The 144179-nt window shown below is 42.6% G+C and overlaps 2 protein-coding genes and 1 pseudogene across 8 annotated transcripts in view; 1 reads left to right on the top strand and 2 right to left on the bottom strand.

The window, feature by feature from the left end:
* The window catches only part of LOC115102131 (nuclear receptor coactivator 3-like), a 122081-nt gene extending 77360 nt beyond the window's left edge, over window positions 1-44721 (bottom strand). For 3 of the 4 annotated variants that reach the window (XM_029621737.2, XM_029621738.2, XM_029621739.2), the window contains exon 1: window positions 44577-44721. The gene's annotated coding sequence lies outside the window, so the exon portion shown is untranslated. Of the gene's footprint in view, window positions 1-7700; window positions 7818-44576 lie in introns of all 4 variants that reach the window. The other variant, XM_065005333.1, reaches the window with a different exon arrangement.
* Window positions 44722-77768: 33047 nt separating this feature from the next.
* Window positions 77769-97462, bottom strand: LOC115102129 (translocating chain-associated membrane protein 1-like 1). 4 transcript variants are annotated; one of them, XM_029621733.2, is made up of 11 exons: window positions 97091-97462; window positions 95889-95949; window positions 95189-95307; window positions 94744-94860; window positions 94574-94632; window positions 93846-93969; window positions 93530-93600; window positions 84297-84401; window positions 83870-84013; window positions 83554-83714; window positions 77769-83456 (listed from the first exon to the last, which is right to left on the bottom strand). In XM_029621733.2, the coding sequence occupies exons 1-11, from the start codon at window positions 97208-97210 to the stop codon at window positions 83383-83385; spliced, it is 1155 nt and encodes a 384-aa protein (XP_029477593.1). In that variant the 5' UTR covers window positions 97211-97462; the 3' UTR covers window positions 77769-83382. The 4 variants fall into 4 exon arrangements, with proteins under 4 accessions (XP_029477593.1, XP_029477594.1, XP_029477595.1 ...); XM_029621734.2 differs by having other exon boundaries at window positions 77769-83453; XM_029621735.2 differs by having other exon boundaries at window positions 93846-93930; window positions 97091-97461.
* Window positions 97463-97877: 415 nt separating this feature from the next.
* LOC115102128 (MYND-type zinc finger-containing chromatin reader ZMYND8-like) lies at window positions 97878-141323 on the top strand (annotated as a pseudogene).
* The last annotated feature ends 2856 nt before the right edge of the window (window positions 141324-144179 follow it).

The following is a 144179-nucleotide window of genomic DNA, read 5'->3' as shown; positions in this document are numbered from 1 at the left end:
TACGACAGATAGGAGTGGCTATAGAGTCAACTACCATCCTCAGTAGCCCAAAGATTTGAGAATGACACAAATATACATTTTCACAAAGTCTGCTGCCTCAGTGTCTTTATATATATTTGTCAGATGTTACTATGGAATACTGAAGTAGAATTACAAGCATTTCATAAGTGTCAAAGGCTTTTATCGACAATTACATGAAGTTGATGCAAAGAGCCAATATTTGCAGTGTTGACCCTTCTTTTTCAAGACCTCTGCAATCCATCCTGGCATGCTGTCTATTAACTTCTGGGCCACATCTTGACTGATGGAAGCCCATTCTTGTATAATCAATGCTTGGAGTTTGTCAGAATTCATGGGATTTTGTTTGTCCACCCGCCTCTTGAGGATTGGAGGATTGGATTGGATCAATGGGATTAAGGTCTGTGGAGTTTCCTGGCCATGTACCCAAAATATTGATGTTTTGTTCCCAGAGCCACTTAGTTCTTACTCTTTCCTGATGGCAAGGTGCTCCATCATGCTGGAAAAGACATTGTTCGTCACCAAACTGCTCCTGTATGGTTGGGAGAAGTTGCTCTCGGAGGATGTGTTGGTACCATTCTTTATTCATGGCTGTGTTCTTAGGCAAAATTGTGAGTGAGCCCACTCCCTTGGCTGAGAAGCAACCCCACACATGAATGGTCTCAGGATGCTTTACTGTTGGCATGACACAGGACTGATGGTAGCGCTCACCTTGTCTTCTCCGGACAAGCTTTTTTCCGGATGCCCCAAAAAATCGGAAAGGGGATTCATCAGAGAAAATTACTTTACCCAAGTCCTCAGCAGTCCAAAACCTGTACCTTTTGCAGAATATCAGTCTGTCCCTGATGTTTTTCCTGGAGAGAAGTGGCTTCTTTGCCACCCTTCTTGACACCAAGCCATCCTCCAAAAGTCTTTGCCTCACTGGTCGTGCAGATGCACTCACACCTGCCTGCTGCCATTCCTGGTGGTGCCCCAATCCCGCAGCTGAATCAACTTTAGGAGACAATCCTGGCGCTTGCTGGACTTTCTTGGACGCCCTGAAACCTTCTTCACAACAATTGAACCGCTCTCCTCTGATAAATGGTTGATTTAGGTGCAATCTTACTGGCAGCAATATCCTTGCCTGTGGAGCCCTTTTTGGGCAAAGCAATGATGATGGCAGTGTTTCCTTGCAGGTAACCATGGTTGACAGAGGAAGAACAATGATTCCAAGCACCACCCTCCTTTTGAAGCTTCCAGTCTGTTATTCAAACTCAATCAGCATGACAGAGCATGCCACTGTTCGTTGTTGGCATTTCCTGCCTAAGTTTGCCCACTTTGCCAATTAAATAATAATTAAAATAATTGGTTTTGTGATGAATAAGCCATCTGATTCGATGAAAGATGGAGTTGAATTTGTCTTTCTGCCCATCCTTTAATTTATATCATTGATCTTGGCTTCATAATAAAGTGTCTTCTTCTTTTTGTTGAGTTTAGTCACATAATTTCTCAATTTGCAGTAAGTAAGCCATTCAGATGTGCAGCCAGACTTATTAGCCACTCCTTTTGCCCCATCTCTTTCAATTCCTCATCAATCCATAGAGCCTTAACAGTTCTAACAGTCAGTTTCTTAACCTCTTGAACCTCTGGGGGCAGTATTTCATTTTTGGATGAAAAACGTTCCCGTTTTAAACAAGATATTTTGTCACGAAAAGATGCTCGACTATGCATATAATTGACAGCTTTGGAAAGAAAACACTCTGACGTTTCCAAAACTGCAAAGATATTGTCTGTGAGTGCCACAGAACTAATGCTACAGGCGAAACCAAGATGAAATTTCATACAGGAAGTGAGCCAGATTTTGAATGCGCTGTGTTCCAATGTCTCCTTATATGGCTGTGAATGCGCAAGGAATGAGCCTACACTTTCTGTCGTTTCCCCAAGGTGTCTGCAGCATTGTGACGTATTTGTAGGCATATCATTGGAAAATGGACCATAAGAGACTACATTTACCAGGTGTCTGCTCGGTGTCCTCCGTCGAAACTATTGCGTAATCTCCAGGTGCGTGCATTTTTCCATTTTGTCCAAACTGCCACGAGTGATTATCATCGAATAGATATGTGAAAAACACCTTGAGGATTGATTCTAAACAACGTTTGCCATGTTTCTGTCGATATTATGGAGTTAATTTGGAAAAAGGTTCGCCGTTGTAATGACTGAATTTTCGGGGGTTTTTCTTATCCAAACGTGATGAACAAAACGGAGCGATTTCTCCTACACAAATAATATTTTGGGAAAAACTGAACATTTGCTATCTAACTGAGAGTCTCCTCATTGAAAACATCCGAAGTTCTTCAAAGGTAAATGATTTTATTTGAATGCCTTTCTTGTTTTTGTGAAAATGTTGCATGCTGAATGCTAGGCTTAATGCTATGCTAGCTATCAATACTCTTACACAAATGCTTGTGTAGCTATGGTTGAAAATGCATTTTTTGAAAATCTGAGATGACAGTGTTGTTAACAAAAGGCTATGCTTGTGAGCCAATATATTTATTTCATTTCATTTGCGATTCATTTGCGATAGTTAACATTGCGTTATGGTAATGAGCTTGAGGCTATAATTACGCTCCCGGATACGGGATTGCTCGTCGCAACAGGTTAACAGGTGCATGCTTATCAATAATTGGAAGAAGCAATTTCATAAATTCATCAAATGCAGCATCTGTATGCTCATCATTAATCACATCAGACCAACAAATATTTTTAACATCATAGAGTCACAGCAAAGTCACAGGAAAATATTTTGTGTATACACTATTTTAGGCCCAGCTGTTGGAACTTTGGCTTTCCTGGATATAGCCACTATATTGTGATCACTGCATCCATTGGGTACGGAAACAGCTTCAGAACAAAGTTCTAAAGCATTAGTAAAAATGTGTATATAGTGTTTGTAAACACCCTGGTAGGTTGACTAATAACCTGAACCAGATTACAGGCACTGGTTATGTTGTGAGTTTAACTGTGCTAAGAAGCTTCCTCTTGAGCAGACAGCTTGATGAAAACCAGTCAATATTCAGGTCCCCAAGAAAGTATACCTCTCTGTTTACATCACATACACTATCAAGCATTTCACACATATTATTTAGATACTGACTGTTAGCACTTGGTGGCCTATAGCAACACCCCAAAAGTAAAGACTTTAGATGTGCCAGGTGAACCTGCAACCACAAGACTTCAATAACACTTGACATAAGAGCTTCTCTAAGCATGACAGGGATATGGCTTTGAATATATAGAGCAACACCTCCCCCATAAGCATTTCTGTCTCTTCTATAGATGTTATATCCTTGTATTTCTACTGATGTATCACCAAATGAATTATCTAAGTGAGTCTCAGAAATGGCTAATATATGAATGTTATCTGATTTTAGCAAGTTATTGATTTCATTAACCTTATTTCTAAGGCTACATATATTAGTATGGGCTATTATCATCCCTTTCCTTGGTAGCTTATCAGAGATAGACATAATACTGAAAAGAGCAGACAAAGCAAAGGAAAAAATATACAAAAATATACATTAATTAACTTGTTATGGCTGCAATCATAATACCGGGATCGATATGACAACTACCAGTGAAAATAGAGGGCGCCAAATTCAAAACCACAGAAATCTCATAATTACAATTCCTAAAACATACATGTGTTTAAATCATTTTAAAGGTAATCTTGTTGTTAATCCCACCAAAGTGTCTGATTTCAAATGGGCTTTTCAGCAAATGCACTACAAACGATTATGTTAGGTCTCCACCAGACCACAATAAGCACAGCCATTTTCCAGCGAAATATAGCATTCACAAAAAGCAGAAATAAAAATAAAATTAATCACTAACCTTGAATTATCTTCATCAGATGACACTCATAGGACTTCATGTTACACAATACATGCATGTTTTGTTTGATAAAGTTCATATTTATATAAAAAAATCTGAGTTTACATTGGCTATTTAGATTCACTAGTTCCAAAAACATCAAGTGATTTTGCATAGCCACATCGTTTCAACAGAAATACTCATCATAAATGTAGATAATACAAGTGGTACACATGGAATTATAGATATACCTCTCCTTAATGCAACCGCTGTGTCAGATTTTTTTTTAAAGTTTACGGAAAAAGCAACACATGCAATAATCTGAGACAGCGCTCAGAACAGAAGCCAAATTAGCCGCCATGTTGTAGTCAACAGAAACCAGAAAATACATGATAAATGTTTCCTTACCTTTGATGAACTTCATCAGAATGCAGTCCTAGGAATCCCAGGTCCACAATAAATGCTTCAATTGTTTGAAAATGTCCGTTATTTATGTCCAATTAGCTACTTTGGTTAACGTGTTTGGTAAACAATTCCAAAGTCACAAAGCGCATCCACTATAATGTGACTAAATGTCCAAAAGTTCCGTAACAGTCAGTAGAAACATGTCAAACGATGTACTGAATCAATCTTTAGAATGTTGTTTGCATATATCTTGAATAGCGTTCCAAACGGAGAATTAGAATGACAAATGAGCGGTGGAACGCAGGTGCTTCCCCTGTGAACGCGCATAGTGAATGCATGGTCAACTGGTGGCTGTAGTGACTATTTCCTGTGTCATTCGACCCCCTTTCACATTAGAGTCATCAGACAAAGTTCTATTGACTGTTCACATCTAGTGGAAGGCATAGGAAGTGACACATCCATATCTCGCTGTAATTTCAATGAGAGCTTGGTTGAAGATCTGCCACCCCCAGAAAAAAAACAGGAAGTGGAATTTCTCAGGTTTTTGCCTGCTATATGAGTTCTGTTATACTCACAGACATAATTCAAACAGTTTAAAAAACTTCAGAGTGTTTTCTATCCAATACTAATAATAATATGCATATATTAGCAACTGAGACTGAGGAGCTGGCCGTTTACAATGGGCATCTTTTCATCCAAGCTACTCAATACTGCCCCTGCAGCCATAAAAAGTTAATCAATTGGTGTGTGTGTGCGCTGTGGGGTTGAGGCTACGAACCCATAGGCTTGGCTCTCTGATCCCTTCCAGGCTTCTGGGAGTTAGTGTGGACAATGAGCCTATCATAGCGAATGTAAGCAATGTCCCCACGTGCTCTGGCAGCTTTCATGGCTGGGACCAGTTCAATCCTCTTCTGGCGCACAGCTTCAAGATAGTCCTCATTGAGGAAGATATACCTTCAACTCAAGTTCTTGGCACATTCCAGAACCGCTACCTTGTCCTTGAAGCTCAGGAACTTGACCACTATAGGCCTGGGCCTATCTCCTGGTCCAGAGGTGGGTTTTCCAGTCCTGTGGACAACCTCCACTTCAACCTTCCTGTGGTCCATCTTCAATTTCTCAGAGATCTCTTGTAAGGTCGTCCATTCTTTTATTAGTAGAATCCACAAGTATTTGGACAAAACACTTGAAGCTATTTTCTTGTTGTTGTAACGTCTGCTTGTGGGTCTCTTTTTGTTTGTTTAATAGATCCTTCACTTGTGATAGAGAGACACCACTGTCCTCAACGGGACTCCCACTGGCTTTGGTCTCCATCATGGTAGCTAGCAACGTAGGTTACGCTGTTACTCCTCGCAGTTCCAGACATGGCACATCTGCCACGCTGATCCTCAACACGGGGGCCCCTCAGGGGTGCGTGCTCAGTCCCCTCCTGTACTCCCTGTTCACTCACACCTGCATGGCCAGGCACGACTCCAACACTATCATCTGATCACTGACAACGATGAGACAGCCTATAGGAAGGAGGAAAGAGACCTAGCCGTGTGGTGCCAGGACAACAACCTCTCCCCCAACGTGATCAAGACAAAGGGGATGATTGTGGACTACAGGAAAAGGAGGACCAGGCACGCCCCCATTCTCATTGACGGGGCTGTAGTGGAGCAGGTTGATAGCTTCAAGTTCCTTGGTGTCGACATCACCAACAAACTATCATGGTCCAAACACACTAAGCCAGTCGTGCAGAAGGCATGACAAAGCCTATTCCCCCTCAGGAGACATTGGCATGGGTCCTCAGATCCTCAAAAGGACAGAGAGCATCCTGACAGGTTGCAATCACTGCCTGGTAGGCAACTGCTCGGCCTCCGACCGCAAGGCACTACAGAGAGTAGTGCGCACGGCCCAGTACATCACTGGGGCCCAGCTTCCTGCCATCCAGGACCTCTGTACCAGGCGGTGTCAGAGGATGGCCCTAAAAATTGTCAAAGACTCCAGCCACCCTAGTGATAGAATGTTTTCTCTACTACAGCACGGCAAGCAGTACCATAGTGTCAAGTCTAGGTCCAAAAGCCTTCTTTTATCAGCTTCTACCCCCAAGCCATAAGACTCCTGAACAGTTAATCAAAGGGCTACCCAGACCCCTGTTTTACGCTGCTGCTACTCTCTGTTCATTATTTATGTATAGTTACTTTAATAACTCTACCTTCATGTACATATTACCTCAACTACCTCGACTAACCAGTGCCCCCGCACATTGACTCTGTTCCGGTACCCCCTGTACAAAGCCTTGCTATTGTTATTTTACTGCTGCTGTTTAATTATCTGTTACTTTTATTTTCTATTTTTTACTTAACTTCTTGCGGCGAGCCATCCCGGATCCGGGATCGTGAATACAGCCTCAAGCTCATTATCATAACGCAACGTTAACTATTCATGAAAATCGCAAATGAAATGAATCCTCCCAGAGTGCTAAGAACCTTGGCGTGATCCTGGACAACACCCTGTCGTTCTCAACTAACATCAAGGCGGTGGCCCGTTCTTGTAGGTTCATGCTCTACAACATCCGCAGAGTACGACCCTGCCTCACACAGGAAGCAGCGCAGGTCCTAATCCAGGCACTTGTCATCTCCCGTCTGGATTACTGCAACTCGCTGTTGGCTGGGCTCCCTGCCTGTGCCATTAAACCCCTACAACTCATCCAGAACGCCGCTGCCCGTCTGGTGTTCAACCTTCCCAAGTTCTCTCACGTCACCCCGCTCCTCCGCTCTCTCCACTGGCTTCCAGTTGAAGCTCGCATCCGCTACAAGACCATGGTGCTTGCCTACGGAGCTGTGAGGGGAACGGCACCTCAGTACCTCCAGGCTCTGATCAGGCCCTACACCCAAACAAGGGCACTGCGTTCATCCACCTCTGGCCTGCTCGCCTCCCTACCACTGAGGAAGTACAGTTCCCGCGCAGCCCAGTCAAAACTGTTCGCTGCTCTGGCCCCCCAATGGTGGAACAAACTCCCTCACGACGCCAGGACAGCGGAGTCAATCACCACCTTCCGGAGACACCTGAAACCCCACCTCTTTCAGGAATACCTAGGATAGGATAAAGTAATCCTTCTCACCCCCCCCTTAAAAGATTTAGATGCACTATTGTAAAGTGGCTGTTCCACTGGATGTCTTAAGGTGAACGCACCAATTTGTAAGTCGCTCTGGATAAGAGCGTCTGCTAAATGACTTAAATGTAAAATGAAATCAATATGCTAGCTCTCAAGCTTAGCCTTTTGTTAACAACACTGTCATCTCAGATTTTCAAAAATATGCTTCTCAACCATAGCTAAACAAGCATTTGTGTAAGAGTATTGATAGCTAGCATTAGCATTTAGCGTTAGCATTCAGCAGACAACATTTTCACAAAAACCAGAAAACCATTCAAATAAAATCATTTACCTTTGAAGAACTTCGGATGTTTTCAATGAGGAGACTCAGTTAGATAGCAAATGTTCAGTTTTTCCTGAAAGATTATTTGTGCAGGAGAAATCGGTCCGTTTTCTGCGTCATGTTTGGCTACCAAAAAAAAACAAAATTCATTCGTCAAAACGCCAAACTTTTTTCCAAATTAACTCCATAATATCGACTGAAACATGGTAAACGTTGTTTAGAATCAATCCTCAACGTGTTTTTCACATATCTCTTCGATGATATATCGTTCGTGGAAGTGTGCTTTCCCCTCTGAATCCCATGGCAAAATGCCTGCAGCTGAAGTTTACACACCAATTTAGACAAAGGCAAATGTAGTCTCTTATGGCCAATCTTCCAATGATATGCCTACAAATACGTCACAATGCTGCAGACACCTTGGACGAACGGCAGAGAGCTTATGCTCGTTCATGGCACATTCACAGCCATATAAGGAGACGATGGAAAACAGAGCCTCAAAAATTCTGCTCATTTCCTGTTTGAGGTTTCATCTTGGTTTCGCCTGTAGCATGAGTTCTGTGGCACTCACAGATAATATCTTTGCAGTTCTGGAAACGTCAGAGTGTTTTCTTTCCAAAGCTGCCAATTATATGCATAGTCGAGCATCTTTTCGTGACAAAATATTGCGCTTAAAACGGGCACGTTTTTTTATCCAATAATGACATAGCGCCCCCATAGGTTGAAGAGGTTAACACTTCTTTTTTATAAACTGCATTGTTGGTTAAGGGCTTGTAAGTAAGCATTTCACTGTAAGTTCTATCTACACCTGTTGTATTTGGCGCATGTGACAAATACAATTTGATTTGATTTGAAGTCATCAAGCCAAAGTCATTCCTTTATTCTTCGCCCTCATCAAAAAAAGTATTATTCTCCTAATGAGAGGCACTGAGGCTAGCTAGGCTAGTTATCTATCTAGAGATAATGTTACAATTTAGGTATAGCAAACACAGCTAGCTAGCTAAACTTGGCTAGCTTGGTTTGTAGTGGTACTAGCAAGCCCCGTTATATCCGAATCGATCACCAATTTGTACTGTACTGAACAAAACTGCCTCGTGGACTCTACAATCTGTCGAAAGCGTTCCACGGGCATGCTGACCCATGTTGACTCCAATGCTTCCCACAGTTGTGTAAAGATGTTCTTTGGGTGGTGGACCATTCTTGATACACACAGGAAACTGATAAACATGACTCCATAAAAAAATGTATTTATAATACAGCTATAGTGCTAAATGATGTCTGAAACACCCTCTCATCACTCATAATTATGTAGGGAGACGACGTGACAGTGGTAGGCCTGATCACCAACTACGATGAGACAGCCTACAGGGAGGAGATCAAAGACCTGGCAGTGTGGTGCCAAGACAACAATCTCTCCCTCAACATCAGCAAGAAAAAGGAGCTGATCATGGACTACAGGAAACAGAGGGCCAAGCACGCCCCCATCCATATCGACAGGGCTGTAGTGGACTGGCTGCATCACTGCTTGGTATGGTAACTGCTTGGCATCTGACCAAAAGGACCTACAGAGGGGCCGAGCTCCCTGCCATCCAGGACCCCTAAAAATCAAAGACTCCAGTGAAGTCATAGACTGTTCTTGCTACTACCGCACAGCAAGTGTTAAGTGTTAAGGTTTCACCAAGTCTGGAACAAACAGGACCCTGAACAGCTTCTACCCCCAAGCCATAAGACGCTAAATAGCTACCCGGACTATTTGCATTGACATTTTTTCAACACTTTTGACTCCTCACATATGCTGCTGTTACTGTTTATTATCTACCCTGTTGCCTAGTCACTTTATCCCTACGTATATGTACATACAGTCCATTTGGAATGTAATCAGACCCCTTGACTTTTTCAAAATTTTGTTACGTTACAGCTTTATTCTAAAATGTATACAAAAAAATATCCCACAATACCCCATAATGGCAAAGCAAAGAAAATGCTGCAGAACTGTTTTGGTACCCTTCCCCAGATCTGTGCCTCGACACAATTCTGTCTCAGACAATTCCTTTGACCTCATGGCTTGATTTTTTTGCTCTGACATGCACTGTCAACTGTGAGACCTTATATAGACAGGTGTGTGCCTTTCCAAATCATCTCCAATCAATTGAATTGAAATCAAGACGTAGAAACATCTGAAGGATGATCAATGGAAACAGGATGCACCTGAGCTCAATTTCATGTCTCATAGCAAAGGGTCTGAATACTTATGTAAATAAGGTATTTCTGTTTTTTGTTTTGAATAAATTTGCTAAAATTTCTAAAAACCTGTTTTCGCTTTGTCATTATGGGGTATTTTGTGAGGTTTTTGTTTGTTTTGGACGTCGCTGAGTTTTTTGGGGGCTGTTCGAGCACACAAAAACATTTCTAGGGGCAAGCAGAAGTTAACGCCCCTTCATCAGTGATTGGTCAACAGTAGGGATTCTTCAATAGTTGTTGTTGTCACTCAACAAGAGACAACTTGTTTTCCTGCACATTTTTTCATTGAGAAATACTGCACCAACATCTTAGTCCGATGTAAAACTGCACCGCTAAGATCTCCTTGAGTTATGTTAGATTAATTCTGACGAATCGTATACTGGCATCTCAAAATGGATGAACAGTACTATTGCCGTTTTTTTCTCGTATTTCAAGCGAAGGTCTTTTAAGACGTTTTTTTCTCTTATTTCAAGTGAATGTCTTTTAAGGGAGTGTGCACACTCGTTCGGTTCGGCTAGCCAAGTTCGGCTAGCCACTAGCCGAACTGAAGCATGTGGAAGCCTTTAGTCTACACCAGTTGTTTATGAATAACATTTGATTTCATAAGTGTGCCACGTAATTGCTCTCGCTCTACTGTGTGTGCATGATGTGTACCAGTGTTGAGTTCAGGAGAGAAGGAAGGAGGGAGGTAGGGTGAAGGTGGTCTCAGTCCTAGCAGATACAAATTAAAGTGTGTAGAGGTGTGTGTGTTGTCACTACTCGCCTAAAAACCAACACTAACCCAAAGTCCCTTGACTGTGTTATGCTTTTGAACAGGTTTTTGATCTTGAATATGAACACGTAATATCGCCAAACATTCAAGAGCTCGCACACACACAACACTTCAAAATCGGAACGCTTCATTGAAAGACATGCCTGAGCAGCCCCAACTCTAGCTGCCAAAATAAAGGGGTGTTTGGCACGTTGCTACCCTGAAGGAGAGAGAGAGAGGGGCTAGAATTACCTCTCGGTTAGGGTTACATGCTAAATGGCCTGTTTGAAAAACACTTTAATTTTAACAATGTCAACTGCATCACCGATTCTTCCTGTCCCTTCTAACTTCAGACTCCAAGCCCCTTCCCTACTCATATAGCCCTAAAACCAATGGCTCCTTCTCTGAATTCTTTGCTTTCTTTCCTTTCCCTCCTCACTCCCTCCCATTCCCTTCCCTCCTCGCTCTCTCTTCCAAGCAAAGCAGATTAAAGCACAGAGAGTCAACTGTGGAAAATTAGCACCATGGTGTCCCTCACCCTGTGGCCAGCGCCTTGGCTTTGTTCTGTCTGTGACAAGAAACCCTGAACACGCACGCACGCACGTACGTACGCACGCACACACACACACACACACAAAGTTTTACTCCAACAAGTAGTGTTTGATGTGAGGACTGAGGGGCTGTGTGCTGTGATATCCCTGTGCAGCGTAACCCTGACAAGACAAAGGACAAAATCAGACCAGCCATGAATTAGGGTCAAATCCATTCACAAAGATGGAAGGGGTCAATGACTACACATACAGACCAGTGTATCAACAGGTATGGGGACATAAAGTACCAAACACACATGGACAATTCCTCAATAACAGAATGATGCTGAGACTCAGATGTATGACTTTAAAATGTTTGCCAGACAAAAAACAATGAATGCAAAGTTAAACAAACCATACAACTCTATGCACAAGAACGACTTTTAACAATTTCCACTGAAAGTTTAACAAAAACACATTTACGACAAGAACAGTGCAGATGCAAAGTTTGGTAACAGAATGACAGCACAAACAGCACAAACAGTCATTCTGCATTGTTCTTCAAGCAAACGTGTTTCTGTGGAAATTATTAAAGGTCGACTTCGGCACGAAAAATGGTCCACTTCCGCCTCTTTTTAAATTTTCTAACAGAAAGGGGGTGTGCCTTTGGTTGTTCATCAATGTGTCATTCTGGTCATGACATAGCTAGTTCGTTAGCTAAGCTAGCCAGTAACTCTTCCAGTTTGTGTTGATGTCATTTCACTGAATTTGCTTTAGGATGGAAGCAGAAGAGATTAGTAAGAAATGGCACATCTGTAGCCAAATATCTTATTCGTCCATTTGGGGGTTTTTAAGCATGAAATGACCTGGTATGATGGTGCATTGATCAGTTATACAGCTTAAAGCTGTTATTTTTGCATTTTACCCAAAGTCAACCTTTAATAGTGGTCCTTGTGCATAGAGTTGTATGGTATGTTTAACTTTGCAATTATTGTGTTTTGTTTGACATCCATTTTAAAGTCTCAGCATCATTCTGATACCATGGACTTTCCCACATTTCTATTCAATAAACCTCTGTGCCAGGGTTTCCCTTAGCCGGTAATAGGCGGCTTTTGCCCACCCCCCTCCCAAAAAAATGAAAGTTGCTAAATAAAATTGCCGTTGGCCAATTGTCCAGGAGAATTTTAAAAATCCCATTGCGAAATAATGAATTTTAGCCTATTCGTTGATTGAAATACCAGCTGATGAAGCGTAAGAGCTGCTGATACAGCTCAAACAGCTGTTTGTTGCTGCTGGAGTGAAGCGTGTTTTAATTTGCCCAATCATTGCGCCACAATTCTTAAGGCAATCACGTGTAAAAAACAATGGCCACGATTAAAAAGAGCTACTATTTTTATTTCTCAACTGGTAATTGAAGAGTGCTTCCCATTCGCTATTCAAGTGCATAGGCAACTAGGCAAGCTTCAGTGCGTCATACACACTTTGCAATGAGCTGGAGGCAGTATGCATTTTGAAAACAAATACTTCATTGTTTGAAACCTGAATGTTTTACTACATATTATGAGGCATGCCTTAACTTGCTTCAAAGTAGCTTAGCCAAAATCCAACCAAACATGCAGGCAATTATTTTATAAAGACTTCCACATGCCATTTGAAACCTTTATCTCTCATGTTCTATTCATTTTTAAATCAACTTTCTTTCATTTTCCAGTAGCCAAAGGCACTATCCTCGTCATATTAGCAACTCATGCTAGTAGTAGCTTATTTAGATCTTCCCTCTTTCTAAATTTCTAACGGATCTTTTCATCTTTGTCACAGGCAGGTTGGTTTACTTGTTTAGCATAAGGCAGGAGAGCACTGAGGATGATATTACTTCCTGGACATCAGGTCCAGTCAGGCAGGCTACACAGGAACACACACCAACACGGAAACACACAGACTCCCTTGATGATTGTTTTTTGCAGCCTATTTCTACAGTCAAAGCATTAGCAGTCCAAAGAGAACAATACACTGAGCAGCAGATTTCTGTGGCCAAGCAGAGCTATCCATTGGCTGGAAGGCCCAGGTTTCAGGCTAAACACCAGTGACCAGAACTAAAGGTCAGGTGAATTATAGATGAGTTCTGTTATTTTCTGTGGACCTCTGGTCCCCTTCCCCCCCTCCTCTGTACTCTTTCTGTTCCTTCTCCCTCTCTGATCTCTCCTCTCACTCTCTTTTTTTGCCTTCTACTCTCTCTCTGCCCTCAGCTCTCATTCGCTCTTGATCCCCCTGCTCACTCCTTTTCTCTCTGTCTTCTCTCGCTCCTCTGTCCTCCCTCTCTCTCTCTCCATCCTCTCCCGCTCCTCTTCATACTTCTCTTCTCCCTTTGTTTCACCATCCTTGTCTCTTTATCCCCAGTCTCACTCCCCCTTTCTCTCGCTCTCTCTCAGACCAGTGAAGAGATGGAGTTATTTTTAGCCCAGTGTGAGAAAGAGGGAGTGAGATCGTGCTGGGCTAGCACATACTCTCCATAAGGGCTTTCTGGAGACCTGTCACAGAAGTGTGAGTGACAAATTATTTATTTTCCTGCTAACATAAGTGTGTGTGTTATTGTGTGTATTTATGAGTGATTGTGTGTATTTATGTGTGATTGTGTGTGTTTATGTGTGATTGTGAGTGTGTGTGTCAGTAGTAGCAGTAGAAGTGACGTGGTTCTTCCCTATGTCCATTTCCCCCTCTCACATAGCTGCATGGTCTTGTGGAAGGCAAATCAGTACTCTCCACAGCCCATTTCACCTGGGCCACCCAGCCTTCACCAAGCCCGCAAGCCAGTGCTGTGACAGTTGAGAGGCAGGGTGGTTTACTTGGTTAGCATAGTGTTAGCTGTCTGATAGGCAGGTTGGTTTACTTGCTTAGCATAAGGCAGGAGAGCACTGAGGATGATATGAATTCCTGGACATCAGGTCCACAGTCAGGTAGGCTACACAGGAACACTCACCAACATGGAGACACACAGACTGTCACGCCCTGACCTTAGAGATCCTTATTATTCTCTATGTTTGGTTAGGTCAGGGTGTGACTCGGGTGGGAAAGTCTATGTTTTCTATTTCTTTGTTTTTGGCGGAGTGTGGTTTCCAATCAGAGGCAGCTGTCTATCATTGTCTCTGATTGGGGATCAGAGTTAAGTTGTCATTTTCCTTTTGGGTTTTGTGGGATCTTGTTTTCTGTTAAGTTTCTTAGCCTTACAGAACTGTGCGCTTTCATTTTTTGTCTTTGTTATTTTGTTTTGGTGTCATCAATAAAAAGACAATGTACGCCTACCACACTGTGCCTTGGTCTCCTTCTACCAATGAGAGCCGTTACACAGACTCCCAAGACTTGCCCCTATCTTGGATACGGGCAATTCCACTGTAACAGAATGGCACCGAGACTGATTTTTCACTTTTAAGTCTATGTGTGTTTTTCTATGTTGGGGTTTTGAGTTCAGCCTAGTATGGTTCTCAATCAGAGGCAGGTGTCGTTAGTTTTCTCTGATTGAGAATCATACTTAGGTAGCCTGGGTTTTCACTTTTGAGTTGTGGGTGTTTGTATCCGTGTGAGTGTTTGTTGCCACACGGTACTGTTTTGGTTTCGTTGATGTTCACGTTTATTGTTTTGTATTTCATAGTGTTCAGTTTATGTCTTAAAATAAACGTTATGGACACTTACCACCCTGCGCATTGGTCCTCCGATCCTTCTCGCTACTCCTCCTCAGAAGAGGAGGAAGAATGCCATTACAACTCCTTTCTATTTCTGACGCAGATCGCGCTGCAAGTCTTGCCTCTCCCATCTCCTCATTGGTTTATAGAAGCACGTACCCACGTGCCATCTCCTCATTGGTTATACCCACGTGGGTGATTGAAAGACTAAATGTTTTGCCGGTTGTCGTGGTAATACTATGAAAGTGTAGATGCAAATAACCATGTAAGTTCAAATATGAAAAAGCCTGGAAGGAGGAGAGATGACTAGAAATTATTCGGGTTGGCCATTTATGTGTGGATTAATTGTCGGAGGACCTTGTGCATTTAAGGTAAAATAACAACTCAATGTTTATATCCCAGGACAAATTAGCTAGCAACAGCAAGCTAGCTAAATAGGACAAATTAGCTGGCAAGTGCAAGCTAACGAGCTAATTTGCCATACATGTTTAATGCTTTTTGACCTGTCCCCAAATTAATGCCATTGGTTCAGATTTTGTTTTGATATTTTAACCTGCGTGTTGTGATAGAGTTTGGTGTAGGGGGACAAAATACATTTATGCACGATAGCGCACGATGGCGCACGTGCGCAGCCAGGTTTAGGTTCCGTGTAACGGTATAATCTCACTCAGTTTTTTATGAGAGAAAATATCTACTCCGAATTAAGGCTCAAATATGTCTGCAGAATGAATGCGGTGTCAGCTATGATATAACATTTTGGTTATTGGTTATCTATTTTGGTTATTGAACTACAGTAAGTGAAGTGGATTAACACCAGGTAACAGAATGACAACATGGGACCCTGATCTGTACTATACAGAAATGCATAAATATGAATGTCGCTCTCTTCATTGCGATGTATCCTGGTTAGGTACACAAAGGTAGAACAATTATATATCCTCCTTTGTATGCTTGGGTATTATTCTACACAATGGCAATTATTAAAATCAAATCAAACTTTATTTGTCACATGCGCCGAATACAACAGCTGTTGACCTTACCATGAAATACTTACTTTCAAGCCCTTAACCAACAACGCAGTTCAAGAAAGAATTAAGAAAATATTCAAAAGTAATACAATAAAATAACAATAACGAGGCTATATACAGGGGGTACCGGTACCGAGTCAATGTGTGGGGTTACAGGTTAATCGAGGTACTTTGTACATGTAGGTAGGGGTAACTTTTTTCATTTTTTTTTATTTAACTTGGAAAGTCAGTTAAGAACAATTTCAGTTAAGAACAAATTCTTACAATGATGCCCTACCGGGAACAGTGGGGCAGAACGACAGATTTGTTCAGGGGCAGAATGACAGATTTTGACCTTGTCAGGATTCCATCCTTTCGGTTACTGGCCCAAACCTTCTTATCTACTGGTTCTCAATCCTAGTCCTGGGGACCCAAAGCACTGCACATTTTTGTTTTTGAAGTAGCACTACACAGCTGACTCAAATGATCAACTCATCAAAAGGCTTTGATGATTTGAATCAGGTGTGTAGTGCTAGGGAAAAAACTAAAATGTACACGCCTTTGGGTCCCCAGGCCCTGGATTGAGAATCACTGCTAACCACTAGGTAACCTGCCGCTCCGGCTATGTATAGATAACAAACAGCGAGTAGCAGCAGTGTAAAAACAAATGTCAAAGTAAATAGTCCAGGTGGCCATTTGATTAATTGTTCAGCAGTATTATGCCTTGGGGGTAGAAGCTATTAATGAGCCTTTTGGTCCTAGACATGGCACTCCGGTACCGCTTGCCATGCGGTAGCAGAGAGAACAGTCTATGACTTGGGTGACTGGAGTCTTTGAACATTTTTGGCGCTTTCCTCTGACACCGCCTAGTATATAAGTCCTGGATGGCAGGAATCTTGGCCCTAGTTATGTACTGGGCTGTATGAACTACCCTCTGTAGCACCTTATAGTCAGATGCCGAGCAGTTGCCATACCAGGCGGTGCTCTTGATGGTGCAGCTGTAGAACTTTTTGAGGATCTGGGGACCCATGCCAAATCTTTTCAGTCTCCTGCGGGGGAAAGGGTGTTGTCGTGCCCTCTTCACGACTGTCTTGGTGTGTTTTGAACATGATAGTTTGTTGGTGATGTTGACACCAAGGAACTTGAAACTCTCTAACCGCTCCACTACAGCCCCGTCGATGTTAATGGGGGCCTGTTCAGCCCGCCTTTTCCTGTAGTCCACGATCAGCTCCTTTGTCTTGGTCATATTGAGGGAGAGGTTGTTGTCTTGGCACCACACTGCCAAGTCTCTGACATCCTCCCTACAGGCTGTCTCGTCGTTGTCGGTAATCAGGCCAGCCACTGTTGTGTCGTCAGCAAACTTAATGATGGTGTTGGAATTAGAAGTCGACCGATTAATCGGAATGGCCGATTAATTAGAGCTGGAAATCGGTATTTTTGGGCGCCGATTTCCGATTATTATTATTTATTTTTTAAATTACTTTTTTTTCCTACCTTTTATTTAACTAGGCAAGTCAGTTAAGAACACATTCTTATTTTCAATGACTGCCTAGGAACTGTGGGTTAACTGCCTTGTTCAGGGGCAGAACGACAGATTTTCACCTTGTCAGCTCAGGGGTTCTAATCTTGCAACCGCACAGTTAACTAGTTCAACGCTCTAACCATTGCACTCCACGAGTAGCCTGCCTGTTACGCAAATGTAGTAGAAGCCAAGGTAAATTGCTAGCTAGCATTAAACTTATCTCATAAAAAACAATCAATCATAATCACTAGTTATAACTACTGATCCAGTTTAGCAGGCAATATTAACCAGGTGAAATTGTGTCATTTCTCTTGCGTTCATTGCACGCAGAGTCGGGGTATATGCAACAGTTTGGGCTGCCTGGCTCATTGCGAACTAATTTGCCAGAATACGGAATTATGACATACATTGAAGGTTGTGCAATGTAACAAGAATATTTAGACTTAGGGATGCCACCCATTAGATAAAATACAGAACGGTTCCGTATTTCACTGAAATACGTTTTGTTTTCGAAATGATATTTTCCGGATTCGTTCATATTAATGACCAAAGGCTCGTATGTCTGTGTGTTATTATGTTATAATTAAGTCTGATTTGATAGAGCAGTCTGACTGAGCAGCAGCAGGCCCGTAATCATTCATTCAAACAGCACTTTCATGCGTTTTGCCAGCAGCTCTTCACAAGCACAGCGCTGGCTGGTGTAACTAATGTGAAATGGCTAGCTAGTTAGCTGGGTGTGCGCTAATACTGTTTCAAACGTCACTCGCTTTCAGATTTGGAATAGTTATTCCCCTTGCGCTGCAAGGGCCGCGGCTTTTGTGGAGCGATGGGTAACGATGCTTCAAGTGTGGCTGTTGTCTATGTATTCCTGGTTCGAGCCCAGGTAGAGGCAAGGAGGGGGACGGAAGCTATACTGTTACACTGGCAATACTATAGTGCCTATAAGAACATCCAATAGTCAAAGGTATATGAAATACAAATGGTATAGAGAGAAATAGTCCTATAAATACTATATTAACTACAAACTAAAACCTCTTACCTTGGAATATTGAAGTCTCATGTTAAAAGGAACCACCAACTTTCATATGTTCTCATGTTCTGAGCAAGGAACTTAAACGTTAGCTTTTTTACATGGCACATATTTTACATGGCACACATTTTTACATGGCACATATTACTTTCTTCTCCAACACTTTGTTTTCAATTATTTAAACCAAATTGAACATGTTTCATTATTTATTTGAGGCTAAATTGATTTTATTGATGTTTTATATTAAGTTAAAATAAGTGTTAATTCAGTATTGTTGTAATTGTCATTATTACAAATAAAAAATATAAAAAAATCGGCCGATTGATCGGCATCTGCTTTTTTGGTCCTCCAATAATCGGTATCAGTATCGGCGTTGAAAAATCATAATCGGTCGACCTCTAGTTGCAATCATGTTTGGCCACGCAATCGTGGGTGAACAGGGAGTACAGAAGGAGACTAAGCACGCACCCCTGAGAGGCCAGTGTTGAGGATCAGCGTGGCAAACGTGTTGTTACCCTTACTGCCTGGGGATGGCCCGTCAGGTAATCCAGGATCCAGTTGCAGAGGGAGGTGTTTTGTCCCAGGGTCCTTAGCTTAGTGATGAGTTTTGTGGGAACTATGGTGTTGAATGCTGAGCTGAAATTATGGTGGAAAATAAGCATTTGGTCAATAACAAAAGTTTATCTCAATACTTTGTTATATACCCTTTGTAGGCAATGACAGAGGTCAAACGTTTTCTGTAAGTCTTCACAAGGTTTTCACACACTGTTGCTGGTATTTTGGCCCATTCCTCCATGTAAATCTCCTCTAGAGCAGTGATGTTTTGGGGTTGTTGCTGGGCAACACGGACTTTCAACTCCCTCCAAAGATTTTCTATGGGGTTGAGATCTGGAGACTGGCTAGGCCACTCTAGGACCTTGAAATGCTTCTTACGAAGCCACTCCTTCGTTGCCCGGGCGGTGTGTTTGGGATCATTGTCATGCTGAAATACCCAGCCACGTTTCATCTTCAATGCCCTTGCTGATGGAAGGAGGTTTTCACTCAAAATCTCACGATACATGGCCCCATTCATTCTTTCCTTTACACGGATCAGTCGTCCTGGTCTCTTTGCAGAAAAACAGCCCCAAAGCATGATGTTTCCACCCCCATGCTTCACAGTAGGTATGGTGTTCTTTGGATGCAACTCCAAACACGACGAGTTGAGTTTTTACCAAAAAGTTATATTTTGGTTTCATCTGACCATATGACATTCTCCCAATCTTCTTCTGGATCATCCAAATGCTCTCTAGCAAACTTCAGACGGGTCTGGACATGTACTGGCTTAAGCAGGGGGACACGTCTGGCACTGCAGGATTTGAGTCCCTGGCGGTATAGTGTGTTACTGATGGTAGGCTTTGTTACTTTGGTCCCAGCTCTCTGCAGGTCATTCACTAGGTCCCCCCATGTGGTTCTGGGATTTTTGCTCACCGTTCCTGTGATCATTTTGACCCCACGGGTGAGATCTTGCGTGGAGCCCCAGATCGAGGGAGATTATCAGTGGTCTTGTATGTCTTCCATTTCCTAATAATTGCTCCCACAGTTGATTTCTTCAAACCAAGCTGCTTACCTATTGCAGATTCAGTCTTCCCAGCCTGGTGCAGGTCTACAATTTTGTTTCTGGTGTCCTTTGACAGCTCTTTGGTCTTGGCCATAGTGGAGTTTGGAGTGTGACTGTTTGAGGTGGTGGACAGGTGTCTTTTATACTGATAACAAGTTCAAACAGGTGCCATTAATTAATACAGGTAACGAGTGGAGGACAGAGGAGACTCTTAACCTGTTGCTTCTACTCGGGACGCTTGCGTCCCAACTAGAGCTCTGGAAATGCAAATGCGCTACGCTAAATGCTAATAGTATTAGTTAAAACTCAAAAGTTCATTAAAATACACATGCAGGGTATCGAATTAAAGCTACACTCGTTGTGAATCCAGGCAACAAGTCAGATTTTTAAAATGCTTTTCGGCGAAAGCATGAGAAGCTATTATCTGATAGCATGTAACACCCCAAAAGACCCGCAGGGGACGTAAACAAAATAATTAGCATTTCGGCGTTACACAAACCGCACAATAAAATAGAAAACATTCATTACCTTTCACCATCTTCTTTGTTGGCACTCCTAGATGTCCCATAAACACTATTTGGGTCTTTATTTCGATTAAATCGGTCCATATAAAGCCTAGATATCGTTATATGTAGACTGTGTGATAAACGAAAAAAACATAGTTTCAAAACGTAACGTCATTTTTTAAAATTCAAAAAGTCGACGATAAACTTTCACAAAACACTTGAAATACGTTTGTAATGCAACTTTAGGTATTAGTAAACGTTAATAAGCGATAAAATTCATCAGGAGGCGATGTAAAGATCATTAGCTGTCCGTCTGGAAAAATGTCCGGCTAGAAACTCAACGAAAATATCCGGTCCTAGACCATAGGAGATACGGTGGCCTGCATGTGTTTGACCAAGAAAAAACTCGAAGGGAAATGACAAGACTCTAGACACCGTGTGGAAGCTGTAGGTACTGCAACCTCAGTCAATTAATTGTGGTTCACCTTTATCAATGGGTTCAAGTAGCGCATGGATATATTTTCCCATTTTCAGTGATCAGTTTTTCCTGTGCTTTTCGATGTAAATGCCGTTCAGGTAAAGCCACAGCAGTGATTTAACCAGTTTTATAAACGTCTGAGTGTTTTCTATCCACACAGACTAAGCAAATGCATATACTATATTCCTGGCATGAGTAGCAGGGCGCTGAAATGTTGCGCGATTTTTAACAGAATGTTCAAAAAAGTAGAGGGTCGACTTAAGAGGTTAAAGAAGAAGTTACAGGTCTGTGAGAGCCAGAAATCTTGCTTGTTTGTAGGTGACCAAATAATTATTTTCCACCATAATTTGCAAATAAATTCATAAAAAATCCTACAATGTGATTTTCTGGATTTCTTTTCTCATTTTGTCTGTCATAGTTGAAGTGTACCTATGATGAAAATTACAGGCCTCTCTCATCTTTTTAAGTGGGAGAACTTGCACAATTGGTGGCTGACTAAATACCTGTAGGTGTTCCTTTTGTCCAGGTGGGAAAGGGCAGTGTGGAGTGCTATTGAGATTGCGTCATCTATGGATCTTTTGGGGCGATATGCGAATTGGAGTGGGTCAAGTGTATCTGGGCTGATAATGTTGATGTGGGCCAGGACCAGCCTTTCAAAGCACTTTATGGCTACTGACGTGAGTGCTACGGGGTGGTAATCATTTAGGCAGGTTACCTTCGCTTCCTTGGACACAGGGATTATGGTGGTCTCCTTAAAACATGTAGGTATTGCAGACTCGGTCAGGGAGAGGTTGAAAATGTCAGTGAAGACACTTGCCACTTGGTCCACGCATGCTTTGAGTACATGTCCTGGTAATCCGCCTGGCCCCGGCGGCTTTGTGAATATTGACCTGTTTAAAGGTCTTGCACACATCGGCTACCGAGAGCGTTATCACACAGTCGTCTGAACAGCTGGTGCTCTCATGCATGCTTCAGTGTTACTTGACTCAAAGCATGCATAAAATGCATTTAGTTCGTCTGGTAGGCTCGTGTCACTGGGAAGCTCGTGGGTGGGTTTCTTTTTGTAGTCCGTAATAGTTTTCATGCCCTGCCACATCCGATAAGCGTCAGAGCCAGTGTAGTAGGACTCAATAATCTTAATCCTGTATTGACGCTTTGCATGTTTGATAGTACGTCTGAGGGCGTAACGGATTTCTTATAAGCGTCCACATGTCCCGCTCCTTGAAAGCGGCAGCTCTATCCATTAGCTCGATGCAGATGTTGCCTGTAATCCATGGCTTCTGGTTGGGATATGTACGTAAATTCACTGTGGGGACGACGCCGTCGATGCACTTATTGATGAAGCCGATGACTTGAGGTGGCATACTCCTCAATGCCATTGGATGAATCCCGGAACATATTCCAGTCTGTGCTAACAAAACAGTCCTGTAGCGTAGCATCCGCGTCATTTGACCACTTCCGTATCGAGCGAGTCACTGGTACTTCCTGCTTTAGTTTTTGCTTGTAAGCAGGAATCAGGAGGATAGAATTATGGTAAGATTTGCCAAATGGAGGGTGAGGGAGAGCTTTGTATGCTTCTCTGTGTGTGGAGTAAAGGTGGTCTAGAGTTTTTTTTCCCTCTGGTTGCACATGTGCCTGCATTTAAGTCCTGGCCACTAGGAGTGCCGCTTCTGGATGAGCATTTTCTTGTTTGCGTATGGCCTTATACAGCTGGTTTAGTGCGGTCTTAGTGCCAGCATCGGTTTGTGGTGGTAAATAGACGGCTACAAATAATATAGATAAGAACTCTCTTGGTAGGGCCTCCCGGGTGGCGCAGTGGTCTGAGGCACTGCATTGCAGTTGCTAGCTGTCCCACTAGAGACCCTGGTTCAAGTCCAGGCTCTGTTGCCGAGTCTTAGGGCGGGGCACAATTGGCCTAGCATCGTCCAGGTTAGGGGAGGGTTTGGCCGGCAGGGATGCCCCATCGTGCACTAGCGACTCCTGTGGTGGGCCGGGTTGCATGCACACTAAGTAAAAACTGCATGCTGAGTATTTTTTAATATATATTTTTTTTAAAGAACTCTCTTGGTAGATAGTGTGGTCTACAGCTTATCATAAGGTACTCTATCTCAAGCGAGCAATACCTCAAGACTTCTTTAATATTAGACATTGCACCAGCTGTTATTGACAAATAGACACACATCCCCGCCCCTCGTCTAACCAGACGTAGCTTCTCTGTCCTGACGATGCATGGAAAATCCCGCAAGCTCTATATTATCCGTGTCGTCGTTCAGCCATGACTCATGAAACATAAGATATTGCAGTTTTTCATGTCCCGTTGGTAGGATAGTATTGATCGTATATCATCCACAGAACGGATGGAAAATAGGTACAAAAATAAGTTACAAACAACGTAAAAAAACTAACAAAATAGAACAGTTGGTTAGGAGCTCGTAAAACGTCAGTCATCCCTTCCGGCGCAATTCTTCTAATGACCTCAGCCCCCAAACAAGACCAAATTTGTTGGTCCGGACTGGACTAAATCTGTACCAATCATAGACGTCTGTCTCACAAGTTTGAACATCACAGTACACCACAGCAATGCACAGTAGGGTTTAGTACAGTACAGTTCAGTATATTTCAGGAAAATACTGTAAATGTACAATACCGTACATTATACTGTACTCTAGTGTGCTTTACTGTACTAAACTCTACAGTACAGTACTGACCTATACTCTACCTTTCTTTACTATACTGTACTACTGTGCTGTCCAAACTTGTGAAGCAGACGGCTATGACTGGTTCATATTTGGACTGACCAAATTTCAACGTCCATGGACGTCCGGTGTTGGTCGGTGTCAGTGGGTGAGAGGGCTGGTTACAGTAAATGGAAAAAGAGGGGGCTCATGGGTAAGTGTCAGTAAGAGCCAGGAGAAGTGACATTAACTGGAGAGAGAGAGAGACAGGGAGAAAGAGAGAGAGGGGTTGTCCAGACTATTTTCAAACTCTTGCTTTAAACACCACGCGACAGAAAGAGAAAGAAAACAGTTATGAGCTGAACATAACAGTATGTCAGTGTATGGGAAGACAGTAGCAGGTGACCCAAATGTGGTTTGTGACTACTATGAATATTTTTTTTAAATGTACTTTTGAATGAATAATAAAACATACAATCTACTTGCAGTGTAGCCGCTCAACATTAACATTAGGCATCTAAAAGACAGTCATCTAAAAAACTCCCATCCAGAGCGATCCACAGAAGCAACCAGGGTCAACGCCCTGCTTAAGGGCACGTCGACAGATCTCCCACAAGGTCAAAAACAGGGACCCAAACCAGAATTCATTGTAGTCATTTCAGTTGCAATCATTCTGTTAGAGATTTTTTGGTCATTCTGTTAACAATTTGGTGAATCACTTAATAAATCATAAACCAAATTGTTATCAGTAAGTGTTGGTCCCATGTTTCATGAGCTGAAATAAAAGATCCCAGAAATATTCCATACGCACAAAAAGCTTATTTCTCTCAAATTTTGTACACAAATTTGTTTACATTAGTGAGCATTTCTCCTTTGCCAAGATAATCCATCTACCTGACAGGTGTGGCATATTAAGAAGCTGTTTAAACGGCATGATCATTACACAGGTGCACCTTGTGCTGGGGGTGGAGGATAATTTCTGTCTGTAATAAAGTCCTTTTGTGGGGAAAAACTGGCTCCCCGGTGGGTCGGTCTGGCTCCCAAGTGGGTGGGCCTATGCCCTCCCAGGCCCACCGGTGGCTGCACCCCTGCCCAGTCATGTGGAATCCATAGATTAGGGAGTAATTCATTCATTTCAATTGATTATATGAACTGTAACTCAGTAAAAGATATTCGTTGCCACGCTGTTGCCACGATGTTGCCAGGGTTGGGGCCAGGTAAACAGTGTTTCTGTGACATCACTACAATGTCCAAATGGGAGGGAACGAGAGAGCCAGTTGGATCATAGCTCTGAGTGTTGACACCAAGGCAACGAGGGGCGGGGGTGGAGACAAGGTTGAGGAGGGGGGACGGGGGTGTAGGAGCCTGCATAACCTATCCTCTCCATTCCCTGATGACACAAGATATATACCTGAATGGGTAGGCAGAAGGGGGGTGCATTAAAGCGAGGAGGATGTGGTCACCTAACAGCCAGGTTCAGGCAGAGTTGAAGCCACTTGCTAGCTGTGGTGCAGCTGGTAACATTTACCACCGCTCCAATCCCTACAATAATGTGTGTGTGTGAAGGGGCTCTTGAACACATAAACGAGACTCACTATTTTACAAAAAACAGAGCCCCCTTACACATTCTCCCCTCTCTCCAGACCCCTTTAACAACCTTACAGTCCATAAACGGAGGAGAAACGTGAAACTCTGGTTCCCCCCAATAACCCCATACCTTCTCCATGGGGCTCAAGAGGTGACAGCTTGGGGTTTTGATGACTCTCCATTGTACGTAGGCGCACACGTCTCACAATTAAAGAAAATACACATTTCCTTATTAATGTTCTCTCCAATAAAGAGTGTGTTATGGTTAGTGAGGAGCCAATCCAGCAGGATGAACTCTCCATGCACCCTACAGGAGGCAGCCAGCACCAATAGAAACACCCTACATATCACTGACGCTCACAGGCTCACCACTAAGTGGATCTGAATTGAGAAACACACACAGTAACACACAAAGGAACACACACTCACACTAAGCGTGCCATCCTTGTGTGCCACTGGCACATATTTACATTGTTCATCTTCCTGTGTGTTTGTATGAGTAGTACACATCATACTGCCAGTGTCTCTGACTGTATAACTAGATGTAATATGACATGTCTGTGTGGAACTCAATGTTCCACACTTAAAGGAAAGATTCAGTTATATTGTTTGAGCGATACATCTCTGAGTGATGTTCTATCGATTCCCAAGGTAATTTCATGTTTTCATGTGTATCTGAGCTATTGCCGTTCAAGCAGGCAGAAATACAGCCGGTATGATGTAACCTTGTGATAAAGTTGCTCTCACTACACTGGAAGTTGATAGGAATATGACATAAGATCATAAAAGCGTCTATCATACATGTCCGATTTCAATACTGGCTGACGCGGGTTGTCTTCCCTCGAATGAGCCATTGATCATATTTTTGCGATATTCCTACCTCGAGAAATTATTAATTAAACAGGGTCCACCACATTTCTCCTATTTGTCTGCCTCTTCGGTCCAGGGTGCATTACATTGAGAATGTCAGACTCCACTCTGCGAGGCACCTCGATCTGCAGGTTGAACATGGTGAGATTGTAGACTCCTAAATTGATAGTGCAGTCTGTTTAGGCGAGTTTACAGTTAAGTAGCTACTTCACATACTGATATTGACTTTGGTATTATTGTATTTAGCTACATTCACTATCTAGCTACCTAGCTAGCTAGCCAGCCTGCCAGCCCGCCCATAGAGAGAGCATTGCAGTGGCTTGGGCAGTATACAGTATATAATGTATACCAGGATATTTGGAAAAAGCCACAGGATGGTTTTTCAAAACGATCAAACTATTTATTTTAAGTTTTTCAATAAATGTGAATGTTTGTAGCTACTTTAAGTTATTACGGGCAGTAAACTTGTGAAATACCTTAGGAAATAAAGCAGATTGCGTTCCTCATTTCCCCTGTCACATTGTTTTAAATGACGAAGCTTACCGTAGTTCCCCGGAACAGTTGAGCCAGTCACGTTTGTTTGTAAATATCACAACGGGACAGTCCATGGAGTTCTATATCTATCGGCAAGTCTCTGTTGTGCGGCACACATGAGGTGATGAAGTTACACTTGTATGCAATTCAATACTAAATGTTTGCCATCAGATATCTTGTAATGGCTTTCTGCCAGAAGTCAAAGAGCATTTTTCCCTGTGCTTCCTACTAGCATTTTTTTCTTCTCCCATCGGCTCCGTGTACAAGTGCTGCTCTTCCTTCAGAAAAGCATGCATTACAACTTTATTAATTTGCGCAAATTGTCTTATTCACTTTCGCTTGTAAAATGTCCACACTCACCAAAATGACGTTAGGTAGCTACTCGCTTGGATAACTTTATGAGTTGATATGACCCACAATTCAAAGCAAACTGTAGTCACATGTCAAACTCTGGGGGCCGGTAAGTGTCAAATTTAATCAACAAGGCTGCATTGGCATGTCAGAAAAAAGTATGACGCTAGCTTGCTAAAAATATATATATTGTATATATATATACACATTGATTTTAGCGTTGGCAAATTGGCTTAGTCTCGTAGTGAGAAGTCTATAAAACGTTGCTAGATTCATAAACATATTTTTTGCAATTCTGAAATTTATTGGAATAATTTACCAAACTATATAACTAGCTAGCCAGCTATGGGTAACTGCAGCTAGCTACCTGACAGGAGTGCTAGCTAGATACGTTGGCTTACTAGGTACAGTTGAAGTCGGAAGTTTACATACACTTAGGTTGGAGTCTTTAAAACTCGTTTTTCAACCACACCACAAATGTATTGTTAACAAACTATAGTTTTGGCAAGTCGGTTAGGACATCTACTTTGTGTATGACACAGGTAATTTTTTCAATAATTGTTTACAGACAGATTATTTCACTTATAATTCCCCGTATCACAATTCCAGTGGGTCAGAAGGTTACATACACTAAGTTGATTGTGCCTTTAAACAGCTTGGAAAATTCCAGAAAATTATGTCATGGCTTTAGAAGCTTCTGACAGGCTAATCAACATAATTTCAGTCATTTTGAGGTCTATCTGTGGATGAATTTCAAAACCTACATTCAAAATCAGTGCCTCTTTGCTTGACATCATGGGAAAATCAAAAGAAATCAGCCAATACCTCTGATTGTAGACCTCCACAAGTCTGGTTCATCCTTGGGAGGAATTTCCAAACGCCTGAAGGTACCACGTTCATCTGTACAAACAATAGTAGGCAAGTATAAACACCATGGGACCACACAGCCGTCATACCGCTCAGGAAGGAGATGCGTTCTGTCTCCTGGAGATGAACGTACTTTAGTGCGAAAAGTGCAAATCAATCCCAGAACAACAGCAAAGGACCTTGTAAAGAGGCTGGAGGAAACAGGTGCAAAAGTATCTATATCCAAAGTGAAACGAGTACTATATCGAGATAACCTGAAAGGCCGCTCAGCAAGGAAGAAGCCATTGCTCCAAAACCGCCATAAAAAAGCCAGACTACGGTTTGCAAACTGCACATGGGGACAAAGATCGTACTTTTTGAAGAAATGTCCTCTAGTCTGATGAAACAAAAATAGAACTGTTTGGCCATAATGACCATCATAATGTTTGGGGGAAAAAGGGGGAGGCTTGCCAGCCGAAGAACACCATCCCAACTGTGAGGCACGGGGGTGGTAGCATCATGTTGTGGGGGTGCTTTGCTGCAGGAAGGACTGGTGCACTTCACAAAATAGATGGCTTCATGAGGTAGGAAAATTATGTGGATATATCGAAGCAACATCTCAAGACATCAGTCAGGAAGTTAAAGCTTGGTCGCAAATGGGTCTTCCAAATGGACAATGACCCCAAGCATACACAAACAACTGGATTCGTTATCCCTTTCATGCCCTGTCTCCAGTCCACTTACCAATATCTGAACAAGAGAGCCTCATCAAAATTGCAACAAGCAGTTCTGTGAAAATTTAATTTAATCAGAAGCTACTGCCAGATTTCTGGATTGGGCTGCGCTCAGAGTATCCTGCCTTGGCAAATTGCGCTGTTAAAACACTGATGCCCTTTGCAACCACATACCTATGTGAGAGTGGATTCTCGGCCCTCACTAGCATGAAACTAAATACAGGCACAAACTGTGTGTGGATAATTATTTAAGACTGAGACTCTCTCCTATACAACCCAACATTGCAGAGTTATGTGCATAATTTTAAGCACACCCTTCTCATTTATCTGTGGTGAGTTATTCACAATTTTCAATGAACAAATAAGGTTTTATATGTAAGATGGTGACAAAAACTCACACTCATTCTTATGTTTAATAAATGTATCGTATAGTGTGTGTGGCAGGCTTACAACTTTTGAGAGTGCGTTGACCCTGGTGCTAGAGGGGGTACGCAGCTGGAGGTTTGAAGGGGTATGGAACTATAAAAAGGGGTACGGGACTAAGGGGTACGGGACTATAAAAAGTTTTGGAACCACTGCTCTAGAGAACGCAACACAAACCCTCCACTCTGGCCACTCACTGTATCTCCCCCTTGCTCTCCTCTGTTCTCTCTCCCCCTTTCTCTCTTCCAATTATGACTCTCTCTCCATCCCTCACTCTCTCCTTCTGACCAGCTAAATATTTTATCAGCTGGCAGAAGAACCTACAACCCCCAAGGCCAGGGGTTCTCTTTTGGTTGTTTTTTTATTATTAAGGAAAGAGGGGGGCAGTGAAGGGAAGGAAGGAGGGATGGAGGGAGGGAGGGAGGGAGGAAGGGTTGTTCACCGACCCTAACCCCAGTGAAGTGCTTGGTCACTTTGAAGTTGTTCTCTTCTCTCTTGCTGTCTGCCTGTCTCACTTTCTCCTCCCCTCCTCTCTTGCTCTATCCGTGTGCATCTTGTGTATGAGTGTGTGTAGCACGCTGATCGGTTGGTTCAGAACGGGATGAACGACCTTGAGCCGGCGCACAGGGCTGTGTTGCCGTGGCAACGAAGCCTTGTGCAACCAGTAACAGCTGGATGCAACAGCACTCCCTGAATTTTAGCGGGAGTCACCACGTTAATAAAAACGACACACTCCTCCTCCCCCTATTCTTTCTCCTTCTATTTCTCCCTCCCTCTCTCACATATGTGGACCTGTACTCTCAGACAAAAGAAAAGAGCAACACTGTCCAAATCATTGACTGTTTGCACACCAGTCAGTTAGATTAGAAGGTAATGCATTGGTCCCTGCGTCTATGGATTGGTTGTATACAACTTTTCCCAAAATTATCAATTACATAGTCATTAAATGGTAATACATGCCACTTCTTTACCTCAATTAAAATATTCAAGGGGTAGGAAACAAAATGAGGGAAACGTAGGGGGAATGTAATTAGGTGAGTAATTGAATCATGTATTGTCAATCAAAGCGGTCGTACAGCCCTCGGCCATTAATATGCATCATTATTTAGTGTAGCCTTGTTGGTCTGTGGACAGACAACACAGAGCTAACAGAGGAGTTGAGCTGGAGGGATCAGGAGCAGTGTGCAGGTGGTGGAGGAGGATGTCACAGAGTTGGTTCGCACCAGCTCCATCTAGAAACATTTCCAGCAGAGCTCACTAGCTAGCATCACACACACACAACCAGGCAGGCACAACATCCACATGAGACAATGTCACCCTCTCCACACACAAACATAAGCTCACAAAACACACACACACACACACACACGCACAAACACCCACACACTCCCAAAACACACATCTCTGCACGTGAAAACACACATGCACCACTCCAAAAAACACACGGATGCATAATACACACTCGCAAAAACAAACACTATGCAGTCAAATCCTCTCATCACCTCCCAGTCATTTAAGAGCAGACTTAACTTATTTAGCCTGAGTGCTGCGATTCAGGGGATTAGGACTTAGAATCAAATTAATTATGAGTAACTAATGAAAGAGAGAGAGGGAGGAAGGAGTCTGGCATAGAGATGGAGAGGAAGAGCATAAGAGGGAAAGCAAGAGATGAAATAGGTATGAGAGAGGGCAGAAAAAGAGAGTGAACCTCTCAGCTATCTCCCTCTTTCTATCCAGTCTCTCTCCATCCATCCCTTCACTACAGAGGCTTCTTAAAGGGATACTTTGGGATTTTGGAACTCATGGTTACCATTGTTATGTCTATGTGTTCAGTATGAAGGCAGACCTGAGCCCTAGGACCATGCCGCAGGACTACCTGGCATGATGACTCCTTGTTGTCCCCAGTCCACCTGGCCGTGCTGCTGCTCCAGTTTCAACTGTTCTGCCTGCGGCTATGGAAACCTGACCTGTTCACTATGATTGCTATTATTTGACCATGCTGGTCATTTATGAACATTTGAATATCTTGGCCATGTTCTGTTATAATCTCCACCCGGCACAGCCAGAAGAGGACTGGCCACCCCTCATAGCCTGGTTCCTCTCTAGGTTTCTTCCTAGGTTTTGGCCTTTCTATGGAGTTTTTCCTAGCCACCGTGCTTCTACACCTGCATTGATTGCTGTTTGGGGTTTATGCTGGGTTTCTGTACAGCACTTTGACATATCAGCTGATGTAAGAAGGGCTATATAAATACATTTGATTTGATTTGAGTTAGAGGTAGTTTCGGGAGCCAATACTAACTAGCGTTAGCGCAATGACTGGGAGTCTATGGGTATCTGCTAGCATGCTAGACATGTATCTATTTTTATAAAAGAAGCTACTTCTATACAAATGTTGTTGATCAGTACAATAAAATAAGTCCCAAATGGAACGGATTGTCATCTGTATCCCCTCAACAACTCAATGCATGCACACTGTCCTATTGAATATGCATTCATCTGTATTGTGGATAGGCATAGGCTACATCTTGATTTACCCAGTTTATCAATAGAGATTTACCATTCAAATAAATTATTAGCATTATGTAGTTGGATTGTTTAGACCAAAGTCAAACTGATTGTATGATTGTGTAATTGATTGATTAATGCATACAGTTGAAGTCGGAAGTTTACATACACTAAGTTGACTGTGCCTTTAAACAGCTTGGAAAATTCCAGAAAATGATGTCATGGCTTTAAAAGCTTCTGATAGGCTAATTGACATCATTTGAGTCAATTGGAGGTGTACCTGTGGATGTATTGTGCCTCTGTGCCTCTTTGCTTGACATCATGGGTAAATCAAAAGAAATCAGCCAAAAACATTGGAGACCCCCATAAGTCTGGTTCATCCTTGGGAGCAATTTCCAAACGCCTGAAGGTACTACATTTATCTGTTCAAACAATAGTACACAAGTATAAACACCATGGGACCACACAGCCATCATACCGCTCTAGAAGGAGACACGTTCTGACTCCTAGAGATACTTTGGTACAAAAAGTGAAAATCAATCCCAGAACAACAGCAATGGACCTTGTGAAAATGCTGGAGGAAACAGGTACAAAAGTATCTATATCCAAAGTAAAACGAGTCCTATATCAACATAACCTGAAAGGCCAGCAAGGAAGAAGCCACTGCCCCAAAACCGCCATAAAAAAGTCTGACTACGGTTTGCAACTGCACATGGGGACAAATACTGCACATGGGACCAAATCCTCTGGTCTGATGAAACAAAAATAGAACTGTTTGGTCATAATGACCATCATAATGGTTAAAAGGGGGAGGCTTGCAAGCCGAAGAACACCATCCCAACTGTGAAGCACGGGGGTGGCAGCATGTTGTCCTGTGGGGGTGCTTCGTTGCAGGAGGGACTGGTGCAAATAGATGGCATCATGAGGAAAGAAAATTATGAGAGACATTAAAGACATCAGTCAGGAAGTTAAAGCTTGGTTGCAAATGGGTCTTCCAAATGGACAATGACCTCAAGCATACTTCCAAAGTTGTGGCAACATGGCTTAAGGACAACAAAGTCAATGTATTGGAGTGGCCATCACAAAGCCATGACCTCAATCCTATCGAAAATGTGTGGGCAGAACTGAAAAAGCGTGTGCGAGCCCGGAAGCCTACAAACCTGACTCAGTTACACCAGCTTTTCAGGAGGAATGGGCCAAAATTCACCCAACTTATTGAGGGAAGCTTGTGGAAGGCTACCCGAAACGTTTGACCCAAAGGTACAGGGGATTGGTCTGACCACCAATAGGGGATAATACAGTAGGCTATATGTTTAGATACTATTAATGACCCAAAGAAATAGAAGATGACCCAAAATTCCAGCAGGTTGCTCAACCTGTCCTGAGCTTCTTCCCTTAGGCACTCCAGACACACACGTACTCCCCATAATCCCAGGCTAGTTTGTCAAGTCATGACTCCCCTCTTACCACTGCCTAGAAAGGCGTACTACTCCCCATCACCCCTCCACCCACACAGCCCGACCCAGTCACCAACACCCCCACTGACCTCGACCCCGCCTTACTCTGTTCAGCAAACACCTTGCATCACCCCTCATCCATCCATCAATCCATTCAGGCTGGCACAATTAGATTATAATCATGTAACTGACGATTACAGGAAACAACCGTGAACTAAAAAAGATAATTGTCATAATTATCTTCATACTTTTAATACATTTATTTTGGGGGGATTGAACTTTATTGACAAGTAGATATAGTTTACCCAATATAAGTCCCCACCACCCCAATTGACAATTAAGACAATAACTGTAACCACTTGCCAATTAATTATCATTACCCAACATTCCATAATCATCACAGTTAGTGATGCAGCGATATGACATTTTTGGCCGATACCAATATCCAATATCATCCTTGCCCAAAAAAACGATACCAATACCCGATATTTAAAATGTTTGCGGCCTTTTAAGCATTCTAGTACAGTTAAATAGTTAACACACACACACACATGGACGCAGCGGTCTAAGGCACTGCATCTCAGTGCAAGAGGTGTCACTACAGTCCCTGGTTCGAATCCAGGCTGTATCACATCCGGGCATGATTGGGAGTCCCATAGGGCGGTGCAATTGGCCCAGCGTCGTCCGGGCCGCCAGTGTAAATAAGAATTTGTTGTTAACTGACTTGCCTAGTTAAATAAAGGTTACACACACATAAACAAACACACTGACCAAAAAGTTATTTTGTTGGCATTTACGTATGTCCCCATTACCAGTAAAACATAATCAAAACCTATTTCTTTTACTTATTTGCTGTGCTGTTTTGTTGTTCATTTGTTCAGTTGTTTCATTCTCAACCAGGATTTCTATGGAACACCGTTTGGGTCTTTGCATGTCAAAAAAGATACACGTCAAATAACACAACATATTCTGTTTCAGTAGCTATAGTTAGCTAGCTAATTATATTGCTAGGTGTCATCATCTAAAATAACCCTAAATGATAAGACAGTTCATATTTGATTAATGGTGGTCGGACCCATCTATGTGAAGCTAGTCACAATAAGGATTAGCCAGAATAGTGGACTTTGCGGTTAGCCTTCAAAATAAAAGTATGGCATAATTCTACTATATGTATTCATTTGCTGTCAATGACATACTTTTAGGCAAACCGCAAATTCTACTATTGTGCCTAATCCTTATTGTGGCTAGCTTCACAACACATAACCCGGTCCGGTCGAGCCTCACTAGCCAGATGAAGCTAGCTGGCTGCTTATAACGTTAGCTTTGGGCAACAGGGTTAAGTAGCTGGCTAGCTATTTATTTTCATGAACTGAAGTTCAATTTCAATAGGCGAACAACAAGTAACAACCTAGCTAATACTTACTCACAAGGATTTCAATATCATTGCTAAGAATAATGAAAATAACTGCAGTTTCTACTGGTCATTGTTTTCAGGCTGGTTGTATTGGTGCTAGCTAGGTACCAAGCTAAAGCTAGCTACCCCAGAAGTTGAGGTCGAAGAACTGATGCTTTATTACCAACGAAGTATTGTAAATCCATCGTTCGTGGCTGGTGTTTGCTTGTTTGCTGACTTTTCTGTACAGCTTTGACAGTGCTACTGTACCTTTTTTTAATCTGAAAAATAGCACACTTGGTAGTGTTAACCGGTGCTCGACCAGTAGGCGAAATCCAACATCACCCACAACAGAGAACGGTTGATTGTCAAGGGCAATGAATTTGATTATCTTGGCTTTGGATTTCACCTTTGAGTTGTCTCGCAGAAATGTTGTTACTCTTTCAAATGACTGCTCGACTTGTTGACTGTTCGATCCACACAGCAGACATTGTGGGCTAGGTTAGGCATGCTGTGTTGCACGTGTAGCGCAACATTTTATGTGGCGTCATTACGTCATGTACCTTCGTTATATAGGTTTGCACGGTAGCTTTGACATCGGTTTTAAACATCGGCGTTAAACTAGATATCGCTGATACCGATGTTGGCAATTTTAACTAATATTGTTCGATTCCGATATGTTCACCGATATATCGTGCATCCCTAGTCACAGCCCTACCATGCATTCATTCATCCCCCTCCCTGACCCCAACATGGTGGCCTATAGGCCCAGCAGCCTGTCCATGTCCAGCATCCCTGTTCCCCCTCGATTTAGGATCCCTCTGGAAGCCCCCGTGGAGGGTAGAGGTGGGGTAAGTGTGAGTGTGTGTCTGTGAGGGTGTGAGCGTGTGTGTTTGTGTTAATTGACAGTTTGGTCACAGAAAGACAGGACTGTAAATCTGCCAGGAGGGCACTGGGGAACAAAACACTGTCTGCCAGGCCACCACACCCCTCTACTCTACCCTCTATTAGGGCAACACACAGACACACAGCCAGGTCATCCTGGAACAAATCCAGAGACATAGAGCTACATTTAAACTATTGCTTTTATAATTAACTAAACCTCATGGCCCAGGCCCTGCAACACACCTCTCACACTTCCTCTCCTAGCATATGGAGACACTACACTAACAAGCAGCAGCACATAATAAGATTATATATATCATGTAACAGAACTATGTAACAGGACGGTTATATATGAAGAGGGAGGGGTGGAGGGGTGCATAAATGACAGGTCCTTTAGTGTAGATCATTAACCCAGTTTCACACACACACATACAGTGTTATATAACTAACTTTGTGGGGACACACAATTCAAAATCCTATTTTTCATAACCCTGAATCTTAACCATAACCCTAGTTAACTGATCCTAGCTCCTAACCCTAACCCTTAACGTAATTTTAACCCTAACACTAATTTGAACCTTTACCCTAAACCCCCTCGGAATCGCATTTGACCTTGCGGGGACTGGCAAAACGTCCCGTTGGTCAAATTTTTGTTTGTTAGCTATTCTTGTGGGGTCTTCTGGTCCCCACAAGTATAGTTAAACAGGTCTACACACAGCAGCAACATCTAAAGCAGTTAACATCTAATATTACACTTTGACATAAGTGAGATTGGCAATCAAATCAACTGCGTTGGGCACAGATAAGGGGAATATTAATAGTATCTAAACATATAGCCTACTGTATTATCCCCTTTTGGTGGTCAGACCAATCCCCTGTACCTTTCTCATGTAACTATAATAACATTTCATCACAGTGCATGCCGCCTAAACGTATCCATGTACAGGGTCATGGCCTATGGTCATTTCCATGTAAAAGGTCCCATGAGCACCAACATGTGAAGTTTATAGGAACATATCAAAAGAAAAGCTAAGAGTCGATATTTTTGGGAAATTGAGGCATAGATATGTTTTTCAACCATTTTCCATCCTAAAAATTAGGACGTAAAAAATATTACTAGAAAATACTTTAAAAGTTATTAGAAACAGGAGTTGGAAGGAACCAAAAATATGAACAGAACCCCTAGATTTTTTTTTTCGTTCCACTGTTCCCACCAACAAAATAAAGTTCAGAATCGTCCCTTTCTCTTCCTTTTTTAACCTGTGAAATACATTTTTTAAATCCATTTAGCTCATAAAATTACTTCACCAATCAGTGTGGATAGAGCAGGCAAGGTAGTTGTTTACATGCATGATCGACAGACAAGTGTAGGCTAAGGCACAAGATGCAACTGAAATTTTGCAGGTGGGGAGAGAGCAAGACAGGGTTGAAGAGGAGGCTTGAAGCACAGGGCAACTTGTTATGACATGCATTATATGAATTAGGTCCGCAGAATTATACCAAGGAGGAGCGGCTTCTATGGAGGAACTTTGAATGTCCTTTGAGGTTGCAAGCTAATAGGAAAGGGAAACGGGGGATACCTAGTCAATTGTATAACTGAATGCATTCAACTGAAATGTGTCTTCCGCATTTAACCCAACCCCTCCGAATCAGAGGTGCGGGGGCTGCCATAATAGACATCCATAACCGGGGAACAGTGGGTTAACTGCCTTGGTCAAGCTTGTGTGTGCTGAGTGGCACCAGAATTACAAACACATCTTACCTTCTTGCAGTTAATAAATCCAAAGTGAAAAGTGATAACTTGGCCTATAGTATCCTTAACTAGCATTGAAAAAGTTAATCCATTCTTCTCTAGCTAATTAAAAATCTCTCTCTCTTTCTTCTGAATCAAGCTTGTAACATCAGTAGAGTAGCCTATTATTTGGAGGGGGAGGGGCAGGTAGCCTAAACACGCACAGGCAAAGATTTTCAGCTTGCAGGCAGACACTGGAATACATTTCTGAGGGACAGAATGAGGGCTTTGCATATGCACTTTGTTGTGGGACTACAACATTTCACATGGAATGTAAAATAACGTTACTAAAAGGTTCCAATGCTTTTAAAATAATGTGTCTGTTCCAGAACACTATGGATCACTTTCGTTCCAGGTTCTGTTTCTGTTCCTTGAAATATGTATTTATTTTCCAGTTTTCGGTTCTGCACACTGAACTGGTTCCAACCCCTGATTAGAAAAACAATAGAAACACAATAATGTTAAAGGCCCCTGCCAACTATTATATTTAGTTTCGCAAAAATGATTTGCCTTCTGTAAGTCAACATTTTTTTGCCTATTTTCGTTATTCTGTTAGCAAAAACCCACATACAGTTGAAGTCGGAAGTTTACATACACTTGGTTGGAGTTGGAGTCATTAAAGCTCGTTTTTCAACCACACCACAAATGTCTTGTTTACAAACTATAGTTTTGGCAAGTCGGTTAGGACATCTACTTTGTGCATGACACAAGTAATTTTTCCCAAAAATGTTTACAGACAGATTATTTAACTTGTAATTCACTGTATCACAATTCCAGTGGGTCAGAAGTTTACATACACTAAGTTGACTGTGCCTTCAAATAGCTTGGAAAATTCCAGAAAATGATGTCATGGCTTCAGAAGCTTCTGATAGACTCATTTACATAATTTGAGTCAATTAGTCAATGTATTTCAAGGCCTACCTTCAAACTCTGTGCCTCTTTGCTTGACATCATGGGAAAATCAAAAGAAATCAGCCAAGACCTCCACAAGTCTGGTTCATCCTTGGGAGCAAACAAGTATAAACAAGTATAAACACATGGGACCACGCAGCCTTCATATCGCTCAGGAGGAGACGCATTCTGTCAACTGGAGATGAACGTACTTTGGTGTGAAAAATGCAAATCAATCCCAGAACAACAGCAAAGGACCTTGTGAAGATGCTGGAGGAAACAGGTACAAAAGTATCTATATCCACAGTAAAACGAGTCCTATATCGAGATAACCTGAAAGGCCGCTCAGCAAGGAAGAAGCCACTGCTCCAAAACCGCCATAAAAAAGCCAGACTACGGTTTGCAACTGCACATGGGGACAAAGATCGTACTTTTTGGAGAAACGTCCTCTGGTCTGATGAAACAAAAATAGAACTGTTTGGCCATAATGACCATCGTTGTGTTTGGAGGAAAAAGGGGAGGCTTGCAAGCCGAAGAACACCATCCCAACCGTGAAGCACGGGGGTGGCAGCATCATGTTGTGGGGGTGCTTTGCTGCAGGAAGGACTGGTGCACTTCACAAAATAAATGGCATCATGAGGAAGTAAAATTATGTGGATATATTGAAGCAACATCTCAAGACATCAGTCAGGAAGTTAAAGCTTGGTTGCAAATGGATCTTCCAAATGGACAATGACCCCAAGCATACTTCCAAAGTTGTGGTAACATGGCTTAAGGACAACAAAGTCACAGTGTTGGAGTGGCCATCACAAAGCCCTGACCTCAATCCTATCGAAAATGTTTGGGCAGAACTGAAAAAGCATGTGCGAGCAAGGAGGCCTACAAACCTGACTCAGTTACTCCAGCTCTGTCAGGAGGAATGGGCCAAAATTCACCAAACTTATTGTGGGAAGCTTGTGGAAGGCTACCTGAAACGTTTTACCAAAGTTAAACGATTTAAAGGCAATGCTACCGAATACTAATTGAGTGTATGTAAACTTCCGACCCACTAGGAATGTGATGAAATAAATAAAAGCTGAAATAAATCATTCTCTCTACTATTATTCTGACATTTCCCATTCTTAAAATAAAGTGGTGATCCTAACTGACCTAAGACAGGGGATTTTTACTCAGATTAAATGTCAGGAATTGTGAAAAACTGAGTTTAAATGTATTTGGCTAAGGTGTATGTAAACTTCCGATTTCAACTTCAAGGGAGAATTATGAAAGTTCACAGAAGTAACACGTACAGGTAGACCTGTCAATTAGTGAGTGTTTTTACTGCTAACAATTTTGTTTATTAATTATTAAGTGATTAAAATGTGTCACTCTGTTAACAATGACACAATGGGAAATCATTGTAGTCACATAACAGAGTTGCAGTAGAGCACAGCACAGTAACTCAGTACAGTAGAGCACACTATAATATGCAGTGCCTTAGGAAAGTATTCAGACCTCTTGACTTTTTCCATGTTTGGTTACGATACAGCCTTATTCTAAAATTCATTAAATAGTTTTCCCCCCTCATCAATCTACACACAGTACCCCACAAAGCAAAAACAGGTTTATATAATGTATAAAAAAATAAAAACTGAAATATTAAATGTACATAAGTATTAACACCCTTTACTCAGTACTTTGTTGAAGCACCTTTGGCAGCGATTACAGCGTCAAGTCTTCTTGGGTATGACAATACAAGCTTGGCACACCTGTATTTGGAGAGTATCTCCGATTCTTCTTTACAGATCCTCTAAAGTTCTGTCAGGTTGGAGGGGGAGCATTGTTGCACAGCTATTTTCAGGACCCTCCAGAGATGTTCCATCAAGTTTAAGTCTGAGCTCTGGCTGAGCCACTCAAGGAAATTCAGAGACTTGCCCCGAAGACACTCCTGTGTTGTCTTGGCTGTGTCCTTAGGGTCGTTGTCCTGTTGGAAGGTGAACCTTTGCCCCAGTCTGAGGTCCTGAGAGCGCTGGTTTTCATCAAGGATCTCTCAGTTCTTTGATCCATTCAGCTTTCCCTCGAACCTAACAAGTCTCCCAGTCTTTGGTGCTGAAAAACATCCCCACACCATGATGCTGCCACCACCATGCTTCCCCGTAAGGATGGTGGCACGTTTCCTCCAGACGTTCCCCCAGGCCAAAGAGTTCAATCTTGGTTTCATCAGATCAGTGAATATTTTGGCAAACTCCAAGCGGGCTGTCATCTGCCTTTTACTGAGGAGTGGCTTCCGTCTGGCCACTCTACCATAAAGGCCTGATTGGTGGAGTGCTGCAGAGATGGTTGTCCTGTAAGGTTCTCCCATCTCCACAGAGGAACTCTAGAGCTCTGTTAGAGTGACCATCTGGTTCATGGTCCCCTCCCTGACCAAGGCCCTTCTTTCCCGATTGCTCAGTTTGGCCGGGTGGCCAGCTCTAGGAAGAGTCTTGGTGGTTCCAAACTTCTTCCATTTATGAATGATGGAGGCCACTGTGTTCTTGGGGACCTTCAGTGCTGCATAAATGTTTTGGTACCCTTCCCCAAATCTGTGCTGACACAATCCTGTCTCGGAGCTCTACAGACATTTCCTTCTACCTCATGCCTTGGTTTTTGATCTGACATGCACTCTCAACTGTGGTACCTTATATAGACAGGTGTGTGCCTTTCCAAATCATGTCCAATCAATTGAATTTACCACAGGTTGACTCAAATCAAGTTGTACAAACATCTCAAGGATGATCAATGGAAACACGAAGAGTCTGAATACTTATTTAAGTAAGGTATATCTGTTTATAATTGCTTACGATTATTTATTTTTTAATCTATTTTAGAATAAGGCTGTAACGTAACAAAATGTGGAAAAAGTCAAGCGGTCTGAATACTTTCTGAAGGCACTGTACTCTACTGAAGTGTACTGTACTCTGCTGTACTGTACCTTTCTATACATTAGTTTACTGTAAATGTCTTTACTGTACTGTCCTCTACTGTACTGTACTGAACTCTACTAAACTGTACTGTCCTGTGCAATGTTCTACTTTGCTGTACTGTCCAAACTTGTGAAACATAGACGTCTATGATTGGTTCAGATTTGGTCGGGTCTGGACAAACCAAATTTGGTCTTGTTTGGGGGCAGAGCTCATTAGAATAATTGCTAGTGTATAATAACACCCAAACATGCACCTAGCTACATTTGTGTACATATTCAGGATACATCACCATGAAGGGAATGACACTCATAATTATGCATTTCTGTATAGTACAGATGAAGGACCCAAGATGTCATTTTGTTACCGGGTGTTGATCCACTTCAAACTCAAGGTGTCATATCATAGCTGACACCCCATTCTTTCTGCAAACATCTTTGAACCTTAATGTTTTTGGAAAACATGGTCACAAAAAATATTTTACTGTCATTCCAAACTTTGCATCTGCACTGTTCCTCGAGTAAATATGTTTTAGTAAAATGTTCTGTGGCAATTGTTAAAGGTAGACTTCTACACATGGTTTGTTGAACTTTGCAATCAATGGTTTTTGCTTAGCATACATTTTAATGTGAAAAAGTGAGTCTCAGCGTTACTATTTTTAGGTGGTGGCCGTAGCAAACTATCTGCTTCAGTTTTCGAAATTATCGATCTCTGTCAAAGGAGGAGCAGGTTTTTACATAGTGTACATTTATTTCTTTTGAACACATTTCCGTTTCTTGGGAATGTTAATTTTTGCAAATATTTTCTAAATACTTACTTTTATGTTTGCTCACTGAACAGGCAACACCGCCGAGTTCTAAACTGTAAACCAATCAAAAGTGTCACGTCCTGACCTTGGATATCTCTGTTTTCTATATATTTTGGTTAGGTCAGGGTGTGTCTAGGGTGGGTACTCTAGGTTTTTGTATGTCTAGGGTTTTTGTATGTCTATGTTGGCCTGATATGGTTCCCAATCAGAGACAGCTGTTTATTGTTGTCTCTGATTGGGGATCATATATAGGCAGCCCTTTTTCCCATTTTCTGGTGTGGGATCTTGTCTACAGTTAGGTGCCTGTGTGCACACTAGTAGCTTCACGTTGCGTTTGGTTGTTGGTTGTTTTGTTTTGGTGAGTTTCAGTTCATTAAAAATATGTGGAACTCTATTCACGCTGCTCCTTGGTCTCACTCATACGACGATGGTGACAAAAAGTTGGGTACTATCCATGGTACTATCTCTGATGATCACGTCCGCCAATCCCGTTATCTGTATCTAAGGTAGTAGACAGCTGGCGACAAACTGTTATCGGGTGATGCATTGTTTGTATATTTGTAATGAACTATTTAGTTATAAAAACATCATACCATCAATGCAAGCTGTAAAATGACTCCCAACTTAAAACACAGCAACCTTAGTAATGTAGCTAGCTTGCTAGTTAGCTAGCTAGTTGCAACAAGAAGATCTGTTTCTACTGTAGCTAGCAGGAGCAGATAACTTTATCACTAGCTAGCATGTCATTCTGGGACAAGGAGCATTTTAACTATCAGTTTTTTCCAAGTAATAATTGAAGACTCCAAAAATCAATAGGACAAGTAGTGTAAATCGAATACAGTCATCTACAGCTAGACCCACTAATTTAATTCTGACAAATAACAAATGCCACATTATCCCTGTCAATAGTAGGATGAGTGCAGAGCAGCCAGCCTCAGACTGTCAGGATGTTCATTTTCTAGCTCACAAACTACATTCCTTTGTTGTGATGATTTATTTGATTAATCCTTGTCTCTTTTGTCCTACATCTATTCAATTATCCTGTGTCCTGCTCCCAGAGATCAACCAAGTGCTATTCACCAAGCATGGGCTGATTCACTCACCTGTGAGGAGAACCTTCCTACTGCAGTTTGAACAAACCCTGCTGTCACTATTTAAATATTGGACCCACATATAAATGTGCCTTTGTCTTTTCTTTGTGGGTTTTGTCTTTTCTTTGTGGGTTTTGTCAGTGTTGTGCATTTTAGAATTGAAGAACAACTACAGATACACATGCTTGTTCGAGCATCTCAAAGATTACATTAGTAGAATTAGTATAACGGGACAAACAGATTGTTTTATTACTGTAACCTGCAGTTGGGGAAATTCTACAGGCCCCATCAGGAACCCAGGCTTTTACCATAGATGGTGGAGTCCTTTAGATTACATTCTACTAAGGTCCTTGTCTCTCTCTCTACATCGGTCAGCTACTTTGGTGACTAGGGTGGGATCCTATGGGGCCTGGGCCCACAAATGTCGCTTGAAGGAAAGGGGAAATACTGAAGCATGTGTTGATGACAGTTCTACAGTCTCTTGGCATAGATGGTTAGCTCTCATTTATGGACTGCAACATTGTAAGATTGTGCCCTCCACGGCACTTGATATACGTTGATTGGTAGGCTACACTATATTTAAATACTTAAAATTCTGTGAGACACCTTTGCTATTTGTCTCTGTACTCAATAAATGGTGAAACATTATTTGTGAGTGTTCTTTGATCGAATGTATATGCATGAAACCTACATTATGGAAAACATGTATCACACTCAGTCATAGTTAGTAGAATAATGATTTTGGCACATCAACATTTAGAAGGTTAGTAGGAAAGTTAATAACGTAAACCACCTAAATAGACTTACATTCACTGAACATTTAGTAGTTAAAACTCACCAACATTCATTTCCCAACTGATTTTTCTATAATCCTACAGGCTCTTTATCATTCGCCATAACTTATATTCCAATGCATCAGACATGATGCATGCCCACTATGGTATTATTGGGTAGCTGGTATTTGAGAAGTCATCTGGTTTAAAAATCAAGCAGAGAAATGTGCAAGAATTGAAGATGCCAACATATTTTATAGTCATCATACGTTTTACTGTCATATACATCAAAAATCTGCGCCTCCCTCGGCAGGGATCAGTCAACTTCACTCTTTTGAGCTTCGGCCCACCACCTATTTATTGTGGAATTGTCCCTATATCATTCAGCGATAGGACAATATTAACATTTGAGCTGGTCATTTATATTTACATTTGAGCTGGTTAGACTTTACCCCTTCACTGCCGGGCGACATGAACTTACTGAATGAAAGCAACATGTTCTAAAGCAGGCTAGCCTAAGAGTCCGAAATATATAGAATGTATTATGTGCTGTCTGCGCAATGGTTACCAACACACGTTTTAAAACATTGTCTTAGTAAGTAAAAAAAAAAACCTTCCCTCAAAGTTCTAGGTCCAAACGAATGGGCACTTTATTTTAAATTCCTCAGCTATGACAAAAACATTCAACCCCACTAACATGTCAGAAACCATTTATATAGCGCGCTATATCTACACCAAAATCCATGACCTTGGCTTGGAGCGTCACTATAAAACAACAAACACTTTTGCTGTCAAAGTAAACGGGCATGCACGGTGCCCGTACACCGTAGCGTATATTATTGTGTTACGACGAGTATATAGAGAGAGTCCTACTACACATCAGTGGAAAACGATGTCGGGGCACTTCCGTCCAACCAAACGAGGAACAATGCCGTCGTACGTAAAACCGAGCTTTATTAAAAGGAACAAGTAAAGGAAAAATGTAGTAAACTCACCAAATAGATATATCTCTGTGAGCGCACCAATAGCTTCTTCCTTTCCCTATTAACTCTCCGCCATCTTCAGCACTGTGTTTGTTTAAATGGGAAACACTCTCGAAGAGAAAGAAGCCAGCTTGTGCTGAGCGTTGGGGTTGCTGGGGAAAGTAGTTATTCACGTCGAACGTTGTTATTTTAGGTAGGGCAGACCTCCCGGATACGGACTACAACTACATGTATGCCCCAAGAGGAGATATTGGGTTCTAGTGTAGACGGGTGAACAGCGACGATATTAGAACAGAATAATGCCACGGTGTTTATTTTTAGTTATAAACTCGGTGATTAGCAGACAGCCGTGGTATATCAGACCGTATACCACTGGTATGACACATTCATTATTTGTACTGCTCTAATTACGTTGGTAACTAGTTTATAATAGCAATAAAGCACCTCAGGGGTTTGTAGTATATGGCCAAAACACCACGGCTTAGGGCTGTGTCCAGGCACTCCGCGATGCGTCGTGCTTATGAACAGCCCTTAGCGGTGGTATGTTAGACATACCCCCCCTGCCTTATTGCTTAATAAACCTGAGGAACATTGAATTGTGTGCAAATGCCTGTAATACTTAATAGGCTGATCAGCTATCATCTGATTTAACATGGTAATGATGGTTTACAGAAGGTGTGTGGCTTGGACAACTTAACATTTACAGTATTCAAGTGTAGGCAGGCTATTCAGTATTCAAATATTATCTCAGTATGTGTATGTTAGCCAGAAATAGATGGTGATAAGAAATAAATTTATACAAATTGTATTTTTTTGCATTTTGATGAAATTCTAGATTTAATCAACTGAATTAACAAGGTCCCATATTCAATCAAACCCCTTTATCCAGGACTGCGAGTTTGATTGAACTGCGTATAAATTAGATAATGTTTTGCTTTGTTATAAATAATGTATAGTACTAAGCCTTATTGTGACATAACTCTAAAATGCTAGCCCTAATGATATGTTCTGTACCTGGAGAGGGCTGTGTGGTTTGGTTCTGTATCTGTAGAACAGTGGGACCTCCAGAACTGTATATCTTATAGATGAGGCCCATATGTGGGCTCCATTTGGTGGAGCTGGCAGGTTCAGTGTGGACCGTTGGCGTCACAGCCTATTGGCCTGGGGACTAGGGCAGATTCGTCCCAGAACCAGTACCCTTGCCAAGAAGAGAGGAGGTAAGATAGCGCCAACCCGTCACCATGGTGATACCAGGCAGGCAGGGAAGTAGGCACACACACACACTCTGGCAGAGCAGACAGTAGGGTTTCAGCTGTGTCAGGGAGGGGTAGAGGTGGAGGGAGGGAGAGAGAGAGAGGAAGAAAGTGAGAATCAGATAGAGAGTGTAAAGACAGAGTTTGAGCGACAGAAAGGCTGGAAGACACAGGTAAAGAGGGACATCAGATGTATACAGTGCCTTGCGAAAGTATTCGGCCCCCTTGAACTTTGCGACCTTTTGCCACATTTCAGGCTTCAAACATAAAGATATAAAACTGTATTTTTTTGTGAAGAATCAACAACAAGTGGGACACAATCATGAAGTGGAACGACATTTATTGGATATTTCAAACTTTTTTAACAAATCAAAAACTGAAAAATTGGGCGTGCAAAATTATTCAGCCCCTTTACTTTCAGTGCAGCAAACTCTCTCCAGAAGTTCAGTGAGGATCTCTGAATGATCCAATGTTGACCTAAATGACTAATGATGATAAATACAATCCACCTGTGTGTAATCAAGTCTCCGTATAAATGCACCTGCACTGTGATAGTCTCAGAGGTCCGTTAAAAGCGCAGAGAGCATCATGAAGAACAAGGAACACACCAGGCAGGTCCGAGATACTGTTGTGAAGAAGTTTAAAGCCGGATTTGGATACAAAAAGATTTCCCAAGCTTTAAACATCCCAAGGAGCACTGTGCAAGCGATAATATTGAAATGGAAGGAGTATCAGACCACTGCAAATCTACCAAGACCTGGCCGTCCCTCTAAACTTTCAGCTCATACAAGGAGAAGACTGATCAGAAATGCAGCCAAGAGGCCCATGATCACTCTGGATGAACTGCAGAGATCTACAGCTGAGGTGGGAGACTCTGTCCATAGGACAACAATCAGTCGTATATTGCACAAATCTGGCCTTTATGGAAGAGTGGCAAGAAGAAAGCCATTTCTTAAAGATATCCATAAAAAGTGTTGTTTAAAGTTTGCCACAAGCCACCTGGGAGACACACCAAACATGTGGAAGAAGGTGCTCTGGTCAGATGAAACCAAAATTGAACTTTTTGGCAACAATGCAAAATGTTATGTTTGGCGTAAAAGCAACACAGCTCATCACCCTGAACACACCATCCTCACTGTCAAACATGGTGGTGGCAGCATCATGGTTTGGGCCTGCTTTTCTTCAGCAGGGACAGGGAAGATGGTTAAAATTGATGGGAAGATGGATGGAGCCAAATACAGGACCATTCCTGAAGAAAACCTGATGGAGTCTGCAAAAGACCTGAGACTGGGACGGAGATTTGTCTTCCAACAAGACAATGATCCAAAACATAAAGCAACATCTACAATGGAATGGTTCAAAAATAAACATATCCAGTTGTTAGAATGGCCAAGTCAAAGTCCAGACCTGAATCCAATCGAGAATCTGTGGAAAGAACTGAAAACTGCTGTTCACAAATGCTCTCCATCCAACCTCACTGAGCTCGAGCTGTTTTGCAAGGAGGAATGGGACAAAATGTCAGTCTCTCGATGTGCAAAACTGATAGAGACATACCCCAAGCGACTTACAGCTGTAATCGCAGCAAAAGGTGGCGCTACAAATTATTAACTTAAGGGGGCTGAATATTTTGCACGCCCAATTTTTCAGTTTTTGATTTGTTAAAAAAGTTTGAAATATCCAATAAATGTCGTTCCACTTCATGATTGTGTCCCACTTGTTGTTGATTCTTCACAAAAAAATACAGTTTTATATCTTTATGTTTGAAGCCTGAAATGTGGCAAAAGGTCGCAAAGTTCAAGGGGGCCGAATACTTTCGCAAGGCACTGTATATATAATGATTGTGAGAGCAGCGGTAGAAACATAGCTGAAATACAGTTGACAGGGAAAGGAGAAGATGAGGAAAAAAGAGAGCGAGGGCAAGAGAAAGAGAGGAAGCGATGGTGAGTAATGTGAATCTGCAGAGTAAGTGAAGATGAGGAGGGAGAGAGTGATAGAAAACATTAGGTAGAGCCAGTCAGAGAATTACCCAGAGAGAGAAAGAGAGAGCGAGTGCTGAAGGAAAGAGAGAGGCGACAGAGGGGGGAAGGGGAAGGAATAAGGAGGAGGAGAACAGGACATTGCAATTAGCCTGGCCTGAGCAAAATCCCCCCAAGTCAAGGAACACAACCAGAGGAAAAGAAAGAAGGATATGACTTGAGTTACAACTGTGCTTGGATTATGTGTCCTTTCAAAACGTTTTTTTGTGGGGGGCGAGGGCATGTGACACTGCAGAAGTTATATAAAGTTAGGGTGAGAAAATGTGTAAAATTGTAGCTCTAGTAGGAGCAACAGGCTGTCAGGCAGCACATTTCTGAACATGTCTCAAACAGCCTTGACAATCAAGACACACACTATTTATACCGCTGGAGAAAAACCTTCTGTTATGACATTCGTTTTTGAAAGCAGTGTCAGCACAAACAGACTGGAACTTGACAGCATTGATGATTATGATTTGCTGCAAAAGTGCTGCAAGAATATCCTGAATCTTAAGTTTGTTTTTCTTTTGATTTAACTTTTTCTTTTGATTTAAACTGTATATGTGATTGTATCAATACTGGTGTGAAGCTATTTGATGACCCATCAAGCCTAATAGTGTCTTTGATAGGATTTGCATTGATAGTTGTCTGTTTATTTATGTAACTGTGTATGTGTCCTTAAGTTCTTCTCTTCCCCCTCCCCCATCACCACACAATGCATAGAGCCAAACCACTATCACTGCTTTTGTCCATACTCCCCATTAAAGAAGGAGGGGGAAAGGAGAGAGAGGAGGAGGGTGAAAAGAAATTAGGTGAAAAAGGAGTAATCTGTCATGAAGAACATTATGTGTGAGAGAGATTGAAAAATATCTCCTTTCTCCAAACACACACACACACACACACACACACACACACAGACACACACACAGACACACACAAAAAAAAACTGTGGTGGAAAATGGTCTTATAGACACATAAAAACTGAGCAGGCAGGGAGCCATGCAAACTTTCAGATGGTTCTGTATCACACAGATGTAGAGCAGAATAAGCCAAAGAGCAGTAATTGGCTAGAGATTGATGATGTGATGTCTAACGAATGTGACTGAGACAGAATCTAAAAAAGTTTTCACTACTGCGGTGACTGAGAGTGAGGGAGGGAGGGAGAGTGAGACGGAAAGGAGCTGTTTAACATTCCAAACGGGTAGAGAGAATTCAGGAGCAGCAGAGCAGCCATCGGCACACAGGTATAATGCAAAGGCCTCAGAGGGAGAGAGAGGGGGAGGCAGAGAGAGAGAAAGAGAATGAGAGGGAGAGTGCAGAGGAGAGGGATGGGTTTGGAAATGTCCACTTGCACATAGGTGTAGTGCAGGGAAAAGACAGGGAGGGGGTAGAGAGTAATGGGAGATTGGTAGAGAGAGGGACAGGTAGAGGCAGAGAGAGAGAGCATGGGGTGAATAGAGAAGCTCGCCGGCACTCAGGTGTATCAAACAGCATTTTGAAGGAGGGAGTGAGATAAGGGGAGAGAGGGGAGATGAGTAAAGACACAAAAGGGAGATGAAAAGAGATACACGAAAGGGGATAGGATAGATAGGTGGAAAAAAGCACAGACGCCTGTGAGAGAGAGACTGACAGCAGAGACAAAAAGATGGCTGGAAGCATAGATAATATAAGGAATGCTGACCACCTCTATGCTTAATATTGGCCATCTCTTTATAGCCTCAGCTACCATCTCACTCCTGCAGCCACCTCTTACTACAGCCACCTCTCATTGCAGCCTGTGGAGTTCCTGTCAGCACAACCACCCAATGCCAAATCAATAGGACATGGTAATATACTGTAGGTTAGAGGAGATAAACCAGCTGAATGTTGCTCTCAGACCATCCTCAGAAAAAGCTTCTAGAGACTCTTATGTGGTTGTCCTCTGTGAAAACATACTTAACTAAGGTATGTGAGCAATGTTCCCTCTAAGTTGTGCGCGGGCGCGCTGCTCCCCAGGGACTGCAATGCAGGAAAAATATCAGCCAGTGCAGAGAAGCACGAGATTGAACTTCACTCAACTTTCTAGTTTTCCCCTTTAGTTAACACTACCAACGTTTCCCTCTAATGTGGGATATGCCACTATTAGCCACTTTCAATTCAACATACTGTCGTGTCTTTGGCTATGCCGGATTAAGTGATATGACATTCTCTGTAATTAATATTACCTGATTGAGCTAATCATGTAAATGCAATTAACTAGAGAGTCGGGCACCACGAAATAATATTTATAGAGCTGTTATCTTCTGAATAAACTCTTAAAGACCTAGTAATATTTTACATCAATAGCAGTCAATATTAATCGTCACCTTAATTCAGTCTCACCTGAAAGTTGTAAATTCTTGGTTATCTTCACGAACCCTGGCTAACAAGTTGAATCAGCAATACAAAATTGGGTTTAATTATTTATTTACTAAATACCTAACTAATCACACAGAATGACTCATACCTTGATTACAAATTTCGTCATAAAGGAGAACGTCCTTAGCGGGCAGAACAGATATGACAGCTGGTTACACAAAAGAAAAGGGTCTGGGTTTGAGTGAAAGAGCGGGAAGACTGAGGAACAAAGGGAGAAGCTGTGCTATCGTAAATACAGTATCTTATGCATTCTAAATTAGCGCCCATTTGGAAAAGGAAAATGCAATAAATATTTACTCTGAGCTGCGCTTCGGTAGGTTGGTGGTAGATGGAAGGTCTTGTTGCCCAACCGAGTCCTTTGAAGAATGTCTCTGGTGGTAAATTGTATACGTTGTAGTAACGTCGTTGTGTGGTAGACGGGATACTCTGTCTGTTTTTTCCTAGCCCACGTTTGGAGCTGCTGTTGCTAACTCAACGGCTAGGAGGTATCACTTCTGTAGTGAATAAGAGTTCAAAGTTCATACCATTCGCAACCTAAGCTCACACTGAGGTTGGCTTAGTTCTGTAGTTGACATGTTAGTCCTTTTAACACAGAGGCTGCAGACCTCACGTACATGGAACAGGTCACATTTTCATCAAGGCTTTATATAGTGGAGCGAGAAGGGTGTGTTTGAAAAGTTTTATAACCCATGTCTCTTCACAGGGACGGGCCACTGACTGAGCAGAGCCCTAACCTTATGAAAACCCAAAGCTCTCATTTGGAAGCTAAAATTACATTTAGTCTCTTCACCAATAATTTTATATTCAAACATTTAAATTGAACAACAATTCCATGTTAATCTGATAACTCTGATGTGCAGACTTTCCACTGTAGAGTTAATGTCATCCTATCATTGATGAGAATGTCTCAGATGACAACCGAACTGACATCATATTCATTAAGTACCACTGCATATGTTCAATTGGTCGGATTATCAGAATATAGTTAATTTCCCCCCACCTTCTGATGTTCCCAGAATCTCTATGTTAACCAAGGGGTTTTCAAATGTCACATCAGTAGGGTAGAGAGGGGAGAAAGGGGGGAAGAGGTATTTATGACTGTCATAAACCTACCCCCAGGCCAACGTCATGACAATACCGAAACAAAACAAACTATGCAAAATAATTTATTTTAGGCAGAATGCACCGGACTGGGTTTACATCCATGAGTGATTAGAGTAGATGTGCTTGTTTTGAGATCAAAGCCAGAGTTTCATGTAGCCATGTGTTCAAATTTGTTCATATTCTTTGCTAGTAACAGAGTTATAGCTAATTTCTAGTCACCAATATGGAGTGGTTGCTTCCTACAAGAGCACAAAACATGTGCATTTCTAGCCATCATTGAAAAGTGAGTCAGGTAAAGAGCATTTTTTCTGTCTTAACGTGGCAGTGTGGTATTTTGAGACAGCTTTAAATAAGCTAAGTAGCCAATAGGCAGAGCGTAGCATCCTTTTTCTGATTCTCTATAATAATCGTATGGGAATAATAATGAACTTTCTTTTGTGAAGTGGTTGCATAAAACAACACATTTTCAGTCACCTTGTCTGAAGGACGTGGATGAACAGGTTCATGTCAAGCCCCCATGGAAGGTACAGTACCAGTCAAAAGTTGGGGACACCTAATCATTCAAGGGTTTTTATTTATTTTTTACTATTTTCTACATTGTAGAATAATAGTGAAGACATCAAAACTATGAAATAAGGAGTAATGTATCAATTTGCAACAATGTAGCAACCAAAAAAGTGTTAAACAAATCTAAATGTAAATGTAAATATATTCTACATTTGAGATTCTTCAAAGTAGCCGTCATTTGCCTTGATGATAGCTTTACCTTGATGATAGCTTTGCATTCTCTCAACCAGCTTCACCTGGGATGCTTTTCCAAGAGTCTTGAAGGAGTTTCCACATATGCTGAGCACTTGTTGGCTGCTTTTCCTTCACTCTGCAGTCCAACTCATCTCAAACCATCCCAATTGGTTTGAGGTTGGGTGATTGTTGAGGCCAGCTCATCTGATGCAGCACTCCATGACTCAAATAGCCCTTACACATCCTGGAGGTGTGTTTTAGATCATTGTCCTGTTAAGCACAAACCAGATGGGATGGCGTATTTTTATTTTTATTTTATTTCACCTTTATTTAGCCAGGTAGGCTAGTTGAGAACAAGTTCTCATTTGCAACTGCGACCTGGACAAGATAAAGCAAAGCGGTTCGACATACACCAATACAGAGTTACACATGGAATAACAAACATACAATCAATAATACAGTAGAAAAATCTATATCACTCCTTCATTCATTGAATCAGATGGCTCATTCATTACAAAGCCCACTGATATTGCAAACTACTTTAATTACTTTTTCATTGGCAAGATAAGCAAACTTAGGGATGACATGCCAGCAACAAATGCTGCCACTACACATCCAAGTATATCGGACCAAATTATGAAAGGCAAGAATTGTACTTTTGAATTCCGTAAAGTCAGTGTGGAAGAGGTGAATGTATATATATATATATATATATATATTGTTGTCTATCAGCAATGACAAGCCACCAGGGTCTGACAATCTGGATGGAAAATTACTGAGGATAATAGCAGATGATATTGCCACATCTTCTATTTAAGCCTACTAGAGAGCGTGTGCCCTCGGGCCTGGACGGAAGCTAAAGTCATTCCACTACCCAAGAATAGTAAAGCCCCCTTTACTGGCTCAAATAGCCGACCAATCAGCCTGTTACCAACCTTTAGTAAACTTCTGGAAAAAAGGGTGTTTGACCAGATACAAGTTAACAGATTGACAAAAGCATTTCAGCATGCTTATAGGGAAGGACACTCAACAAGCACAGCACTTACACAAATGACTGATGATTGGTTGAGAGAAATTGATGATAAAATGATTGTGGGGCTGTCTTGTTAGACTTCAGTAATGCTTTTGACAATATCGATCATAGTCTGCTGCTGGAAAAACTTATGTGTTATGGCTTTACACCCCCTGCTATAATGTGGATAAGGAGTTTCTTGTCTAACAGAACATTGAGGGTTTTCTTTACTGGAAGCCTCTCAAATATAATCCAGTTAGAATCAGGAATTCCCCAGGGTAGCTGTTTAGGCCCCTTGCATTTTTCAATTTTTATTAACGACATGCCACTGACTTTGAGTAAAGCCAGAGTGTCTATGTCTGCGGATGACTCAACACTATGCGATGCTCTACCTATCAACAAGGCAGGTCCTACAGGCACTAGTTTTGTCGCAACTTGACTGCTGTTCAGTCGTGTGGTCAGGTGCCACAAAAAAGGACTTAGGAAAATTGCAATTGGCTCAGAACAGGGCAGCACTGCTGACCATTGGATGTACACAGAGAGCTAATATTAATAATATGCATGTCAATCTCTCCTGGCTGAAAGTGGAGAAGAGAATGACTTCATCACTACTTTTATTTATGAGAGGTTGAATGCACCGAGCTGTTTGTCTAAACGACTGGTACACAGCTCAGACACCCATGCATACCCCACAAGACATGCAACAAGACGTCTCTTCACAGTCCCCAAGTCCAGAACAGACTATGGGAAGCACACAGTACTAAATAGAGCCCTGAGTACGTGGAACTCTATTCCACATCAAGTAACTGATGCAAGCAGTAAAATTACATTCAAAAACAGATAAAAAAAACACCTTATGAAGCAGCGGGGACTGTGAAGCAACACAAACATTGGCACAGACACATGCACACACACACGCACACGCACACGCACACACATACACACACACACACACACACACACACACACACACACACACACACGATAACATACGCACTATACATACACATGGATTTAGTACTGTAGATATGTGGTAGTGGTGGAGTAGGGTACAGAGGGCAGACAGTGTGTTGGGAAATCTGTGAATGTATTGTAATCTTTTAAAAATTGTATAAACTGCCTTAATTATGCTGGACCCCAGGAAGAGTAGCTGCTGCTTTGGCAGTGTCTTACAAAGACACAGCGGTTCAAACCAAAATTCTCAAATTTGGACTCATCAGACCAAAGGACAGATTTCCATTGACCGTGTTTCTTGGCCCAAGCAAGTCTCTTCTTCTTATTGATGTCCTTTAGTAGTGGTTTCTTTGCAGCAATTCAACCATGAAGGCATGATTCACACAGTCTCCTCTGAACAGTTGATGTTGAAATGTGTCTGTTACTTGAACTCTGTGAAGCATTTATTTGGCCTGCAATTTCTGAGGCTGGTAACTCTAATGAACCAATCCTCTGCAGCAAAGCTAACTCTGGGTATCCTTTCCTGTGGCGGTCCTCATGAGAGCCAGTTTCATCATAGCAATTGACGTTTTTTTGCTACTGCACTTGAAGAAACTTTCAAAGTTCTTAAAATGTTCCAGATTGACTGACCTAAATTTCTTAAAGTAATGATGGACTGTCGTTTCTCTTTGCTTATTTGAGCTGTTCTTGCCATTATATGGACTTGGTCTTTTACCAAATAGAACTATATTCTGTATACCATCCCTACCATGTCAAAACACAACTGATTGGCTCATACGCATAAAGAAGGAAAGAAATTCCACAAATTAACTTTTAAGAAGGCACACCTGGTAAATGAAATGCATTCCAGGTGAGCACCTCATGAAGCTGGTTGAGAGAATGCCAAGAGTGTGCAAAGCTGTCATCAAGACAAAGGGTGGCTACTTTGAAGAACATCAAATAGAAAATATATTTTGATATGTTTAACACTTTTTGGTTACTATATGATTCCATGTGTTATTTCATAAATGTGATGTCTTCACTATTAATCTACACTACAGTTCAAAATGTTGGGGTCACTTAGAAATATTCTTGTTTTTAAAAGAAATGCAAATGTTTTGTCCATTAAAATAACATCAAATTGATCAGAAATACAGTGTAGACATTGTTAATGTTGTAAATTACTATTGTTGCTGGAAACGGCTGATTCCCATCTGGTCCCGCGGCCTTATGAGTGTTAATCTTTAAAAAAATCTCACGTCAGCCACAGAGAGCGAAATCACACAGTGATCGGGAACATCGAAAGGCCTCATGCATGGCTTGGTGTTGTTTACAATCAAGCCTAACAAGCTCCTCTGGGAGGGAGACATCTTTGGGCAACTCATGACATACTGTATATCGTGCCTTCGGAAAGTATTCAGACCCCTTGACTTTTTTCACATTTTGTTACGTTACAGCCTTATTCCAAAATGGATTAAATCGTTTTTTTCCACATCATCAACACACAATACCCCATAATGACAAAGCAAAAACAGGTTTTTAGACATTTTTGCAAAAAACTGAAATATCATAATTACATAAATGTTCAGATAATTGACTCATTACTTTGTTGAAGAACCTTTGGCAGCGATTATAACAATGAGTGTTCTTGGGTATGACGCTACAAGCTTGTCACACCTGTATTTGGGGAGTTCCTCCCATTATGCTCTGAAGATTATCTCAGTCTCTGTCAGGTTGGATGGGGAGTGTCGCTGCACAGCTATTTTCAGGTCTCTCCAGAGATGTTTGATCAGGTTCAAGTCCGGACTCTGGCTGGGCCATTCAAGGACATTCAAAGACTTGTCCCGATGCCACTCCTGCGTCGTCTTGGCTGTGTGCTTAGGGTTGTTGCCCTGTTGGAAGGTGAACCTTCGCCCCAGTCTGAGGTCCTGAGCTCTCTGGAGCAGGTTTTCATCAAGGATCTTTCTTTACTTTGCTCCAATCATCTTTCCCTCAATCCTGACTAGTCTCCCAGTCCCTGCCGCTAAAAAACATCCCCACAGCATGATGCTGCCACCACCATGCTTCACCATAGGGATGATGCCAGATTTCCTCCAGACGTGACACTTTTTATTAAGGCCAAAGAGTTCAATCTTGGTTTCATCAGACCACAGAATCTTGTTGGTCTGAGAGTCTTTAGGTGCCTTTTGGCAAACTCCAAGTGGGCTGTCATGTGCCTTTAACTGAGGAGTGGCTTCCGTCTGGCAACTCTACCATAAAGGCCTGATTGGTGGACTGCTGCAGAGATGGTTGTCCTTCTGAAAGGTGCTTCCATCTCCACAGAAGAACTCATGAGCTCTGTCAGAGTGACCATTGGGTTCTTGGTCAACTCCCTGACCAAGGCCCTTCTCCCCCGATCGCTGAGTTTGGCCAGGCAGCCAGCTCTAGGAAGAGTCTTGGTGGTTCCAAACTTCTTCCATTTAGAATGATGAAGGTCACTGTGTTCTTGGGGGATCTTCAATGCTGCAGACATTTTTTGCTACCCTTCCCCAGATCTGTGCCTCGACACAATCCTGTCTCAGACCTCTACAGACAATTCCTTCGACCTCATGGCTTGGTTTTTGCTCTGACATGCACTGTCAATTTTGGGACCTTAGGTGTGCCTTTCCAAATCATGTCCAATTAATTGAATTTACCACAGGTGGACTCCAATCAAGTTGTAGAAACATCTCAAGGATGATCAATGGAAACAGGATTCACCTGAGCTCAATTTTGAGTCTCATAGCAAAGGGTCTGAATACTTACAGTGGGGAGAACAAGTATTTGAAACCTGCTGATTTTGCAGGTTTTCCTACTTACAAAGCATGTAGAGGTCTGTAATGTTTTATCATGGGTACACTTCAACTGTGAGAGACGGAATCTAAAACAAAAATCCAGAAAATCACATTATATGATTTTTAAGTAATTAATTAGCATTTTATTGCATGACATAAGTATTTGATACATCAGAAAAGCAGAACTTTAATATTTGGTACAGAAACCTTTGTTTGCAATTACAGAGATCATACGTTTCCTGTAGTTCTTGACCAGGTTTGCACACACTGCAGCAGGGATTTTGGCCCACTCCTCCATACAGACCTTCTCCAGATCCTTCAGGTTTCGGGGCTGTCGCTGGGCAATACGGACTTCAGCTCCCTCCAAAGATTTTCTATTGGGTTCAGGTCTGGAGACTGGCTAGGCCACTCCAGGACCTTGAGATGCTTCTTACGGAGCCACTCCTTAGTTGCCCTGGCTGTGTGTTTCGGGTCGTTGTCATGCTGGAAGACCCAGCCACGACCCATCTTCAATGCAGTTACTGAGGGAAGGAGGTTGTTGGCCAAGATCTCGTGATACATGGCCCCATCCATCCTCCCCTCAATGCGGTGCAGTCGTCCTGTCCCCTTTACAGAAAAGCATCCCCAAAGAATGATGTTTCCACCTCCATGCTTCACGGTTGGGATGGTGTTCTTGGGGTTGTACTCATCATTCTTCTTCCTCCAAACACAGCGAGTGGAGTTTAGACCAAAAAGCTCTATTTTTGTCTCATCAGACCACATGACCTTCTCCCATTCCTCCTCTGGATCATCCAGATGGTCATTGACAAACTTCAGACGGGCCTGGACATGCGCTGGCTTGAGCAGGGGGACCTTGCGTGCGCTGCAGGATTTTAATCCATGACGGCGTAGTGTGTTTCTAATGGTTTTCTTTGAGACTGTGGTCCCAGCTCTCTTCAGGTCATTGACCAGGTCCCGCCATGTAGTTCTGGGCTGATCCCTCACCTTCCTCATAATCATTGATGCCCCACAAGGTGAGATCTTGCATGGAGCCCCAGAACGAGGGTGATTGACCGTCATCTTGAACTTTGTTGCCTTCTCACCAAGCTGCTTGCCTATTGTCCTGTAGCCCATCCCAGACTTCTGCAGGTCTAAAATTTTATCCCTGATGTCCTTACACAGCTCTCTGGTCTTGGCCATTGTGGAGAGGTTGGAGTCTGTTTGGTTGAGTGTGTGGACAGGTGTCTTTTATACAGGTAAGGAGTTCAAATAGGTGCAGTTAATACAGATAATGAGTAGAGAACAGGAGTGCTTCTTAAAGAAAAACTAACAGGTCTGTGAGACCCGGAATTCTTACTGGTTGGTAGGTGATCAAATACTTATGTCATGCAATAAAATGCAAAATAATTACTTAAAAATCATACCATGTGATTTTCTGGATTTTTGTTTTAGATTCCGTCTCTCGCAGTTGAAGTGTACCTATGATAAAAATTACAGACCTCTACATGCTTTGTAAGTAGGAAAACCTGCAACATCGGCAGTGTATCAAATACTTGTTCTCCCCAATGTATGTAAATAAGGTATTTCTGCTTTTTATTTTTAATACATTTGCAAACATTTCTAAAAAACTGTTTTGCTTTGTCATTATGGGGTATTGTGTGTAGATTGATTAGGAACAAACATATTGGATCCATTTCATCAGTAGAATAAGGCTGGAACATAACAGAATTTGGAAAAAGGGAAGGGGTCTGAATACTTTCCAAATGCACTGTATACTACTCCCACACTTTGATTGTATTGGATATTTGAAATATTTACCTGAATTCCTTTCCACCCCACTAAATGTGTCACTACTGGAATATGGTGAAAAAGTTACAATAAAGGAAGAACCATGCACAGTGATAATTTTGAGCCCTTTCCTGCAGTCAAATGACCTAGTAGCCTCATGGGTGGAATGTTATTAATCTTTTCATAATTTCATCATTAATAAACATTATTTTAAAAAGGGAGCTGAAAATCTGGTGTTTCTATGTCAACCGGTTTTGTTATATTTCAGTCTTCTGTGATGTATATAAAGTGTATGTCACATCTGCACCCGCTCTCCCCATCCCCCGGCGCTTGAGGGAGCCAGGTTACCCTGCATCACGAACTCCGATCATCCATTACGCACACCTGCCTTCCCTCATCACGTGAATCAGCGATATTGGACTCATCTGGACTCACTAATCACCTGTTATTACCTCCCCTATATTTGTCAGTTCCCCAGCTCTGTTCCCCGCTTCTGCATTAGTTGTCTTTTGTTTGTATTACTAGTTTGCTGACGCTGTTCCTGTCTCGTTCTATGTCCGTTCTTTATTAAGTGTTTGACTCCCCGTACGTGCTTCGTCTCTCCAGCGTCATCTCATGTGACAGTGTATATCTGACATTCTACAGGTGTCTTCTTTTTTTAAGCCCACTGTGAGACAGTGCTTAATTTGTAAATCGGAAAGTGCCTGAACAAAATGTAAGTGGGAGAGGGTGGTGACTTGGGAGCTCTGAAGTACCTGAACGTGTGAGAAACAAAATCACCTCTATAGTAAAGCATTCCATGTATATCATTACATTTGCGTAGTGGCATAGAGCAGTAGACTGCCCTACAAAGCAAAAGAGCAGTAAATGCACATTTGGTCAAACATTTGTTAATTACATTTTTGATACATTAGATACATGCTTTGTCATGTGGACAAATATCTTGCCTCCATTGCGTTGTGTTATGGATCAAATGTGAAGTCACGTTTTCAGTAACTGCAAAAAGTCACAGTGAAACCAAGGAGCAGTCACTGCCATCACTCACGTCAGTTATTGCCTTTTACGTTGGTTTCACAAAGTTTTGGACTGCAGTGTCTATGGGTTACCTTAGTATTATTGACTGTTCTTTGCTGATACAAGTCTCAAATATGAAACTGACAGCCACATACAAAAATATTTATGATCATAAGCTTGTGTAAAAGAAAATCGTCATGGAAACATTTTCCAGTGGGTGTACCAAGCAAGAAGGCAGGAAATTAAAGTCCTAAAAATGCTTTTCAGTTTCACTGACTCACCCAATGATGAGCCGCTTACTCGCTGGTGATGGCCGATGCGCTCGTGCCAAAAGCCTCTCTCTCTTTTGTTTTACTTTGTAAAACAATTAGCCTACTTGGAAGTTGATCAAATATTTTAGTAGCCTACAGCAGAAAGATTAGAGTCTTCTCTTTTCAGCAGGATCTACAGTGGGCTCCAAAATTACTGGCAGACTGGCAATGCACAAACAATACTTTTAAAAAATAGAAACAATATAATTATAGAGATAAACTCAAAATACCAACATGTGAAAAATAGTGTACTTTATTAATGTTTCAATGGAACCCACCAAAATCATTTATTGATTTAATTAAAAATCAATGTCCTCCAAGTCAAGGTTTCACAATTAATGGTCCCCTAAAATATTATTGTAAATAACATCTACCAAAATTAAACCAGGAATTATATTCCATTTATTTAAGTTTATCTAAGTGTTAAGGAACTATATTGAGCCATTACATCACTTCCTTTTTCACTAGGGTAAAAAAAAGAGGTAACATGCATGCAATATCCCTTTGTCATCCAACACCATGAAGAAAAGAAAAGAACTGGCAGTTCAAAAGAGACAGATGGTCGTAGACCTTCATAAATATGGTAATGGCTACAAGAAGATCCACAAACGATTGAATATATGACTGAGCACTGTCAGGGCAATTATTTAAAAATTCAAAAGACATGGAACATTTGAAATCCTCACGGGTAGAGGACGCAAATGCATGTTGCCCCCCAGGATAGGGAGGAGGATCGTGAGAGAAGCAACAAAATTCCCAAGAATCACTCTGAAAGAATTGCAGGACTTGGTGGAGTCTTGGGGTCATCAGGTTTAAAAAGCACCATCAGATGCCACCTCCACAACCACAGGCTCTTTGGAAAGGTTGCCAGAAGAAATACCTTAATGACCCCAAGACACAGACGCAAGCGTTTGGAGTTTGCCAAACGTCATTTAAATTATGATTGGAAGAAGGTGCTCTGGTCAGATGAGACCAAAATTGAACGTTTTGGTCAGATACAGCATCGGCATGTTTGGCGTCGAAACAGAGATGCATACAAGGAAAGGCACCTCATACCCATGGTGATATATGGTGGTGGGTCAGTGATGTTTTGGGGCTGTTTTAATTCCAGAGTTCCAGAGGCACTGGTTAAGATTGATGGCATAATGAATTCCACCAAGTATCAGGCAATTTTGGCTGACAATCTGGTGGCCTCTGCCAGACGGCCGGGACTTGGCCGTATGTGGACTTTCCAACAAGACAATGACCCAAAACAGACCTCAAGATCCGCACAGAAATGTTTCTGTGACAACAAAATCAATGTTCTGCCGTGGCCATCTCAGTCGCCGGTCCTCAATCCAATTGAAAACCTGTGGGCTGAGTTGAAGAGGGCAGTTGATAAGCGCAAACCCAAGAATGTGAAGGACCTTGAAAGGATCTGGAGGAATGGTCCAAAATCCCTCCAAATGTGTTCCTTAACCTTGTCAAACATTACAGGAAAAGACCATGCTGTCATATCCTGACCTTAGCGCCTTTTTTATGTCTCTATTTTAGTTTGATCAGGGCGTGAGTTGGGGTGGGCATTCTATGTGTTGTTCTATGTTTTTGTGTTTCTGTGTGTGGTCTGATATGGTTCCCAATCAGAGGCAGCTGTTTATCATTGTCTCTGATTGAGAACCATACTTAGGCAGCCTGTTTTCCCACTATGGGTTGTGGGTAGTTGTTTCCTGTTTTGGTTGCTGCACCTTACAGGACTGTTTTGTTTTCATTTCACTCTCTTTATTATTTTGTTGAGTGTTTCTGTTCCAAATAAATATAACATGAACACTTACCACGCTGCACATTGGTCCGATCCTTCATACTCCTCATCAGAAGAGGAGGAAAACCGTTACAGAACTATCGACCACCAACAGACCAAGCAACGTGGTAACAAGGAGCAGAGGGTTCTGGACTCCTGGACTTGGAAGGAGATACTAGACGGTAAGGGACCCTGGGCACAGGCTGGGGAATATCGCCGCCCTAAGGAAGAACTGGAGGCAGTGAAAGCTGAGCGGCGGCGATATGAGGTAAGGCAGCGCAACAGGCACGAGAGGCAGCCCCCCCCCCCCAAAAAAAAAGTTTTGCGGGCACATGGGGAGATTGGCGGAGTCAGGCAATAGACCTGAGCCAACTCCCCGTGCTTACCGGGAGAGGTGTAGTACTGGTCAGGCACCATGTTATGCGGTAAAGTGCACGGTGTCGCCAGTGCGCGGTCATAGCCCGGAGCGCTATAGGCCAGCCCCCCGCAAGTGCCATGCGAGAGTGGGCATCCAGCCATGGCGTGTTGTACCAGCTCAGCGTGTTTGGTCTCCGGTACGCCGTTTCGGCCCAGGGTTGCGTGCTGTGCCGGCGCTGCGTGCTGTGTCTCCAGGGCGCTGGGAGGGTGCAGTTCGCCCTATGCATGCACTCCGCCCGTGCCGGGCGAATGTGGGCATTGAGCCTAAGGGAGAGGTGTGAGTGGTATGCACCAGATCTCCAGTGCTCCCCCACAGCCCAGTTCAATCTGTGCCTGCACTCTGGAGGGTCCGGGCTAAAGTGGTCATCCAGCCTGGAGGAGTGGTGCCAAGGCTGCGCACCAGAGCTCCAGTGCTCCCCCACAGCCCGGGTCCATCCGGTGCCTCCTCCATGCACCAGGCCTCCTGTAGGTCTCCCCAGCCTGGTGGGTCCTGTGGCAGCCCCACGCACCAGGCTGTCTCTCCGTCTCCTCCCTCCAGGTTCTCTCGCCTGTCCGGCGCTTCCAGAGTCTCCCTCCTGTCCGGAGCCACCAGAGTCTCTCTCCTGTCCGGAGCCACCAGAGCCGCCCTTCAATCAGGAGCTGCCAGAGCCGCCCGTCAGTCAGGAGCCGCCAGAGCCGCCCTTCACTCCGGCGCTGTCGGAGTCTTCCTTCCCTCCGACGCTGCCGGAGTCCCCCACCTGTCCGGCGCTGCCGGAGTCTCCCGTCTATTCGGGGCCCGCTGCAAGGGTCCCCAGTCCGGGGTCGGCGGCGAGGGTTGCCGCTCATAAGGCACCACCTAAGTGGGCCAAGACTAAGGTAGAGTGGGGTCCACGCCCCGCGCCAGAGCCGCCACCGTGGACAGATGCCCACCCAGACCCTCCCCTATGGGTGGGGGGGGGGGGGGGGGTACTGTCACGTCCTGACCTTAGTTCTTTTTTTATGTCTCTATTTTAGTTTGGTCAGGCCATGAGTTGGTGTGGGCATTCTATGTGTTGTTCTATGTTTTTGTGTTTCTGTGTGTGGCCTGGTATGGTTCCCAATCAGAGGCAGCTGTTTATCGTTGTCTCTGATTGAGAACCATACTTAGGCAGCCTGTTTTCCCACTATGGGTTGTGGATAGTTGTTTCCTGTTTTGTGTTGCTGCACCTTACAGGACTGTTTTGTTTTCGTTTCACTCTCTTTGTTATTTTGTTTAGTGTTTCTGTTCCAAATAAATATAACATGAACACTTACCACGCTGCGCATTGGTCCAATCCTTCATACTCCTCGTCAGAAGAGGAGGAAAACCGTTACACATGCTGTTATCCCTGCCAGAGGTGGTGGCACTAAGTACTAAATGAGGAGTGCCAATAATTATGAAACCTTGATTTTGGTGAAATGTATTTTGTATTAAATAGTTGTGTGATTTTGGTGAGTTCCATTGAAACATCAATAAAGTACAGTATTTCTCACATGTTGGTATTTTGAGTTTCTCTATAAATATATGGTTTCTATTTTTTTAAGTATTGTTTGTGCATTGCCAATCAGGGGTGCCAGTAATTTTGGAGCCCACTGTATTTGCTTTTCAACCTGTTTTCCAGCTATTTATTTTGAAGTATTGTGAAAGGGCCTGTTTTGTCTGCATGCTGTTTGTTCACTGACAGATTTGTCACGTGTTCCTGACTGTAGGCTATGCCTTGCTACTGGACTACACTCCTAGACAGCTAGGCATTTTTTTTAAAGAAGCTGTTGATCCTCTGTAACTAATTGTATGCTTTTTCATGGTGTACTAGGCTATTCTGAATTATTTCATTTCTTTCTGAATAGACAGCAGTAACTCTATAACTTTGGCAAATTTATTTCAATTTATCAGGGGGGCTGCAGCTCCTCCAGGATAAGAGGCAAGACCAATATTTATACCAGGATATTGGTTCCAAGATCCAGACCCAGTGAGTTGAGATCATGACAAGTTAAAACTTGAAATAATGTGGTGATCTCAAAACCAAGACCGCTAGATCAACAGTCCATGGGCCATTTCTTGAATTGTAAGAAACACAAGTAAACGTGAGTACAGTACAGTACAGTAGAGCACAGTAAAGTAGATTACTGTAGAGTACAGTAGAGTACAGTAGAGTAGGGTATAGTATAGTAGAGCACAGTACAGTAGTGTACAGTAGAGTAGAGCACAGTACAGTAGAGTACAGCACAGTAGAGCACAGTACAGTAGAGTACAGTACAATACATTACGGTACAGTACAGTACATTATAGCACATTATAGATGTCTATGTTTTGGCCAAGTAGATGTCAATGTTTGTGTTCTTGGAGGTTTGGAGCCTACCTGCTGGCTATGCATCTCAATACTTTTTTTCGTGAAGTGTGCTCTTGTCCGCTACCCACATGGTGGTTCTCGGTAGCTCAGTTGGTAGAGCATGTGGAATGCAACTTTAAAATGGAGATAGCCTCAATGGCGCTGCCCGTGCTGTCACATATGCCATAATGGCACAGATTCAAAGATGAGATCTCTGTATATCTCTATGGTGTCAATTGTTTCGGTTGTGACCGTTTCGGTTTGGACAATTTTATAATTATTTTGGACACGTACACAGGCAAAGAATCCCCATAGCTAACATATGGCTGGCTATTTTTCATTTGGACATACAGTATGTACATCCCAGCAAACATTCCCAGTGGGTCAGAAGTTTACATACACTCAATTAGTATTTGGTAGCATTGCTACCTTTTTGGGATAGGGGGCAGCATTTTCACTTTTGGATGAATAGTGTGCCCAGACTGAACTGCCTCCTACTCTGTCTCAGACGCTAATATATGCATATTATTATTAGTATTGGATAGAAAACACTCTGAAGTTTCTTAAACTGTTTGAATCATGTCTGTGAGTATAACAGAACTCATATGGCAGGCAAAAACCTGAGAAGAAATCCAAACAGGAAGTGAGAAATCGATATTCAAGAGTGCCTATTGAAATCCCAGTGAGATATGAATGAGGATGCACTTCCTAGGGCTTCCACTAGATGTCACCGTCTTTAGAAACTCGTTTGAGGATTCTACTATAAAGGAGGGGCTCATAATAGCTCTTTGAGTGAGTGGTCTGGCAGAGAGCCTTGGTCTCATGACGCACACTCCCGACAGAGTTTGCTCTCGTTCCAATGCTTTTCTTCAGACAATGAAATTCTCCGGTTGGAACCTTATTGATGATTTATGTTAAAAACATCCTAAAGATTGATTGCATACATCATTTGACTTGTTTCTACGGACTGTAACAGAACTTTTCGAGTTTTTGTCACGCCTCATGAAGATGGATTACTGGGCTGAACACGCTAACAACAAGTGGCTAAATGATGGGCTTTATGGAACTTTATGGAACAAATCAGTCATTTATTGTCGAACTAGGATTCCTGTGAGTGCCTTCTGATTAAGATCATCAAAGGTAAGTGAATATTTAGTGTTTTTTTCTAGCTTCTGTTGACACCAAAATGGCGGATATTCCTCTGGCTGTTTTGGGTTCTGAGCGCCGTTCTCAGCTTATGCTTTTTCTGTAAATTTTCTTTGAAATCTGACACATCGGTTGAATAGAGGATAAGTCTATCTTTAATTATGTGAATAACACTTACATCTTTTATCAATGTTTATTATGAGTATTTCTGAAAAATCACAGGATGTTTTGGAATCAAAACATTACTGCACGTAACGCGCCAATGTAAACTGAGATTTTTGGATATAAATATGTACATTATCGAACAAAACATATATGTATTGTGTAACATGATGTCCTATGAGTGTCATCTGATGAAGATCATCAAAGGTTAGTGATTCATTTTATCTATATTTCTGCTTTTTGTGACTCCTATCTTTGGCTGGAAAATGGCTGTGTGTGTTTTTGTGACTTGACTCTGACCTAACATAATCATATGTTGTGCTTTAGCTGTAAAGCATTTTTTAAATCGGACACGATGGGGAGATTAACAAGATGTTTATCCTTCATTTGCTGTATTGGACTTGTTAATGTGTGAAAGTTAAATATTTCTAAAGAATATTTTTGAATTTCGCACACTGCCTTTTCCGCTAGCGGAACCCCAGCCCTAGAAAGGTTAACTTGGGTCAAATGTTTCAGTTAGCCTTCCACAAGCTTCCCACAGTAAATTGGGTGAATTTTGGCCCATTCCTCCTGACAGTGCTGGTGTAACTGAGTCAGGTTTGCAGGATACTTGCTCGCACACGCTTTTTCAGTTCTGCCCACACATTTTCTATAGGATTGAGGTCATGGCTTTGTGATGGCCACTCCAATACCTTGACTTTGTTGTCCTTAAGCCATGTTGCCACAACTTTGGAAGTATGCTTGGGGTCATTGTCCATTTGGAAGACCCATTTGTGACCAAAGCTTTACTTCCTGACTGATGTCTTGAGATTTTGCTTCAATATATCCACATAATTTTCTTTCCTCATGGTGCCAACTATTTTGTGAACTGCACCAGTCCCTCCTGCAGCAAAGCACCCCCACAACATGATGCTGCCACCCCTGTGCTTCACGGTTGGGATGTTGTTCTTCGGCTTGCAAGTGTCATGACGTTGCCCTCTTTGGACACCATGAGCACCATCTCTCTCTGTCTCCTACAACCAGGCTGCTGTGGTCAGAGAGGTCAGAAATTCCTGGAGGAGATTATCTCCTCATGGCCACAGTATAGAGAGAGAGTGAGTTTCATAGAACAAAGGAATTTCTTCCACCTCACAGAACTGGAGAACCGAACGACATTTATGTTCTGGGGAAGGTATAAAGGATCGGTGAAGAATCCAGCTACGAACTGGTCCGTTTGGTACAATTTTGTGAAACTAATGGGAGACAATACGGCCACATTACCATAACACTGTTTATACAATAGCCTCAGTTATGAGGTTTACATCTAATTGTTGTATAAGATGAATGAGTGAGGATGATACTGTTTGTGAAATTGTGTAATGTGATTTTGGACCTTTTAATGAAGGAAACTCCAATTCCCTTTGGAGTTTAACTAAATCAGAGGACCGCCCATGAGCACAGTTATGGTCTGGCGTCATGGGACAGGCCCTTTTCTGCTCTTCCGAATAAAACCCCCACCCGGGTTTTCTATCACCAGACCAGCTTACCTCGATAACGAGAGTGGAGACCGAGAGGAGACCGAGCTTACCTCAATTACGAGATGGCTAAAGGTTGCAGACCAGCTTACCACGAGAGGGCCAAGGTTTGAGAAGAGACCATAAACCTGAGTATAAGCTAAGGTTTGAGTAGAGGGTTGAATCTTTTAACCCCGTTCCGCTAGCGGAACCCCTCGCCAACAGCCAATGAAATTGCAGGGCGCCAAATGCAAATCAACAGAAATTCTAACCACGACAGAGAGAGAGTGCGGACAAATTCCAACAGAAACAAACTTTTCAACAGAGATCCCGACGACACACTGAGCGTAAATATATATATTGATTGCAATTATTCCCGAATGAGTGAGCGTTCATCTGCAAAGGATTAGCATTTCAATTGTTATAATTATCACTCTGTCTAACAAGCCGACATGCCGGTTTAGACCACTAGGGCACATCCCCCTATCATTTCGTTGTAACCATATCTACTTTGTTTGTTTGTGTTATGCATTTCTGTGAGTACTTAGTTAGCAAATAAATGATTTTAAGACAGCTGATGTATGGATGACTCATAGTGAATACGGGGTTTGTGCAGATAACCAACAATTTACGACGTTTGGAATGAGACTAACGTGAGGTAAATAATAATTCACTAATTCAAAGACTAATTGATCAGATATTAAAATATCTGAAAGTTATATTAGGAAAATTATAACTTTGTAATCTGAATATTTTCCTTGGTGCCCCGACTTCCTAGTTAATTACAGTTACATGAATAATCAGTTTAATCGCATAATAATAATTACAGAGAGTTATTTGATAAATAAGTATTCTGTTTAATGATGCCAAAGAGACGATACAAGCCTCCCCCTTTTTCCTCCAAACATAATGATGGTCGTTATGGCCAAACAGTTCTATTTTTGTTTCACATTTCTGTTTAAGCCTTTCAGGTTATGTCAATATAGGACACGTTTTACTGTGGATATAGATACTTTTGTACCTGTTTCCTCCAGCATCTTCACAAGGTCCTTTGCTGTTGTTCTGGGATAGATTTGCACTTTTCACACTAAAGTACGTTCATCTCTAGGAGACAGAATTGCATCTCCTTCCTGAGCGGTATGACAGCGACGTGGTCCCATGGTGTTTATACTTGCGTGTTGAATGTGGTTCCTTCAGGCGTTTGGAAATTGCTCCCAAGGATGAACCAGATACACCTCCAATTGACTCAAATGATGTAAATTAGCCTATCAGAAGCTTCTAAAGCCATGACATAATATTCTGGAATTTTCCAAGCTGTTTAAAGGCAGAGTCAACTTAGTGTATGTAAACCTCAGACCCAAAACTATGGTTTGTTAACAAGAATTTTGTGGAGTGGTTGAAAAACAAGTTTTAATGACACCTACCTAAGTGTATGCAAACTTCCGACTTCAACAGTAGGTGTATGAACAATTACTTTGTACAATATTAATTAAACAATATGTTTGCCTTGGATTGAATTAGAACATATCATGATGTAAATAAATGTTGTTTTGGGTGGGAGTTAGATTTGCACCACTTCTGTAGAATCACCCATATAAGGAGAAACCGAACCAAACAGTACACATACATGCGTCTCAGGAGTGAGACTGATCTAAACAAACACATGCAGCTGGCCACCTCCCTGTTGTGTGTGTCGTGTGTGTTTGCTTGTGTGTGTAAATATTCACTGTGCCAGATGCACAGCTTGTTGGAGCCCAGCTGCACAGACATGATCAAAATGATCAAACACGCACAGACACAGACACATGCACACACACGCACGCACACACGCACGCGCGCACGCGCACACGCGCACACACACACACACACCAAACGGATTTGTTGCTGATATAAATAATTATTGAGGGTAAAAAAATCAGTGTGTGATAATGTAATGCACACAAAATGTACTTTTTTGCGTACGTTTTCATGTACCGAATAAAATTCTAAAGTTAAATGTGTTTCCAACGCATTTTCAACTCTACCGATAGTTTGGTGACAAAAATTGTTGAGTTAAATAGCAAATGTGCCTACTCTGGTCTTGGCACATATGCACTAGCCAACAGCTCACAGACACAGTTTTTATAGATAAGAGCGAGAAAAATATTATTTGCCAAACGGCAGGCAGTCAAGCATCGATAATTAAGTCACCAGAATCAGACCCTTGACATGTATTAGAAAGGGGCATCAAGATCACTGTGCACTTATTGGAAAGGAGCATCGAGTTCACCGTGCACTTTCACCACCCTGTGATGTTAATCATAAATGATTTCATCTGTAGCCTAATAAACTGCATGATTTCCTGAGTCGTAGTGGGAGGACTTCACACCATATCATCGCATGATTCAGTTTACTTCGATATGATGGTTATTATATCAATATTTGTGCTAATGGCGTTTCACTGCCATTTCTCGCATAATTAATTTTACCGACACAAAAAGATCCTACCATGTCTAACGAACAATGCAAATAGTCCGGGTAGCCATTTGATTAGCTGTTCAGGAGTCTCATGGCTTGGGGATAAAAGCTGATAAGAAGCCTTTTGGACCTAGTCTTGGCGGTTCGGTACCGCGTGCCGTGTGGTAGCAGAAAGAACAGTCTATGACTGTGGTGGCTGGAGTCTTCGGCAATTTTTAGGGCCTTCCCCTGACATAGAGGAAGGCCCTATAGAGGTCCTGGATGGCAGGAAGCTTGGCCCCAGTGATGTACTGGGCCATACGCACTACCCTCTGTAGTGCCTTGCGATCAGAGGCCGAGCAGTTGCCAAACCAGGCGGTGATGCAACCAGCTGTAGGACTTTTTGAGGATCTATGCCAAATCATTTCAGTGTCCTGAGGGGGAATAAGCGTTGTCTTGCCCTCTTCACGACTGTTTTGGTGTATTTGGACCATGATAGTTCGTTGTTCATGTGGACACCAAGGAACTTGAAGCTCTCAACCTGCTCCACTGCAGCCCCATCTATGATAATCTCCTTTGTCTTGATCGCATTGAGGGAGAGGTTGTTATCCTGGCACCACACTGCTAGGTCTCTGACCTCCTCCCTATAGGCTGTCTCATCGTTGTCGGTTATCAGGCCTACTACCACTGTTGTGAAGTCGGCAAACTTAATGATGGAGTCGTGCTTGGCCATGCAGTCATGGGTGAACAGGGAGTACAGGAGCGGACTGAGCACGCACCTCTGAGGGGCCCCTGTGTTGAGGATCAGCGTGGCAGATGTGTTGTTGCATACCCTTACCACCTGGTGGTGGACCGTCAGGAAGTCCAGGATCCAGTTACAGAGGGAGGTGTTTAGTCCCAGGGTTCTTAGCTTAGTGATGAGCTTTGAGGGCACTGTGGTGTTGAACGCTGAGCTGTAGTCAATGAATAGCATTCTCACATAGGTGTTCCTTTTGTCCAGGTGAAAAAAAGGGCAGTGTTGAGTGCAATAGAGATTGCATCATCTGTGGATCTGTTGGGGCGACATGCAAAACGAAGTGGGTCTAAGGTTTCTGGGATAATGGTGTTGATGTGAGCCATGACCAGCCTTTCAAAGCACTTCATGGCTTACAGACGTGAGTGCTACAGTTCGGTAGTCATTTAGGCAGGTTTACCTTAGTGTTCTTGGGCCCAGGCACTATGGTGGTCTGCTTGAAAAATGTTGGTATTACAGACTCGGTCAGGGACAGCGTCAGTGAAGATTCTCGCCAGTTGGTCAGCGCATGCTCGGAGTCCTGGCAATCCGTCTGGCCCTGCGGCCTTGTGAATGTTGAAATGTTTAGAACTGTGGATGGAAATGTGGTTAGTGTCTGATATAGATGCGTTAATCAAGTGCTTTTGTCCCCCCAATATTCACTTTGATTTTCGTTGTGTCTTCAAAGTAAGTAGGTGGAAGAATCCCAGCTGTCGAAGAATCCACTACATCTGCTCCTCTTCCTCACTGGTTTGTTTGAGTGACACTTCATAGTCAGGGAGGTGTTTGTCAGAATTCTCCTCAAAGAGCTGTGGGCCAACGTTCAGACTAGACACCATCAACACAACAACAGCTGTCCTACATGGATCCAGGTGGACCACAATGAATGTCTGCTAACATTGTGTTTCTGCAATCAGGCTCATGCAGCTCTGGAGTATCTGTGTCCTAGATTCAGAGCACTGCCATGCTCCCTCCCTCCCTCCTCCTCCTCTCTTCCTCTCCTCCCTCACCTCTGACCATCTTTCAGTCCCTCCCCTTGTCTCTTCACACCCGCATCCCTTTTCCTTTAGTCTGGTTGGTTAAATATTCCATACCTCTCTCCTTTTCCCTCCTCCCAGTTATTCTATCCCACCTTTCTGTTGTCCTCTCCTTCTCTCCTCCCTCATTGTCTCACTCTCTCCGATTGGCTTGGACACTGACACTGATTCACCACATCCTCCTCCCCACTGCACAATGGAGCCTGAATCAGCACTATCGCTGCGTGTGTGTGTAAGTGTGTGTGTGAGAGAGAGAGACAGAGAGAGAGAGAGAGAGAGAGAGACAGAGGATAATTAAGAAGGAGGCTGAGAAAGACAGTGAGGGAGAGAGAGTAAGGGAGAGAGAGAGGGAGAGAGAGGGCAGTTGTCGGCTGCCAACAGTATCATAAGTCAGAGATTTATGGCAGAAACAGATGACAAATTCCGCAGTTTGAGTCCACCAGCCTGTCTGTCTCCTGCTGCCAGAGTCGCCTCACCCCCACTCATACAGTGCATTTGGAAAATTATTCAGGCCCCTTAACTTTTTCAGGTTCATACTGTTTCCAATGATTATCCTAGAGATTTTTCTACAACATGATTGGAGTCCACCTGTGGTAAATTCAATCGATTGGACATGATTTGGAAAGGCACACACCTGTCTATATAAGGTCCCAAAGTTGACAGTGCATGTCAGAGCAAAAACCAAGACATGAGGTCGAAGGAATTGTCCGTAGAGTTCTGAGACAGGGTTGTGTCGAGGCACAGACCTGGGGAAGGTTAGCTAAAAAAAATCTGCAGCATTGAAGATCCCCAAGAACACAGTGGCCTCCATCATTCTAAATGGAAGACGTTTGGAACCACCAAGACTCTTCCTAGAGCTGGCTGCCCGGTCAAACTCAGCGATCGGGGGATAAGGGCCTTGGTCAGGGAGTTGACCAAGAACCCAATGGTCACTCTGACAGAGCTCTAGAATTCCTCTGTGCAGATGGGATAACCTTCCAGAAGGACAACAATCTCTGCAGCACTCCACTAATCAGGCCTTTATGGTAGAGTGGCCAAACTTCAGCCACTCCTCGGTAAAATGCACATGACAGCCTGCTTGGAGTTTGCCAAAAGGCACCTAAAGACTCTCAGACCATGAGAAACAAGATTTTCTGGTCTGATGAAACCAAGATTGACCTCTTTGGCCTGAATGCCAAGCATCACGGCTGGAGGAAACCTGGCACCATCCCTACGGTGAAGCATGGTGGTGACAGCATCATGCTGTGAGGATTTTTTTCACACGGCAGGGACTGGGAGACTAGTCAGGATCGAGGCAAAGATGAACGGAGCAAAGTACAGAGAGATCAGACCGAGATGAAGGTTCACCTTCCAACAGGAGAACAACCCTAAGGACACAGCCAAAACAACACAGGAGTGGCTTCGGGACAAGTCTCTGAATGTCCTTCAGTGGCCCAGCCAGAGCCTGGACTTGAACCCGATCGAACATCTCTGGAGAGACGTGAAAATAGCTGTGCATCAATGCTTCCCATCCAACCTGACAGAGCTTGAGATCTGCAGAGAAGAATGGGAAAAACTCCCCAAATACAGGTTTGACAAGCTTGTAGCGTCATACCCAAGAAGACTCAATGCTGTAATCGCTACCAAGGGTGCTTCAACAAAGTACTGAGTTAAGGGTCTGCATGCTTATGTAAATGTTATATATATATATTTTTTTTTATAAATTAGCAAACATTTCTAAAAACCTGTTTTTGTTTTGTCATTATGGGGTATTGTGTGTAGATTGATGAGGGAAAAAACAAACAATTTAATACATTTTAGAATAAGACTAACGCAACCAAATGTGGAAAAAGTCAAGGAGTCTGAATACTTTCCGAAGGCACTGTACATGCAAACACACACGCACACACTCAGAGGAGAGGAAGCACTCTAAATCGAACACCCACCATCTACCCTCTCCTTCCTTCACACCACCTCTTTCTCACCCTCTCCTTTAATCTGTCTGCCCTCACTGGCCCCTTTCCTCACTTTCTATCTCTTCTACTCTGTTCTTCCACAGATGTTTCTTCCTCTCCCACTCTCTGTCCTTCATCATTATCCACCTGCTTTAGCTCATACTCTCCCTGTCTGGCCTCGTCTCTTTATCCTTCCTGCTCAGCTCTCCCACCAGCAGCCTTGGTGTCACCATCACAACTCTAGATACTGTGATAGTTCAATGGCATCTCCTGTAGCGCTGCAATTCTTGTATAAAATCCATAGCAGACAGATTCTGCCTTGCCAGATGGGGACAGAGGAGGGTCTTACTCAATAAATCCCGCAGGCACGCATGCATGCATGCAGGCATGCAAACACACATACACATGCGCCCAAACAGAATTTACATAATTGATGCTCCAGCCCTGCTAATCTTTGGCTATTTATCTGCGAGTCTAGGATTACATGTGTTATTAAATACAGAATTCCAAATGAGCCTTGTTAAATAAGAAAGTACTCCCCTTTTAATGAAGCTAATTTATATGGAAATTACACATAATATGCACAATTCAGAAAAAGATTGATCCTCATTGGATGATAAGGGAGGAATTAGAGGAAAAGAGCATGAGAGTGATTACTCCTGTCTTTTTAGGGCTGTAATATTTCAAGGCAGAAAATGTTTTGAGGTATACACAGGCATAAAGGCATGCAGACAGACACAGACAAACACTTACACACCAGGTTTGGGGGCCATGCTAAGAGCTGTTATACTTCAGCCTGGCGTGTTTGATGGAGAGTGTATGTGTGAACTGGTGTCCTCCTGACGACCCTGCAGAGCTCCAGTCTGATTGTCTGGTTCCCACTGATCCATCATGCTGTCTGATCACTGAGAAAATCCCCTTCACTCTGAAACAAAGCACCATACTGAGACGCTTTAAAACTGAGGTAGAGGTGTGTTTCTGCTCTCTCTCCTTCTTTCTCCTCTCTCTTTCCATTTCTGCCCTGCACAGATGTGTAGTGTTGGTTTAACTCTACTCAGATAGCCTCTATGTCTGTCTGAGAGTGTGTGTCCTTCTGAGTTTCTGTGGTTGACTGTGTGTGAGTGCGTATGCTACTGTGTGTATGTGGTTGACTGTGTATATGTCTCTCTCTCTTTGAGTGGTGATTTATTAATGCAGGTCTAGCTGCCTGCAGATATCCCCTCGCAGACTGCTTCGGCCTCTCAGGTGAGAAACTCATCATTGCCCTCTGGTGGGCTAAAGGGTGTAGAAGACATCCAGTCAATGGTGGAAGATGCTTATTGCAGTCCTGTTTTTTCACATTGTCTTGAGGATTGTACCATTCTCCTCTTTTTACTTTAAGACGGAAAGACTCTAAATATCTGAGGGAAATGAGGGAGGATTCTAGGAGAGGAAACAAGGATCTGAGGAAGAACACGCTTGTTTCACAAGTGCATCATCACACACCAACCTGTTGCCATTATACACACACTCACAAGCGTACACACACTGAAGACTTTATATGGATCCACAATGAAAAATGGTTAAGCGCAAAGGACCCAAGCTAGTTAGCTTGAATAAAACCAAATGTATTCATTGAAATACAGGCCATAATTCCTCAGTTGTGCTTAATTTTGAATGTGTCTCTCGTGTTCTGTGTTTGTGTGTTGCATCCACTCATACATATCCTGGCCCCAAACCCTCCAAATCAAAAGTTTAATCTGAGTTTAGTCAACAGCTTTATTTGTAAGTGCACATTCCAGAACAGAGCAACAACAGATCTGATAAAGGCTGGCGTTTCTTTAACTCTTCACTCAGTTGTTACAAATAGAGAGCTATAAGTCATGTACGCACACAAATGATTCCTGCAGCTGCCTACTGTACATCCTCCCCACCCCAGAGCTATAGCTCCTTCTCCGCTAACTGCTGCAGTCCCTAACACGGCCACTAATTTCACTGCTGCTTGTTATGACCTGTGGGCATTTGTGGTGGTCTGCATCAGGCCCCATCACCAACCCTGCAATCCCTTCTACAGCTCCTCCTACTACTACACCACACAGCTTTACATGTGATTGCCCCCACAACTATAGGCCCAGCAACAGCTCCTACTGCTGCCCCTACAAATAATGGCACCACCCACTTATTAATTTCTGCCAGGACCTCAAGGCAGTCGATGGCCATCATTCAGATGTCGAAGTCAGAGGTGGGAGACTTCAATGTTTGCTTAATTATGATCACCTTCCTGATGATAAGCTCCTTTGCCTTTCTCAACATTTTATTGGTATAGCACCCTCCTCCGTTTCCCTCCACCATCCTCTCTACCTTTTCTAGCAGCCCTTTCACCTGCTCTCGGTTGGCGAGGTCCTTGTTGTTGAAGACATGGTATCTGTTCTGGCACCTCTTCAGCAGAGCCTTGAGTGCCTTTGGGGACTCCTATGTATTCTTCTATCTGCATGCCATCCAGAATCTCCTTGTGGTGAAAAGAACCAACCCGTAGTTCTGCTCCACTTTCTCCCTAAAAATCATAGTAATTTGCCCCACAACCATCTCATCTTCTTCAGTGAAGCGGCCGTGCGGGATGACTACAAGGAAGGCATGGGGGCCAGGGACACACATCTGGCAATCTCAGTGTGGAGGTCATCTGGAGCAACAATGACTACAAGGAAGGCATGGGGGCCAGGGACACACATCTGGCAATCTCAGTGTGGAGGTCATCTGGAGCAACAATGACTACAAGGAAGGCATGGGGGCCAGGGACACACATCTGGCAATCTCAGTGTGGAGGTCATCTGGAGCAACAATGACTACAAGGAAGGCATGGGGGCCAGGGACACACATCTGGCAATCTCAGTGTGGAGGTCATCTGGAGCAACAATGACTACAAGGAAGGCATGGGGGCCAGGGACACACATCTGGCAATCTCAGTGTGGAGGTCATCTGGAGCAACAATGACTACAAGGAAGGCATGGGGGCCAGGGACACACATCTGGCAATATCAGTGTGGAGGTCATCTGGAGCAACAATGACTACAAGGAAGGCATGGGGGCCAGGGACACATCTGGCAATCTCAGTGTGGAGGTCATCTGGAGCAACAATGACTACAAGGAAGGCATGGGGGCCAGGGACACATCTGGCAATCTCAGTGTGGAGGTCATCTGGAGCAACAAAACAATACACATGTCAAATGGTAATATTGGAAGCAACACCTGACACAAACCAGAAGGTAGGGCTAGTTTAATAGGTTTTCTTCAATGGTTAAGTTATGACAATTTTTCCCCAATGGAATTGTGGATTCAGTCAAAGTCCTGTGACAATATTGAAACAAAGGAAATATATGTAGTTATACCTACTTGAAATGACATATTTGTCTGATTTAAATGTCCTTAACTATTAGCTATTGGTTAACCATTCTCTGCTTTTGCAAACTCTTTTGTGGCTTTTTGTTCCATCAATGATGTAATGAGTAGAGCCTGTAAAGGATTGTTACAATAACTAACAGTTACAATACACACATTTAACACTATTTTCAAGATACAGAAACATTTAGGCCAAAGTAGCTTTGAATCCTGATTGAACCTTTAAAAGCAGTAATGCAATATAGTTTCAGTGTTTAAAGTGTAGTCCATCCAGATGGTCAGCTATAGACTTCATAGATCATGTTGAAGTCATTCACATAATGAAAACAAATGGCTTATATTCATATATTTTTCTAGTGTTCTCTGCTCACCATTTACAAATCATCAGTTACTTGCCCTCAAATAAGGTTGTTACATTAGAGCTACCTATTCTTCAAGAACATACATGTAAAACATGAACGAGATCCATTGCCAAAATAATGTTGCATTTGGTTGCATAAGGAAATATATTACAAAGTGCAGACAGGCATGCATACTTAATTTATCCAAATTATGATAAGCAGCAGTATTTTAAAAAATATGGACCTAAGGAAATCCTTAGGTCCGAAGACCTCCTCGAAACTTGAACCTCGTCTGCAATTCTCATAAATAAACAGAAAAACAAGTTAGGGATTCATGAAGTAGAATGTGATGGTAGGCCTACTTTCATCTGAAATTGAACATAAGAAATCAGTGGAAAGGCAGTCATAGCCATATCAACATCAGTTAAATGTTTCGCATAAACCCCTGCTGTATGACTGACTATACATTTCCTCTGATATCTTTCATGTGGGATCATCATTCTAACATTGTCAAGACTGGAATTACACAGTTTTTTCTCTCTCACATTATCTTCAGTTTCAACAGAAATAGAAACAATTCAACTCCTCGACCTTTAGGCAACAAATCACACTGAAGGTGACAGCATCACCCAGGATAGTCAAAGGCTTTATTCAAACATTAAATAAAAAAAATACTAACAAATAAACAAAAAACAGAAAATCACAAGGTTTCGCATAAATACATACGGTCCAGAGCATATCAGAGACGACACATTTAAAAAAGGATTATACAACATTTAGACGCAAGCAGCAAAATAACCCAACAAAACAATCTGAAATAATGTAGTGTTTACTCTGTTCCTGGCTGTCATCATCTCAAATGCATTAATGGTAGTTGCCACTCAAAAGGTTAATATTAAACTAATAAACTATTAGCATGGGTCTTTGCATTGTGTGGATAAATTGCCACCTTACCAGAGATCAAATGGCCATTGCAGTCACGAGCTAGGTTATAGACATCAGTGCTACACATTGCAGTCACGAGCTAGGTTATAGACATCAGTGCTACAACTCAAAATGCTGACAGTACAGACCGTGGCATCCATTGTTGTCATGCTTCACTATGCTGAATATTTCAATAGTGTGTGTGGTGGTACGAGTGAGAAGACAACTCAGAGGGGAATATCATGTCTCCTAACCTGGATGAAGGAGGCTCATGTTACTCAGCCCCTAGCACGGTGTATCATGACGAACTATGATATCAAATCAATCAGTAAAGGAATGGATGAAGGGCAAATGCTCAAGTTAAATACTAGGGCCGGGACGATACCAATACCGCAATACTCGTTAGTATCGTGGCAAGGAAACAAAGCAGGTTTAACTTCTTTAAGAAAACAGCCCTAATGTTAAACAAACCTCATTATGTTGTCACATTTATTTTCCAAGCTATAGCACACAATGTGTGTCATACAGCAGGTTTTTAAAAGACCAAAGACTTGATCTGCTTCGTGTTTTCATTTTTGCCATGGAAAAAAAACATTGAGATACTGGTATCATTCCGGCCCAATTAAATACCCCTGCAGGACACACCTTAGAACAATAAAACAAAGAAACATAACAGGATCCTTGCTGATCAAACATTGCTATCTAATTACATGGATAGCAGATCGTTTTATAGTATTCTACTGTAATTACTGCAGAAGACACAATTTCAGTATAGTGCTTTCAGAGCATTGTCCTATGGCAGAGTGGTTCTTATTTACTCAAATTCAATACAGGGCCTAATCTATGAAATAGAGTATAAGATGGTGAAACAATGAAATAGGACTAGTTCTCTCGCACTGAAATGTGCACCCTGACTTAAAGGGGAGCAAGCTTTGTCTTTTGATGTATAAAAACAACTCATACCAATAAGGATGCAAAATACTATTCATATATATTTCTGTGTGTGTGGTGAATATTAGTGAACTTTAACAGTTTTTTCAACTATAAAAATAGCTAAAAAAATCTGACAGGTATTTTTAGTACAGAGTAGCGTTAAATTCATATAGATTATTTTATTTTAAATATCAGATACATTAAAGTAAAAGGCTGGTATAAAAGTAATCTGCTCCTCCTTTCCTCCTAAGACATTGCCATGTAACAGACTCAAAACAGAACATCAGTCCTCCACACTTTCAACTTAAGCTTTAGATAGAGCAGCATGAGGACTAAACTCAAGTCATCTATTTCCTGCCGAAGCAATACTACTACTCAACCTACCAAACAAGCAGCCTGGTCCCAGATCAGTATATGCTTCAGCCAACTATAATGCTAGTCAGATAAGTTGGCGAAGCACAAACAGATCTGAGCTCAGGCTAGGAATGGTAACTAGTCCCATTTGTGACAACAGCATTGGGTCTCTACAGGACATAACATAAGTGTCCAATTGCAATGTCCAAATCACTGGACAGGTGGAGCAAGAAGGCCCCTTCAGCCCAAATGTGGCAAACAGAAGTCACAGAATCTATTTCACACAGGACAGGGGTTAAGGAAGGGTCAGGGGTTGTTAGCAAACATCCAATAAGACTTTATATAAAATATAACTCAGTTACCACTCACTGTCTTCATTACAAAAGCCTTTTTTTGTAAATTAACAAAAAGGTGAAATGAAAACAAGGTAAAGGATTTAAAAGGAAACAAGGGGAGTTAAACTGTCTGTCAAGCTCCATGAAGCCACAAGGGCAACAACTTTTTTAAAAAGTGAAAATGCAAAGACACTAAAGCATGAATCATGCAGAGCCTTCACTTCCTCACGGGCACACACAGTAGGCATAACCACAGGTAGAACTAGACACGGGCATGCACGCACACACGCACACGTCCCATCTGAGAATTAGTCTCTTATAGCCAGACCTTGGGCAACGGCACATTCAAAGATTGCGGAAGTAAGCCATCTGGCAAGAGACTATCTATCTGAGAATGGGATGTACAGTATAATAAGTGGGTGTCTATGGAGGCAGCTGCCTGCCAACATACACCACAGGCGGCCGGTGACACCTTAATTGGGGAGGACAGGCTCATAGTAATGGCTGGAACGGATTGATGGAATGGATTAATGGAATGGTATTGAACACACCAAATACATATTTTCCATGTGTTTGATACCATTCCATTCTAGCCATTATTATGATCCGTCCTCCCCTCAGCCTCCTGTGCCATAAACCCAGATATAAAAAAGGCAAAAAAAGAAAAAAGGAAACCCGAGGAGAACTCCATGGCTCACGCCACTGACATTTTAAGGACACTTAAAAGGAGGATTGTATCATTTGGGTTGAGACTGAAAGCGTTTCGCTTTGTACCTCGTCTATGCTGGTTATAGAGTTGCCAAAGCATGATAAAAAAAAGAAGATACGACTGAAATAAATAACTCAACTCTTCCAGTGGATGTGAAAAAAAGGCCACTGAATGCTTCTGAGATGCAAACTCAACGGCTCGTCAAAACCTAACCATGACCCTTTAGGCTTAACTTAATTGAGGCATTAATTATTGGCATTGTTCATTAATGAATATAATCTTATCGGAGATTGAAATCCTGAACCGAAACACAAAAAACCTCACCTGAACTCCTGCACAAATCCTCCACATACAGTATCAGTCCAAAAATTTGGACACCTACTCATTCAAGCGTTTTTCTTTATTTGTACTATTTTCTACATTGTACAATAATAGTGAAGACCTCAAAACTATGAAATAACATAAATGGAATCATGTAGTAACCAAAGAAATATATAAATATATTTTATATTTGAGATTCTTCAAAGTGGCCACCCTTTGCCTTGACAGGTTTGCACACCCTTGGCATTCTCTCAACCACCTTCACCTGGAATGCTTTTCCATGTCTTGAAGGAGTTACCACATACTCATTGGCTGCTTCTCCTTCACTCCGCGGTCCAACTCATCCCAAACCATCTCATTTGGGTTGAGGTCGGGTGATTGTGGAGGCCAGGTCATCTGATGCAGCACTCCATGACTCTCCTTCTTGGTCAAATAGCCTTTACGCAGCCTGGAGGTGTGTTGGGTCATTGTCCTGTTGAAAAACAAATGATAGTCCCACTAAGCGCTAACTAGATGGAATGGCGTCTCGCTGCACAATGCTGTGGTAGCCATGCTGGTTAAGTGGGACTTGAATTCTAAATCAATCAGACAGTGTGACCAGCAAAACACTCCCACACGATCGCACCTACTCTGCGTCTCACAAAGACACAGCGGTTGGAACCAAAAATCTCAAATTTAGACTCATCAGACCAAAGAACAGATTTTCACCGGTCAAATGTCCATTGCTCGTGTTTCTTGGCCCAAGCAAGTCTCTTCTTCTTATTTCCTTCCTTGAGTAGTGGTTTCTTTGCAGCAATAAGACCATGAAGGCCTGATTCACACAGTCTCCTCTGAACAGTTGGTGTTGAGATGTGTCTGTTACTTTAACTCTGTGAAGCTTTTATTTGGTCTGCTATTTCTGAAGCTGGTAACTCTAATGAACATCCTCTGCAGCAGAGGTAACTCTGGGTCTTCCATTCCTGTGGTGGTCCTCAAGAGAGCCAGGTTTATCATAGTGCTTAATGGTTTCTGCAACTGCACTTGAATAAACTTGAAAAGTTCTTGACATTTTCCAGATTGATTGACCTTCACATCTTAAAGTAATGACGGACTGTCGTTTCTCTTTACTTATTTGAGCTGTTCTTGCCATTATATGGACTTCGTATTTGACCAAATAGGGCTATCTTCTGTATACCACCACTACCATTTCAAAACACAACTGACTGGCTCAAACGTATTAAGGAAAGAAATTCCACAAATTAACAAGGCACATCTGTTAATTGAAATGCATTCCAGGTGACTACCTCTTGAAGCTGGTTGAGAGAATGCCAAGAGTGAGCAAAACTGTCATCAAGGCAAAGGGTGGCTACTTTGAAGAATCTAAAATATATTTTGATTTGTTTCAACACTTTTTTGGTTACTACATGATTCCATGTGTGTTATTGCATGGTTTTGATGTCTTCACTATTATTCTACAATGCAGAAAATAGTAAAAATAAAGAAAACCATGACATGAGTAGGTGTGTCCAAACTTTTGACTGGTACTGTACATCAACGCATCATTTTCTCAAGAGATCTAGTTCTGTCTGCATGGATAAAGAAAGTATCTCCAGTAATGGAGTTTTGGATAAAGGCCAGTTGAGTCAGAATATGGCTGATAGAGAGTTGGTCAATCTGTGAGATGGGGCTACTCAATGACTAACAGTGCCTCAATCCCATAATAGCACAGATTACATATGGCAAAAGCAAGTAACAATACAGGCATCAAACGGACACCGTTAGGAGTTAATAGTGAGGTCCCTATACAATACCAATATTAAGGTAAAATAAAGTTTTAGTCCAACGTTTCACACACTTCTTGTTTTACATGTTATGTTGACAACATGAATCGTGACATGCACTCTTGCTGTAAAAATTGAACAGTGCAATGTTTGACTTCCTCAGAAATCCAATTGGAAAGTTTGATTGACTAGGGCCCTGAAGCTGGATGCAATCGCTACAGATAATTCCTCTCTAAAAAGGACTTTTTGACCAATTATCTATCCAGTTACTTCCCACTTCCGCTCTCTCAAGCAACATCATTTGAGTGGGAGAGATTTAGCACAGACAGACCTTGCCCAAAAGGCCAGCCCAGAGTGGCTTAGGGCCAAACCCCATGTTTACGTTCAAAGGAACACACAGCACAAGCAGTGGGGCAGCTGGTGGGGCACACACGGGTAGCAGATTCATACTTTAAAACATTTAACCAGTTCCCCCTGCCCTGCTTACATCCCATCCACAGAAATAACAACTGAACACAAACATATGAGGTCATCAAAACAAACAAAAACATAACTATTAAAACATAGGTTCTAACACAAAAGAGACAGTTAAGGTTCTTTTGGGGAATAGATTAAAAAAAAATGTAAGTGATGAAAAGACAAAATGTCACATTGAGAATAGCCCCCTCACGGCAGGGTAGCCTAGTGGTTAGAGCGTTGGACTAGTAACCGGAAGGTTGCAAGTTCAAATCCCCGAGCTGACAAGGTACAAATCTGTCGTTCTGCCCCTGAACAGGCTGTTAACCCACCTAGGCAGTCATTGAAAATAAGAATTTGTTCTTAACTGACTTGCCTAGTTAAATAAAGGTAAAATAAAATAAAAAAAACTTCTCCTTAGCTCCATCCCTCCATTCTCTCCCTCCAACTCTATGAGGCTTTGGCTTTTCTCGCACGGGGTGACGTCTTGTCATCGGACTTCACCACACCGTTGGCAGAACCTACTAACAAAACAAACAAGAACAACATGTCAAACATATCTGCATCACAGAGTTGTAATGGCTGGAGGTGGGTGATCCAAGGGGGCGGCAGCGGACTCACCACGGGCCAGGTCCTTCTTGTGGGGCTTGCTCTTTGGGCTGAAAGCCTTCTTCTTGGAGGCCTGGCTCTGGCTGTGCTCCCTCCACTTCTTCAACTGGAAGTTGATGAACTTCCACATCATCCAGGCCTGGGTCAGGCAAATGGCAGCCAGGCACGTCATCCTGAGAGGCAAGGGGGGAAACATTATGAAGACCAGCCATGAGCAATGACAGGCATTTTACTTTCTTTGATAGATGAAAAGTTCAAACTTGCTCTCAAGGGCCAAATCAGAGGGGGTAACAGGGCAAATTAAGCAATCTTAAGAAACATGACTTGCCTAATGGTAAGCACATTGAAGTTGCCTTTTGCCAGAGAGAAACCCTGGTTCTCTGCGCGGGGCAGTCCGAAGCCAAAAGTCAGTACGGAGAGGGTGAGGGTAAGGAGGCGAGCGATGACGAAAAGTAGCGCCCACAGAGTGAAACTGGAAAAGAAAAGAGAATCTGAGTTAGTCACCATGGCAACAACAGTGACATCTTCCATGGGTTGACGTAAGACACTATCGGTTATTCAAATCAATCAGTTTAGTCCGATAAGGGAGGAAAAGCTCCCATTGTATCACACAAGTGACTTGCTGAAGGTGACAACAATAACAAAATTAAATTCCAAACCCATCTCTGTATGCAGGTTTTATTCCCAACTTCTCCTCTCCTTGTATTGACTGGTATGAAAATGGAGGGGGTGTCCAGCATACAACTCATACATACCCCTTCTGCTTGTTCTCGTCACTGAAGTAGAAGAGGCGTGAAGCGTGGAACAGGAGCTCCACCAGGTAGTGAGGTACCAGCAGCACCAGGCCCAGCCGGTGGAGGCTGAACACAGGAAGTCCGCAAACACCAGGTGAAACAGATAACAAACCTTAATCAGATGACATTTTCTGTCCAGGGATTAACCGTACTGAACTACTCAATAAAATTAAATATTATTCACATTTGCAGGAGGAAGCATCTTTAAAAGTTGTCCAGAAGATAGTAGTGATGATTTATGCATATCTACCATAAAAGGGCCTATAATTGATCCATGCAATGCAATTATGAGTGGCACTACTTCCAATATTGTTGTTTAGTATGTTTGTGCAAAATGGTTCTGTTACAGTCTAATGCTACGTAAATGCTTGAATTGAATAGTACTATATGTACTGTATCAACTGGTAATTTTCCATAGCTGTCCAGTACCCTCTTCACACACTGCACAAAGGAGGGATTTGCTGCTGACTCCTTATCGATCGGGCACTAGAGGCCCAGCTCAAGGCCAAATTCTTCTTCTAACCGAAAATAACTCATCACTCCCCTCAGTCATGTAGGCTGTGAGAACTGGTTAGAATATGTTCTTCTTTGTACAATGCTTTAAGGAAGTGGAGCCAAGTCCCCTAATCTCTCATGTAAGCTTGCTTTCCCCTAGGAGAGGCAATCATCTCTTTGAGTAGAATAAGTATATAATGACTGCGTGATTCTGTAACTTTTGAGTTCTTCTCCAGTTCATCCTGAGTGATCTCTCTTGCAATTGATTGAATAAACTCCCATTGCTGATAAGTTCTGCCTGATTCCTGAATGAGTTTTCCCTCAACAAGTAGGTGTCCTCCCATCGATTAGAAATATTAAGGTTGTTTTTTTGGGGTAAGACCACCACCACGAGGGTTATTCGAGAGAGGATACGGAAAGGACACAAGGTAAAGGGATTCAGCCCACAACATCAGCAGGGGAAAAGGATACATCATAACACTGAAGCCATTTGCAAAAAAACTTGAATGACCTCCTTCCTTCCCTATCCTGTCAGTCATGCCCAGTGATCAGAAAGAGGTATGTGGAGCACTAGGATGAAATTAAAGCACTACGCTGCCTTTACCCATCTTCCAGACCAGTGGTCTTGAAGGAGAGGAGCTGAGTAACAGAAGGCCATTAAAATAGTATTGGGTCAAGGAGGTTCAGATGCCAGCTAAAACAGTTAGAGGTACTTCTGCTGATTATACTACTTTGATAGGATATCACTACTACCGTGATAACTGCTGAACTTTTCCAGTCACTTTCATACAACAAATTAGTTTGTCAGACTTGACCTGTATGTTGGAAGATTAAAAAGCTTGCCTGTATGGGAGGTATTTTGAGGACAAAGCAAATACATTCATACAGGTTTACAACTAACCCCACCCATCACCTCAGACACCAAACTCTCTCCGGGGAAACAGTGCATTCGGAAAGTAGTCAGACCCCTTCACTTTTTACACATTTTGTTACGTTAGACTTATTCTAAAATTAATTAAATAATTTTTTTCATCATTAATCTACACACAATACCCCATAAGGACAAGGTGAAAACAGGTTTAGAAATGTCTGCAAATTTATAAAAAAATAAATAGCTTATTTACATAAGTATTCAGAGCCTTTGCTATGAGACTCGAAATTGAGCTCAGGCACATCCTGTTTCCATTGATCTTCCTTGAGATGTTTCTACAACTTAATTGGAGTCCTCCTGTGGTAAATTCAATTGATTGGAGATTATTTGGAAAGGCACACCTGTCAATAGTTGACAGTGCATGTCAGAGCAAAAACCAAGTCATGAGGTAGAAGGAATTGTCCATAGAGCTCCGAGACTGGATTGTGTCGAGGCACAGATCTAAGGAAGGGTACAAAAAATGTCTGCAGCATTGAAGGTCTCCAAGAACAAAGTAGCATACATCACTCTTAAATGGAAGAAGTTTGGAACTACTAAGACTCTTCCTAGAGCTCGCCGCCCGGCCAAACGGAACAATCGGGGAAGAAGGGCCTTGGTCAGGGAGGTGCCCAAGAACCCAATGGTCACTCTGACAGAGCTCATGGGTTCCTCTGTGGAGATGTGAGAAACTTCCTGAAGTACAACCATCTCTGCAGCACTCCACCAATCAGGCCTTTAAGGTAGAGTGGCCAGACGGATGCCACTCCTCAGTAAAAGGCACATGACAGCCCGCTTGGAGTTTGCCAAAAGGCACCAAAATAACTCAAGACCATGAGAAACAATATTCTCCGGACTCATGAAACCAAGACGGAACTTTTTGCCCTGAATGCCAAGCATCATGTCTGGAGGAAACCTGGCACCATCCCTATGGTGAAGCATGGTGGTGGCAGCATCATGCTGTGGGGGTGTTTTTCAGCGACAGGGACACTAGTCAGGATCGAGGGAAAGATGAACGGAGCAAAGTACAGAGAGCTCCTTGATGAAAACCTACTGGGGCGAAAGACAATGACCCTAAGCACACAGCCAAGACAACATAGGAGTGGATTTTGGACAAGTCTCTGAATGTTCTTGAGTGGCACAGCCAGAGTCTGGACTTAAATCCGATCAAACATCTCTGGAGAGACCTAAAAATAGCTGTGCAGCGACACTCCCCATCCAACCTGACAGAGACTGAGATAATCTTCAGAGAATAATGAACGGAACTCCCCAAATACAGCTGTAGCCAAGCTTGTAGCATCATACCCAAGAAGACTCAAGGCTGTAATTTCTGCCAAAGGTGTTTCAACAATGTACTGAGTAAAGGGTCTGAATACTTATGTAAATGTAATATCTGTTTCTTATTTTTATAAATTAGCAAAAATGTCTAAACCTGTTTTTGCTTCATCACTAGTCATCGCTATTTTACCTGCTGTTGTTGTGTAAGCTGATTAGCTGTTGTTGTCTCACCTGTTGTTTTAGCTAGCTCCCCCAATCAACACCTGCGATTACTTTATGCCTTGCTGTATGTCTCTCTCAAATGTCAATATGCCTTGTATACTGTTGTTCAGGTTAGTTATCATTGTTTTAGTTTACAATGGAGCCCCTAGTTCCACTCTTCATACTTCTGATACCTCCTTTGTCCCACCTCCCACACATGCAGTGACCTCACCCATTATAACCAGCATGTTGTATCCAGAGATGCAACCTCTCTTATCATCACCCAGTGCCTGGGCTTACCTCCGCTGTACCCGCACCCCACCATATCCCTGTCTGCACATTATGCCCAGAATATATTCTACCACGCCCAGAAATCTGCTCCTTTTATTCTTTGTCCCCAACACTCTAGGCAACCAGTTTTGATAGCCTTTAGCCGCATCCTCATCCTACTCCTCCTCTGTTCCTCGGGTGATGTGGAGGTAAACCCAGGCCCTGCATGTCCCCAGGCACCCTCATTTGTTGACTTCTGTGATCGAAAAAGCCTTGGTTTCATGCATGTCAACATCAGAAGCCTCCTCCCTAAGTTTGTTTTACTCACTGCTTTAGCACTCTGCCAACCCTGATGTCCTTGCAGTGTCTGAATCCTGGCTTAGGAAAGCCACCAAAAATTCTGAGATTTCCATACCAAACTATAACATTTTTCATCAAGATAGAACTGCCAAAGAGGGAGGAGTTGCATTCTACTGCAGAGATAGTATGACATTACTTTACAGGCTTTCTAGTTCCATACCCAAACAGTTTGAAAATTGAATTAAAAAAATTAATCTCTCCAGAAATAAGTCTCACTGTTCCCGTCTGCTATCGACCCCCCTCCGCTCCCAGCTGTGCCCTGGACACCATTTGTGAATTGATCACCCCCCAGAAGTTCCTTCTGTTACGTGACCTAAACTGGGATATGCTTAACACACCGGCAGTCCTACAATCTAAGCTAGATGCCCTCAATCTCACACAAATCATCAAGGAACCCACCAGGTACAACCCTAAATCCGTAAACATGGGCACCCTCATAGACATTATCCTGACCTCATCCCGTCAGTTGAGGATGCCTGGTCATTCTTTAAAAGTAACTTCCTCACAATCTTAGATAAGCATGCTCCGCTCAAAAAATGCAGAACTAAGAACAGATATAGCCCTTGGTTCACTCCAGACCTGACTGCCCTCGACCAGCACAAAAACATTCTGTGGCGGACTGCAATAGCATCGAATAGTCCCTGCGATATGCAACTGTTCAGGGAAGTCAGGAACCAATACAAGCAGTCAGTCAGGAAAGCAAAGGCCAGCTTTTTCAAGCAGAAATTTGCATCCTGTAGCTCTAAGTCGAAAAAGTTCTGGGACACAGTAAAGTCCATGGAGAACAAGAGCACCTCCTCCCAGCTGCCCACTGCACTGAGGCTTGGTAACACGGTCACCACCGATAAATCTGTGATAATCGAAAACTTCCAAAAGCATTTTTCCACGGCTGGCCATGCCTTCCTCCTAGCTACTCCAACCTCGGAAAAAGAGCCCCCCCCCCCCCCCCCAGCTACTCGCCCAAGCCTCCCCAGCTTCTCCTTTACCCAAATCCAGATAGCAGATGTTCTGAAAGAGCTGCAAAACCTGGACCCATACAAATCAGCTGGGCTTGACAATCTGGACCCTCTATTTCTGAAACTATCCGCCGCCATTGTCGCAACCCCTATTACCAGCCTGTTCAACCTCTCTTTCGTATCGTCTGAGATCCCCAAGGATTGGAAAGCTGCCGCAGTCCTCCCCCTCTTCAAAGGGGGAGACACCCTGGACCCAAACTGTTACAGACCTATATCCATCCTGCCTTGCCTATCTAAGGTCTTCGAAAGCCAAGTTAACAAACAGATCACTGACCATCTCGAATCCCACCGTACCTTCTCCGCTGTGCAATCCGGATTCCGAGCCGGTCACGGGTGCACCACAGCCACGCTCAAGGTACTAAACGATATCATAACCACCATCGATAAAAGACCGTACTGTGCAGCAGTCTTCATCGACCTGGCCAAGGCTTTCGACTCTGTCAATCACCATATTCTTATCGACAGACTCAGTAGCCTCGGTTTTTCTAATGACTGCCTTGCCTGGTTCACCAACTACTTTGCTGACAGAGTTCAGTGTGTCAAATCGGAGGGCATGTTGTCCGGTCCTTTGGCAGTCTCTGGGGTACCACAGGGTTCAATTCTTGGGGCGACTCTTTTCACTGTATATATCAATGATGTTGCTCTTGCTGCGGGCGATTCCCTGATCCACCTCTACGCAGACCACACCATTCTGTATACTTCTGGCCCTTCCTTGGACACTGTGCTATCTTACCTCCAAACGAGCTTCAATGCCATACAACACTCCTTCCGGGGCCTCCAACTGCTCTTAAACGCTAGTAAAACCAAATGCATGCTTTTCAACCGTTTGCTGCCTGCACCCGCAGGCAGCAAACGATGGTTCAGACCTAGAATATGTGGACATCAATAAGTACCTAGGTGTCTGGCTAGACTGTAAACTCTCCTTCCAGACTCATATCAAACATCTCCAATCCAAAATCAAATCTAGAGTGGGCTTTCTATTTCGCAACAAAGCCTCCTTCACTCACGCTGCCAAACTTACCCTAGTAAAACTGACTATCCTACCGATCTTCGACTTCGGCGATGTCATCTACAAAATAGCTTCCAATACTCTACTCAGCAAACTAGATGCAGTTTATCACAGTGCCATCCGTTTTGTTACTAAAGCACCTTATACCACCCACCACTGCGACCTATATGCTCTAGTCGGCTGGCCCTCGCTACATATTCGTCGCCAGACCCACTGGCTCCAGGTCATCTACAAGTCCATGCTAGGTAAAGCTCCGCCTTATCTCAGTTCACTGGTCACGATGGCAACACCCACCCGTAGCACGCGTACCAGCAGGTGTATCTCAATGATCATTCCTAAAGCAAACACCTCATTTGGCCGCCTTTCCTTCCAGTTCTCTGCTGCCTGTGACTGGAACGAATTGCAAAAATAGCTGAAGATGGAGACTTATTTCCCGCACCAACTTCCAACATCTGCTATCTGAGCAACTAACCGATCGCTGCAGCTATACATAGTCCATCTGTAAATAGCCCATCCAATTTACCTACCTCATCCCCATACGGTTTTTATTTACTTTTCTGCTCTTTTGCACACCAGTATCTCTACTTGCACATGATCATCTGATCAATTATCACTCCAGTGTTAATCTGCTAAATTGTAATTATTCGCTCCTATGGCCTATTTATTGCCTACCTCCTCATGCCTTTTGCACACAATGTATATAGACTTTTTTTCCTACTGTGTTATTGACTTGTTTGTTTACTCCATGTGTAACTGTGTTGTTGTCTGTTCACAGTGCTATGCTTTATCTTGGCCAGGTTGGCAGTTGTAAATGAACTTGTTCTCAACTAGCCTACCTGGTTAAATAAAGGTGAAATAAAATGTTTAATTAAAATAAATCATTATGGGGTATTGTGTGTAGATTGAGGAAAAAAAACACATTTAATCTATTTTAGAATAAGGCTGTAACCAAATAAAATGTGGAAACTGTCAATTGGAAGGAATACTTTTCGAAGGTACTGTATTTTCAGTACCAGTCAAAAGTTTGGACACACATACTCATTCAAGGGCTCATCTTTATTTTTTACTATGTTCTACATTGTAGAATAATAGTGAAGACATCAAAACTATGACATAACACATGGAATCATGAAGTAACCAAAAAATTTGTTAAACAAATCAAAATATAGTCAAAGTAGCCACCCTTTGCCTTAATGACAGCTTTACACACTCTGCATTTTCTCAACTAGCTTCATGGGGTAGTCACCTAGAATGAATTTCAATTAACAGGTGTGCCTTGTTAAAAGTCAGTTTGTTGAATTTCTTTCCTTCTTTATGCGTTTGAGCCAATCAGTTTTGTGACAAGGTAAGGGTGGTATACAGAAGATAATATGGATTTGGTCTTACCAAATGGGGCTATGGCAAGAACGTCTCAAATAAGCAAAGAGAAACGACAGTCCATTACTTTAAGACATGAAGGTCAGTCAATCTGAAAAATGTCAAGCACTGTGAAAGTTTCTTCAAGTGCAGTCACAAAAACCATTAAGCACTATGATGAATCTGGCTCTCATGAGGACCGCCACAGGAAAGGAAGACCCAGTTACCTCTGCAGCAGAGGATAGGTTCTTTAGAGTTAACTGCACCTCAGAAATTGCAGCCTAAATAAGAGGTTTCATAGATTTCAAGTAACAGACACATCAACAGTTCAGAGGAGACTGTGAATAAGGCCTTCATGGTCAAATTGCTGCAAAGAAAACACTACTAAAGGACACCAATAAGAAGAGACTTGCTTGGGGCAAGAAACACAAGCAATGGATATTTGACTGGTGGAAATCTGTCTTTGGTCTGAGGAGCATAAAGTTTAGGTTTTTGGCTCCAACCAACGTGTCTTTGTGAGACACAGAGTAGGTGAACGGATGATCTCCGCATGTGAGTTCCCCACCGTGAAGCATGGAGCTGGTGTGGGAGTGCTTTGCTGGTGACACGGTCTGTGATTTATTTAGAATTCAAGGCACACTTATGGCACACAGCATGGCTACCGCAGCATTCTGCAGTGACACGGCATCCCATCTGGTTTGCACTTAGTGGGACTATCATTTGTTTTTTAACAAGACAATGACCCAACCCACCTCCAGGCTGCGTAAGGGCTATTTGACCAAGAAGGAGAGTGATGGAGTGCTGCATCAGATGACCTGGCCTCCACAATCACTCGACCTCAACCCAAATGAGACGGTATGGGATGAGTTGGACCGCAGAGTGAAGGAAAAGCAGCCAACAAGTGCTCAGCATATGTGGGAACTCCTTCAAGACTGTTGGAAAAGCATTCCAGGTGAATTTGGTTGAGAGAATGCAAAGCGTGTACAAAGCTGTCATCAAGGCAAAGAGTGGCTTTTTTGGTTACTACATGATTCCATGTGTTATTTCATAGTTGATGTCTTCACTATTATTCTACAATGTAGAAAATAGTAAAAATAAAGAAAAACCCTTGAATGAGTAGGTGTTCTAAAACTTTTGACTGTGTATGTTTATGTTAGCTATGACATGCTGTGGCTGTGGTTTGTGTGTCTTAATGCCAATTGGTCCACATATTTCATTATAGTGATTGTGTTCCCCATACATGTTTATAGAGGTCTTGTGTATTTTATGTATTGATGCAGGGCTCATCCGTAAAAGTATTGATGCAGGGCTCACCCCCTGCTAAAATAAAAGTCAAATAAAATAAGTAATAGTAAACGTGAGGTCAGAATTTTTATTTTAAATCCTCAATAGTGGTAGAGGTGACCACTGGGGAGCCAACTCCAAAGAGACCACACTCAAGTCCTCAATCCCCCACTCACTCAAACATAGGAACTGGTTCCTCCAGTCTGACCCTTGCTGCAGTCTCTGGCTCCACACCCACCCCCATCCGGCCATATTGACGTGTGAAGAGGCCAGCTCAGAAATGGAGGAGGGCCAGTGCACTACGGGCAACTACCACTGAGGGAGAGGAGGTTGGCAAACTGTGCTAGAGGATGATGTGGAGTCACTTCCACCATCATGTCTGCCTAAAAGGCAGCCAGGGGCTCAGCTGAACATGACTGGAAAGCACAGCCCCCTTCATCTTTGTGTGTAAACTTTCATTTTTTATTACCATAGCATTTTTGTATTTTCTCTATATTTATCAACTTGAAAATGTATCAACTGACCAATTCGGCCACTTGGGTACATTTGGACAAACTCGTGAGGGACACCTGTGAGACTTCATACAACATATTATGTAGCTCTCTCCTTCTTGAATATATCAGTCTGTTGCCCTGTTGTGGACAACATCTAAATTATCCCCAGATTCCTCTCTCAATGCATGGCCTTTCTTTTGTAATAAAAATAGAAAACACATGTTTTTTTGTTTTGTTTTATCTTTTACCAGATCTATTGTGTTATATTCTCCTACATTAATTTCACATCTCCACATTCAAAGTGTCTCCTTTCAAATAGTACCAAGAATATGCATATCCTTGCTTCAGGTCCTGAGCTACAGACAGTTAGATTTGGGTATGTAATTTTAGGTGGAAATTGAGATGAAGGTTCCTATCCCAAAGAGGTTTTAAAGTGCATAAGTAAGGAAGTGCTGAACGGTAACTCCATTCATACAGTCTTTATCTTCTTATCTAACCACTTCCCTGAGATGACACACACTCACTTCAAGATGTAGGCACCGGTGATGTGGAAGACATAAAGACAAATGTAATAAAGCTGGCGGGGAATATCCTCCTGAAACACACAAGCAGGAAAGAGCCTGTATTAATGACTGCTGTATCAGTGTAGGTGTGTGCCACAGCAGTTTCAGTGCCACATGACTTTTACAGTCACAAATGGGTTTGTAAGAGGAGAATAAAGAATATGAACCATGTATTGCAACAATGGGGAGTTACAGAATCACAATATGTATCCTCTCATGTTTAAATGACAGATGTCATCTTTAGGACCTAACCCAAGGTGTGATCATGCACCCTTACCTTTCGCACTTTCTGGAAGTACAGCTCAGGAAGGGCATGGAGCCAGTATGCGATTTGGCAAATGTAGAAGAACTTCACCTGAAAGCTGCAGAGAGGGCAGGTTACAGGCAGGCAGAGATCCGGTCTATCTATGCAGGGAACGAGTGGATATGATGGGACATGAACACTTGATCATGATAACAGATTCTGTTACATGCATTTACAAACATGATTTTAAAAGATAGATGAAAGTCCATCAATAAGAAAAATATATGTAACCTGGGAGAAAATATTCAGTTCACAATCTATGTATTCCTGCTTAATCTATTTCCCCTAATAAAATGGATTTAAATAACACCTCTTTACACAATGAGAAATGAGGAGAGGGATGGAAAAGACAGACACTTTGTGCTAGCACTGTGTGTCTAGCTTGAGTAAAACATCACATTTGGAATAAATATTTTAGGGGAACCTGATGTCTAAAATGGATTTGATGAGACAGCCGGACAGTGTACTCCCATGCGCAATACTAGGGCTGCAATCCACCCTGGGTCACTAAGGCCTTTCCACTGTGCCAACTCAAATCTGAGCTGTCACAGAACACTTGTGGGGAATTATTGTGTTCTAGAACGCTTGGTAACTCCCCAAAAAGTTGTGATGAAAACAGTACTAACCCCATCCCTCTGACATGTTGAAATAATAAATGAGTGACCCGAAGGCATAAAACATATGTATAAATCCTTACTTACACCATGTGGGTGTGTGGGTAGCCCTCCCATAAGAAAGTAGGATTTGTCGCAAATTCCTCCTAACAGATAAGAAGAGACGGCATGAGCCAAAGAACAAATTCAACGGGGTGGACTGCTTGTCTTCACATAATATTTCAAGACTCCTGGCAGCGTTTCATTGGTCTTCTTACCGCTGTTAAGATGCTGCAGCCCCAGATGAAGGACAATAAGTAGAAGGCAGCAAGCTGTCCCGATTCATTGAACTTGCTATGTTTGGTTTTCGACAGGTGCAACCGCCTATTCATTTTCTGAAATCAGAGAAAATAGGACATGAGACATGCATACCGACGAAGAGAAACGTGTCTGTTATCATTTGTTGTGGGCTGTGTAAGAGAAGGAAATGGCCATGGAGGATAATATTTGACTGCCTAAGAGGGTGAGAAGGATAAGACTGCTAAGCGAGACAAGGCCAGACCTTAAGTTATGATCACACTTAGGCTGGAAAAAAGGGGGAGAGACACGCACGAGCACACACAGTGACTATGTGTTCTGTAGATTAACTACCTATACAGATATCCTCCTTTCTCTCTCAGTCACACACACACACAACAGGGGTATGTGTGCAGAGACACTCACATCGAGAATGTATTCCTGTATTAAGGCGTGGAGTATGACAGCAATGAGCAGGTAGAAGAACACAGTGGCTATGTCTTTAGGACCGTACTGGTACAGGTTCACTTGCTCAGCCCTCTCATCTGATAACATACAGATGAACAAAAAAACGGCTTCAAATACAAGGTACTGGATACATGCACTAAATACTGTAAATGGACTAAATACTGTAAATTTATTTTTGAAATAAATACAAATAAAAATTTCAGCAGCATATCACCCTGCATCCCACTGCTGGCTTGGCTCTGAAGCTAAGCAGGGTTGGTCCTGGTCAGTCCCAGGATGGGAGACCAGATGCTGGGCCAGTAGGAGGCACTCTTTAGTCTAAAAGAAAATGTATATACATACCCCAATGTGCCAGGGCAGTGATTGGGGACATTACCCTGTGTAGGGTGCCATCAATCGGATGAAATGTTTAATGGGTGTCCTGACACTAAAGATCCCATGGCACTTATTGTAAGAGCAGAGGTGTTAACCCTGGTGTCCTGGTTAAATTCCCAATCTGGCCCTCATACCATCATGGCCACCAAATCATCCCCAGCTTCCAATTGGCTCATTCATCCCCCTCCTCTGCCTTGTAACTATTCCCCATGTCATTTCTGTAAATTAGAATGTGTCAATTTACTTGGTAAAATAACTACTAATAAAAATGATGTAGACTTACCAAGACTTTGAGTCACATTGTATTGAATGGTGATGAACATGATGGCAAACTTGGCTGTGACCTGCAATAAACGAAAGATATCAAATAGAAGCAATGTTGTAGCAAAAGGTATTGTCATGGTCCCTTGTAACAAGAGTGGTTCTTCCTGATAATGCAGATGCATAGGAGTCAATCACAATAAAAATGTTTTCGATTATTGTGGATAGCCAGATTAATATAATGGTTCGATTAAAACCGATACATGCGTTGCAAGAAGAACGATTTCCCTAATAATCCTATTTACATGACTACATCTGAAACCAGGCTACCTGATGGCACTCTGATAACTGCTGAAAATCGCCAATCAAAATAAACGTTCTACCACAGCGAATGTTATTTTTGGGAAACAAATGTTGTTCTGATTTCAAACATATGACGTGTGTATGTGAAAACGACTTCTAAGACGCATACAGTTGTTCCTAACATACTTCACTCGTGCTAGAGGGAGGCTCGCTCGGCTGGTGCTAGCACATGCGCAGACCAAATACACCGCTGGAACGCCATTAGGGTGTTTACATGATTTAATAATTCGAAAGATTGCCCAGAAAACAAGGTGTTTTAATTGGCGTATGTTTACTTCGATGTTGACATTAATAAGATTAAGATAAAGAGTACGGCGTTTACATGACTATTGCATAATCTGCCTACTGCCATAATCAGTTTAATATCGGATTATTAGTGTGTATGATTGTAAACGTACTCAATGAGACTAACACATTGGATGGGGAATTGGCTAGATAGCCAACATGCTATCGTGTTTCATTTTCAGAACAAGTTGCCTAGCAGGCTAACTTAGATAGCAAGTTCAGTTAACAGCAACAAGCACTCAATTAATTACGTTTTTGCAGACTTGAATGGGAGTTGAGTAATGTAAACAATCCCCATCGTTTACTGTCACATGCATGGATGTGATAGCAAACTGGCTAGCGCTATCTATCCATTTGGTAATATTAGATAGCTAGCTAGTTGGTGTGACATGCTAGTTGACCAGCAACTATTTAGCACAGTGTGCCTCCTGTCTTCCTTGGCAATCGGTGTGACATATGAGAAGGGATACGCTTGCGCCCAGTCCCCTTTGAGTCTTGCTGACGTTGTCATCACAGTTCAGACGAGGCGTTTTCTTATATACTGTGCAGCATACATTCCAGGGTTTAACACCGTACCTCGAACATCAGGCCGAGGAGAATTATCATAGCCACACATGAAACCATATCCGCGTGATTCTGGATCACGAACTCGTGGCTCAGCACCGGCGGGCTCTTGTTCTTCTTTCGGAAACCCATGGCTGACCGATACAGCTCTCCCTACCTGCCGCTATTCAGTCACTCGCAGCCCCCGCTTGCATTCAGATGCAAACTGTCCTATTTTGTTCCCGCCACTACTACCAGTTCACGGTGTAAATTGCCGTTCATGTGTTAACTATCTTAGAAACAATAAAAATGTACACAACACCACGCACTTCGTTACTGGTCAGTCAAACATCCCCTCCCAGTTCGGTTCCTAACACTCAAAAACCGCCCATTGACGTAGATAGGAAAAACCCGCCTCATTTAACTCATGGTTGACACTATGCTGAACAAATCAAGTGCAAGGGAATTGGTGGAGGAGGTGTTGGTTTCATATCAAGTCAATTAGGGGATTCGATTAATCTGGCACAGGGTGAAAGTTGATTCCATTCGTTTTGGACCCGGGCTGCCTACCGGGCGTGAGCCAGGTGCCCCGTTCAAAGCCCACGGCGAAGTCTGCTCCACACAAAAGTGACGCAGTTAAGCACGAGGAGTAAAGAGTAGGATTCTGTATTTTCGCATGCAAAATGTATTGCTTTTGATAAAAACGCTTTGTCTGCATTCCCAATGAAAACTAGTTTGAAAATATATGTTATGAAAAATATGTTTATGTTTCTGCAGGATGCATGTCACGGACCATGCACCGGTGCCCCGAAGTTCAGCGTAATCGAATCCGCCCAATCAATGTTGAGGGAAAGAAGGGATACCTCCAAGCCATCTTTCATTCCGTCCAGTCAGATTCTATTTTACATACTTATCTTCATTATCGGGTACGTATTGATTGTTTTACGTGAAATACCATTTATTCCGTCAGTTTTATCAAAATAAATCGTGTAAAATAGGAACTATTTCTCAATGTGAATCAGGAAACGGTTGTTATTATTAACGTCAGCAGCTAGTTGGCTAGCTAACGTTAGCTAGTTACTGTAGCCAACAAAGCCCACTACGCAAAGGAAGTAGCTAGTGGTGATGGTAAACCCGTTTGAAATAGCTACGTAGTTACACATTACAAGTCTGTTAAGTATATGGAATTGTACAGCCAAAAGGAACCAACCTTGGTAACTAAGGTACACATTAGTGTAATCCTACTGTCAATGATGGTTTAATCTTTCACCATGGCTTGTCACTCATTCAGCCACTCCTGACCCCAGCCTTCACATTCAATATTAACACAATTATATGTATTTAGTATAGGCTGTCAAACCATATTGATATGAGCTGTTATGGTATAATTTGTCTCTGCCATATCATTTGTACAAATGCCAGGATTTATAGATATGTCCATTTTTGTATCAATATGTCCTTTTTGTAAGTGGAGTACGGAGTAGCTACAGTTATGGATTACATTTTCTGTACTTAACTTTTTAAACCTAGCTAACTGTTAATTGTTCCGGAAACATTACACAATGGTCAAGGTACCAGGAGTACGAGCTGATTGAAAACCAATCAATATAGACCTAGTCCTTTCGACAACATTTTTCATACAAATTTGTCAAACAAATGCTTCACAGTAACCCAGCCAAGATCCCTAACAGAGCAAGCGGTAAAAAGGCACAGCGTGAATAACCAATAACCCTCTGGCCAAACAGTTGTCCTTTTAGGAAAGACACCGCACAAATAGTTCAGAGGAGCGTATGTCCATCTATCTAGGCTAGACAGTTGTCACATTAGCATAGTTGGGTCCGACAAATATGTCAGATAAGTATTCATATAGAGGCAGGCGTGAAGAGTCACCGGTGGAAATGGTGAACCTGTGAGGGCCAGGGACGTCTGAATCTGTCTGACGTTATTCTCATTTTATTCACTAGAGGACAGCATTGCACGTGCTTGGATTGTTTTATGAAACCAATTACTTCTGTGTTCTTTCAGCCCCAATTCTCCACCAAGCACACATGTCCTGTGCTCACAACAACATATCCTTTCAAAAGGGAAAGGGGGCTACCTAGTCAGTTGTACAACTGAATGCCTTCAACTGAAATGTGTCTTCCACATTTAACCCAACTCCTCTGAATCAGAGAGGTGTGGGGGTCTGCCTTAATCGACATCCAGGTCATCGGCGCCCGGGGAACAGTACCTTTACCTTGTCAGCTCGAGGATTCCATCCTTTCGGTTACTGGCCCAACGCTCTAACCACTAGGCTACCTGTCGGAAAGGCTATAATGATATAGCCTAATGGCTTTGCTATTCACATATCTGCACCAGTGGTAAGGAATAGTGGCAGATGGTGAAGGCACAGTGAAGAGTAGTAGAAGTTACAAGCACAGAGTGTTAGGGCTCAGACACACCAATAGTGTTTGCTGGCCGAGAATATTTAGCACCTCTGAACGAAATTTGAGAACCGAGTGCGCACCGATTTTACATTTGGAATTGTGTGAAAAATATTGACAGACGAAACAGAAGAATGCTAGATCCACATTCAATGTGTGCGAGCCTTAGTTACCATTGCTTGTAACCTCTGTGTTGGGAGTGTGGCCTGGTGAGCTATTTAAAACATACTCCAATTGACAAACTGGCCTGTCTGAGAGTTAACAATAACAGACAGGTGCTGTTACCCAGGTACAGTGAATTGTTGATGATTTTCACGGAGCACATGATGCAAGCGGTAGGTTCCTTGGAACACACGTACATGCACATACTGTCATTTGTTCTGGTCTGCATTGTCTGGCATTACAAAATGTCTCCCCTTTTCCTAACTTTTCTTTAATGTAATAAGTGCTACTTCCAACCTCAATTGTAAGACCAGAAATTAGCCTATATGTTATGGATTAGGCCTTATAAATACTCCAGAACATTAACCATCCACAGAGTAGAATGTTAAACAGCCCTACAACAAACATAACACTGTACCCCAAAATGTGCGATTACGGGTAGTGTTTATAAAAGGTCGTAAACTAGATTCAGCCGATAGCCGAATTTTGTCGGAGTGGATGGTCTGGGGCCGGAACATAATTATAGTAATTTGTACACTTCAAACTGACCACAAGTCAGCCAAAAAATAGATTGTTATTTTCAAATACAATCATTTCATGCCTTGATTACATTGAGACGCAATCACGCCTAATTTTTAAAATAAATTGGAATACTTGGGAATAGATTTCCTAAATGACCTTTTTGGGGGGGCTGGTGATTTTAGTCTTTTTTTAAAACTGAAAACCCCCAAACTACTCTGGGGAGCCCCAAGAAAATCACTAATGAGCCTGTTGCTGACCCCTGGTATATAACAATATGTAACCTATTGTATGTATTTATTTTTCAAATCTTTTTTTGCAAAGTATTGGCTGTTTTTTTTTGGTGTATTTTTACTTGTATGTTTCTCTTTTAGAGAAACTGTACTTTCAAGTAATGCTGTTTGGCCTGATGATTTATTAATTATAAAATTATTGTTTTTGTAAAATGTTTTAATGTAACTCTTAGTAGATAAAATGAGTCCCATCTTGTTGTAGTATACATCATTTCTTTTGAATTGATTCATATTTATTTCAGAATAATTGTAACTTGTTTCCTTTTATGTTAATCCTATTTTTTTTTATATGATCTGGCTTTACCATTCAGTTTTTCTTTTAATTCCACTTATATTATAGGGAAACATTCCCTGGTCTATATTTTAAATTGTGTGCAATTTCTCCAGGCCTTGGTTGTAGTTTTGGTGAAGAACAAGTCTATGTGCCCTCTCTCCTCTGAAGACGGTTGAGAAGAAGGGAGGGGTTTAGACAAAGGCCTTCTCTACAAAAATGGAGGTTACAACAGAGCAGCCCTGCTGTCTGTTTTTCATTTAGTAGATGCTGCCATTTCTACTATATAATCTGTGAAAATAACATAACTTGCACCAGATGCAACCTTAGGAAACAGTATTACATTGTTGTGTGTGTGTTATTTTGTGATTTGGGCCTAGCTCTCTCTTTTTTTTATCTTCATGTCTCTCCTGCACTCAGAGCTGCTCCTGCTTGCGCTGAACAAAGATAATTACTCAGGAAACCCTTCGGCCAATCGGATGCGGTCTTACATCCCGCCTGTGACAAAGGGGCCAGTCAGGGCCTGGCTACCATCAGACAGGCCTGATCGCCTTGCCTGAAGAACGGAGCCTTCCCCGGCTGAGAGTGTCCTCCATGTTCTATAAGTGTTGCCATAACAGTGTGTCAGGCAGCCATGCATCCACAGAGGTAAGCCCTGTCTATTTATCTCAACTCTAATTACAACATTCCTTCCTTCTCCTCTGTTGTGTGAATGTTGCTGTGCAAATCTGGATGTGAATACCTGAAAATCACAGATTGCTTTCCCAAAGGAGTGGGGTGGGGGTGGGGGGGGGGGGCTTTGGGGGCAGGGGAGTCCTTGCAAGGCCCCTGTACCACAGAGAGCTTAGGTGGGGGTTGGGTTAGGACTCTCCCCTCTGCGCTCTCTGTCTATCTCTGTGTGTTTGTGTGTGGCAGGCAGGCTCACATGTGTTCCCCAGACATCCAGGCTGCCATGCAGTGGACTGCAGAGTGGACCATGGCAAATCCTTGGTTTCCTTGTCTTTTTTATAATGCAAAAGAGAGTAAGCTACAAATGGGCAATCTCTTATCTATCTCCCCTCTGCTGTGCCAGCCTTGTGTGTCATGGCACACAAGGCTGGGGGATGGGTGGCTGAGGAGGACTAGTGGGGTGGCGGGATTGGGGGGGGGGGGTGTTATGTATCTTTTGTTGTTGTGATTTAGTGTGTCATGCCAGGCCAGGGAGAATGGTCGTGGGGGAAACACATGTGCCTGTTAGACTGACCGGGGCGGGGGGTCTCCAGACGCTGATAGCTAACTCAACACTGGTTTCTCACAGTAAGTAGTGTTTTGGGGGACAAAATTAATACTTTCATAATTAATATCTGCAGATTTTCCCGAGTGGCGCAGTGGTCTAAGGCACTGCATCTCAGTGCTAGAGGCGTCACTACAGACCCTGGTTTTATTCCAGGCTATATCACAACTGGCCGTGATTGGATGGCGCACAATTGGCCCAGCGTCGTCCGGGTTAGGGTTTGGCTGGGGTAGGTCGTCATTGTAAATAAGAATTTGTTCTTAACTGACTTGTCTAGTTAAATAAAAAAATGTAATATGAAATAATTCTTCACCAATTGACACTAAATTAATTTCCAGTCTCACCCTCATCAGAACTGAGTCCTCAGAGTTCATTCAGTGTTCCGAAACCAAAAATGGAGGGTCTGAGGGAAATTGGTACATTTCATTCTTCCTCCACACATTAGTAGCCCTGTGTAGTCTAGTTGTTTTGAAGCTCATGGAATATGGGGTCTCAATTTATGGCCAAAGTCCTCCAGTTTACAGGCCAGTGCTACGTTGACTCTGTAGCACTCATCCATGTAAAGCTGCTTCTTCTGTCTGCTCTGTGCCTCAAACAGTGGCCATTTTGTGTTAGAAACTGATTGTCCCTCTGGGTAATGCTCTACTCATGTCATTACAAATCAAACTGCCACCCAGAGAAACACTATATTTTTAGTGATTGTTGATTGTGTGTATCTTCTTTGTGTGATGGTTTGTTTGACTTCAGCTCAACTCATACTTGTCTGCATTTGTGTGCTTGTGTTCCCCCCCTTGCACCGCTCGGGCCTCTCACCTATTTATAGCTGTAGAGACAAAAACACCATTGATCTGCTGCTTCATTTAAATGCCTGGTTTGACGTTTCTGAAATACTTGTGTTAAGATAATCATATCCCCTATTGTAAGTAGGTTATAGAAACTGCATATCTGGCTCTCAATTCACAAGAATCCTTTTTGGTAGCAATTTATAGTACTGTTTCCACTGGTGTTTAATAGGACATTACTTTATGGTTCTTAATTCAAATAATGAATCACAATTAATAACTAGCCCCTTCCCTACCTGTTTCCAGATAGTGCCTAAAAGTAAATGTTTGCATGAATCAGAAAGTCATTCATAGGTTCTAAATCAAATCAAATCAAATGTATTTGTCACATACACATGGTTAGCAGATGTTAATGCGAGTGTAGCGAAATGCTTGTGCTTCTAGTTCCGACAATGCAGTGATAACCAACAAGTAATCTAACTAACAATTCTAAAACTACTGTCTTATACACAGTGTAAGGGGATAAAGAATATGTACATAAGGATATATGAATGAGTGATGGTACAGAGCAGCATACAGTAGATGGTATCGAGTACAGTATATACATATGAGATGAGTATGTAGACAAAGTAAACAAAGTGGCATAGTTAAAGTGGCTAGTGATACATGTATTACATAAGGATGCAGTCGATGATGTAGAGTACAGTATATACGTATGCATATGAGATTAATAATGTAGGGTAAGTAACATTATATAAGGTAGCATTGTTTAAAGTGGCTAGTGATATATTTACATCATTTCCCATCAATTCCCATTATTAAAGTGGCTGGAGTTGAGTCAGTGTCAGTGTCAGTGTGTTGGCAGCAGCCACTCAATGTTAGTGGTGGCTGTTTAACAGTCTGATGGCCTTGAGATAGAAGCTGTTTTTCAGTCTCTCGGTCCCAGCTTTGATGCACCTGTACTGACCTCGCCTTCTGGATGATAGCGGGGTGAACAGGCAGTGGTTCGGGTGGTTGATGTCCTTGATGATCTTTATGGCCTTCCTGTAACATCGGGTGGTGTAGGTGTCCTGGAGGGCAGGTAGTTTGCCCCGGTGATGCGTTGTGCAGACCTCACTACCCTCTGGAGAGCCTTACGGTTGAGGGCGGAGCAGTTGCCGTACCAGGCGGTGATACAGCCCGCCAGGATGCTCTCGATTGTGCATCTGTAGAAGTTTGTGAGTGCTTTTGGTGACAAGCCAAATTTCTTCAGCCTCCTGAGGTTGAAGAGGCGCTGCTGCGCCTTCTTCACGACGCTGTCAGTGTGAGTGGACCAATTCAGTTTGTCTGTGATGTGTATGCCGAGGAACTTAAAACTTGCTACCCTCTCCACTACTGTTCCATCGATGTGGATAGGGGGTGTTCCTCTGCTGTTTCCTGAAGTCCACAATCATCTCCTTAGTTTTGTTGACGTTGAGTGTGAGGTTATTTTCCTGACACCACACTCCGAGGGCCCTCACCTCCTCCCTGTAGGCCGTCTCGTCGTTGTTGGTAATCAAGCCTACCACTGTTGTGTCGTCCGCAAACTTGATGATTGAGTTGGAGGCGTGCGTGGCCACGCAGTCGTGGGTGAACAGGGAGTACAGGAGATGGCTCAGAACGCACCCTTGTGGGGCCCCGTGTTGAGGATCAGCGGGGAGGAGATGTTGTTGCCTACCCTCACCACCTGGGGGCGGCCCGTCAGGAAGTCCAGTACCCAGTTGCACAGGGCGGGGTCGAGACCCAGGGTCTCGAGCTTGATGACGAGCTTGGAGGGTACTATGGTGTTGAATGCCGAGCTGTAGTCGATGAACAGCATTCTCACATAGGTATTCCTCTTGTCCAGGTGGGTTAGGGCAGTGTGCAGTGTGGTTGAGATTGCGTCGTCTGTGGACCTATTTGGGCGGTAAGCAAATTGGAGTGGGTCTAGGGTGTCAGGTAGGGTGGAGGTGATATGGTCCTTGACTAGTCTCTCAAAGCACTTCATGATGACGGAAGTGAGTGCTACGGGGCGGTAGTCGTTTAGCTCAGTTACCTTAGCTTTCTTGGGAACAGGAACAATGGTGGCCCTCTTGAAGCATGTGGGAACAGCAGACTGGTATAGGGATTGATTGAATATGTCCGTAAACACACCAGCCAGCTGGTCTGCGCATGCTCTGAGGGCGCGGCTGGGGATGCCGTCTGGGCCTGCAGCCTTGCGAGGGTTAACACGTTTAAATGTCTTACTCACCTCGGCTGCAGTGAAGGAGAGACCGCATGTTTTCGTTGCAGGCCGTGTCAGTGGCACTGTATTGTCCTCAAAGCGGGCAAAAAAGTTATTTAGTCTGCCTGGGAGCAAGACATCCTGGTCCGTGACTGGGCTGGGTTTCTTCTTGTAGTCCGTGATTGACTGTAGACCCTGCCACATGCCTCTTGTGTCTGAGCCGTTGAATTGTGTAATTAGTTACTATGGCACGGCAGATCTTAAAATCCACATTTTACTTTGATATGCCAACAATACTAGAAACATGAATGTATTTCCATTTACAATTATGAGCTAACTTTGGTGTCAAATCTATATTAGAATTTTTACATCCTCACTATCAACCACCTTGGTTTGGCTCTATACAAAGCATGTTCTAATTACAGTATGTGAATGGCACATCAACCACCATTACGTTAGCTTCCTCTTTTACTGTGGTTCATGAAAGGATGGGGGATGGGTGGCGCAGCGGTCTAAGGCACTGCATCTCAGTGCAAGAGGCGTCACTACAGTACCTGGTTTGAATCCAGGCTATATCACATCCGGCCCTGATTGGGAGTCCCATAGGGCGGCGCACAATTGGCCCAGCGTTGGCCAGGGTAGGCCATCATTGTAAATAAGAATTGCTCTTAACTGACTTGCCAAGTTGAATAATAAAAAAAAAGGTAAAACATTTCAGTACACTCATGGACAAAGCCAAAAGTGATCCAACACCCCCGGAAAAAAAAGAAATGGACAATTTTGAACAATCATTAGGTGAGCTTGGAGATGTGTATAAATTCACGTTGAGCTCCATTAGCGTTATGTTAGTGGTAGGCCTAATGTTAGTAATCTGGTGACAGGTTATCTTTAGGCAGTCCTCTGGGGTTGCTGGGGTTAGCTGAGGCAGCATTGCTCGTAAATTGGACACCAGGCTTTTATATGGTCTGCTTGTGATTTACTGCCTCCTAACCACAAAGAACAACTCAAAAACTCTCTTCTAAAACCTCTACCCATTCGCTCGGTTGCAATCAAAACAGACTGACAACCTTTTAAACCGAGGTGAAATTACACCGTTTTAATGCATAGGGAATCTCTGCATTGCAGCAGAAAATGTGTTTTAAGGAAGAAAGAAGCCTGCGCACAGCGAGTCGTGTGGCATACCACAGCCGACCAATCCGGTCCCGCCCTGCAGACCCTCCAGCCAATTACAGCAGCAGTTGAGGTTAAAGATTGACAATCGCAGTGAGAGCGGCAGCACAGAGCGAGCAGGGGCCTTCTGGAAAATTCTACAGCCATCTTTGTTTCATCTCCTCCAGCCCAGTGTAAAAATCAGGCTGAAGGATTTTTCTTACATATTCTGTGGTATAAGACAAGGTATGCTACTAAGTGTGAATTATCTCTGATGAAGAACATGTTTTTAGGTTTTAAAAAATGTACAAAAATTAATCGTGTATAATGAATCTAATCTTTTTGCAGTGATTTATAGTATGAAATGCTGGCAAAAGCATAGAACCTATTTCTGCAAGACTGTGCCTAAAACTAGTGGTTTCATATGGTCTTGAGTGAATGGTAAATTTAATCTTGACGGTGTTGTTTGTGCGTTATGTCCCTCAGAGTCAGTCTTCTCTCTGGAGGTCAGGGGCTGCAGGGTGGCAAGGGCGCCAGGTTGTTTCTCCATCAACAATACTGATCCTCAGTGGATTCAAGGACACCAACACAAAGCATTCAATGAAACAACCCTGCTTTCATGGCACCAATTACAGAGCAGGAACCCAGACCCTCTCTCTGTACTAGACACAACTGTGTTGCATGAGACGGAGAAACAGTGTATTCTCCCCAGGGATAGGTCCTAAGTTTGCCAGATGTCTTTATTCTTATAGTCAAACAATTTCTCTTTCTCTCAGTCTCTTTCATATTATTATGCCTAATTATTATTCGACAGCAGTGGGCACAGTAAAAGTGAAACTGAATATGGGGGTTACATTGGATAACTGATTTCCAATTAGCTGGATTTCTTCTCTCTCTCGCCTGTCTCGTCGGTCTCCCTCCTGTTGTACTCGGCAGTGACAGTGGTTTGGCTTAACTGTGTTTTGGTGTTTGGATGTTGAGCTGTAATCTCCACGGATCTCCTGTTCCTCGTGTGTGTGCCTGTGACTGGAGCCTCGGTCGGCATGGGGGAGAGGAGGGAGAGGAGTCGGCTGTGGCCTCCATTTTCTGTGACGAGAGAACCCTGCTCTGCCTCTGCTTGCCTGTCTCTGAGGAGCCAGTGGAATCTCAAGGCACAGAATCAATGTGTGTGTCTTTTTTACTTCTTCTTCTTCTATCAGCCATTAATCTTTTGTGGTGTTTGCTAATGTTATCCTGAATTCTGGTCTTCTGGAATATTCATAGATACTGAAGATTTTTTTGCTATCTGTTCTCCTGTGATTCTGCCAGGTTTCAGGAATTCTGCTCCTGGTCTGAAATGCCCTCTGGAAGAACATAGGACGACTAAATGATCTGCTTAGCTAGACACTACAGGATCAGGTGGTTCTTGTGTCACTCTGGCTGCTCGGTGGGCCTATTTTTGAGTGAATAACAAGTGTGAACCTTGGCTTACTGCTGGGTTGCATGATTAAAGTGCTCAGTCCTCTCACAGTGCTCTCGCTGGTAGGACACGTAGCACAAAGAGTTGGCTAACATTTGCTCTCTTTCATGTGGGCCTCGTTCGTTTTTTCGTTCTGTGCCTGGAACAGGAAGGCCCTGAAGGGCAGCATGTCTAAACAAGACGAGACTCATATGCTGGATACTTTTAGAGTTTTCTTTCATTTGTATCTTCTTGATCTTCTCTCGTTATCCAGATTGCATTATGGGTGATTTCATGCCTCAATCTTTTTGATAATGGCGATTATGCCTAGTGATTTATTGAGACTTCTCATGTGAATGTGGTGACAGGGTTGTTAAGCATTACCGTAGGTTTTTGAATGCTCAGTGTCATGGACTTGGTTTGATGAGCAGGACGTCAAGGTTTACAGTGCGTGTTAATGAGGGTGGCTTTATTGGCTTAGTAGATTTAGTTAATGGCCTCTCACAGTGGTAGTCATGCGTGGATGCATCAATGGCTGCCCTCAGCTCTGGCTCTGGAGCATTGTGCCTCTCATTTTTCTACTCTGTCCTTTTTGTCTTCCAGATCAATGACCATGATGGATGTGGATTCTGAAGAATATATCAACTCTAATCTTATCCAAATCTTTGTCTCAAATGTTCCTCTGAGAACATCTATAACATTCCCACTTGTCCACTTCTTGAAAACAAAAATTATTCTAGATCTAGTGCTGAATATTAGCCTGTTAGGCTACCTGTACCTAGACGTTCTCCTATCAGGAGCCACCAGGGTATTGGGTCTGGTTCAGAGTGGGACCTGTGTTGGATCCTGAGGATTATTTTCGGACAATGAATACGACTACATCCTTGGAACGAGGCCCTCAGTGGCCCTGACAAAGGAGGGGCTGAACTCTCAAAGAACCCCATTCATCACCAAGGACCCCCTCCCCTTTCTTCTCCTCATTTTTCTTCCTGAGAGGGAATTAGAGGAGAGCAAAACCAAATACACAAAAAGCTCCAGGCTTTGATTTGTCAGTTTCTGTAAATGGAAGAGGCTATAGTTTACATTTTTGCACAATATTGTTTGTTATTGATATGATTTGCTGTGGAAATCTTATTTCGGCTGTTAAGAACAGGCTAGTTAACAGACCTATGTAACAGGTAAAAACCTGTAGCTAGCTAGTCAGACCAAGGTTGACTCCGTAGAGCTTACTGAAGTGATCTGGTGTAGTGGGATTCTATACTGAACAAAAATATAAACTCAACATGTAAAGTGTTGGTTCAATGTTTCATGAGCTGAAATAAAAGATCCCAGAACTTTAAAAGGCCACTCTAAAATATGCAGTTTTGTCACACAACACAATGCCACAGATGTCTCAACTTTTGAGGGAGTGTGCAATTGGCATGCTGACTGCAGGAATGTCCACCAGAACTGTTGCCAGAGAATTTCATGTTATTTTCTATACCATAAGCAGTCTCTGTCATTTTTGAGAATTTGGCAGTACGTCCAACCGACTTCACAATCACAGACCATGTGTAACCACGCCAGCCCAGGACATCCACATCCGTCTTCTTTACCCGCGGGATCGTCTGAGACCAGCCACACGGACAGCTGATGAAACTGAGTATTTCTGTATGTCATAAAAAAACTCATTCTGATTGGCTGGGCTTGGCTCCCCAGTTGGTGGGCCTGGCTCCCAAGTGAGTGGGCCTATGCCCTCCCAGTCCCACGCAAAGCTGCGCCCCTGACCAGTCGTCAGATCCATAGATTAGGGCCTAAAGAATGTATTAAATTTACTGAGTTCCTTATATCAACTGTAACTCAGTAAAATCGTTGAAATTGTGGGGTTTATTTTTGTTCAGTATAGGAATAGCCAGTTGTGAGAGCTGGGGTTTGAGTGGCTACCAAAAATAATTTTTTTCTATTATTCAACCATGCTGGTCATTTATGAACATTTGAACATCTTGGCCACGTTCTGTTATAATCTCCACCCGGCACAGCCAGAAGAGGACTGGCCACCCCACATATGCTCTCTCTAATTCTCTCTTTCTTTCTCTCTCTCTCGGAGGACCTGAGCCCTAGGACCGTGCCCCAGGACTACCTGACATGATGACTCCTTGCTGTCCCCAGTCCACCTGACTGTGCTGCTGCTCCAGTTTCAACTGTTCTGCCTTATTATTATTCGACCATGCTGGTCATTTATGAACATTTGAACATCTTGGTCATGTTCTGTTATAATCTCTACCCGGCACAGCCAGAAGAGGACTGGCCACCCCACATAGCCTGGTTCCTCTCTAGGTTTCTTCCTAGGTTTTGGCCTTTCTAGGGAGTTTTTCCTAGCCACCGTGCTTTTACACCTGCATTGTTTGCTGTTTGGGGTTTTAGGCTGGGTTTCTGTACAGCACTTTGAGATATCAGCTGATGTACGAAGGGCTATATAAATACATTTGATTTGATTTGATTTTCTTTTTACACTCTCATCCATGACTGTCTGAGGCAATCTTCTGTGAGTCACCGTCCATTTTGAAGGTGAAAACCCTTTTGTGACGTAGCCTACGCATTTGTTGAAGTGTTTTTGTAATCATTGAAAACCCCAAAATGTGTTTAAGGCGTTGCTCTTTTGAATGAGCTTGCATTGTACATAAAGATCTTCTTTAGTGTAGGTAGGTGGGAAAATGGGGACGCAAACAAACTCGTCAATGCATGGCACTCTTCAGGACTGAAGCCCTAGTCTCTCCATTGTGTCCTGGAGGACAGGAGCACACAGCCTACTCGGTTGGATGGCCTTATTTGTTGTGCTGAAGCACAAGTGTTGCGTTTTATTGCAACTCTTGTGCAAGCTGAATAAAGAGGACCTGTTGCCATGGAGATTCTCTCCAGTGGCACCCCATGGAACACAAACTCCCAACGTCTAAAGTTTATCTGACTGTGATTACCAATGATTATAGACATGCATAGGAAGACATGATTACTCTGAAAAAAAATGTGGTTGTCATTTAGCAGACTCTTATCTAGAGCGACTTACAATTCGTGATCATGAATGATCTTAAAGGCCATAGATCTGAGGTCGAAGTCAATTCTGTGCCACATCGGTTGCGCCTTAGATTTGGTAACAATAGTAACCTATTGATGTTTCTCAATAAAGCTGATGAGGTAACCACAATGGAAACCTGCTGAAACTCTGGTGACTTTGTCCCCTGGGACCCTGCCCTAGGTGGTGTTCCACTTGTTTACTGTGTGACATGATTTGTTTTGTGAACACTGTTTGTGACTGACTCTCTCTCCTCCTTTCATTCTGTGCTGTGCAGTCTGGCTGAGGACGAGGTACAGACGGAGTCGGATGTGGTAGAGGGGATGGATGTGGCACTGCGATCCAAAGGTAAGAACAAGGCCCTGCATGCTAAGACCAATGTTGTATTTTGAGAAGACCGCATATTCTAGTATTCTTCTTCTAGTGTTTATCTTACAGTTAAACATACTTGTTGTTTGATGTGGATCTCATAGAGCTATACAGAGCACCCATTGTGCCATTCAGTTAAAATCGTATCACCACTACCTCTGAGGTTGTTGCACGGGTTCAGCCTCACCATCACGTGCTGTGGATGTTAGCCTAAGTCACCATTTAGGAGGCATCCTTCACACGTGATCACTATCACAGGGCCCGACCACACTGACTTAACATATTCAATTTGTTGCCAGATTGAGAAACCAAGCAGTAGGGTTTGGTGACCAAAATCCCTTATCTGGTTGGATTCAGTATTCCTGGGCAACCGCCATATTAAGTCTCTCAATGAAGGGGTTCTGCCTTTGACCTTCAATAACCCCCCATCTGAGTGTCATTGTGTAGAGTGGCCTGGGACTAGGAGTGCCTCTGTCGCTCTAGCCTTTCATGCCAGGGATCTAGTCTCTGTCCTTCTAAGATTCCTATAAGCTGCTACTCTCTGTGTTGTATGTATGGTTACCTGGTGTCCCCTCTGCTCCTGTCACTAGTGTCTGACCCCGGGTCAGCAGAGCGGGTGCTGACGACTCAGAAGAGGAAGGTGTCCAGCCCAACCCACTCCTCCAACGGCCACTACCCCTCAGACACCTCCCCCAGCCCCTTGAAGAAGAAGAAGAAACCTGGAGCCGTCCACAGCAACAACAAAGACCAGGTGGGGTGGAGGGGGGGGGGGGTGTGTGTGTATGTGTGCACCTGTGCATGACTGATTGTGCACCTGTGCATGACTGATTGTGCTTCCAGGTTTAAATGAAAGACACTGCTTCATGTCCTGTGGTCGGATGCATTTGTTCATATCCCAAAAATGTCTACCATGTATTGATGATTGACTATTAAGATGATTTATCTGTCTGCTGATTAATCATGATAACTGTTTATAGAGTAGAATACTTTAAAATTACTTTTCTAAACTGCCTTTTTTGGAAAGAGTAGATATGCCTGCCAAATATGTTTGTTTGTGTTGTGAATGCTTTGTTTTACATGTATGACATGATTTAACCCCAAGCCAAAACTTTTGAATTCAGTTCTACTGACAATGAACATGTCACACATTCTGAACAGTCACATAGATATGTGCTGACTAGTATTGTGTCTTGTTCACTGATTGGCTGATGTGGGTTGATGTGGTGTCAAGCATGATACCCAACACAAAACTGGTTATTGGTCCACCAGGGAAAGTCATCAATGAAATTGCACATTGCAAGTCTGACAACATAAAAAGATGACAATAACACAAACTTCCGGTTTAGATCAAGAAGAATGACATTGCTATCGTATAGGCCTACATTGATATTGACTAGACCAACTAAACAGTCTTGTGTTTGGTGCCTGCCTTATTTTGCCTTACATGTTGCTTATTACCCTGCCTTACTTGCCACTTTGTGATTATCTGTGTGTTTCTGTTGCACTGCACCTTTTGTGTTTTGTTTTCTGCGTGTGTTTTGAAACCCGCCCCCTGTTTCTCTTGCCTGCATTTCAGTCAGAACTAAGACATGGTCCCTTTTACTATGTGAAGCAGTCATCACTCACCACAGACCCTATTGATGTTGTCCCGCAGGACAGCAGGAATGACTTCTACTGCTGGCTGTGCCACCGCGAGGGCCAGGTGCTCTGCTGTGAGCTCTGCCCGAGGGTGTACCATGCCAAGTGCCTCAAACTGCCAGCAGAGCCCGAGGGTGACTGGTTCTGTCCAGAGTGTGAGGTACTCACTCACGTGTGTGCCGTGCGTGTGGGTGTCTAGGTGTATATACGTGTGAAAGCGGTATGGGAGTGTTCCAGGCACATTCTCGCTTAACCACTAGCTTAATGTCCGCTTGCTCTTTGGGGTGTCAGGTGATGGGGTTGGAGGCATGCTTGGGGTCAATTCCAATTACCCTCTGCATTCTAGTAAAAAAATAAAATAAACATATTATCCTATAACAATGGTACTACACGTGGTACTTCCTAATTATTGAATTTAAATGGAATGGACCCCAGGCCTGTTTAGATGGGGCTAACATAAAGTGGGCAGGATCTTTATCGTCCCTCTCTAGATGGATGTTGCCTCCTATGAGGACTAGTACCACAGTCTCCTATAGATTATGACATACTGTAGATGCATAGTTAATAGCCAGCCCAGCGACCTACTGTGAGTGGTTGTGTTTACCCAGCTACTATTTGTCAATGGTACATTGTCCTGACTTTGTCATTTTTCTAGAAAATCACAGTAGCAGAGTGCATAGAGACACAGAGCAAGGCCATGACTATGCTAACGATAGACCAGCTGTCCTACCTGCTGAAGTTTGCCCTCCAGAAGATGAAACAGCCGGGGGTAAGTTAGTGAAAGTCTCTCTCATGCCCTCTAGGTGCCCACTGTGGGCTAGAGATGGGTCTATCGCTTCTGTTGTTTATGAGAGTTGAACTAATACTTATTTCTTCTGTGGGCAGACTGAGCCCTTCTGGAAGCCTGTGGCTCTGGAGCAGCACCCTGACTATGCTGAGTACATATACCACCCAATGGACCTCGCAACACTAGAGAAGGTACCATTACATTCACATTTCAGTCATTTAGCAGACGTTTATCAATTCCCGACTTGGAGCCCTCTAATAGCAAGGCAATGATGAGCTTTTTGAGTCTATAAATCGTGGTCTACAGATAATATAGTGCCTTCAGAAAGTATTCACAAGCCTTCATTTTTTCCACATTTTGTTGTGTTGTCTGAATTTTAAATTGATTACGTTTAGATTTTGTCACTGGCCTACCCAAAATAACCCATAATGTCAAAGTGGAATTATGTTTTAAGAAATGTTTACTAATTAATAAAAAATGAAAGCTAATATGTTTTGAGTAAGTATTCCACCCATTTGTTATGGCAAGCCTAAATACACTGAACAAAAATATAAACGCAACCATTTCAGTTCATATCAATCAATTGAAATAATTAAGTTAGGCCCAAATCTATGGGTTTCACATGACTGGGAATACAGATATGCATACGTTGGTCACAGATACCTAAAAAAAAAGAATAGGTAGGAGGGTTGATCAGAAAACCAGTCCGTATCTGGTGTAACCACCATTTGCCTCATGCAGTGCATATAATTGATCTGGCTGTTGATTGTGGCCTGTGGAATGGCTGTGTGAAGTTGCTGGATATTGGCGGGAACTGGAACACGCTGTCGATCCAGAGCATCCCAAGCATGCTCAATGGATGACATGTCTGGTGAGTATGCAGGCCATGGGACATTTTCAGCTTCCAGGAATTCAGCTTCCAGATCCTTGTGACATGGGACGGTGGATGAATAGCATGACAGTGGGCCTCAGGATCTCGTCACAGCATCTTGGTACATTCAAATTGCCATCTATAAAATGCAATTATGTTCATTGTCCGTAGCTTATGCTTGCCCATACCATAACCCCACCGGCACCATGGGGCACTCGCTGTCTGCCATCTGCCCGGTACAGTTGAAACCTGAATTCTTCCATGAAGAGCACACTTTTTCAGCGTGCCAGTGGCCATCGAATGTGAGCTTTTGCCCACTGAAGTTTGTTACTACGTCAAACTGCAGTCAGGTCAAGACCCTGGTGACGACGACAAGCAGATGAGCTTCCCTGAGACGATTTCTGACAGTTTGTGTAGAAATTCTTTGGTTGTGCAAACCTACAGTTTCATCAACTGTCCAGGTGGCTTGTCTCAGACCATCCCGTAGGTGAATAAGCCTGATGTGGAGGTCCTGGGCTGGTGTGGTTACACGTGGTTTGCGGTTGTGAGGCTGGTTGGACGTACTGCCAAATTCTCTAAAACAACATTGGAGGTGGCTTATGGTAGAGATATTAACAGAATTATCTGCCAACAGCCCTTGTGGACATTCCTGCAGTCAGCATGCCAATTGCACACTCCCTCAAAACCTGAGACATCTGTGGCATTGTGTTTGACAAGGCTGCACATTTTAGAGTGGACTTTTATTATCCCCCAGCACAGGGTGCACCTGTGTAATGATCATGCTGTTTAATGATCTTTTTTATATGCCACACCTGTCAGGTGGATGGATTAGCTTGACAAAGTAGAAATGCTCACTAACGGGGATGTAAACAAATTTGTGCACAAAATTTGAGAGAAATAAGCATATTGTTTTGTGCATATTGAAAAGTTCTGGGATCTTTTAGTTCAGCTCATGAAACATGGGACCAACACTTTACATGTTGCATTTATGTTTTTGTTCAGGATCTGTTCAGGAGTAAAAATTGTAAACAAGTTGCATGGACTTACTCCGTGTGCAATAACAGTTTTTAACAAGATATTTTAATGACTATCAGATTCACAGATTCAACCACAAAGACCAGGGAGGTTTTCCAATGCCTTGCAAGGAAGGGCACCACCGATTTGGTAGATGGGTAAAAATAAAGCAGATTGAATATCTCTTTGAGCATGGTGAAGTTATTAATTACACTTTGGATGGCATATCAATACACCCAGTCACTACAAAGATACCAGAGTCCTTCCTAACTCAGTTGCTGGAGAGGAAGGAAACTGCTCAGAGATTTCACCATGAGACCAATGGTGATTTTAAAACGGTTACAGTATGGCTGGGCGATATGGCCTGAAACGTATCTTTAAAAAAAAAACTATATTTACATTTAAAAAATATTTTCTCTAAATAAACTTTGTTGTAGAATTAAAGGTAAAATACATTGCATTTAAAACAGTCAAAAATAAGCTAATGAATTCAGAGCTTGTGAAATTATACCTAGACTGAATATCTGCCTTCCACAACTATAAATCAAATCAGTGCAGTAATATCTAACAATTAATGTCTAAGACTCACTAATAGTTTAATTACTTTATCAAAATAGTTGTACCTACTGTTTTTCTTATGATCACTGATCTGGCTTTCAGGTGTGTCTATAAAATGTACTTTTTGTTACATTTAACCAGAACCATGCGTAATGTACATTCACTAACAATGTAGCAGGTATTATAGTCAATTAACACCAATCTCATAAATAATCTCTCAAGCACAAGCCCATGTGCTAGTGAGAAGTCAGCTAATATTTATATTTTAAGTTTAGCCAACTTGGATCAAAGATATAATTTCACAAGCTCTGAATTCAGCTAACAAGGCAAAATAGTTGAATTGTTATGAACACACCCTTCTGTCCATCTCCAACTGTTTGAACAGCATGCTAGTCTGTCCACTTTGTTCAGATGTTGAAATCAAGTGGCTTACCTTATTTCTCAGAATGAGTTGCCAATTCCTTATATAATTGTTTTATGCTTATTGCAGATTTATAAAACAGTCATCCAAATAGCTAGTATAACAATATTTGACAAAAATGCTGCTAGCGATACGTGGTACCATAATGTGGGCGAGACAAACTGAGCATACATTTTCTAGAATGAATGTTCATTGGTACATCTGTTTTAGTAGTGTTGGCTCTTGCTTGAAATTTGAGGAGTTGAAACAAACAGGATATGGTTCAAAAGATTAACTTCTCTATTACAGTAAAATAATGTCTCAATATGTTTGTGTCCATATGACCGATTCTGTTGGATCGAACCTCAAATGCAAATGGCGAGTTAAAACCGTTTTGTCAGAGAGGTAGAAGTGATCTCTCATCTTTGTTGTTATGGTAGGGGGAGTGGCTTGGGAGAAAGAGACGAACCGAGAGGTTTCACTCTTGCCAAAATCTGTCAAAATAAGCCCAAAGTGTTTCTAACACAAGGCCAAATATACACTGGAGTCGCTTAGAAAGACAACATTGAATGTTCCTGATTGGCCTAGTTATTTATTTGATTTATTTCACCTTTATTTAACCAGGTAGGCTAGTTGAGAACAAGTTCTCATTTTTACAACTGCGACCTGGCCAAGATAAAGCATAGCAGTGTGAACAGACAACAACACATGGAGTAAACAATAAACAAGTCAATAACACAGAAAACAAATCAAAATAGTCTATATACATTGTGTGCAAAAGGCATGAGGAGGTAGGCGAATAACTACAATTTTGCAGATTAACACTGGAGTGATAAATGATCAGATGGTCATGTGCAGGTAGCGATACTGGTGTGCAAAAGAGCAGAAAAGTAAATAAATAAAAACAGTATGGGGATGAGGTAGGTAAATTGGGTGGGCTATTTACCGATGGACTATGTACAGCTGCAGCGATCGGTTAGCTGCTCAGATAGCATTTTTTTTAAACTTAAATCGGCTTGAAAATCTATGGCAAGACTTAAATTGTTGTTTAGAAATGATCAACAACCAACTTTGACAAGAGTTTGAAGAATCTTAAAAATGTCTAAAACCATGTTTTCACTTTGTCATTATGAGGTATTGTGTATAGATGGGTGAGGAAAAAAGGCAATAAGAGTTGGGCCAAATTGTAGATTTTTTTTTTAAACATAGCGTTGTTTAAATATTCCCCATGTAATGTTAATGGGGCGCTAACATAGCTTCCATAGAATTTTGTCATGTAAATGCATCATTATGCAGAAACATTAAAGCGTCAATCAGCAGTTAAAACAATAAAGCGTACTCACCACCATTGTTTCGGTAAAAAGCAGGGGGGGATGGGGCTGGAGAAATGTAACCACTCTCAAATTCAAAGACAGAGCTATGGCTACAAGGACTGACCATCCATGATATCAAAATTATAGTTTTAACCATGTTTTTTGGCTATACAGTGTTTGTTTACATTTACTTTGTTTACAAACATTGGAGTAAACAAGCTTATATTTTGGGTTCTGATGGGGAACGACAGTTGAACTTAGCTCATGATCCATTTATAAATGATGTTCTTCACGAATCAATAGGTACATAATAGTATTAAGTCCAAAAATGGATGTAGCAATTGCTGATCGCCACTTTTAATGGCCCAACCATTGAGATCCTATTAAATTATTCTAAATCCTAGTTCAATGGGCCCAACTCTCTAAATACATGGCTCTGGTGTAATCAAATCATATTTTTCTCTGCTATATTGGTAGAATATGAAAAAGAAAATGTATGGCTGCACAGAATCCTTTTTGGCTGACATGAAATGGATCTTACACAACTGCATCATCTACAATGGAGGTAGGTCAAAAACACATGTTTAAGACAGTTTCCTCACTATACTGCTTGCAACATGCTTTGGAAATAAAACTTGGCTCTTACAAACATGTTTGTTCCAGGAAATCACAAACTAACAGCAACAGCAAAGGTTGTTGTGAAGATCTGTGAACATGAAGTGAGTATAATTTTTACATGATGACTGAAATGCCATTCAGTTGTGTGTTTTGTTTTCTCCTTTCTAAATGTATTTCAGTAATGTGGAAAATGCTGTTTTTTTCAGGTGAATGAAATTGAGGTCTGTCCGGAGTGCTACCTGTCCTCGTGCCAAAAGAGGGACAACTGGTTTTGCGAGCCATGTGTAAGACAAATGTTTCCTCATCTTCTTTTGCAAAGGACATTTTATGGATATAAATGTAAATGTTTGTCCTGTGACTTAAGGTCACAATTCGGTTTGTCCTGAAGACAAATGTAGATTTGCCTAAATGTAATGTTTCAAATCTCAAAAATACTCTTTACAACACAGGTAAAGTCTTTGCGAATCGTATTCCTCTGATTGTGTTTATGTTGTTTTATCTAACCGTGACCCCCGGTCTGTCCCCCCTCTCAGGGTCACCCACACCCCCTGGTATGGGCAAAGTTGAAGGGCTTCCCCTTCTGGCCAGCCAAAGCACTACGGGAGAAGGATGGACAGGTGGACGCACGCTTCTTCGGACAGCATGACCGGTGAGCCTTGCTATTTAATGAAAGTGGCGGATGGAAGGGACTTTTCATAGTAATTACTGAAGTACTGTTGGCATTCGTATGGTATTGGACTCCTCTGAAGGTAATCATAGGTCTCTCTGCTTATCCTACTCCTAACTTGTCTCCCTGTGTTTTTTCTCTGCAGGGCGTGGGTTCCCATTAACAATTGCTACCTCATTTCCAAGGAGATTCCCTTCTCTGTGAAGAAGACCAAGAGCATCTTCAACAGCGCCATGCAGGAGATGGAGGTCTATGTGGAGAACATCCGCAAGAAGTTTGGGGTGTTCAACTACGCCCCCTTCCGCACCCCCTACACGCCCAACAACCAGCTTCAGATGCTGCTGGACCCAGCCAACCCCGACGCAGGGACCGTGAAGACGGAGAAACCTGACAAGATGCGCTTCAACTTCGACATGACCGCATCTCCCAAGATGCTCTTGGGCAAGAGCTCTCTGTCGAGCGGGATGGGGCGGAGGATCTCTCTCACGGACATGCCTCGCTCTCCCATGAGCACCAACTCGTCTGTACACACAGGTTCTGACGTGGAGCAGGATGGGATGGAGAGAGGGCCTAGGAACCCCCCATTCCACTACAGCGCTGGGGAGGATTCTATGGACTATACCGGTAATTAACATGCTCCTGAATCATATTTTACATTTACATTTAAGTCATTTAGCAGACGCTCTTATCCAGAGCGACTTACAAATTGGTGCGTTCACCTTATGACATCTAGTGGAACAGCCACTTTACAATAGTGCATCTAAATCTTTTAAGGGGGGTGAGAAGGATTACTTTATCCTATCCTAGGTATTCCTTAAAGAGGTGGGGTTTCAGGTGTCTCCGGAAGGTGGTGATTGACTCCGCTGTCCTGGCGTCGTGAGGGAGTTTGTTCCACCATTGGGGGGCCAGAGCAGCGAACAGTTTTGACTGGGCTGAGCGGGAACTGTACTTCCTCAGTGGTAGGGAGGCGAGCAGGCCAGAGGTGGATGAACGCAGTGCCCTTGTTTGGGTGTAGGGCCTGATCAGAGCCTGGAGGTACTGAGGTGCCGTTCCTCTCACAGCTCCGTAGGCAAGCACCATGGTCTTGTAGCGGATGCGAGCTTCAACTGGAAGCCAGTGGAGGGAGCGGAGGAGCGGGGTGACGTGAGAGAACTTGGGAAGGTTGAACACCAGACGGGCTGCGGCGTTCTGGATGAGTTGTAGGGGTTTAATGGCACAGGCAGGGAGCCCAGCCAACAGCGAGTTGCAGTAATCCAGACGGGAGATGACAAGTGCCTGGATTAGGACCTGCGCCGCTTCCTGTGTGAGGCAGGGTCGTACTCTGCGGATGTTGTAGAGCATGAACCTACAGGAACGGGCCACCGCCTTGATGTTAGTTGAGAACGACAGGGTGTTGTCCAGGATCACGCCAAGGTTCTTAGCTCTCTGGGAGGAGGACACAATGGAGTTGTCAACCGTGATGGCGAGATCATGGAACGGGCAGTCCTTCCCCGGGAGGAAGAGCAGCTCAGTCTTGCCGAGGTTCAGCTTGAGGTGGTGATCCGTCATCCACACTGATATGTCTGCCAGACATGCAGAGATGCGATTCGCCACCTGGTCATCAGAAGGGGGAAAGGAGAAGATTAATTGTGTGTCGTCTGCATAGCAATGATAGGAGAGACCATGTGAGGTTATGACAGAGCCAAGTGACTTGGTGTATAGCGAGAATAGGAGAGGGCCTAGAACAGAGCCCTGGGGGACGCCAGTGGTGAGAGCGCGTGGTGAGGAGACAGATTCTCGCCTCTCCACCTGGTAGGAGCGACCTGTCAGGTAGGACGCAATCCAAGCGTGGGCCGTGCCGGAGATGCCCAACTCGGAGAGGGTGGAGAGGAGGATCTGATGGTTCACAGTATCGAAGGCAGCCGATAGGTCTAGAAGGATGAGAGCAGAGGAGAGAGAGTTAGCTTTAGCGGTGCGGAGCGCCTCCGTGATACAGAGAAGAGCAGTCTCAGTTGAATGACTAGTCTTGAAACCTGACTGATTTGGATCAAGAAGGTCATTCTGAGAGAGATAGCGGGAGAGCTGGCCAAGGACGGCATGTTCAAGAGTTTTGGAGAGAAAAGAAAGAAGGGATACTGGTCTGTAGTTGTTGACATCGGAGGGATCGAGTGTAGGTTTTTTCAGAAGGGGTGCAACTCTCGCTCTCTTGAAGACGGAAGGGACGTAGCCAGCGGTCAGGGATGAGTTGATGAGCGAGGTGAGGTAAGGGAGAAGGTCTCCGGAAATGGTCTGGAGAAGAGAGGAGGGGATAGGGTCAAGCGGGCAGGTTGTTGAGCGGCCGGCCGTCACAAGACGCGAGATTTCATCTGGAGAGAGAGGGGAGAAAGAGGTCAGAGCACAGGGTAGGGCAGTGTGAGCAGAACCAGCGGTGTCGTTTGACTTAGCAAACGAGGATCGGATGTCGTCGACCTTCTTTTCAAAATGGTTGACGAAGTCATCTGCAGAGAGGGAGGGGGGGGGGGGGGGAGGATTCAGGAGGGAGGAGAAGGTGGCAAAGAGCTTCCTAGGGTTAGAGGCAGATGCTTGGAATTTAGAGTGGTAGAAAGTGGCTTTAGCAGCAGAGACAGAAGAGGAAAATGTAGAGAGGAGGGAGTGAAAGGATGCCAGGTCCGCAGGGAGGCGAGTTTTCCTCCATTTCCGCTCGGCTGCCCGGAGCCCTGTTCATATAACTATATAACGCATCATATAACTAACTAACACCGTATAGTCGCATTCAAAACGCAGGTTAGGATCAAGACTCAAACCATTTGTGGAGGTTAAAGTGTTATGCGTTATTGCCTCAGCATCCCCTGCCTCAGTGAAGATGGGCCATGCAGGCAGCATGACGGGCAGCCCCAAGCCCTTCTCCCCTGGTCAGGTGCCCAAACAGGAGAGGGCCCCAGGCACAGGCAGCATCCTCAATCTCAACCTGGGTGAGTCCCATCTAACCCCACCCCCTTATGTAGCACCTTGTCTTGTGCTGTCTGTTTGGTTAGGGCAGGGTTTGGTAAACTACGGGCCGGCGGGAGGTTTGAGTATAGATTTTTTGCATTTTATTGTGGGTTATAATTAGTAAATTATTATTTGGAGTAAAAAAATAAAATTAAAATAAAAACACACTCCGCACCTGAACGTCTAAAACTATATAGTATGTACAAATTATTATATGTTTTCAAATTACTGCCCATTATCTGGCCCGCAAATTGATTTTGACATTTAAAAAAAGAATCCAGATGTGGCCCTTGAGCCTAAATGTTTTCCCACCCCTGGGTTAGGGGTTATGTTTTGGTTGAGTTTTAGTGTCATGGAAATTAATTAAATAATTTCTGTTAATGTAAATAATTTAGGCACATTTTTAAAATATTTTACATAAAATAAACATAGCAGACAGGATCGGAATATGACACTTCAGTGCATATGCGTGTGTGCGCAAGCGTCACCTGCATGTGTGTGAGTGTGCCTTGCTCAAGGAGAGAGACAGCCGGACATTACATTCCCTCTATGATTGCAGCAGTAGTAGGCCTAGCCTATAAAATATGATAGAGAACAGACTAATTGGGTAGCCAATTCAAAACATATATTGTAGCCTGGCCAGTTAACTAGAGCGATAACTGTTTAGTTGTTATTAGTCATGTCCCAGAAAACGTTCCACCTACACTTGCGAATAAGGCCATAAAAAGTGTCATACAGATTATTCATTTAAATTATTATTTTTGACGAAACTAACAATTAACTTTGTCATTGTATTAGTTGGGATTCTTTTTAATCTCGATGAATCGAGTCATGTTAATCAAAATAATAAAGTGTGAATTGTGATCAGTAGTTTTATGAACTGGTTTTGTAGATACTTCCAGTTGATTTGGGCATTCGATGTATGAGACATTGCAAGTCAATAGATACTAATCAGCCTGCAAAGTAAACACTTCTAAGGTAGCTAAGAGAAACATGACTAAACTAGAAAAGGTGAATTTCCTGAAGAAAATTTGTGGGCTTGTTTCAGCTGAATAAAAATATTAGTAACCGACCATACAGTTAGCCATTTGATCTTTGGTATATTGAAGGAGCACATTATTGTATAAAGGTATAAAACATATTTGGTTGCAATGTTTTACATCAAGGGTGGTCAACCATCATCCAGGAGAACTACTGGGTGTGCAAGCTTTTGTTCCAGTCCCCCTCTAACAAAACACATTTTAGAAATGAGCTGCTCAACCGGGCCTTGATAAATGAACATTTATGTGTATGATCCAGTACCTCTCCAGACTGAGGGAAAGGGGGATACCTAGTCAGTTGCACAACTTAATGCATTCAACCGAAAATCTGTCTTCAGCATTTAACCCAACACCTTGGATTGACCCCATGTGTATTATTCAGTTGCCTAATAGGTATTCTACTTGGTGGGGTGGGTTAAGTGCCTTGCACAACAACAGGAAATGGTACATGGGATCAGAGAGCAGCTTCCCAGTGTCGGTACTACATTTATGCTTACTTCTTTTGTACATAGAGACGCCACAAATTGTTGGTCATGGAAATTTGGTTAAAAGTAATGGAGAAGTCATGAATTTCCATCTGTCAAAATGTTTATGAAACCTATAGTGTTGTTTGTCACAGATCGTGTGAAGGCTGAGATGGACCTGAAGGAGCTCAGTGAGACAGTACAGCATCAACAACAACAACAGGGGTCATCACTCCTCCTCACCACCCCCAAGAGACCCATGAGGAGCCTGGACAAGACCATCGAGAGCTGCAAGGCCCAACTAGGTACACACATACTTTCACACACCATCCATGAATTGTGTCTAGAGCAGGGATTGGCAACTCTAGTCCACGGGGCCGGAGTGGTGTCACCCTTTTCCCCATCCCTAGCAAACACAGCTGATTTAAACTAATTGCATTCTAAGCTCATTATTGGAGTCAGATGTGTTAGCTGGGGCTGGGGCAAAAGTGTGACACCAATCAGGTCCCAGAGGACTGGAGTTGCCCATCCCTAGTCTAGAGGAACAAATTTGAAGACCTATAAATGATACGCTCATGTTCATCATGTATTAATTCTATGATTTATATGTGGTTTCTTTATCCCTGTGCAGGCATTGATGAGATCTCTGAGGATGTATATAAGGGTGTGGAACACAGTGACTCTGAGGATTCTGAAAAGTCAGACTCCAGCAACAGCGAGTACCTTAGCGACGAGGATCACAGACTGAAGAGCGCCGCCCATGACAACAAGGACAAAGCAGAGAGGGAGTCTAGAAAGAGGCCCAAGGCAAGCACACCGGTAGAGGACAAGGGGGCAGTCACAGGGACCAGGGATAAAAAAAACTCTGAAGCCCTGCTCAAAGACAGACATGGCAGCAATGGTCCAGAGAGAGATTCCCGGGAGAAGCCCATGACTCCCCAGACTCAGCCCCCCACAGACAGGCCCAAGGCCCTAGAGGTGGGTAGGGCAGGCGCACCCCGGGCCCTTGCTGGCCCAGACCAGGACTCCGACTCAGAGAGGAGCTGGTGATTGACCTGGGGGATGAGCAGGGGGGCAGAGACCGTAAGAGAGCCAGGAGGGAGCCAGGGGCTGTAGCCGCTAAGCCCACGAAGGAGCCCCCTGGCACCAAGCTGGAAGGTGAGGGCTCATTTCAAGTCTTGTTTATTTTGTTTTGTGTACTCTAGTTGCTTTGTATGATAATTTTTTGAGAGACTGAGGCTTAAAGGCTCATCAGATGGGAGGAAAATACAGTTTGTCTGTCTTTATTTAATCAATGTTTTTTTTCTCTCTGACCAGGTAAATTCCCCACCGTATTGACCCCCCCTCTAGCCTCTGCCACCTTGTCCAACCCCAAAGACCCCAGTCAGCCCCTCATCAACCCCACACTCAACCTGTCCTCTAGCCAGCCCAACACGGCCTTCACCACCCCCCCTGCAGCTCCCACCCCAGCTACCACCCTCTCCTCCACAGCTGCCTCAGCCCAGTCGGCAGCGAAGAAACAGCGCCCCCTGCTGCCCAAAGAGACAGCTCAGGCAGTGCAGAGGGCAGTGGTGTGGAACCCCGCCAACAAGTTCCAGACGTCCTCCCAGAAGTGGCCCATGCAGCAGGAGGAGCAGCCGGCTGGGCCAAACCAGACACAGGTTCCTGTCCAGGCTCCGACGCAGGCACAGACACGCAGCCCACAGCAGGTCCAGTCACAGCAGCAGTTGCAGGCATCCTCCAGTACACGTTACCAGACCAGACAGGCAGCAAAAGGTACATAGAAACCCAGTCCACTAAACACAACTCCCCAAACTCTGTAAACGCATACACAATTATCTTATATTAGTTCATATGAGCTGAATTGTAGTTTTCTTTCATTCCTCATTCCTCTTTTCTTCTGTGGTTTGCAGCCGTGCAGCCTAAAGATGGTCCCCAGACCTCAACCTCATCAGTTACCTTGGTCACCTCTGGTGCCTCCTCCACCTCTTCCTCCTCTTACCTGGCAGGAGACTTACAGATCCCCACAGCTTCAGCAGATGTGGCAGCTGACATCGCAAAGTACACCAGCAAAGTGAGTTAGCCTGATGCTATATGTCTAAACAGAATAAATAGATGGAAACTTTACAGGGGAAAGTTTATTGATTCACAGATTATATTTGTGTTATATTGATATGGAAAGTTACCCTGACTGTGATCAATCTGTGAATTGTTATAATCTCACCTGATCTCTTCAGATGATGGACACGATTAAAGGGACGATGACAGAAATCTACAACGACCTTTCCAAAAGCACTTCAGGAAACACAATCGCAGAGGTGAGTGCTGCTGAAGAGACTTTTGGTTGAGTCTGTAACATAAGTAAACTTCTCTCCTGTCTCACTGCATTGTGATAACTGTTGAATATTTTTGCCCAGATCCGGCGGCTGAGGATAGAGATAGAGAAGCTTCAGTGGCTACATCAGCAAGAGCTGTCGGAGATGAAACACAATCTTGGTTTGTTATACTTGCCCTTTCCTTAAAAATATAATCATCTTTTAGGTTGGTATCAATGTGAGTGTACAAAATAATAAGAACACCTTCCTAATATTGAGTTGTACAGCCCCTTTGCCACCAGAACAGTCTCAATTCGTCAGGGCTTGGACTCTACAAGATGTCTAAAGCGTTCCACAAAGATGCTGGCACATGTTGACGCCATTGCAAGTTAGCTGATGGCCTTTGTGTGGTGGACCATTCTTGATACATACAGGAAACTGTTGAACGTGAAAGACCCAGCAGCGTTGCAGTTCTTTACACAAACTGGTGCGCCTGGCACCTACCACCATACCCCATTCAAAGGCACTTAAATATTTTGTCTTGCCCATTCACCCTCTGAATGGCACACATAGACAATCCATGTCTCAATTATCTCAATGCTTAAAAATCCTCCCCTTCATCTATACTGATTTGAAGTGGATTTAATAAGTGACATCAATAAGGGATCATACCTAAATTCACCTGGTCAGTCTATGTCATGGAAAGAGGGATCCCTAGTCAGTTGTCCAACTGAAATGTGTCTTCTGCATTTAACCCAACACCTCTGAATCATAGAGGTGCGGGGGGCTGCCATAATCGACATCCACGTCTTTGGCGCCCGGGGAACAGTGGGTTAACTGCCTTTCTCAGGGGCAGAACGACAGATTTTTACCTTGTCAGCTTGGGGATTCGATTCAGGAACCTTCCGCTTACTGGCCCAAGGCTCTAACCATTCCTAATGTTTTGTACATGTATGTTTGTCTTTGTCAGCAAATTCATGTGTGTATGAGATTGACTAATGTGTTATCTTATCTATGTGTTTCTAACATTTTAATAATGCAAGTGTGTGGATTATAGCTGTGTTTCTAATATACTCATTCAATGTATGTGTTGTAGGAAGTTTATAAAACACATGCATAGTACACATTTTTATCCATGTGTTACATTCATATTCATTCATTATATTTGATATCAAGTGAATTTTACATAGATTTTCTAAATGTGTCCTGTCATGTCCTGTAGAGCTGACTATGGCAGAGATGAGGCAGAGTCTGGAGCAGGAGAGGGAGCGTCTGGTGGCGGAGGTGAAGAAGCAGATGGAGGTGGAGAAACTGCAGGCAGTGGATGAGACCAAGAAGAAGCAGTGGTGTGCGAACTGCAGGAAGGAGGCCATCTTCTACTGCTGCTGGAACACCAGCTACTGTGACTACCCCTGCCAGCAAGCCCACTGGCCAGAACACATGAAGTCCTGCACACAGTCAGGTAAAATAATAATTTAGTTATTACACACACAAAAGATGTCATTTGCACCAAAAATGTCCTATGCGCCAACATTTCTGAAAAACCCCACTCCAGGGTTTCTTCTTGATTATAAAGGGGCTTAGTTGATGGGCATTTACAAATCTCTTCAAAGAGCTGAGATTTCTTTTTGCAGTTTTAAAGCTAATTTCCTGCAGTTCTACATATGCTGGCATGAAGCTGAGAAGAAATGTTGCAGTTTTCAAGCTAGTTTCCTGCAATTCTATGCATTTTTACATGGATAATGCAGTGTTATTTTGCTCAAACATGATAACTAAATGAATACTAAACTCAGCAAAAAAAGAAACGTCCTCTCACTGTCAACTGCGTTTATTTTCAGCAAACTTAACATACAGTATTTAGTCAGCCACCAATTGTGCAAGTTCTCCCACTTAAAAAGATGAGAGAGGCCTGTAATTTTCATCATAGGTACAGTTCAACTATGACAGACAAAATGAGAAAAAAAATCCAGAAAATCACATTGTAGGATTTTTTATGAATTTATTTGCAAATTATGGTGGAAAATAAGTATTTGGTCAATAACAAAAGTTTATCTCAATACTTTGTTATATACCCTTTATTGGCAATGACAGAGGTCAAACGTTTTCTGTAAGTCTTCACAAGGTTTTCACACAATTTTGCTGGTATTTTGGCCCATTCCTCCATGCAGATCTCCTCTAGAGCAGTGATGTTTTGGGGCTGTTGCTGGGCAACACGGACTTTCAACTCCCTCCAAAGATTTTCTATGGGGTTGAGATCTGGAGACTGGCTAGGCCACTCCAGGGCCTTGAAATGCTTCTTACGAAGCCACTCCTTCGTTGCCCAGGCGGTGTGTTTGGGATCATTGTCATGCTGAAAGACCCAGCCACGTTTCATCTTCAATGCCCTTGCTGATGGAAGGAGGTTTTCACTCAAAATCTCACGATACATGGCCCCATTCATTCCTTCCTTTACACGGATCAGTCGTCCTGGTCCCTTTGCAGAAAAACAGCCCCAAAGCATGATGTTTCCACCCCCATGCTTCACAGTAGGTATGGTGTTCTTTGGATGCAACTCAGCATTCTTTGTCCTCCAAACACGATGAGTTGAGTTTTTACCAAAAAGTTATATTTTGGTTTCATCTGACCATATGACATTCTCCCAATCTTCTTCTGGATCATCCAAATGCTCTCTAGCAAACTTCAGACGGGCCTGGACATGTACTGGCTTAAGCAGGGGGACACGTCTGGCACTGCAGGATTTGAGTCCCTGGCGGCGTAGTGTGTTACTGATGGTAGGCTTTGTTACTTTGGTCCCAGCTCTCTGCAGGTCATTCACTAGGTCCCCCCGTGTGGTTCTGGGATTTTTGCTCACCGTTCTTGTGATCATTTTGACCCCGCGGGGTGAGATCTTGCGTGGAGTCCCAGATTGATGGAGATTATCAGCGGTCTTGTATGTCTTCCATTTCCTAATAATTGCTCCCACAATTGATTTCTTCAAATCAAGCTGCTTACCTATTGCAGATTCAGTCTTCCCAGCCTGGTGCAGGTCTACAATTTTGTTTCTGGTGTCCTTTGACAGCTCTTTGGTCTTGGCCATAGTGGAGTTTGGAGTGTGACTGTTTGAGGTTGTGGACAGGTGTCTTTTATACTGATAACAAGTTCAAACAGGTGCCATTAATACAGGTAACGAGTGGAGGACAAAGGAGCCTCTTAACCTTTTTTGACTAGGGGCCAATATTTTCATTTTTGGAAAAATAACGTACCCAAAGTAAACGGGAATAATAAAAAATAATATTTTTGGGATCTAACTGGGAGTCTCGTGAGTGAAAACATCCGAAGCTCATCAAAGGTAAACGATTTCATTTGATTGCTTTTCTGATTTCCGTGACCAAGTTACCTGCTGCTAGCTGGACAAAATGCTATGCTAGGCTATCGATAAACTTACACAAATGCTTGTCTAGCTTTTGATGGTAAGCATATTTTAAAAATCTGAGATGACAGGGTGATTAATAAAAGGCTAAGCTGTGTCTTATATTTCACTTGGGATTTTCATGAATAGGAATATTTTCTATGAATATTTATGCCCGTTGTGTTATGCTAATTAGTGTCAGTCGATGATTACGCTCCTGGATGCGGGATGTGGAGTCACTAGAGGTCTTAAAGAAGAAGTTCTGTGAGAGCCAGTAATCTTGCTTGTTTGTAGGTGACCAAATACATACTTATTTTCCACCATAATAAATTCATTAAAAATCCTACAATGTGATTTTCTGGATTTTTTTTTCTCATTTTGTCTGTCATAGTTGAAGTGTACCTATGATGAAAATTACTCATCTTTTTAAGTGGGAGAACTTGCACAATTGGTGGCTGACTAAATACTTTTTTGCCCCACTGTATGTAAGTAAATATTTGCATTAACATAAGATTCAACAACTGAGAAGGGCTACTAGTTCCCCTTTGGGAACTCACCCCCCCTGAGCTGTAATGTGGCGCAGGGAACGCAAGAAATAATCCTAAAAATATTTAACCTCCACAGAATCGCTTGAAAAATGGCTCAAATGAAAGATAAAGAAGTTATTTATCTACCCAGCAAGTCAGATTTCTAAAATGTTTTACGGCGAAAACATAGCACATATTTATGTCCAACCACCACTGCATACATACTTCATTAGCTTAGCCAAGTAGGAAAAAATATGCAATCAACAAACGCAGGATTAAAAGAAAAATAATTTCACTAACCTTTTGAAATCTTCATCAGATGACAGTAATATAACATGTTACACAGTACATTCATTTTTTTTCAATAATATGCAATATATATCCATAAATATCTGTTTACAATTATGCATCGTTCAAAAAATGCTACTCCAATGTCAGGAGAAATAAATAGCTCCGGCAGATAACGTCAGCAAACAAGGAATACACATCATAAACTTTGACTAAATATGCATGTTTTACATATGTATGGCAAGATAAACTTCTTCTAAATGCAATTGCTATGTTACAATTATTTTTAACGTTACATTTGGCGTTTACTAGGCTATAATAGAGAGTCGGCGCTCTCAGTTAGCATGCTGACTCCTCTATCATGGAGTCGGCAGAAACCCAAAATGAAGACGTAAATATTCCCTTACCATGGCTGTTCTTGCTTCAGAAGACGTGGAAGGGTTAATACTCACCAAGTTAGCGTTCAGTTTGCAAGTCTGTGTCTTTCCGTTCTCAAACTAGACACTTTTCGGTCTAAATGTATGCAAATTTCAAGTGGCTGCGCACCAAAACGTCGAAAGTATACATTATATTTCGAGTAAACTTATCAAACTATGTTTATAATTAAGCCTTAGCATGTTATAAAGGTCTACAGCAATCGTGAGGGCGAACAGATTAGCACACGTTGTTCAGTCTGTCCTGGGAGAAAGAGAGAGAAATCTTCAGTCTCCCATTGGTGAAATTTTTTTTGTGCGTCACCGGGACGTTTGGTCACGCTGAACGTCTCGTGAGCACGTGATTCTCGCAGTTACAGGCCTCATCGAAAGCAGGCTTCACGCTGAAGACATAGAACGTGTTTCCATGGTTATAGCTCTTTGGGAAGTGTGTAAACAATGACGTCAAAGTGAGGGCAACTTTTCCCATTACAAGAGAGACTTTGGGAGAATGCATGCCCTGAGAGTTCTGCTTTAGCTAGAGACAATATTTAAACGGTTTTATAAGCTTTAGAGTGTTTCCTATTCGATAACAATTTTTAATTGCATATATTAGCAACTTTTGACAAAAATTTATCATGGTTTATATGGGTGCCGAATTCCTCCAGAAGGGGCAGTATTCAGGGCTAGCCCCAACAGGTTTTAAACTGAACAAGTTCCACAGACATGTGACTAACAGAAATGGAATAATGTGTCCCTGAACAAAGGGGGGAGGGGTCCAAATCAAAAGTAACAGTCAGTATCTGGTGTAGCCACCAGCTGCATTAACTTATTGGTGACAGAGGCCAGTATTTTCACATCCGGATGAAATGCATGCCCAAATTCAACTCCTACTCATCCCCAGAAGATAAGATATGCATATTATTAGTATTGGATAGAAAATACTCTGACGTCTTTAAAACAGTTTGAATCATGTCTGTGAGTATAACAGAACTTATTTAGCAGGCGAAACCCAGAGGACAAACCATTCAGATTTTTGGGGGGTTCACTCTTTTCAATAGGGTTTCATTGGGAATCCAGATTTCAAGGGACATTCTTGCTGTTCCTATTGCTTCCACTGGATGTCAACAGTCTTTAGAAATTTGCTGAGGTTATTCCTTTATGTAATGAAGAAGTACGGCCATCTTGAACGAGGGTCACTTGAAGTTAGATACTGTTAGATAGAGGCGCGTGACCAGAAAGCTAGCTACAGTTTGTTTTCCTCCTGTATTGAACACAGATCATCCCGTCTTAAATTTTATTGATTATTTACGTTAAAAAATACCTCAAGTTGTATTACAAAAGTAATTTGAAATGTTTTGGCAAAGTTTACAAGTACATTTTGAGATATTTTGTAGTCACGTTGCGCAAGTTGGAACCGGATCAAACGCTCCAAATAAATTGACATTTTGGATATATATCGACAGAATTAATCGAACAAAAGGACCATTTGTGATGTTTATGGGACATATTGGATTGCCAACAAAAGAAGCTTGTCAAAGGTAAGGCATGAATTATATTTTTATTTCTGCATTCTGTGTCGCGCCTGCAGGGTTGTGTCATGACTTTGCCCTCTTTGGGTACATCGAGCACCATCCCCCGCTCTCTGCTCCTACAACCAGACTGCTGTGGTCAGAGAGAGATCATAATTTCCTGAGGAGAGGATCTCCTCATGGCCACACAGTATAACGACAGAGTGAACTTAGGGATAGAGAACAAAGGAATTTCTTCCACCTCACAGAACTTGAGGTCCGAACAACATTTATGTTCCGTGTAAGGTATAAAAGATCGGTGAAGAATCCAGCTATGAACTGGTCCGTTTGTTACATTTTGGTGAGGCTCATGGGAGACGGTGCGGCCACATTACCATAACGCTGTTTATATAATAGCCTCAGATATGAGGTTCACATCTAATTGTTGTATAAGATGATTGAGTGAGGATAATACTGTTTGTAAAATTGTGTAATGTGATGTTGGACAGTTTAATGAAGGAAACTCCCAATTCCATTTTGAGTTGAACTAAATCAGAGAACCACCCCAGTTAGGGTTAGGCATCCTGGAACAGCCCCTTTTCTGCAATTCCGAATAAGAAGTTCTCAGTAGACCATGTTTTCCTCCATTACGAAGGGACAAAGGTTGCAGACCATTGCTGAATCTTTTAACCATACCACGTGGTTAAACTCTTAGACTATCGATACCGACAGAATAAGAACAAGTCTTTGATATTAAATACTAGTCTGCAGCTAGGAATTCGGTATCATTGAACGCGAAGTACGACAACAGCCGAAACACCCATTCTACAACAACATGAATGAATGTCGCTCTGAACTATACCCTCTAACATTTACATTTACATTTGAGTCATTTAGCAGACGCTCTTATCCAGAGCGACTTACAAATTGGTGCATTCACCTTAAGACATCCAGTGGAACAGCCACTTTACAATAGTGCATCTAAATATTTTAAGGGGGGGTGAGAAGGATTACTTTATCCTATCCTAGGTATTCCTGAAAGAGGTGGGGTTTCAGGTGTCTCCGGAAGGTGGTGATTGACTCCGCTGTCCTGGCGTCGTGAGGGAGTTTGTTCCACCATTGGGGGGCCAGAGCAGCGAACAGTTTTGACTGGGCTGCGCGGGAACTGTACTTCCTCAGTGGTAGGGAGGCGAGCAGGCTAGAGGTGGATGAACGCAGTGCCCTTGTTTGGGTGTAGGGCCTGATCAGAGCCTGGAGGTACTGAGGTGCCGTTCCTCTCACAGCTCCGTAGGCAAGCACCATGGTCTTGTAGCGGATGCGAGCTTCAACTGGAAGCCAGTGGAGAGAGCGGAGGAGCGGGGTGACGTGAGAGAACTTGGGAAGGTTGAACACCAGACGGGCTGCGGCGTTCTGGATGAGTTGTAGGGGTTTAATGGCACAGGCAGGGAGCCCAGCCAACAGCGAGTTGCAGTAATCCAGACGGGAGATGACAAGTGCCTGGATTAGGACCTGCGCCGCTTCCTAACAACGACAGAGAGAGAGAGAGGACGAAAACTCTCCAACAGAAACAAACTTTTCAACACTTTTCAACACACTGAGCGTAAATATATATATTGATTGCAATTGTTCCCGAATGAGTGAGCGTTCATGTGCAAAGGATTAGCATTTCAATTGTTATAATTATTAACTCTGTAGTGACTTCTCAATCGACCCCCACTTACCTTTTGTGTAACAAGCCGCCATGCCAGTTTAGCCCACTAGGGCACATTCCCCTATCATTTCTTGTAACCAAATTTACTTTGTTTGTTTGTGTGCACTTCTGTGATTGTTTAGTTAGTTAATAAATACATGATTTAAGACAATTGATGTATGGATGACTCATAGTGAAGACTGCGTTCGTGCAGATAACCAACCATTTACGATGTTTGGAATGAGCCTAACGTGAGGTAAAATAAATAATTCATTAATCAGAAGACTATTGACCAGATATAAAAATATCGTTGGTGCCCCGTCTTCCTAGTTAATTACAGTTACATGATTAATCAGTTTGATCGCGTAATACTAATTACAGAGGATCTTTGATAAAAACTAAGTCTTCAATTTAATTATAGTAAAGACACGACAGTTGAAATATGCTCTCTTTGTTTACGGAGGTGCTATCGTCAGATAATAGCATTGTTTGCTTTCGCCGAAAAGCCTTTTTGAAATATGACATGTTGGCTGGATTCACAACAAGTGTAGCTTTAATTTGCTATCTTGCATGTGTGATTTAACGAAAGTTAGATTTTTTATAGTAATTTATTTGAATTTGGCGCTCTGCATTTTCCCTGGCTTTTGGCCAGATGGGATGCTAGCGTCCCATATATTCCGGAGAGGTTAAGTACTGTAGTGCATCTCCTCCTCATATTTGCCAGTTCTTGCTGTGAGATGTTACCCCACTCTTCCACCAAGGTACCTGCAAGTTTCCAGACATTTCTGGGGGGAATGGCCCTAGCCCTCAACCTTCGATCCAACAGGTCCTAGACGTGCTCAATGGGATTGAAATCCGGACTCTTCGCTGGCCGTGGCAGAACATTGACATTCCTGTCTTGCAGAAAATCACGCACAGAACGAGCAGTATGACTGGTGGCATTGTCATGCTGGAGGGTCATGTCAGGATGAGCCTGCAGGAAGGGTACCATATGAGAGAGAAGGATGTCTTCCCTGTAACGCACAGCGTTGAGATTGTCTGCAATGACAACAAGCTCAGTCCGATGATGCTGTGACAAACCTCCTCAGACCATGACGGACCCTCCACCTCCAAATCGATCCCGCTCCAGAGTACAGGCCTCTGTGTAATGCTCATTCCTTAAACGCGAATCCGACCATCACCCCCGGTGATGCCAGTCCTGTCTGGTCCAGCGAGGGTGGGTTTGTGCCCATAGGCGACGTTGTTGCTGGTGATGACCTGCCTTACCACAGGCCTACAAGCCCTCAGTCCAGCCTCTCTCAGCCTATTGTTGACAGCACTGATGGAGGGATTGTGTGTTCCTGGTGTAACTCGGGCAGTTGTTGTTGCCATCCTGTACCTGTCCTGCAGGTGTGATGTTCAGATGTAATGATCTCTGTAGCGCTGTCTTAGGCGTCTCATAGTACGGACATTGCAATTTATTGCCCAGGCCACATCTGCAGTCCTCATGCCTCCTTGCAGCATGCCTCAGGCACATTCACGCAGATGAGCAGGGACCCTGGACATCTTTCTTTTGGTGTTTTTCAGAGACAGTAGAACGGCCTCTTTAGTGTCCTAAGTTTTCATAACTGTGACCTTAAGACACTAACAGCTTACAGACGGTAGGCAATTAACCTCTTCAGTCGACCCTCTACTTTTTTGAACATTCTGTTAAAAATCGCGCAACATTTCAGCGCCCTGCTACTCATGCCAGGAATATAGTATATGCATTTGCTTAGTCTGTGTGGATAGAAAACACTCAGACGTTTAAAAAACTGGTTAAATCACTGCTGTGGCTTTACCAGAACGGCATTTACATCGAAAAGCACAGGAAAAACTGATCACTGAAAATGGGAAAATATATCCATGCGCTACTTGATCCCATTGATAAAGGTGAACCACAATTAATTGACTGAGGTTGCAGTACCTACAGCTTCCACACGGTGTCTAGAGTCTTGTCATTTCCTTGTAGAGTCTTGTTTTTTCTTGGTCAAACACATGCAGGACACCGTATCTAATCCGGTCTAGGACCGGATATTTTCGTTGAGTTTCTAGCCGGACATTTTTCCAGACGGACAGCTAATGATCTTTACATCGCCTCCTGATGAATTTTATCGCTTATTAACGTTTACTAATACCTAAAGTTGCATTACAAACGTATTTCGAAGTGTTTTGTGAAAGTTTATCGTCGACTTTTTGAATTTTAAAAAATGACGTTACGTTTTGAAACAATGTTTTTTTCGTTTATCACACAGTCTACATATAACGATATCTAGGCTTTATATGGACCGATTTAATCGAAATAAAGACCCAAATAGTGTTTATGGGACATCTAGGAGTGCCAACAAAGAAGATGGTGAAAGGTAATGAATGTTTTCTATTTTATTGTGCGGTTTGTGTAACGCCGAAATGCTAATTATTTTGTTTACGTCCCCTGTGGGTCTTTTGGGGTGTTGCATGCTATCAGATAATAGCTTCTCATGCTTTCGCCGAAAAGCATTTTAAAAATCTGACTTGTTGCCTGGATTCACAACGAGTGTAGCTTTAATTCGATACCCTGCATGTGTATTTTAATGAACTTTTGAGTTTTAACTAATACTATTAGCATTTAGCGTAGCGCATTTGCATTTCCAGAGCTCTAGTTGGGACGCAAGCGTCCCGAGTAGAAGCAACAGGTTAACGACCGTTCCACAGGTGCATGTTCATTAATTGTTTATGGTTCATTGAACAAGCATGTGAAACAGTGTTTACACCTTTTACAATGAAGATCTGTGAAGTTATTTGGATTTTTACGAATTGTCTTTGAAAGACAGGGTCCTGAAAAAGGGACGTTTCTTTTTTTGCTGAATTTATCAAATTCATTTGTTTTGGGAATTTAATTCTGCCTGACTGTCTAGTTTTTATTTAGGTGATTGTTAGTAGAGAAAGATGCACGATATATCAGTTAACATATTGGAATTGGACGATATTAGCCAAAAATGGCATCGGCCGATGTTTAGTTTAACCTCATAGTCCGCCCCATCCCGCATGCGGTATCGTTACTACAGCCTCAAGCTCATTACCATAACGCAACGTTAGCGATTTCTAAAAATCGCAAATGAAATGAAATAAATATGCCTGCTCTCAAGCTTATCCTTTTCTTAACAATCCTGTCGTCTCAGATTTTCAAAATATGCTTTTGAACCAGAGAAAATCAATAATTTGTGTAAGAGTGGTGATAGCTAGCTTAGCATTTAGCGTTAGCATTTAGCACGCAACATATTCACAAAAACCAGCCAAGGAATCAAATAAAATAATTTACCTTTGAAGAACTTCAGATGTTTCAATGAGGAGACTCTCAGTTACATAGCAGATGTCCAGTTTTTCCTGAAAGATTCTTGTGTAGGACACATCGTTCCGTTTTGTTACTATGCATTTGGCTACCGAAACTAACCGAAAATTCAGTCACCTACACGTCGAACTTTTTTCCGAAATAACTCCATAATATCGACTGAAACATGGAAAACGTTGTTTGAATCAATCCTAAAGGTGGTTTGTCATATATCTCTCCTTTGAAACCCCAGTCCTTGAAGCAAGCTTTGTTCTCTGATTCGAATGGAAAAATACTGGGAGCTGACTTTTGCGCACCAATTGCCACGCAGACACCAAGCGGGACACTTGGCAATTGTAGTCTCTTATGGTCAATCTTCCAATGATATGCCTACAAATACGTCACAATGCTGCAGAGACCTTGGGGAAACAAGAGAAAGTGTCCGTTCATTCCTGTCGCATTCACAGCCATATAAGGCGATCATGGAAAACGTAGCCTCAGAAATCCTGTTCATTTCCTGGTCGGTCAAACATCTTGGTTTTGCCCGAAGCATTTGTTCTAGGGGACTCACAGTGAAAATCTTTGCAGTTCTGGAAACGTAAGAGTGTCTTCTTTCCAAAACTATCAATTCCAAGCATATTCGAGCATCTTTTCGTGACAAAATATTGCGCTTAAAACGGGCACGTCTTTTTATCCAAAAATGAAATACTGCCCCTATAGGACTAACAGGTTAACGCCCGATTTGCAAAACCGACGTGCATACCTATATAATGAAGGTACATGATGTAATGATGCCACGTAAAAATTTTGCGCTATACGTGCAACACAGCATTCCTAAACAAGCTCACAATGTCTGCTGTGTGGATCGAGCAGTCAACAAGTCAAGCAGTCATTTGAAAGAGTAATAACATTTCAGCAATACAACTCAAAGGCGAAATCCATTAAAGCCAAGATAATGAAATTCATTGCCCTTGTCAATCAACTGTTTTCTGTCATGGGTGATGTTGGCTTTTGCCTACTGGTTGAGCACCGGTTAACACTACCAAGTGTGCTATTTTTCAGATGTTGCCCTGCCGAAGTTACACAGTAATAGTGTCACTGCTATTAGCTTCACGACACCCAAACGGAGTTCCATAGTATGTATATTTGTGTGTCAAAAATATACAGTAGCACTGTCAAAGCTGTACAACAAAGTCAGCAAACACCGGCCATGAACGATGGGTTTACAATACCGCTTTGGTAATAAAGCATAATTTGTTCGACCTCAACTTCTGGGGTAGCTAGCTTTAGCTTGGTACCTAGCTAGCACCAATACAACCAGCCTGAAAACAATGACCAGTAGAAACTGCAGTAATTTTCATTATTCTTAGCAATGATTTATGAATCCTTGTGAGTAAGTATTTGCTAGGTTGTCACTTGTTGTTTTCCTATTGAAATTGAACTTCAGTTCATGAAAATAAATAGCTAGCCAGCTACTGAACCCTGGTGCCCAAAGCTAACGTTATAAGCAGCCAGCTAGCTTAATCTGGCTAGAGAGGCTCGACCGGACCGGGTGGTGTGTTGTGAAGCTAGCCACAATAAGGATTAGGCACAATAGTGGAATTTGCAGGTTGCCTTCAAAATAGAGGTATGTCATTGACAGTGAAGCAAATAAATACAAATAGTAGAATTATGCCTTTTATTTTTGAAGTCTAACTGCGAAGTCCACTATTGTGGCTAATCCTTATTGTGACTAGCTTCACATAGATGGGTCCGATCACCATTAATCAAATATGAACTGTTTTATAAATTAGGGTAATTTTAGATGATGACACCTAACTATAGCTACTGAAACAGATTGTCGTTTTGCTATGTTTTTGGGGAAGAACATTTTTCGTATTCATGAGCTTTTTTTTAATGACCAACACTGTAGGTGCGCGAAACAACTTTACCAGCATTAAAGCATACGTATTGATGAATCCTTGTGACATATGAAATATGAGTCAGTGTAATCAATATGTAATAACTACGTAAAAAATGCATGAAATTATTATGAGACGTGCAGTCATATTCAGGTCCTGTTTGGTCAACAAACGTATTTGACACGTCAAATAGTGTTAAATAGTGTATTTGTTTTGACACACAAAGACCCAAACGTTGTTTCATAGAAATCCTGGTTGAGAATGAAACGCCTGAACAAATTAACAATTTAACAACACAGCAAGTAAGTGAAAAAAAAAAGGTTTTGATTATGTTTTACTGGTAATGGGGACATACGTAAATGCCAACAAAATAACTTTTTGGTCAGTGTGTGTGTGTGTGTGTGCAACCTTTATTTAACTAGGCAAGTCAGTTAATTTAAGAACAAATTATTATTTACATTGACGTCCTACCCCGGCCAAACCCGGGGACGCTGGGCCAATTGTGTGCTGCCCTATGGGACTCCCAATCACGGCCGGATGTGATTCAGCCTGGATTCTAACCAGGGACTGTAGTGACTCCTCTTGCACTGAGATGCAGTGCCTTAGATCGCTGCATCCATGTGTTTGTTTTTAAGTATTTAACTGTACTAGAATGCTTTAAAGGCCGCTAAAAAATGTATCGCTATCGTTTTTTTGGCAATGAAAATATTGGATATCGGTATCGGCCAAAAATGTTATATCGGTGCATCACTAATTGTTAGTTCTCAAAGATTATTATAGTCACAAATATATAGATTCATTTTTCCATCCCGGAAAATATATTTAAAAAAATATATACAATTTTGGATTTACGTGACCCGAATAAACTCTTAGGCAGCCCACCCAAGGATTACAATGGCAGAAAAGTCCCTGCTCTCGCACAAAAAAAACATACACATCGTCTTTCTCTGTATTTTACTATCTAAACTTGTATCATGTCCTCCTCCCTCTGTTCCGACAGCAACAGCTTCTCAACAGGAACCAGAGGTGGAGTCAACCTCTGACCCCTCAGCCAAACCACCAGGTCCCTCTTCCAGCGACCAGCCCCCCTCTGGTACAGCATCTGCCCCCACAGACAAAGGCTCCTCTCCTACCTGCAGCGTGGACAAGTGCAAGGACAGGGCCTCTGTTACTGTGCCCTAACCACTACACTGCACTCACACATTTTTACTCTACAATCCTACATTCTGTTAAATGTATGTATGTGTCTGTCGGAAAGGGACTAGAGGATATGTACAATAGACCAAATCTCTCTGCGACCAACTAATCTGGGAATGTCGAGCGAATCTCAGTATGACCACAGAGGCAATTAAACCACCAAACACCCTCAACCTCTCCTAGTCAGGCTCAGGGCTTTTAAATGCCATGGACACTCTTTGCATGAAGGCCTGCTACTCTGTGATTCAGCTGACTTGTCCCGTCTCGATTTGTTTAATGTCTGCTTCGTGATCTGATATTTCAAGCCATCTTTCATCCTCCTCAAAGTCTGTGCCCTAGACTGAAGGAGTTACTTACCTTGTCCTTGTGACTGTATTTCATCTGGATGTAATACATTTTCATTACCTCTCACCTCCTTTCATCCCCATTTGATGTCCCTCTTACCACCTACCTTAACGATATAGGTATCTACAGGAGAGCCCATCAAAATATCAGACATCAAAGTTTTCTGTATTCTGACAGCACTCTTAAAGGAAAACTCCACCCCAAAACTATATTCTGGTATTTGTTTCATTAGCCCATGGTTTATATAGTCCCAAAATGTTTTGCATGTCAGCAATCAAGTTTAAGATATGTAAATGTTAAAATACAGCCAGTATGATGCTGCGTATTGCATCATTTGGGTGGAATTTTCCTTTAGACAATCTTAAACTGTGATGCTGCTCTTTAGAATATACCCCAAGTCTTTATAGTTATTTGCCAACGGAAGTGAAACGGCACATTATTGTGCCAGCCATTTTTGGGACATCCAACAGATTTAAAATATAAATTCTACATTGTCAATACAGTTTAAAATATTTCATAATTTAGTAAATTGTCATTAAGTTATCAAACCCTCCCCCTGTGTGTGCATTATTGGTTCATACTCATATTATATAGTAATTCAGTGTTTACATAGAATTTAACCAACTGTGATGTATAAAAAAACAACAACATAATGGCTAAAACTGTACAATGCTTTTGTAAGAAGACACATGGACAATATTTATAGTGCTACAACAAGCATATGAGGTTCTCTTTTTTATAGCACTGTTTGTGAATGTTCAAAATGTCTTGAAACAGCTCGACTCTGGAAAACAGTTGTATTTGAAAATGCATTATAAGACTTCCTATGAATGTCACTAGGACCCTCTGTTCAGACTCTGTCAGATCTATTTCTCGCGTCTAACTTCGTTGTTGTGGTTACTTCGGACTATGATAAAGCGTGTTGGAGGGTAAAGGAAACTACAAAAGTTATTATTATACTGAGCATGTTTATTTGTCCCCTTTTTTGTCTCACGTGCTCTTGTTTACATATTGTACATACAGTAAATGGATTGTTAATGTCTTAAAGAAAACAATTAAAACAGGTCTGACCAACCTGTCTTGTGAAAGTGCTTTCTTGGAATAAGTGGGCTTTGTTGCCACCTGCTGTCCTACTGGTAACAATGTTTAATGGTTTAGCGAAGTAGCATTTGTTGGTGTGCTCAAATTCAAAGCTAGGCTATACAGCGTTTGTTTTCAATTTTATTGTTTACAAACATTGGAGTAAAACAAGCTTATATTTTGGGTTCTGATGGTGATACGACAATTGAATTTAGCTCATGAGGCATTTATAAGTTATTTTGATGTGTGTGTGTGTGTGTGTACAGTGGGGCAAAAAAGTATTTAGTCAGCCACTAATTGTGCAAGTTCTCCCACTTAAAAAGATGAGAGGCCTGTAATTTTCATCATAGGTACACTTCAACTATGACAGACAAAATAAGAAAAGAAAATCCAGAAAATCACATTGTAGGATTTTTAATTAATTTATTTGCAAAATATGGTGGAAAATAAGTATTTGGTCACCTACAAACAAGCAAGATTTCTGGCTCTCACAGACCTGTAACTTCTTCTTTAAGAGGCTCCTCTGTCCACTCGTTACCTGTATTAATGGCACCTGTTTGAACTTGTTATCAGTATAAAAGACACCTGTCCACAACCTCAAACAGTCACACTCCAAACTCCACTATGGCCAAGACCAAAGAGCTGTCAAAGGACACCAGAAACAAAATTGTAGACCTGCACCAGGCTGGGAAGACTGAATCTGCAATAGGTAAGCAGCTTGATTTGAAGAAATAAATTGTGGGAGCAATTATTAGGAAATGGAAGACATACAAGACTACTGATAATCTCCCTTGATCTGGGGCTCCACGCAAGATCTCAACCTGTGGGGTCAAAATGATCACAAGAACGGTGAGCAAAAATCCCAGAACAACACGGGGGGACCTAGTAAATGACCTGCAGAGAGCTGGGACCAAAGTAACAAAGCCTACCATCAGCAAGGGCATTGAAGATGAAACGTGGCTGGGTCTTTAAGCATGACAATGATCCCAAACACACCGCCTTGGCAACGAAGGAGTGGCTTCGTAAGAAGCATTTCAAGGTCCTGGAGTGGCTTAGCCAGTCTCCAGATCTCAACCCCATAGAAAATCTTTGGAGGGAGTTGAAAGTCCGTTTTGCCCAGCAACAGCCCCAAAACATCATTGCTCTAAAGGAGATCTGCATGGAGGAATGGGCCAAAATACCAGCAACAGTGTGTGAAAACCTTGTGAAGACTTACAGAAAACGTTTGACCTCTGTCATTGCCAACAAAGGGTATATAACAAAGTACTGAGATAAACTTTTGTTACTGACCAAATACTTATTTTCCACCATATTTTGCAAATAAATTCATAAAAAATCCTACAATGTGATTTTCTGGATTTTCTTTTTCTTATTTTGTCTGTCATAGTTGAAGTGTACCTATGATGAAAATTACAGGCCTCTCATCTTTTTAAGTGGGAGAACTTGCACAATTGGTGGCTGACTAAATACTTTTTTGCCCCACTATATGTGTGTGTATATATAAATTATTAAGTCCACAAAGGTTAGGTAGGAGGACTATTGGTAGGCTATTCTTTGAGCACAGAAGGCAGCTTTTGTGGTTACTTTAATTTTTGTAGCTGTACTTCCAAAAGGCTTTATGTAGAAGCACCTTTCCCCATAAAGACAACTCATCATGCATATAACCTGTTTGGCGTGGACATTGCCACAGGGCTTCCATCATTTGAAAGTAGTCAACTGGGTGGAGATTCCTTTGAATTGGGAGCAAATCAGCCAATGAAGAAGAAAATGTACTACTTTAAAATGGAGATCACCTCAGAGTGGCGAGGAGGAATCTTCCATGTCAGGAAACAACTTTACAATTTTTGGTATTCAGGTTTCACTCAAACGTTGTAAGCTTTGTTTTACTATTGACAGTTATAGCTGAGTTCTGGGATGGTTTTTAAATTTTCTCCCCTTAAATATAAGTAATCGGATTTATTTGTTTCAGTCTCTGAATTATTGGTGTAGTGTTAGCTGGTCTTGGACTGACTGGTCTTGGAACTGTGACAATGGGCAGCCTCACCCCGCTTGGCTCTGTGGGATATGTAGTGATTTTGCCAACACTGCCAGTACACAGCAGTGGTGGTCGGTCGGTAACGTTTAAGCTGAGGGAGGACAATTTTTTATTTATGAGCATGGCCTTATTTCTATTACAGCACATTGGATGACTGTTGGATGACTGTCATTCATATTCCATTTACCCAGCTCAATGTAACATCGTTAGGTTTAGGCTACTACATGATATTCAAATTTTCCCTATACCCATCATGAGGTTGCTACAACCTAGCCTATGATGTGGGTGCACAGGTCGAAATATATTTTTGAGTAATCAAGGTGACAAACAGTAACACGTTCAAAACCGCCTTGCACACTCTTGCCTGCATCTAGCTGATCTGGGGTGTAATCATTAGTCCAACAGTTGCAAACGAGAGTTTCTATTGGACAAATTCAGGTATGTTTTTCCCCATTTTGTTCCGTTTGCTTCCATTTTTAGAAGAAAAAAAAACAGAATCGGCAGAATGAATACACCCCTGATCACATGCAAACACAGTTCACTTTCATAGCAGCCACATATAAACAGCATGATCAGTTTGCTCGTTGTATAATTCCTTCTCACATCTATACGCTCTCCTCTCACCTTTTCCCTTCGCGTGTGGACTTCAGTGCACAACACATCAGCTGTATGTGACCAGGCAAAAAAAACTTTCCAAGCCAAACCTTTATATCATAACGCTAACCGCTACACAAAGCCTATATCGTTGTCACCATATTACCTAACATTATAGTCAACATAGCTACTAGAACTAATGCATTAGTAAACTCGCCACA

Source organism: Oncorhynchus nerka, linkage group LG20 (genome assembly GCF_034236695.1).
Source record: "Oncorhynchus nerka isolate Pitt River linkage group LG20, Oner_Uvic_2.0, whole genome shotgun sequence".
NCBI lineage: Eukaryota > Metazoa > Chordata > Actinopteri > Salmoniformes > Salmonidae > Oncorhynchus > Oncorhynchus nerka.
This window is presented reverse-complemented; position numbering and strand designations above follow the sequence as displayed.

Coding starts and splice junctions, on each gene's coding strand:
- LOC115102129 (XM_029621733.2), bottom strand. CDS start 97,210: ATGGGTTTCCGAAAGAAGAACAAGAGCCCGCCGGTGCTGAGCCACGAG. Junction 94,861..95,188: donor TACAGGAATACATTCTCGAT/GTGAGTGTCTCT, acceptor CTCTGATTTCAG/AAAATGAATAGGCGGTTGCA. Junction 83,457..83,553: donor CAAGAAGGACCTGGCCCGTG/GTGAGTCCGCTG, acceptor TTGTTTTGTTAG/TAGGTTCTGCCAACGGTGTG.